Raw genomic sequence first — 104,773 nt, forward strand, 5'->3', positions numbered from 1 at the left:
AAATAAAAATTAAATGTTACAATATAAAAGTCACTTTTAAAATTTTACAAGAATTAAATGTTATATATTGAGAATTATTTTTAAAATTTTAACATTTTATGTGATCTTGATTTTAAAATTTTATAAAATTTTAACCAAAAAAATTTGTAATACTTTAATCTTATATCAAAATATTTTAAAATTTTATTATAATATATAAATTTCATGTTAACTAGTCAAGCAACTGAAATGGAATAAGACAAGAATCTCTGGAGATCTTTCCTCTCCGCTTACTCGATACAGGCTTTCCTATTGTAGAAGACTTCTGCCGAATGGCATAATTGTCCCATTTTTTCCTCAATCTTCAAAGAAGAGTGACTCCTCCTACTTTTCCTTAAGGGAGTTGTTCATTAATCACCAGATATAAAGCAAAGGGCACTGGCACTGTTCTCATCACTGGAATCTCGCCTGGCAACCCAGACAATGTGTTTTCTTTCAAAATCCTTTTAGGAACCCTAGAGTAGATCATCTTGTATAAGTTATCTGCGTAAAATTTTATGGTACAAAGTTCTCCAAAAAAGAAAATATTTAGGAAGACATCTTTTTTGTGTGCTAAGGAAATCCCAGGTTTTAACATTACTAGAATATGTCAAAACTAACAGGTTGGGTTGGAAAATCACAGTGCCAGCAATGAAACCCTGGAAACATAATAGAGGAAACCAAGATCCCAAGGCATACATGATGATTAGTATGATGTGTGCCTCTCCAAGAAGTTACATCAAATTCTAGTGTAACTATAAAGGAAAGAATTCTTGGTGTGTAATGATAACACCCAGATCTCTAAAAGAATGTGGATCGATTCAACAAAGTGATAGAAAATTAAGTTATAATTCAAGTTCTTGATAATCTGTTAGAAAAAAACAAGAAAAAAAAAAGTGAAATTAAGATTAGATGAAGACATTTTGTCTTCCAATCCTTGTTAGTTTCTTCTTTGTACTGTGAAAAGTTTGGGCCCAAAAGAAATACTGGTACTGAACACTAATTGAAAAAGGTTAGAAAGTAGCTGGAAGGTAGCTGGCAGCCAAGTAAATCCAGCTGAAAAAAATAATTATTGGGGGGGGTTTTATACTTTTGTTTATGCCTTTAGGGGTCAGGGGTCAACTACTTTGTATTAAGCTGCATAAAGTTGAAATTCAACTTTGACCCTTGTATACTTGTATTATGTTTGCACCTATAAATAACAGAAAAATCTCAGATTCTGCCCTTTGTTGTATATCTAAGCAAATTGCGACCATTTGGGCAGCATCCCATGGACTGCACATAATAGCCTTTAATTACTTTCCATTTTACATTGCTAACCATGTCATTAATGGGCAGGATTAATACTAATTCCAAGTTTTCTCTTTTTTCTCTTGTTTATCTTCATCCAATAGGAAGCAGTGAAGTGCAGTTATGTAGATGTAAATAACATCCAAATCCAGGACAAGAATAAAGTCTTGAGTCTTGACCAACTGTCAAACCCCACCCAATCCCACATGCAAATGCAGCCCCTCCCCTGCTTACTTCTTCGTTGCGTCTCTTACTCTCACTTCTCAGTCATCACTTTACTTCCAACTCCACCTCAGTGCTAACTCACCCACTCTCTCTCCACCATGAAACGACCAACCCCACCATTCTTCCTGCTTATCCTCCTCTTTCTTCTCTCCACCAACTCTGCCGCTACCACCAAAAATGCCACCAAGCCAGCCACTCCCCCCACACTCTCCCCTACCCCCTCTCCCAGATCCTCCCCAACGCCACCTACCACCGAAACTCCCTCTTCCTCTCCCTCTACTCTAGACCCCAAACAAATAGAAGCACTCCAATCCCTCAACATTCCCACCACACGAGACCCTTGCATCCAACCTTCCCCTCACAACGCTACCATCTGTGACAGCTCCAAGCCCTTCCGCCACCTCATTTCTCTCCACCTCTCCAACTGCTCCGCCGACCTTTTCCTCTCCTTCACAGCTCTCAAGTCTCTCTCTTCCCTCCATTCTCTCTCCTTCACCAACTGCCACACCTCCCCCATCCGCTTCCCTTCCGATCTCTCTCTTTCCCTCACTTCCTTCTCCTGTATTCGCTCTCTGCGCCGCCTCTCTGGGGTCTGGCTCTCACGTTTCGTTAACCTCACTGATCTCACAGTTTCCTACACTCCAGTTATCACCAGCGGCCTTTATGTAATCCTTGGAAATATGCACAAGCTGAAGACACTCACCATTTCTCACGCTAATCTTACAGGCTATCTTCCAAGGCACGTGCCTCTGAATCTGACCCATATTGATTTATCTGATAACAAGCTCAAAGGAAAGATACCAACTTCCCATACGCTTCTTCAAGATCTTGAATTCTTGAATCTTTCTTCAAATGCCCTAAATGGGGAGATTCCTACTGAGTTTGGTGACTTGATATCATTAAAAAATGTATCTTTGGCTTCCAATTCTTTTTCTGGGTCAATCCCGGATACCATGTCAGCTATTCCAGGCTTGGTTCATGTTGATCTGAGTAATAACCAGTTAAATGGGACTGTCCCAAGGTTTTTCTCAGAGTTGAGAAGGTTGAAAGTCTTGAATCTTGAGAACAATGAGCTTCATGGGGTTCTACCTTTCAATGCTAGTTTCATAAAGAGATTGGCCGTTTTCAAGGTCGGTGGGAATGACAATTTGTGTTACAACCATTCTCTTTTATCATCAAAAATGAAGCTTGGGATTGCTCCTTGTGATAAGCATGGATTACCGATGTCACCGCCGCCCTCTAAGGAGTCTTCTGGAGATAGCGAGAGTGACTCTTCAGATTATGATGGTGATGGTGCAGATGATGGAAGTGAAAAGAAGGAGCATCATCACGGGCCAAATAAGGTTGTTCTCGGTTTTGCAATTGGGCTTTCTTCAATAGTTTTCCTTATTGTTTTCTTGGTTCTTCTCTCAAAATGGTGCGGCTGAAGAAAAAAAATACTTTTGATTATTGGTTAGATTTTTAGAGTAGAGGAAATTGGTAAATTAGAGTTTCCATTTATTTATTATTGACATTGGATTCACTTGATTTATCATAAAATGGGTAGCTATAGGTGGAATTTTGAGGAAAAGGAGGAAAAAAAAAAAAAAAAGAGGCGAAGGAATCATTGAACTGGTGTGTTATTTTTTGCTGCTTTTTGGTCATTGAATGGTTAAAAGAGCAGTGGTTTCCATATTTTTCTACGAGCTGTGGGCAATGTGAGGTGTATTAGAAGTTGCTAATGCTTCGGAGGAAGAAAGTGATTAATGTGTCAATTTTTTTCCTCAAAAAATATGTATTCTTCTTGATCCTTAAGCATTTGGTTTTTGACACCATGTTCTAATTTTATCCTTTCTTGTCATTCACTGTGCTTTACTTTGATTCAATTTGTTCTATTTTGACAGTAATCTAAAATTTACAAGATCTCTTGTTTAAATTTGAGTTTGCTTTAGTTTTGTCAGTTGAATAGAGTCTTCAGTCAAATGGTCTTTGTTCATTTAGTGAATTGTTAATGCCCCAATGGTATTCTTGGTGAAAGGTTTTTGAGTATTGATATCAATGGCAAGTTAAGACAAAAGATAAACTAACTGTGAGCTTTCCCCTTTAACAACTTCCGGGTGTCTCCTGGAACTACTGATCTAGATATTGTTTCTCATTTCCACCGAATCCTGCTGCTGTCTTCAATTCTTGAGTTTTCTGTTAATCACATATACCTGTTGGTCTTTTGCATGTGCATCTGACAGAAGCGGCTTGAATTCGGGCTCAAAACTATAGTGTTTTTCTGAATCCTTTCTTAAATCCAACTGTTTGAGCTAAGTCGAAGCAGCATCAATTAAACGTCACTGCCGATGCTTTTTTATATGCATTGCAAGTTCAGTCACAGAGAGCACAAAATTGTTGTTTCCTTCATATTGTGCTGATGGGAAAGGTAAATGTCTTTGGCATGTGGGCACACCTGTAGACAATCTTCTCTGTTATTATGAACTTGGAGCCAAATTGTTGGACGTGGATGGATTTCTGGATGTTAAATTATTTGGATAAAAGTGATGATACATTATGACAGATCCAACTGTATTGTTCCTGCAATAGTTTGATGGCTGGATCCCGGCTGCTATGTAGCTGTTCAGGCTTTTGATTACGTACTAAAATTTGAGATTCCATGGTGCTTTCACTCTCAAAATGGACCAAACCATGTGGATGGATGGGCAGAGCCATCAACCATAGCCAGTTTAAAATTGTACTTCTTAAAGTTTCTGATCTAATATAGGGAATAACGTATGCAGCTTTCCAAGCTTTTCTTTATCTTGATCAAGGTTTTGGAGAAATGTAAATCATGATTCTTGAGGGAAGGCATGATAAATGTATATGTATTGGATCGACAATCATTAAGAAAACGGATGCTCTAATCATGGAGCGCAACAAACTAACTGATACTAATAATTATGGCCATCATCCTCTCCTCAATAATAATCTTCATTTCCATTTTTTCAATATTTATTCATCTTCCATCATAAAAGTGACCAAGTAAAAGAATTCTTTTACAGCTATTGCAATCATACCCACACAAGGTTTTGGCAAATTTTTTTTAAAAAAAGGCAAAATAAAGCCCATACCATGAGCCTTCACCTGCAGTCATGTTCCAATGAATCCATGAGCCCTCTTTACTCATTGAATTGCAGTATTTTATGAGTAATTAGTTTTTTAAAAAGTAACATTGTTGTTGAGGCTTAAACCCCAAATTTCAAAACTCTATTACCTGTGGTCTTATTCCTGACAGAATTCTGTTTTCCGGATTTCCACACTTCCTAGTCCCTACTAAGAAATGGAAAATTCGAATCCATTTATGTATGAAATGATAACAAAAGGCTAGCAATTACATATAAAAATCTGATGTATTAATACAGTTAATCGACAGTATTGCTAGGGCCTAGCGGGGTGAAACAAAGAAGGTTTTCTGTGTGACTTAAGACGGTTTAAATTTAGTCACCAGACCAGAAGCCTCTGCAAGAACAATATCCATCCTTTAAATGGTGAAATCGACTTGAACCGCTCAGGACAATTTCTGTCCCAGTTTCCTAGACCATGAACTTGGACATTTCATGACAGTCACACCGCATATTCTGAGTTGCTTGCTTACTAGTATTCTTTAGCCAGGTAGCTGCAAGGTTAATAATCTACAAGCAATGGCTAACTTCGTTTTAGGAAAATAGCCCTCTTTCTTCGTCTTCCTTTACTTATTTAGTGGAGATTTCGTCTTTTTGTACCGTGGGTGTGAACTATTTCTAGCAACAAAGAGATTAACTTTTAGCCTTTATCTCCATCCATTTGCAGCCTGGGTTCTTTTTTAAGCCCTTACTGCCAATCTTCTCCCTCATTTTTTTTTTTCACTTTCACACTTTTCTGCATCTGCATAGATATTAGCTAAAAGTAGTAGTAACCACTATTTTCTCGCTCTAGCTCAAAAACACGTTCTGCAACTTTCTCAGCTAATTTAACACCATGGTAAATCCTGCAACCACAAAGAGCTCCCCATATTGTGGCCACTGGTGCAATAGGGATTCTTCCAATGAATTCTTAAGCCTTTGAAAGATTAGCAGTTCGAGAATGAAGATCTACCATGCACGTATAATGTTCCAATTTGGGCTCAATATTGCAATTCCTTCTCATTATGCAGAAAAATCTCCGACCTTGCTCAAGTTGTTAAAATAATTGAATAGAGAAAAGCATTTTCCAAGTGCTACATTGATGAAGTAATTAAACCAACAGAAAAAGTACATGGGATTTTGAAGTCAATCATAGATCACTACAAGCAAACAATAACTGATACACAGAAACTAGTCAAAATCAAGTAACCAAAACAAAAAAACAACTCAACTGAGCTCGTTATCTGTTATTCCTAAGCTCCAATATTTTGAGACTTGTTAAGGATGACACCTTCATATTTGACCTGGAACCATTTCATGGCATCCTCCTTAGTAACTCTGTGCTGAATACCAACACGTGACTTGCACCTGCGACGACGACCCACACGGTACCCAGCTCGTTCCAGAACAACATAGAAGTCCATACCATAGATACCAGTTGAAGGGTCATACCTAGAAAGAGAACAAGAATTGTAAGTTATGCCTTGCATGGAGTTCATAACATCAATATTGACTGTAACAACTAGTAGAATGAAGCTGTAAATAACTACTTTATATTAACTCAGGTATAGGGATAAAAGAACAGATATCCACAAGATTCCTCTCATGCTTAGTGGTTCCACAACCACTGTTAACCACTACATGATTGAATAAAATAATGCTAACTTTGAATGGTGTAGCTAGTTTTCAAGCAAACACAAAGTTAAGCCTGAGAGTGAAACCTTTTAAATAACTTAGCCCAGTTAAAAGTTGCATTGCTATCTCATAATATCATCCAAAAGGAAGACTAGTTGGCAAAGCAACTCCATTCCTAAGTCCTGATACCAATCCCATCGCCAAAGTTAAATAAAAACCCATTGCAGGAGTGCATTGTCATTCAGGTAGCTATAGTATCCTAATCATAAAGTTCCAATGAAAATCAATAACCTAAACCCATCAAAGATTCCAATTTTGAAAGAAGTATCCAGAACGCATTATCAATATAAAAACATCAATTACATCAAAAATTGATAGAGGTAGCCAAAAAAAAAAAAAAAAAAACTTACTTGATGCCAAGATCAATGTGCTCCTGGATACCGAATCCAAAGCAGCCAGTATCACTAAAGTTCCTCCTCAAAAGCTCATACTCCTTAACCTTCAAACCGCTTTCAAGAAGCTGCATAGCCTTCTCTCCCCTCACTGTCACGTAGCAAGCAATCTTCTCATTACGCCTGATTCCAAAAGATCTCACAGTGTATCTAGCTGCTCACATCAACCCCATATTTTTATTTTCATTGCCAACAAAAAGAAAAACTATAAAAGACAGCATTGGTTTCAAAATTTTACCCTTGGAGAAGACAGGTGTCTGACCACTGAGTTGTTCCAACACCTAAACATAAGCAAAACGGATAAACCGATATTAAAGTAAAAGATTTGAGGGCAGAAAATGAATGGGTTTTTTTTTTGTTTTTTGATTTTGTTGGTTACCTTGGCGGCACGGGTGAGACGATCACCGCTTTCACCGACGGAGATGTTGAGGACAAGTTTCTGAACTTTAATCTCCCTCATTGGGTTCGATAGTTTCTTCTCTGATGCCTTTCATAGTTAAAAAAACATTAAAAAAAAAGGTTACTAAGACATGTATTAACATAAGAGAAAAGACGTCTGACTCAAAAGATCAGATTGAGAGAGAGAGTTACCATGGCGAAGCGAAGGAGCTCGAGAGACAAAAAAGGCGGCTGCGTTACAGACGGGGTTTAAGAGAGAGGAAATTAGGGTTGGCTAAGGTTTTATCTCCGCTCCAATTTTACTACTTTGCCCTTTATTTTTTGGCCCTTTCTCTTATTTCCTTGAGCGCCCAGGTAAAAAAGTGTGGACTAGCAATTTTAGGAATAAAATAAAATGGTTTTGAGTTTGTAAATACTGCTAGTGGATCCAATTGCTTTCGAATCTGATTGAGGGTTTTGCAATCAAAATATGGCCGCTGCTGTTCTCTCCTTCCAATCTATCTCTCATTTATCTTCTTCTTTCCTTTTCAACAAGCTAAGAAAGCCTGTTTCATCTCCAACAGGTAATAAGTATTGCCACAAGCTTTTTAGATTTTCTTATCTCTCGTAAGTCCCATTTCTTTGTTACGGTTTTTGGCTGTACCTTCTGTGTTTGAGAGATCTGGTAATTACTCTCTACGTTTGAAGTTAGTAATCTGGGGAGAGATGGAGATTTTGTGTCAGAAGTATTTGTTGTTTTCCGTTTGAATCATGCTCTTTTGCTTGGACCCTCACATTGGAGCTCTAGAGAAGTTTCTCTTACTCATGGGTTCACGACCCCAACAACTTGATTTCTAACATTCTGATGTTTCAGCATGCAAATATTCACTGTTTTGGTCTGTCTCTTCAACTTTGCAATGTAGATTTGCATATTGTTCAAGACTTTCTATCTTTGTTATTTTATCTGATGTTATACACAAGAACTGGTTGAAGTCGGTGACATTATGTTTTTTTACTTCCTATGTCGTGGCTTTTGCCTTTAAGTAAGATTATGAGTACTTGAACATGTGAATTTTTTGATCTAGAAACTGAGGGATCATTTTTTGATGCAGCTTATTAAATTTGATAGAGATTGCAGATAAGTCTACGCCCTTCATCTCCCTTCAGTTAACTGTTTCAAGCGCATCTGATGGGAACAGAAGAGGAAGCCGTCCTAGGAAAAGTTCGGCCTCAGGAAGAAAGGATGGGGATGAAAGCAAGAAATCATCTGATGGCAGTAAAGCACCCAACTCATCCAGTCAGAAAGAGATAATTGCTTTGTTTAGAAGGATACAGTCTTCAATATCCGAGGAAGAGACTGCAAGTGCTAAGACTAAAACTATCAGCTCATCCAAGAATAAGTCCATAGCTGAATCAGTTTTGGATCTTCTTCACGAATCAAGCAAGAACGGGCAAGGTAATGGCATTACGTCCGATACTGTTTTAAAACATTCCTGCTTTCTCAAACATAATTGCTACCATCTAAGATGAACAGAGAGAAATAGAAGCTTAACTTTCTGGACATTTCAAAATGGTTACTTTCAAAACTTAAGAATTTTACAATTTTGGCAGACACTGACAAGGTAGGGAATGCATTGAGATGGAAAACTGGCGTCTCTAAGAAAAGGCAAGAGATGGGGGAAATGGCTGCTGCAGCAACACAGGATTTCAAGTTATCAAGGCCACCATCTAATTTTGTAAAGAGATCGCCCATACCATATGCAACAGCCCCCGGAGGAAAGAATCTTGGGCAGAGCAATGAAGTGGCTGCGACCAATGAGGGGTTAAAGTTGGCAAACATGGAGAAATTGAAACTTCCAGAGTTGAAAAAACTAGCGAGAGCCAAAGGGATCAAGGGTTACTCAAGATTGAAGAAGAGTGAGCTTGTTCAATTATTGATGTCATGGTAGCAAGAGCGAAGTAACTAGGCTTTCCCCCTTTCCCCTTTTATCTATTTGAATGAATTAAATAATCAATGTCCAACGATTTATGGGCTCTTAGGGTTGGGTTAATGTTGGCTAAACAACTAAATATTTCTAACCTGGACGTGGAATTAAATGCTGTTGCTGTCATTTCTTTGATAAAAAACCAATCCACTCCTAACCTGTGTTTGCAGTCGATGGCTGAAAAAAGTTGCTGCAGGGAATTAGTTGCTGTGAAGTCATGCATAACTTCAGGGAGGGAAACACTTGCGCAGATGCTTTGGCTGTGACAGCTTTGCAACTTCTGAATATTATGAGAATCCTTTTGTGTTATTTCAAAACTCTCCTATTTTTATTTTGAACCTGCTTGTCGATGATGCAGCAAGGAGAACTTTGTACAGTATTATTTTATGATTTTTATCTAGTTTCAGTTTCCTACCCAAAAAGAAAAACGAGACACTAACATTATTGCTTTATTTTGACACCACCCTACCCTCGTGTTAAGTAAATTGAACTTTGTCTAATTATCTTGCAGCAACCATTGATGATTTGCTGATTTATTTGACATTACAAATACGGGATCCATTTTGTTCAATTGAAGAAACATACAAGTAAATGAACATTTTAGCTTCAGGATCAGTGGGTAACTCTCAAATGATAAAGTGCAGGAACTGCTAACCTTTTGAAACAACATTAACCGAAATCCAGAGGATGCAACAGTTTATATAACTCGGACATTTCACTCGCACTACATGCCTGGGGTGACGTTACACTCGGAGTTGGCAAACTTAGGCCTTTCTTTCCATCACTAGTTCAAAATATTTGAATCAAGAAGCATTTTCCAAGTGCTATATAAATAAAGTAATTAAACCAAGAGAAAGAGTACCTAGTATTTTAAAGTCAATCATAAATCTCTTCAGGCATTCGATAACTGGTACACAAACTAATCAAAATCAAGAAGCCAAAACTCAACAGCTCAACTGCGCTCGTTAACTTCTATTCCTAAGCTCCAATATTTTGAGACTTGTTAAGGATGACACCTTCATATTTGACCTGGAACCACTTCATTGCATCCTCCTTAGTAACTCTGTGCTGAATACCAACCCGTGACTTGCACCGGCGACGACGACCCACACGGTACCCAGCTCGTTCCAGAACAATATAGAAGTCCATACCATAAATGCCAGTTGAAGGATCATACCTAGAAAGAGAGCACGAGTTGTAATTTACGCCTTTATGGAGTCCATAACATCAATATTGACTGTAACTACTAGTAGAATGAAGCTGTCCATAACTACTTTGTATTAACTCAGTTATGGGGACAAAAGAACAGATATCAATAAGATTCCTCTCATGCTTGGTACTTCCACAACCAGTGTTAACAACTACATGATTGCATTAAGTAATGCTAACTTTAAAGGTGTTAACTACTTTCAAAGCCACACGCTAAGACAGAACGTTAAGACAGAAAGCGAAACCTTTAACTAATTTAGCCCAGTTAAAAGTGCTATCTCATAATATCATCCCAAAGGAAGATTAATTGGCAAAGCAGCTGCATTCTTGAATCCTAATACCGATCCCAACCCCAAATTTAAATAAAAAAAGCATTGCCATTTACATACAAGTGCATAGTCATTCAAGTAATTATAGTATAAAGTTTCAATGAAAATCAATGACCTAAACCCATTTAAGATTATCAACATGAAAAACATCTATTACATCAAAAATTGATAAAGAGGTAAAAAAAAAAAAACCTTACTTGATGCCAAGATCAATATGCTCCTGGATACCGAAACCAAAGCAGCCAGTATCACTGAAGTTCCTCCTCAAAAGCTCATACTCCTTCACCTTTAAACCGCTCTCAAGAAGCTGCATAGCCTTCTCTCCCCTCACCGTCACGTAGCAAGCAATCTTCTCATTACGCCTGATTCCGAAAGATCTCACAGTGTATCTAGCTGCTCACATCAACCCCACATTTTTATTTTCATTACTGACAAAAAAAAAAAAGAAAATTACAAAAGACAGCATTGGTTTCAGAAATTTACCCTTGGAGAAGACAGGGGTTTGACCACTGAGTTGTTCCAAAACCTAGATAAGAGCAAAACGGGGAAGAAACAAAACAAAAATGATAAATTAATGTTAATGTAAAAGATTTAAGAGGAGAAAATGAATGGGTTTTCCTTTGTTTTTTCTATTTGTATTGGTTACCTTGGCGGCACGGGTTAGACGATCACCGCTTTCACCGACGGAGATGTTGAGGACAAGTTTCTGAACTTTAATCTCCCTCATTGGGTTCGACAGCTTCTTCTCTGATGCCTTTCACAGTTACATAAAACATAAAAAAAAAAGTTACTGAGACATGTATTAACATAAGAGAAAAGACGTCTGAATCAAAAGATCCGATTGAGATAGAGAGAGAGCTACCATGGCGAAGCGAAGGAGGTTGAGAGCAGCGGTGGTGGAGAGACAAAAAGGGCGGCTGCGTTATGGTTGAGAGTTAAATGAGAAGAGATTAGGGTTGACTAGGGTTTTATCTCTGCTCCGATATTTTACTACTTCGTCCAAAAATATGAATACGGGGAATGATAGGCAAAAAGTAAATTCCGTTGCCGGGACTTGAACCCGGGTCTTTCGGGTGAGAGCCGAATATCCTAACCAACTAGACTACAACGGAATGATGATTATAGTGTCAAGTTCATATCATATTGTAAAATGTATTACTTGAACTTTGACACTTGAAACCAGGTCCATTTCCCTGGAAAATGATAAAATCCAGTGTAACCCAAAACAAGTTAGCCTCTTCTTGACAGATCTAGTTGAAACTTGAAAGTCATTATGATCACTTAACCAAATTCAAGTACTTTGTGCGCTCGAGTGAGGAAACAGGTTCAACCCATTTGGCACTAAACCGAGAGGTCGCATAAGCTATTCAGTAGCAGATCTGAATTTCATTCATGATTATTTGGGATCGATTATGTTGCTTGAAGATTGCAATATAAGATGCACCCAACACTCAGGTAAATTTATAAAGAGTAAGACCCATTGTTTGTGCTTGTGCAAGGAGCCAAAAGGAAGTGATATATCACATATTCCCTGGTTAATTTGACTTCCTAAAATGATCACACCCAGGTTTCTTTAACCAAAATAAATAAATGTGATTCCAAAACTCAAGTTTTCTATACAAGACAATTATTTATTGACAAAATATCTGATTACATTCATGTGTCTAATGGGAATTTCCCAGAATGAAATTGACATGTGCCAAATTTAGATCCAAAACAATACTGAAAATGATAATAGTTAAAATACAGGCCCCTCTCCTGGTAATGATGCAGCCTAAGACATCCTTGTCTAGCTTTAACTATGCCAACAGGCCCAATAATAAACAACTCAACGCCAGCAATGCAATTGCGGGATAGTATAACAATGGGGAGGCATTGAAACCCAGAAATAACCCCTAAATAGCTCCACTGACCAGTTATTTCATACCCACCCAAATTCCACAGGAGCACCAGCTAGAGAAGCAGGCGAAAAATGGTGATGAAAAGAAAGAACCTTAGGTCTTGTTCACGTCCTGCTAAAACATATTTACACGAAAAAACCATGGCAACACAAAGGCTACTACCAGGCATGCCATCAGGAAGTTACAGAATGGCTGTCCACGCCAACAACCCCCACCCCGAACTGATGAGCCAACACCACCACTGGTAGATCCTTGGTCATGCCAATCTTCAATAAATCTGTTATCTCTAACACCAGTAATATTTTTTGCAGTCTGACCACAAATTTCGCACATTCTGCGAAGTAAATTAAACATAAGCAGGTATGTAAAGGTGAACTGCTGCCATGTTCCACTTCCAAGTTATGCAGTAAGAATCAAATGTTGGTTTGAGATACACATAATTCATAATATAGCAAAACGGTTTCTTCATCGTTCACACATATTAAGCAAACAAATTTCGCAATATCCACAAAAAGCCTTTTACATTCATCACACAGTTTCCATCCTAACCCGGGAATGAGCACCTAATTAATTGCAAACTAAGTAATCAATTATTGCTAATTGGAATGCCAATTGCAACTCTAGGTGAATTCTTATACCAATTCTATCACATTTATGATAAGAATTAACTTTGCTCAAACATGTTGGAAAAGCAAGAGTGTACAAAAAAGAGAAGGTAAACTACAACTTCATATTCAATAATAATCAAAGTGTAGATTTCTCACTTATGAATGTTTTTACAATCAAAATAGATTATTTCACTGCAAAAAAAAAAAACTGTAATTGAGAAAAATGTCATGTATCATGACCAGAGTGATATTTCACATTATTAACTCCTCAGCTATAATGATTGTAAATCACTTTGGCTCCTTCTCCGTGAAAGGTTAAGAGTAAATTTGGTATCCGTAATACAAAATAGTTTCAATGAGAACTAAGAACATTCTAGTTAGTTCTGAAACTAACTCCAAACAAATTAAAGCAAAGAAAGCTAAAATCAAGAGTTAGAAGCCAAACCCTACAGATATCATGAATAACTAACACATAATGGCATGGTACTAATGGCAAAGCTTAAATAAGCAGCAGCAGAATACGTAATAAGACGGGCTAAGACTTCATTATCTAGAGAAAGAACATTACCTGTTTCCTTTCAGCTTAAACCATGCCTCTGCACAATGACTATGTGCAATTCCTAGCTCATCCTTGCACTCACAACCAAGTTGAATCAGATCCATAGCAGCTGCAGCAGTTGATGTACTATCAGTAGATTCAAGTGATTGCTCTGAATTCAAATGGCAAATTCTACAAACTCTTTCCCCATCCCAACTCTCCTTAAACTGTCTTCTACCATCACCACTTCCCTTTATATCAATCACACATGATTCCTTTGCTTCTGCGTGCTTTGTCTTTGGCCTTTCTGCCAATACTTTACTTGAACCCAATCCATTGTCTTTCACTTCTAACAACCCATTACTTCCATCCACACATGTTGCCTCTTGGGTGTTAATCACAATGCTGGTCTCAACCACAAATCCGTCAACTGAATTATCCAAACTCCCACTACTTGGTTGTTCAACTTGACCCAGTGTTTCACCAACTCCTCTCATCTCGTTTGTCTCCTCATTAATCAATTCCTCGCTTGCTTCAACCAACCCCTCACTTGATACCACTCCATTGTTTGTCTCTCCCAACTCCCTTTCCTCATTGTCAAGCATATTTCCATCAACTAAACTACTTGAATTCCCAGTAATTCCCAGATCATTCTGACTCAACGGCTGACCAATTCCTCCCCTATAATCCATCTCCTGTTGCTTGCACGATCCAAAGCCATCATTTTGCAATCTCAAATCCGCATTTTCTCCACTAAAACACACATTTTCTTCAGAATTTTTCACAACCACACTCTCAGACACAACCCCATTAACCGAATTCTTAGAATTTCTACCGACTCCTTCCCCAACTTGACACAAATTCTTACTAGTTTCTATCCTATCACCCCCTTCCTCTTGATCCATTAATCTCGGCTAAATTAGAAAAAGAAAACACACCTCCTCTTCCAAAATTACCAAAAACCACGGCAATAAGCACATATATGAGCAATCATATCAAGGAAAAGAGCTCAAATTTTCTTATTTTAAAACCAAACTGGGAGACCATAAACAATGTGATCAACCCAAATCCTGAAATAAATCACCTTCCATGCTCATACACCCCAAAAATCCAGAATCAGAAAAAATCAACACTGCTAACAGTAATTAAGAGCTAATTAACTCCCCAAAGTAATAAAAACCGAACCTTTGTTAACTTCCAAAACAACCAAGAATCAGATCCTTACCTACTCCCTTTGATGACTTCAATTCCAAGCAAAATAAATAAAAAACAAAACTTTGATAAAAACAAAAAATTTTCACTTTTACATGTCAAAACCCAAGAAATTCTAATGGAGAAAGACCATAGAAAAATAGGTTTTATTTGGCATAACAGAACCAGATTCCTTCTCCATTAAAATACAAAAAAAAAAAAAAAATTGTGAGAATCTATACATATAGGCTTAAGAGAGTGAAAATTTTAAGTGAAGAAAGGAACTTGAAAAAATGTTATAAAAATGAAAATGGGTTGAGTGAAGATTACTTAAACAATGACTAGAATTAGTCAAAAAAAAAAAATGGAGATAAGATTAAGAGTACACCATTAATCAGAGGGAACAAGGAATTCTACTGGAAGGTTTTTCATTTTTGAATTCAGGGTGTCACATAAGTAATCCTGATCTTGATGGGTTAGGCAAAACTTTGGGCGCTTAGATTTGTTTTTTATATATAAAAAGAACGTGTTGAATGGGTAAACGCTAAAGGTTAAGGGGAAGTCTCACAAAGGGCGGGGATCAGACTGTCAGTCACATTGGATAGGTGGACTTTCGCATCTCGGGTTCGGATGATCCGGATAGACCTTTTAGAATTTAAAGTACTCTAAATACTATTCATGAGCATTTCATTATAACAAATGATGTAAAAACAGAGGTTCCCACAACTTTGGCTAAGGCAGACGATGCTGCCCAATCAGCTCTTTAGTTTTGTTAATATCTTATTGTCCATTCGGACAACAAGCACAGATGTCAAACATTGTGTCTTTTGCATGGCAGTCGGCATGTTGATCGACTAGAGCTACTAATAAATTCATATAAACCATGTTGCAAACCGTTATCGATGTGTGTTTTATCGGAAACCAAAGGGAACAAGGAACAATTACGTACACTTTTGCTTTTTCGAAAGCAACACAATTCACGGGTAATAATTTATTACTTGCTATCAAGGGTTTTTATATTATCAAGTAGGCTTGGTTGAAAACAAGAGTTTATGGACTAAAGTGAGGGGTCACGATCTTAGGAACACTAGTCTCCGATTACTTCATGGCAAAGGTGGGGGACTCACAAAAAAAACCCATCTTGTTTTTAGGATCACAATTTGACCCGAACCCACCCTTCATGACCGTGAGTCCTTTGCTAATATCCCCAAGTGATTAAAGCCCTGCCCACATGTCTACGGCAGTGGGGTCTCGTATAATGACCATTAGAATGCCAAGCAAGTTGGCTCACGCTAAACCTCAATTAAGAGATGAAGACTGCGGTTGGACTTATTATAGGAAAGAGCGAAAAATGGGAAAACGGCATGTGGCCTGCCGACCAATTACGTCTGAAATTTATTGTATGATTGATGGGATTTTCAAGTCTCTTGGTTGGCAATTGATTGAGCCATCATTCTTGGCCCTTGGGTCTCACTCTCACCAACCGAATTTTCTGGTGATAAAAAATAAAGGAGAGAAAAAAAATAGACAAATCAAACAAATTTGGGTCTACTCTAAAGCAACATTCTAGGAAAAAATAACGTAGGTTTAGCCTGTTCGGGGTTTGAAGACAAGTCGTTGGGCCTTATGAACCATTGTCCTTGAAAGTAAATGTTTTCCCATGATTCTTTAATTTGTCGAAATTCTAACCAATTTCATTTCAAAGATCCTACACTGTCCGAGACAGGTCCAGCATATAAATAAACACAACTCCCTGTGTTACTAGGAAACTAAAAGAATCTCAAGCAATGGAGATTAGTGGCTCAAGTAGGTGATGACGGTTTATTAGGCCCTTTCGGAGGGATTCTGAACTTTAAAAGGGATAGCGTCGATTCAAGAGACTGCTGCTTTCGACTAAGGTATTCCTTGAATTAAAATTGGATATGATTACTTAAGCTATGCTCCTTGTTTTGGCCTTCTTGTAAATTACGACTGATGATGAATGCATGCAATTCAGGCAGCTGATTCTCTCCTTTGATCGATTTTGTTTGAGGCAGACAGAGAACATATAGAACCAGGCGGCTAATGCCGTTTATTAGAAAAGTTTGCCAAGTGGACAATGGCCTATGCATGCATCAGTCACATCCTGGCTTTTTCATCCTATTTTCTAACCTTCTGGGATCTGGCTATGGGCTATGCAGCCGACATTCCCCTCCCTTCCCATATTTCGGTACAATGTCCGTAGTTATTCTAATCCGAGGCCTACAACTTTAAAGATGGGGTAACATTCCACTTGCTTTTTTTATTTAATTCTTATTAATTGATAAGATAAGCTGAGTTCAATCCTTCAACTCTCTTCAACATCCAAACAATGCAACCAATCCAATTGCATCAAATCAATCAAGCTTGGCTCGATGCTTCCTAGTATTGAAGATTGCCATTCTGCTATCGGCCACAAATCTTTTTACTAACAATAAAAGCACAAGATCTTCCAGGACCTTCAAAAATTCCGACATCTTTGCGCGATGGTGCGGTTCTGACTGAGTACACTGCAGAGCCAGCTCTGCTGTTTTTTCCAACTCTAATGCATCAAAGCATCCCTTCAAATCCCTATCTATCAGCACTTCAAGCCTCTTCTCGTCATGCAAATAACGTTCTAACCTGTATCCATCATAAAAGATCTTCAAATTAAATATGATGAACAGTAAGGAACAACGAGGACAAGTTAGTTCTAACAAATATTAAGTGGAGAAATTGATAAAGGCAAAAATAAGATCATGGTCAAGAAGGCTTAAGTTTATGCTGGTGGTTGTTACAACAAAGCCAACATCCATTAGGTCGAGTGATCTGGACTATATTAACATGACAGGGTGGGTCTTATCCATGATGATAAGCTGGGGTAGGGCCAAGGAGCTGGGGTAAATCTTAAAACAAAACCATGACAGCAGAATATATATATACCAAAATATTTCTGGCAACCATGGTTTGTAACTTTGCTGAAAATAATTGTTACATGAATTATTGAATTACTTAAACACCTTAAGTATAAGTTATAATGTTTTTGCAGGCATCCAGAGCTTTCTCTAAGTAAAGCACCATGCACTTGAACTGGCAGCAACAAAGATGCACTAAACATTCATAATTACTTGCCCAGTCAAGAATCATTCCCTTTTAAATCTGTCAATTACCAGCATCTAATGTCTTTTGTCCTGTGATGAGTTCCAAGAGTAGTATCCCAATACCCTAATTCCCTACCACAGCTTCAAAACTTTCGTCAAGAAAAATATTTGCAGCTTTCACATCCCTGTAAATTATTTTTGGATTACACTGCTCATGTAAATAAAGAAGTCCAAGGGCAATATGCATTCCTCTATTCCAATTCTCTGAAACAATAAAAACAATAAAAATATATATAATCTGTCAGTGCATATTGTAAGGTAATAGCAAGGCCAAGAGAGGGACAAAAACAATAAAAATCTATTAGTGCATCAAAAGCTAGATGAATAGTTTATGATTTGATCCCGTTTGAGCCACGAGAAAGGGAAAACAAAAGGATGAAGAAAGCTAGGCTAGTTGCAAACTGATGAAAGCTCAAATTTGAGAAGTATGCAGAACCTAAAAAATGGCAATGACTGCATGAGAGACCACAAATTAACCTAAGCTCTATTCACCTGATAAATGAAAGAAAGAGCAAGAGAAAGAAGAATGGTGTGATGTGACAGGAGCACAAAAGATCAAAAGAAAAACAAACCTCTTAAGCTATCAACAGCACTTCCATTTGGCATATAAGGATAAACAAGCAACCTCACATCAGGTGTCATGCAAAAGCCATTTAAACGTAAGAGGCTACGGTGAAGAGCTAAACCAATCATCTCTGCTTCAGTTTGAAATTGCACTTCTCCTGTGAAATTTAGATCTTTTAGCCTTTTAACTGCCACCAATAACCTATTTGAATAACATGCTTTATAAACAATTCCAAATCCTCTTTAGATGACAAGTTTCAAAATCATAATCTTGCTGCAGTGCAAGTCAATTTTACACAAATTCTCAAATTTCAACGATTACAAAAATTCAGAGCTAAAAAAGCGTACGTTGTCAAAAAGAGTAAAAAATCCACATTATGCGCTGCTCCATTGAAAGTCAAACAAAAGCAAGCACATAAAGAGCAGCCAAAGTTAAAAAGGGTCGCTTTTAATTTCTTTTTCAGCAGGTTTTGACGTTTGAAAGTACGGCCAAAATTCACTAACCAAAAAAAAAAAAAAATTGAGACTGGATTCGGCTAAAGTTTGATTTCTTCAGTTGAATTTTATCGTTTCCAGTCCTTTTCTTTTACATCGAGAATATAAAAATGGAAAAAAATTAACTTTTTTTTTCTTTTGGGTGGGACCGTCAGACGAGCAGAATGGCTTTAGAAATCGGGCAATTCCTCCAGATATGTAGAGGGCAGAGATTGTCGCCTTGTCTTGCTTTGAAGTGTACTTTTATATGGTTACGATGTTTAGACTTGTCCGATTTGAGTGAGTGTTGGCCGTTCGATCTTACCATTTGATTGCTGATCAGACACAGACAGTGCGTGAGGAAATGAAATGTTTTGAGTAGACAGCATGAACATACCTGTAAGTGGTCGACACTGGCGCGATATTTCACGTCCGGGAATTTTGGATTTCTTCCCTGTACCGTGCACACTGATCCTAAGCTGAAACGACATCGTTTCTTTACAAGGCTACAGAACTGGACTTCAAAGTTTTTTTATTTTTTGCTTTTGTGATTATGAATTACATAATAAATTAGAGATAATTCCCTCGCCCTGTAAATCTTGGCACGCTCATCCAAACTCTAAAGTTTGTAAACATTGAAACAGGGAGCCAGCTCAGTGACTTTTGGCGACCAAATGAAAAACGTAATTATTAACGCATGGGACCTTAACAGACTAAGGGCATCTTCTCTTTCGACAAATCATGCACCCAAAATATTATTATTCTCTACTATGTCCATCCACAGTCCAACCACGTCCCTTAAAAAAAAACAGGGACACCTTGCTTCAGATTTACATCAGTTCTACCTTTTCTCCTTTGGCAATGGCCAATGAGTCGAGTTCCTCTCTTGTTTCCGAAGAGAAAATCGGCATAAATTCCTCCTTGCCCGATATGTCAGCTTTCCTTGAGAAAAATACGTAACACCGCCATCACGTTCCATTAAAGGCTAAAAGAACGCTGAACATCAGCTTTACAAATCACTTCGCTGAGATTGTTGAAACAGGATACTAAGAACTTATCTCTTTAGATCACAAAAACAACAGCAGTAGTAGTGGTTGTAGTGGTAGTAGAAGAGTAATAACATTACTTTGCACAAACAGTAACAATAATTGTCTGCAATTTGAAGTCAGCCACCACAAAACACCACAATAACTAATAACAAAAGAACAAATGCCCGTAACCAAAACTCAAAAACCAACTAGCCCACCCCTCATCTTCGGGCCATTTCTATCAGAGACCTTCCCACCAACGAATACAAACTTTTCTTCCACTAGCAGCTTTCTGGTCTGTCCACCTTGGTCTATCTTTTACTATCAAGCATGTTACATGTACATAACAAAAAAGGCCTTTTGACAAAATAAAAATAAAAATAAAAATAAAAAAGTAAACTCATAGAATGAAGAAGAAAGAGAAGAAGTAGAAAGATCAACAGAAGGCCGCCATGCAGCTGCCAGAGACAGTACCCATCATGTAAGATTAGAAAATGATGCTGGACAAGCCTCAATCAATGTTTGGTTATCCAAAGATAGTAATTTCCGTTGTGTAACGCATCAACTAGGAGATCCAAATCTTATATCACTTTTAAAGTTTTATGTCCCAGCTGGATGCATGAAATGTTGTAGCCCTATTTGCCGTTTCACGTGATCTGGAATCAACTTATTAATAAGCTCCGGCAAAGCCCCAGATAACTGTAACCAAAAGAATGCAAATGACTAACATAGCAATAATTGAACAAGAAACTAAATTCTAACTAGAAAATGATCCCCCATCTTAAATATTCAATGAAGATATATCTTTGTATAAATGGAAAGCACATTGGTATCGAGTTTGGTTCAGAAACATACTTCCTGTTTGAAGTTGAAAAGTGGTGGCAAAGGTCGCCCATTTGGTAGGCGAGCATTAGGTTCTCGAAGCTCATCAAAGAATGGATGTGCACATGCTTCAAGCTATCATAGCAAAGAGCAGATTACAAGAACATGAGACGGTGGCTATTACCAAAACATAATCTTGGAGGAGCCAAATCAATAATTGAAGAATTGTGCATATTTTCCAAGTCTAAAATGGAAATATCACCCCATCAAAAGAGGGAGACACTAGCAACTCACAGCTGTGCAGCGAAGACTTGGTGAGTATTGAAGCAGTCGTGAAGCAAGATCAATTGCTTCAGGAGGCATCCTTTTGTGAAAAACCTAAAAACAAATAAGAGTCAAGTTAAAGGTAATCAACTGCTACATTTATATTATAACAAAAATGCAGTGCATTACTCAAAATCAATCAGATATTTCTGCCCTTAGAGACACTGGCAAAGAAACATTTAAAGCTAGTATAAATATTCAAGAATTTAAAAAAAAAAATCAGCTAATATTTCATGAGCAAAATATCCAGAAGGCATTACAAAAATAATGCGTCCCTACACCAATCATTTCAGTGACAAATTTATAAAAGGATAATAAAGGCAAACCTTATGCCATGGATGCGCTTTAATCTGTGGAAACCTAAAATCCGTGTAATTGGGATTCATGCAGCGAATTTCTTCCCGAGTGGGTGTACCTAGGACCTGGAGGAAAAGATGTAAGAAGCAGGCTCAGGGTAAAACAAAATGCATAACTTCAAGCATCACTAAGCAAATCATACCTTGATAATCTCAACAAGCTGGTCCACAGCATTCTCTCCAGGGAACAATGGCTACACAAGAAAATTAGGCATCAATGAGCAGAGAAACTGAATTATTGCTAGATATTTTAAGATTGATCAAAATCAGGAAAGAAAAAAAGGCAAAGGCTAACCTGGCCCAGCAAAAGTTCAGCCAGAACACAACCAGCTGACCAAATATCAATTGAGGTTGTGTATGCAGTGGCACCAAAGATAAGTTCTGGAGCCCGATAGAAACGCGAACATATGTATGAAATGTTAGCTTCACCTTTGACCTGATCACAAGTAATTTAATAGCAAATATGAAGTATTTACAGAGAAAGAGACAAGCAACAGAGAATCATAAACATGTTAAAAGAACTCTTAGATCTAATCAAATCCTTATCTTTTTCAGCCCTTTCCCCCCAGAAAGAGGCCATAAAAGAAAGCTAAATAAGAGGGGCAAAGCTAACAAGGGAAAAATGACTGTTTCCAAAGGACTAAGCTCCGAAACATCCAAGGTCAGCCAAAATTCCAAATTTATAAAGCATTTATGATGATATAAAAGAAGGGAAAAGGTTAAACAAGTTTTAGCAGTTTGCAAAATCAATAGTGGAGTCATTAAATTGTGTTGTCTTACAAATGAGTACAAGAGTAATACCTTGCACCCTTGAAAAATAGCAGATTATAACACATGAGGTCAATCCTTTTAGAAGTTACAATAAGAATCAAACATTCAAATAAAACAGCGCCAAATCCTATTTTACTTTTAGAAACTTATGGACCAAACAAAAAATGATTCACTTGGAGCAAAACTAAGTAAACTAAAATGTCAGTCACAAAATTGAAAGGAAGAGCAATTGGAAAATTAGTAAAGAAGGGGTCAACTTACAAGAACTTTTGCACTTCCAAAATCACAAATCTTAACCTGGTGAGTCAGAGGATCAACCTGTAGAAAGCCAAGAATTACCTCAGTAACATTGTCAAAACATTCTAGGAAAAATCATCAGTAAGAAAACCATACCAAAAGATTTTGAGGCTTCAAATCCCTATGGCAAACTCCAACAACACTATGAAGGTATGCAAGCCCCCTGAATATCTGTAAAACCTCCTCTAATTAGCATAAAGAAGAACATTACACAAAAAATAAAGCACGGAAAAGACAACTATGCACACCTGGTATGTGTAAAGTTTGACATAGATAAGTGGCATTCTTTGATTTGCACAGTTGTAATGTTTCAAAACCCTATACAAGCTCTCCGGTACATATTCCATAACCAAGTTAAGAAAAAGCTCATTTTTAGTTGTCGTGGAAAAGAAACAATGCTTCAAGGAAATCACATTCGGATGATCCAGCACACGCATCAATTGTAGTTCACGGTTCTTATATCTTCTGTCTTGCAAAACCTTCTTTATAGCCACAGTCTCTCCCCTTTCCAAGCATTTTGCCTGAAAGAAAAGATGCATCAGCATGTTAAATATCAACGAGGTAACATTGGCTACAGTCTAACTCTGTCTCAGTACCTGGAAAACAATCCCAAATGATCCCGTGCCCACAACGCGCTCTGCCATATAACTGATGGTCTACAATAATCAAAACATCGAAAACATGAAATCCCAAGTAAAAGAAACAAGTTATCATTCCTAATATTGATCTTAACCGCATATAAGTCAATAGCTAAAGCAGAATTTGAACATATATGAAACTGGGTAACCCAATAAGAGACATACCTGTTTAGGTTCTCCATTTTTGCCCCCAATCGTTGTGGAAATAATGTGACCGGTGACTGGATCGTTCCCGTCCACAACAGGGGCAGACATTTCCTGATAAATTAAGAAATTCATGATAAGAAAAAAAGAGAAGTGGGACTTTGGAGCACAAAAATTGTAGATCCAAAAGAACCAGCTCTTCCCTTAAGAAAATTACAAATCAAGTCCAAAAAGAAGTCGCAATTATAACCAAATACATTAAATAATTAAAATTTAAGCTACACCGTTCACATTAATAAAAGAAAAAAATATTGATATAATTTCGCTCTCTTCAGAAAAAATTAATTAAAAACTAATAATTGCAAAAAATGCAGAGAAGAGATCACAGATCGAAACAAATACATAGCAAAATTTCATCTAGGGTTCCTCGATTATCTCAACCAACAAGATCGCCGTAAAAAAAATAAATAAATAAAAGGATATATATAAAAAAAATTTGCGTTTCATAAAATCCCACCAACACCCCAAAATAAACAGAATAACAAAAAAAATTGTTTTTCAGCTGACTTTCAGAACAACAAAATAAGAACAAAAAGATGAGCTAATAATAATAATAATCATGAACAAAAATTTCACCAATATTAAACCAAAAAAATCGAGGATTCACTTTCCGATTTCCGATGCCAAAAAAATTTGGAAAAAAAAAAACAAAGTTTACCTTATCTTCAGCCATGACAAGCAACCGAGACAAAAAAATAATAAAAACCTAATTGGAGAAAGTCCAACGGCAGATCATGGTGCGGCGATAGAAGAAAATAAAAGGAAGAAGAAGAACTAGAAGAAGAGGAGAGGAGGGACGACCCAGGGGAGAGACAGTGAACTAATGCTCCTGTGATCCCACTTCGTCCTTTTTTCCCCTCATTCTTTTTTAGTTTTTTTTTTTTTTCTCTTCCCGTTTTTTTATATTTATTTTATTTTCTTCTACTTTGCACTCTCGTCGCTCTTTTTTTTGTTCATAGATTTCCCAAACTGCCCTTCAAAATTCCTATCTAATTACAAAGAATGGGACTTGGAATTTTGCAATAAAATTTTAGATAACTAAATAAATTATTCGCCGACGTTTTTTAATCATTAGGCCTTTTGAAGTTTAACGCTTCGTGATTCGTTACCGTTAGTATTACGGATTTTATTTATTCTTTCTTTTTCTTGTTGACTTTGCTATAAAACATAATATGTATAAAAAAAATTTTGCCAACACTCACCGATCTAAAAGATAAAAAGTTTGATTTTTTTTTAAATAAAATTTTGATTTTTAAATTTATAAATAAAAAATTAAACTTAAAAAAATTTAATTTTTTTTATAAAATTTGACTCGATTTTATATTAATTAAAATTAATTTTGATCTAAGATTACGACCAAAAGTTTTTTTTCATCTTATCACCATATTAAAAATGGCTAGTGCAAAAATTTTGTGGTCAAGCACAGGGATTATGGTCTAATTAAGAAGAATAACTCAGTTATAATTGGGTATTAGCTCAGCTTAATTCAAACCGACCTAAGTTGAATATCCATTTCTGCATGAAAATATAGTAATGCTAGACCACATCAACAATCCTACCTATATATATTTATGCTTATTATGCATGAAATATTTTATATCTTTGAAGACCAAGGGACTGTGGTGTTTAATCTAACAACGGGTTAGGTTGGATTGGATTTTTCTCATTCCAACTTTGATCTGATTTTATAAAATATATAATCAATCGTGATATTAAAATATTATATTTTTATACTTGAATTAACTTGTATATGTATAAAATTATAATTGATTCAATTTGATCCAAAATTAATTTAATAATTTTAATTTAAATATAATATTAATAAAATATTTTTATATAAATAACATTTTAATAATACATAAAGATAATTTTTTATTAAGTTAATATCTTAAATTAAAATATTAAATAATAATTTTAATAATATAAAATTAAATAAAAAATAAAAAAATTACATATATATTTATTAAATTAAATCGAATCAAGTTTATCTAAAACTCTACTTCGATTTGATATTGATTTTTTAAACTCAATTAAACCTAAAACTTGATTAAAAAAAAAAACTTATAAAATCAGATCGAGTCAAATTTTGATAAATAAATTAGTATTTTTGTCATATCTAGCTTAATCTAAGAAAAAAGAAGAGGAAATGATGATGGTATGCTTATTCCTTCTTCGAGTGCGCATGAGAAACATTTTGAGTGAAAGGAATCGCTTCTACGGTTTTACATGCAATTTTAGGTCATTATTTGCACAATGACATAAATATGCTCTCAATTCTCATGCACGTGAATGTAATCACTCTTCCCTTTGCATGCATGATCATTTCCAATACTCAATAAGATTATACATTATCTTTGAATATTAGGAATAACATTTAATTTATATAAAAGCAATACCTTCATCACATAAGACATCATTATCTCGTCCAGGGCCATGGCCACTGAAATTTAAATTTTTTTGGTTATATATATTAATAAGGAAATAATTTTACAATGATTTTCACATATATAAAAACCCAACTTGACAAACATATATTATAATATTTAATCTATTAACTTCATTGAAAAAAATATTTTTGACTATGCCACTGATCTAGCATTATTATATTATTATAACCATGGATATGATCCAATTATATGTTTATTATCGAATTTAAAAATGATAATAGAATGGATATTCGTTATTTTTTATATATTTTATATTTTTATTTATTTAATATTTATAATATTTAAATATATTTAAATATTCGTTTAAATTTAATATTATTATTTAAATTCAAATCTATTAAAATAAATATTATTCATATAAATATTCAAATTAATTAAAAATATCTATTTATTTAAGTTTTTATCAAAATATAAAACAAATAAAATTTTATTTTAAAATTTTAAGTTTATTCTCAATTAATAATAAATAAAAATTATTTTTTAATATATGAAATCTTATACGAGTATATAATTTTATATATTTTACTTTTATAAATAAGTTACGAATTCAAATACATATTTGAATATTTATTATATTTATTAAAATTTAAACGAATTCAAATATTAGATATCTCAAAAATATTATTTATATCCACTTTAAATTCGTTATACATAATAAATTATTTATTTGAATCTATCAATTATCTATTTATAATTATCTAAATTTAATATCAATTAATTAAATAATTACCTATATCTATTTGTTTACTATCTACTATCATCCCTATCCAAGTAATTATTTCCATGTTTCTAGTTCGCCCAAACTAGGCAAAAGGAATGCAGCAAAGCAATTCCCTGAACAATTTTTTAAAGACTAAATATTGGGTTCAATTTTACCTGTTGGTAACTTTTTTTTAATTTTATTTTTAATCTTGGTTAAGGTAGCTTTCCTTCGTCAAAGAAGAAGAAACAGAAGGTGTGAACAGGGTTTTCACTGTTAATAATTTGACCAAGGTGGTGGTATCGTCGGTGCGGTTGGTCGGTGCCTTTTTGGTCACAGTCAAGACCTGCTTCTTCTGCTTTTTTCTGAAATCTCTGGTAACTGCTAGCCTATATATGTATATGCATTAAGTCCTCCATGGTCATGCTAATACAGTAGCTTAACATCTGATGGAGACAGGTGTCCCTGCAGATTGCTTGTTTGGATGTTTAGCAATGGATGTACCGAGTTACTTTTTCATTTTTAGAATAACAGTTTGAATGGCAAAGGCATCGAAACTAACAGAAGCTTAAGCCACAGCAAACTAAATTCGTTATGACATTGAAGTTTAAGAAATTTTTTTCTTAAAAACCAAAATCAAATGTAAGCCTAACAAAAGGGAAGCCCCTTCGTTGAATGAGTGCCTTCATGTTAGATTCACCAATAGGCCCAAGATCAAGCCATCAAAGTCAGGTCCATTCAGATGCCAATGAATCACTTTTCTTCCACCCAGGGCTGGTTTGATTTGGCAACTTTGGTCAACCTTAAGTTCAACCTAGACGAGTCAGCAGTGGGATGCTAGTATACGACACATGACTAATCCCAAAGCTTTAAAGTAAATTTTGTTGAAAGCAATTTCAACATTAGTACTCAAAATTTTCAAAATTTGCACACGCCACGTAACTCTCTAAGGCTCAATCCAATTTTGTTTAATCCCATTCAAATTACATATTTAAATTATATATTTTATATTTTTTTGGGCTTACATAAATTATGATAAGGAATTTTATATTATATTACAATGACAATGGCCGAAGGGTCAACGAGATGGGGTACCTGGCAATCAGCTCCCCTGGTAGTTTTCTAAGGTGAAATAAAAGTTTGTTTCTTTTCAACCAATGTTCTTGGAAAGGTTATATGGCAAGTAACCTATATCCATCATTGTCGACATATTGTGGAAGAGAAAAATTGTAGAATTAGGTGTTGAGAATTGTCCAATCCAGGCAACCACCTTGAAAGCGCGTGAAAGCATCACCATTCACATTGGTTTTTCAGCCACCAAGCTATGTATCAATTTAAAGATCATGTAGCTACTCTTTGCTCTTGTATCCCAGAGTCATGGAAAATCCAGGCTTCAATTTCCTTTCAGTTTTGTTGATACAATGTTTCATAGGCTGCCTAGCTGCATCAAACCTCACCACAGATCAATCTGCACTACTCGAATTCAAAGACAGCCTTAATCCCAACACTGTATTAGCAAACAATTGGACCACTTCGACCTCTGTTTGCAACTGGGTTGGTGTTTCATGCAGTTCCAACCCTGAAAGAGTAACCTCCTTAGATCTTCACGACATGAATCTTACAGGAACTGTTTCGGCCCACCTTGGGAAACTCTCTTCCCTCATCTCTCTCGACTTGAGTGGCAACGATTTTAGAAGCTATCTACCTTCGACAATTTATAACTTGTCTTCTTTGCAAACCATAGGCTTAACATCTTGTGGTCTATCCGGTGATCTGCCAGATGATCTTTGTCATTATTTTCCCAAGCTTGAGGTTCTTCGTTTTGATTTCAATGAGTTTTCTGGAAGTGTCCCTTCAAGTTTAGGTGACTGTACCAATCTTCAAAACTTGTCGTTGTCTTCTAATAGATTCAATGGATTCATTCCAAGAAGTATTGGGAATTTAACCATGCTCAAGGAAGTACATCTGGGTGGAAATAGTTTACAAGGTGTGCTTTTTTTTTTTTTCTTTCTTTAGTTTATATATATGGAAATGCTTGAAAGATGTTCGATATATTTTCGAAGTGAGGGAAAAAGATTGATTTTTCACTTGAATTGGCAGGTGAAATTCCATGGGAAATAGGTAATCTTCTTAATTTGGAGATATTTGCTGCAGAAAATAACAGGGGCCTTACTGGTGGAATTCCACCTTCCATGTTCAATATTTCTTCGTTGACAAAACTTATTCTCTTCAACAACAGTCTATCCGGTGGTTTACCAGATGATATGTGTAATCATCTTTCCAAACTTGAGGTGCTTCATTTGTCTTTGAATGATTTTACTGGTCATATTCCATCGAGCATAGGTGAATGTAGCAATCTCCAAAATTTATCACTATCAGTTAATCGATTCAACGGGACCATTCCCAGAAGTATTGGAAATTTGACTAGCCTCAAACAGCTGTCTCTGCGTGAAAATGATTTAACAGGTAAGAGCTTTTACTTTGATATTAGTAAACTGTGGTTGGAACCTTGTTCCTCCAATTTGCGAAAACATAATTGTATTCCCTTTGGGATCATACATAGACAAGCAATTTGATATTACTGAGATATTGCTCTGTTTTTCATTATTATTTTTGTCTTTATATGCTTGCAGGTGAAATCCCATGGGAAATTGGGAATCTTTACTCATTGGAGATATTGGCTGTGCAGCATATGCGTCTAACTGGTCCCATTCCACCTTCCATCTTCAACATCTCTTCTTTAGTAGAAATTTCTCTCAACAACAATAGTCTATCTGGTAATCCACTTATGAACATTTGGCAAACATTCTTATCATATATTGTAAATTTCAATGTAAAAGAAATAATCATAAAATCATAATAGGAGAATCATTATAATAACTTCAAATTTGATTCATATTAGTATTATCACATGTATAGGTGAAGCAATTTTGAAGCAAATTCTGATTAGGTTTTTGGTTCTTCTTAGTACAGATTCAATATCCCTGGCATAAAGTTTTGTGCAAGATGATATAATTATTGATTCTTTTTATGATATGCTTTTTTTTGTTAAATAGTGTGAAATAAAATTACATCATTATTCAGCAAAGAAATAACTGATAATAAAACAACAAATTTTCATTGACAACATTATCAATATTATGCTCTTCTAAATTGAAAGTTTGATGTTCATGTTTCTGTCTTAAAATTAACAAACTTTAGATGATGAGTGAAAAACAGAATAGTAATAGGCATAGATAGCATTGACAAAGGTTCTAATTATAGAAAAGATAAGTATGAAAATTCAGCTATGTACATAATAGAGGCTTGATTTTGATAATTGCTGCATTTCAATTCTTGTTTTGACAATCTGGCTGGTTAATACTTCTTGCTTCTTTTCCTACTAAAATTACTCGTATCAAAATGTGTGTTTGCATTTTGATAGGTGAAATACCATCTACAATCTCAATTACAAATCTTGAGGTGCTTAGACTATGGGGAAATCATCTCAGCGGCAATATTCCTAATTTTATCTCCAATGCTTCTAAGCTCAAAGCCTTATTACTAGATAAAAACTCATTCTCTGGTCTTATCCCGAATACACTTGGCAATTTAAGATTCCTTGAGCGGCTGGACCTTGCATCTAATAATTTGATTACTGAAACTTCAACACATGAGTGGAGCTTTCTCTCTTCTTTGGCAAATTGCAGGAATCTAAGATATTTAGCGCTATCATTTAATCCGTTGAAGGGCATTCTTCCAACTTCTATATCAAATCTGTCAACATCTCTTCAATATTTCTTTGCCTCAGGTGTCAATATTTCAGGTAGCATTCCTAGGGAAATTGGTAACTTAAGCAATATTACAATTTTTGACCTTTCCTATAATGAATTGAGTGGATCTATTCCAGCAACAATAGGAAGGTTACAAAATATCCAGGGTTTGTATCTTGATGGTAATCACTTACAAGGGTCTATTCCACCAAGTATCTGTGATTTAGAGAGATTAGATACCCTATCATTAGGTGGTAACTTGCTCCATGGCCCTATACCAACTTGTTTGGCGAATTTGACTTCTCTGAGGTATCTTTATTTAGACTCCAATAAATTGAATTCAATAATACCCTTAACCTTTTGGAGTCTTAATAATATCTTAGTGGTAGACTTGTCCTCAAATTTTGTGAATGGTTCCCTTCCACTAGGCATTGAGAATCTGAAGGTATTGACACGTTTGAATTTGTCAAGAAATGTGTTCTCGGGTGCAATCCCAATTTCAATTGGAAAACTCCAGGATCTGCTTTCTCTAGACTTATCCAATAATAGATTTGATGGCCATATTCCTGAATTATTTGGCGATTTGATAAGTTTGGAATCCTTGGATTTATCCAACAACAATCTCTCTGGAGTCATTCCCAAATCTTTGGAGGGACTTTCCTTTCTCAATCATTTTAACGTGTCTTTCAATAGACTAGAAGGAGAAATCCCTACTGGAGGACCCTTTAGAAACTTCTCAGCTAAATCATTTATGGAGAACTATGGACTTTGTGGTTCACCTGCTCTACAAGTTCCACCTTGCAAACGTAGACAATCGAAGATGACTCCTCTGAATGTTTTGAAATATGCTTTACCTGTAGTCACTTCAATAATACTAATAGCCGCCTTCATTATTGTCCTCAAAAGATGCCGAAAAAGAAGAAGAAATCTTCCAGTTGAAGAAGATTTATTGCCTCTGGCAATATGGAGAAGAACTTCCTATAATGAACTTCTACAAGCAACAAACAGATTTGATGAATGCAACTTGCTTGGTTCAGGGAGTTTTGGGTCTGTGTATGTAGGAACACTTTCAGATGGGATGAATGTTGCAATAAAAGTGTTCAATATGCAGTCAGAGGGTGGATTCAAGAGTTTTGATGTTGAATGTGAAGTAATGCGTAATATTTTTCATCGTAATCTTGTGAAGGTCATTAGTTGTTGCTCTAATGTTGATTTCAAAGCCTTAGTGTTCGAGTTCATGCCTAATGGGAGCCTTGAGAAATGGCTATATTCCTATAACTATTTTCTCAATATCCTACAAAGAATTGACGTAATGATTGATGTTGCATCAGCACTAGAATACCTACATTTTGGCTGCTCAGTACCTGTGATTCATTGTGACTTAAAGCCTAGTAATATACTGCTAGATAGAGACATGGTCGCGCATGTTGGAGATTTTGGCATTGCCAAACTCTTGGAAGAAGAAGATTCCACAAAACAAACCATGACACTTGCCACTTTTGGGTATATGGCACCAGGTGATTTTTTTATTCTTATTAATATTTATGTTTCTATATGTGTGTTGGCTCAGCATTGATGATTAATGACATTACAATAACTTCAACATTTAATTATACTTTAAATACAGAATATGGATCTAGAGGAATTGTTTCTCATAAAGGTGATGTCTATAGTTATGGTATTTTATTGATGGAAACTTTCACAAGAAGGAAACCTACAGATGAAGTTTTCTCTGGTGAAATGAGCCTTGTTGATTGGGTAAAAAAGTCACTTTCTGATGCAATAACTGATGTTCTGGATGCCAATTTGTTAAGAGAAGAGGAACATTTCATTGGTAAAGTGGACTGTATATCATCTATCATGAAATTAGCTTTGGAGTGTACTGAAAAGTCGCCTGAAGAAAGGAAAAATATGAAGGATGTTGTGGCCATACTCAAGAAAATCAAAATAAAGTTTCTAAAGGATGTTGAGCCGGCTTAGAATGGTAAGGAATGTGTTTAATTTTGATTCTTTACAATTTAAAGTTTCCTTTTTTTGGTTGAAGATTTATAGTATAAGCTTATCGGATAATTTCAGATACCAGTTTATACAACTTCCATGAAATAGCTCTTTTTTAAGCTTGGGAACCTTCCTGCAGTTCAAGGGCTACTGGATACATACTTTGAATCCATTAGCAGTTTCAGTTAACTTTAGTTCATTTTGCATGGAATTCAAGAGCATAAATAATAGAAAATGCAGTTTTACAGTTCAAGTTATTAAAATGATTATGAAGATTTGTCTAAATGTTACCTGAAGATGTCCTATTCTGGGAAAAAAAAGAAGCTAATTTTTAATGTTTTACTTCTTTCTTCTTTTCATAATCAAATTATGTAAATTTTATACCTAACCATGTCTTTTTTTTTCCTCTGTTAGAAGAAGGAAAGATGGTGGTCAGTAAGGAACTGACAATCTGTATTTTTGGCCATGACTATCCGAGCCGTAATGGTTTCTCATGTGCTGTATGCAAATATAATGGATAGCATTCACACAAGTAATTACTTTATGACTTTTCGATCATAGTTTTTATACTCATTGATTACAAGCTACTACTAATTAGATGAGTGTTCTTCCTGCAGCTCTGGTTTACTTCGAGCTATTCTTGGATTTGTTCGTTGGGTACTTCTTTGCAATGGACTGGAAACTCAGAATCTCGAAAAGAGAATCAATAAGCAGTGGTGTTCCTGGCAAAATGTGAAATGGGCAATCAAAAAATTGAATGCTGGAAACGGCTGGTGCTGGAAGTAATAACTTGACGGTCATCACATCACAAAGAAGTTTCAAGTTCAAATCCTCTCTGTCCCAACTGTTCCAAGAAAACAAGTTCAAACCTGTTATAGACAAAGTATCTGGGAGTGAAAGTTGATAGTGATTACAAAGTTTTACTGTATGTAGCGAGAGGGATCTGAAAATTTTCTAAATTCCTCTCTGGTGTTGAAAGAAAATTCGAAGGTGTTCTTCTGCCTTCTGTATACAAGTTGTAAAACCTGTTTTGTATTCTGATTGAATTGATGGCAATTGACAGTTTCTGTTCCTGGCTTTCTATTTTTTTCCCTTTGCTTTTACATCGTCTATCAGCCTTTGGTACTGAATTATATGCCTTATTTGGCCAGACTTAACGTGGCATAGTCGATCTTAAGCCTTCTGTAAATTTTATATGTTGGGCCAATCAGAACTTTAGCAGTTGACATTGCTGGCTCTCAATTCTGAATAAAGAACACGTGCTTTTTCTTCAGCTTTCTTCTTCTCTCTGATTGTTCTTTCTTCAATTTTTTTTCTAGTTTTTATTTGCTCTCTTGCCTAGCATTTCGATCTTAATTCAATATATGAAAACAAGGAAAGCAAAAAACCCAGAGCTGTCTTGTTTTTTGTTTGGTGGGAAGTGGCTGTTACGGTTATGATTCTTGTATTAAAAGGTCAATGTTTTAAAAATGCAGTTGAGTTGAGTTGAGTTCGCCGACCAATCTGCCTTGCGTTTCACTCTTTCTATTATCACCTACTTCTTAACGTTTCTTTGAATTCTTCCTTCTCCTTTGACGTACTTATTTTATCAACTATATTCCTTTTTTTTCCTTTTTTTTTTTTTTGAGTTAGTTCTTCTTTCACCAATACCTGAAACTTAATTAGCTAATCACAAAGTCATATTCGTTGGCGGGTCTTTGTTAGAGAAAGACAGGAAAAGAAAATAGTAACTAAGGCAGGTGCAGGCTTCAAAGAATGTCCTTGTTATTACCTCCAAAAATTGGTTTCCAATTTGGAATTTCAGGTTTTCAGGTCTTTTTTAGTCATGTAAAAACCAGAATTGAAGGGTGGTGCATCTGTTCCAATAATTGTAGTCCATTGAAGCTCATTGAGAGAGAGTGTTACACACAATGGGAATACAAGGATCAACAAGAAGTCCATGTCCCACATTGCAGAATACTAACTCACTTATCAAGATGAAAGATTATCATATTAGAAGTTCAGATTCTTTGGGGGCCAGTGATCCTTCTATTGGGAGGAGAATATCAGGGCCAGATAACCATTGGAATTCCAAAGTAGTATTGCTTCATGGTTTGAAAGATGATTCCGGAAAGTTTAATCCTTGCAAGGGTGTTTATGTTGGGAAAAGGCATTCATGGTTTCGCCCAAATATGAACTCAATTGCTTTTATGTTTGTCTTGATGGCTTTCCTATTCTTGCTTGATTCTCTGATAGTCTCAATTTTTGGTTCAATAAACTTTCAGGGCAGTTCAACTACAAGAGATTCCAATGGCCGTGAGGTATGATTATTATTTACAATTAATTTGTATTCAGAGAAAGATGTGTTTTCCATTTGTTCTTCTCATCTGATGAACCACTATTATCAGGACTAGAATTATCCTCTAGAATCAATGTTGTGGTCTCAATGAATCTGTCTGATCTTAATTTCTAGGATCTGGGATGGACTGTAAACCAATTCGATTTCAGATGGCAAAATTCTCTTTCTAACTACTATATCCTTGTTCAATCAATTTAATTTACCACTAATTTTAGTTTTTTCTCTTTTTTCTTTGCTGTATATCTGTAGTAGGCGACTCATTTGCCTTTTGAAACATTGAAAGCTATACTGCATTCAAATTGTTATTAATTATTGTTTCAAAAATTTACGGGACGAATGCTGAATTGACACCAATTAGTTGGTATGCCCTTCACTGCATGTATGCTAAGGAGGATAGTGTTTCCTATATTCATGAAGAAAGATCAACTGTTCAGATGTATGGCAGGCTTCTAAATTTGGCTTCCAGTTCTCTTGCGGAGGTATGCACTTTTACATTAAGCACATTAAATTTTTTATAGCACTAGAAAAACTAGATTTAATTTTTCCCTAAAATTTGAAAATTTTCCTTGAATTCAGAAGGAGTTTAAGCAAGACAGTTTGAACTTTTGGGAGGAAATATGTCAGCAAGCATCCAAATGGAAACCTTGTGCAGATAGAAAATATCCAACAAGCCTAGGTAAATACCTTGCTTTGGACTTTATCAACATATAGCAAAATACTCCTAAGTGCTTGTTTAAATAGCAATATCTAGTGTTTGGTAACTGATAATGACAGTTTATAGTCTTTGGCCAATAATGCAAAGCTGAATAATCACAAGTTATTATGATTAAGTCCTTTCACTTTCCTTGATGAGACAGGGAAGCCTGAAAAAAGTAATGGCTATATAGTTGTCAGTGCAAATGGTGGTCTGAATCAACAACGAGTGGCTGTAAGTGTCCAATTTGCCTTTAATCTTCTTTTCTTTGTTCATTCGGGAAGTTCAATGTGTATTTCATAGCTTTTCCGATCAGATGGCTCTGATGATACCAGTACTAATGATTTATAAGATAAAAGTTTGTGCTCACTCTTACATCATGCAAGACTTTAATGTTTATAAGCACCTTGCAATATGTTTATTGAAACAATATCTTTTAGATCTTCCCATACTCCTGCTTCATTATTGCTTTTACTTGCATTGTAAAAGGGTTGTTGTTGTCTGCAGATTTGCAATGCAGTTGCTGTGGCATCTTTCCTCAATGCGACTTTGGTTCTTCCTAAATTTCTTTACAGCAATGTATGGAAAGATCCAAGGTCTGGAATCAAGTCTCATACAGTAGAAGTTATCCTCTGGTTTCTGTAAATTTTAATTGTTGGCTTATCAATTTTTCGTCGGACATAAACTGGTGTTACAAAGAGTTTCATAGATAAAATACTGACTTCAAAATGGTGCAGTGGTGCAACATTCTTCTAAGCTGTGTTTTAAGGATCATAGCTTTTCACTATTTGTAGGATTGCTTCTTGCTTCTACTTGCTGACCATGCATGGACCTTGATTTGACATTGATTCCTGCTTCAGACTCTTTTTTTTTTTTTCCTTTGATGAACTTGGCAAATCTTTATTCTCATGTTGATGCCTTGGATTTTTCCTATTGCTTCTTATGCCTATATGTGATATGTTCATGCAATGGACAATGAACAATATTCTGATAGTGATTTTCAATGGAATTGCAGCCAGTTCGGTGACATCTACCAGGAGGACTATTTTATGCGCATCTTGAAGGATGACTTAGATATTGTAAAGGAACTTCCTCCTCAATTGAAGTCCTTAGACATTGAAGCCATTGGTAGCCTAGTATGTTGTCTTCTAAGTTTCTATATTTCATTCAAGTCAGTCTTCATTTCTCAGGAAAATCTAAAACCTCTAACATTGCTTTTTCCTTTTTTGTTGACCTCAATACAGATTACTGATGCAGATATCGCGAAGGAAGCAAAGCCGAATGATTATGTTAGCAGTGTACTTCCTCTCCTTGTGCAGAACAAAGTTGTTCACTTCCTTGGATTTGGCAATCGACTTGGCTTTGATCCGTTGCCTCCTGACCTCCAGGTCTCTGACATCCCTTGCCCATTTAACAATTGCAGGATAGATAATCGTCCGATTGGACTTCTATCTCAGGGGTATCTCCCATAGTCCCATGTATAAAACCTCCAGAATCTTCCTAGACACCACCCTTCCCTTCTCCACAGGCATACTTCTTGAGTGTCCGTTACCTTTCATTCCCATCTATGTTTGAAATGACAAATTAGTTAAAAAACCAAGAGCAAGACTCAATTGATCATAAGATTATTATCCCCCCCTTACCCAAATTTTTAAACTTTTCTGAAATGTTTTTTTAACTATAGTTACCTTTCATTCCCATCTATGTTTGAAATGACAAATTAGTTAACATTCCCATCTATGTTTGAAATGACAAATTAGTTAAAAAACCAAGAGCAAGACTCAATTGATCATAAGATTATTATCCTCCCCTTCCCCAAATTTTTAAACTTTTCTGAAATGTTTTTTTAACTATAGTTACCTTTCATTCCCATCTATGTTTGAAATGACAAATTAGTTAAAAAACCAAGAGCAAGACTCAATTGATCATAAGATTATTACCCCCCCCCCCCCTCCCTTCCCCAAATTTTTAAACTTTTCTGAAATGTTTTTTTAATTGTTTCTTAGCTCAAGATGAACTATAGTTTATATAGCATTCTCTACTAGTAAGCAGGAAATGGTAGAATTGATATTTTCCGGAAGAGCACTCACTAAATAGTAATCTTTTTCTTGAAGTTATAATCACTGCTTTGCTCCATTGCAGAGATTGAGGTGTAAATGTAACTTCCATGCATTAAAGTTTGTGCCAAAAATTCAAGAAGTTGGTTCACTATTAATCAAAAGGATAAGGAAATACTATGCTGCACACCGCCAGTTGGATAAACAACTGGTTGGAGATTTCACACCCAGTATTTCCTCCAAAGAGCATAATGATGCAATAGGCTCATCCAGATATCTTGCCTTACACTTGAGATTTGAAGAGGATATGGTTGCATACTCCCTATGTGATTTTGGAGGCGGAGAATATGAGAAAAAGGAACTTGAAGCCTACAGAGAGATCCACTTTCCTCTGCTCATTGAACGCTTGAAGAACTCAAAGTATGGGCCTACCTGCCTTTTGGCATTGTGATGTTGTTTTCATGCACATATTTGACTTAGTTGATTCTGTTCTTTTTACCATTGATGCTTGTAGGCCTGTTTCTCCAAAGGAGTTGAGGAAGTTGGGGAGATGTCCATTGACGCCTGAAGAAGCAGCAGTTGTCCTTGCTGCTCTTGGTTTTAAGCGTGAAACTTATATTTATCTTGCAGGGTCTCATATATATGGGGGAAGTTCCAGGATGCATCCCTTTACCAGTTTGTACCCCAATTTGGTCACTAAGGAAACATTGCTCACACCCAGTGAACTTGCTCCCTTTAGAAATTTCTCTTCTCAGGTATTTTAGGATTAGACAATTTTTTTTTCTGCAGAATTCTCCCTTGTTTTAAGTAACATTTTCTGGTGTGCAGCTAGCAGCGTTGGACTTCATTGCTTGTGCAACTGCAGATGTCTTTGCCATGACAGATTCTGGAAGCCAACTATCATCCCTGGTATCTGGATTCCGAACTTACTATGGTGATGGACATGCTCCAACCTTGCGGCCTAACAAGAAGAGGTTAGCCGCAATTTTGTCAGAGAATAGCACCATAGAATGGAATACTTTTGAAGATAGAGTAAGAAAGATGATAGAGGAAGGTCAAAGAGTGCGGGTGAGGGGTTCTGGTCGAAGTATTTATCGACAACCAAGGTGCCCAGAATGCATGTGCAGAACATTGGGGTCAAAGTAGGATGATTGTTTGCATTATTGGGGTCAAATATCCATATAGCTGAGAAAATCAAAGGCCTGGAACATTGTAGTAGCTTCATTCTTTTTCTCTTTTTAAATTTTTTGTCCTTTATTGCTTCATTCTTGTTTCTTATGTTCTTCATCCCGAATCTCACCCACTAGGTCAAGTGGTTATTCTTTCTATTCTTTAAATCACTTTTGCAAACACTGTTCAATGCAGCAAGCCCTTTTCAAAAGTACACCCAGAAAATAGTTTAATTTAAGTGCAAGGACTAGGGAATTGATATTGGATTAAACCTGAATAACCCAAGTCAGATATACATATGACCGAGGATGGGACAGGAGGCTGCCCTTTCTCAGCAAATTGTAAGCTCTGGTTGACTGCCAAAGCAACCACATGAAACTCCGTTCATTTTCCTTGATGATGATTTATGATGGTGGGAAGAAACGGTTGAGGTTGAAAGGGAGCGTGTAAAACTCTTCATTCCGGCTATCTCCTTTAAACGTCCGGAACTTAACCCACCATGGCATTCCTCTATCTCTGGCACTGCCTTTATAGTCAAGTGTGTTGTCTAGGAATACAGCGACAATTAACGCAACAGTTGGAGATGAAAAGAAGATGGTATTAAGGAAATCATTGAACTGCATGCCAAAGAAGTAGAAGTCAATGATAAGTTGATTAGAAGAAAAGGTGAATAAGAAGTGCCACAGGGGACATTTAAACTCACCCATCCAGCCCTGGTATAAGCAGGACCATGAAGAGCCTTGGCAGTGTATTCTCTAAAGTACTCAGGAACAGACAAACCTACGAACAGCGCAACACCCAAAATAAAGAGATTCCTCATGGAGTTAATGTTTGTAAATTGCAAGAATGACAACCCCACGGAAGCTGAAAGCAATCGGAGCGATGGTTAGAAACAAAGCAACAGCAAACAATAGATTCCTGCAAGAATGTTGTTGTGACACTCACCAACAAGACCAAACAAAACACAATACACAGCAGCAAATATGGTAAAAGGTATTGATGCAAACAAAGCTCCAAATTTTCCTGCAGAAGTTAAAGAAATCAACTCTAAAGTCGATAAAAGAAACTAAGACAGATTCTAAAGAATCATCTATTTAGTAAATTGCCAATCACCTAATATCGAGAAGAATATCATAAAGCCAGCTGAGATTTGAATGACCCTACGGCTTCCAACACGAGTGCTTCCAAGAAGTCCCACATTTTCTCTGTTGTTTGTCTTTGAATTAGTATAGTTGCATAAAAAGATCATTTTCAGAGCAAGAAGCGACAACACTTACACAGAGACTGTTGAACCAGTCAGTGTTCCAAATAATCCATCCAAAAGAATCCCAATGCCTTGCCAACCAATACCACGGCTAAGAATATGAGCTGGAGGTGGTGTGGCACTGGCTAGACGTGAGGCAGCTTTGTAAGCTCCGGTTGACTGCCAAAGCAAACTTTGTTAGCTTTGAGTCACTAAAACATTTATATTCTTGTTTGCATGAGCAGTACCTCAATCAATGAGACTAAAACAGCAGCCATCATTCCAAAAGCATGACCGGCATCAAAAGTAGGAGCACCCCATTGAAGAGGATAAGGAATCTTTATCCTGATTGAATTAATTTCTGTCAGAAAGCTAATACAAGGAATTGGATAGATTCAATTTCTATCCTCTCTCTCTCTCTCTTAATTTTAAATTGTTTCATATCCTCTCAGTATAAAATATTCAACTAGTGGGGAGCAGATTTAATACCAACCATGGAGCAGAAGAAATGAGGTTGGCCTTGTCAGTTCTGCAATTTAATTGGGTTAATTCAGGATGATGTTTGTATGCACCACTTGCTGTCAAGAGATGTGCATATGCCCATATTACTGTGATTGATATAAGGAGAGCAAATCGCTCCAGTATTGGCAGTTGTTTTGTCCGAAAATTCTTCAAGTACTGTTTTCGACAGAACATATAAACAAAACAAAGAATCAGATTTAAGGTATATGTTTCGTATTGCACAAATGTATCTTGCATCTTAGAATGTGAGGGAAAACCAAATGCATTTTGAAACAAATGAAGAAAACTTTTCAGATGAATCACTTCGAATAAACTATGCAAGTGCGAGACTTTTCATCTTAAAAACTAATTAGATACAGTAGGCAACCACTTGATCTAGCAACTGCACTTTGCCTTTCCATTTGATATAACTGCTTTAGTGCAAAAAAATTAGTTTGTACATTACATTGCTAAAAGAAATAGTAGTACCTGGGAGAAGGCTATAAATAGAATAAGCATCGGAATGCCAATTTCCACACAGCGGCCAACCTGATAGAGAGTTCATAACTAGTTAAAACTACATGAGTGATAAGACAAGAGGAAATTCTCATTCAAGAATTCAAAATAGCATCGCAGTTTCTATATTATACCACGGGGAAGCCTCTGTCAAACAGGCCAAAGCCCACTAATGCAATAACTGGAACCATTCCAAGGGGGCTGAAGAACCTGAAGAGACAAAGGGGACAATAATCAAATTATGTTTCCTGAATTTTGACACAATCTTCATTTAAGATCAAAGCTGCACCTGGAGCAAATGGCCCACATCTGACTGTATCCCAGGATAATTTGTATGCTTGATGCTACTATTAGTGCACCTTGGACAGCTCTCATGGTGTTTAGAAATCTCTGCATATTGAATACACATAAAAGACCATCGAATAAGTCACCACCTCACATTCTTTCATCTGAAATACTAGTTGCCACCTTGTCCAACCTATGAAGTCCCTTGAAGTTCGATATAAGAGACCTAGTAAAAAATATGCCTCCAACTAATTTTGTTTGGTTTAGGAGACATAAGAGAAAGGTTCGGCGCACCTTGCTCATAATTTCTTGTACTTATTAGAGTTATCAATGCAGCCAAACAGTATAAGCCAAAACAGGATTACAATTACACCGATGTGACTCATTTGAAGACTTTGGGTGCATGCTAGCATTACAAAATAAGCCCAGCTAAGCAAGTGGGTCTCACAAATATTGACCTTAGACCTTGATAATTGTCCTTTTCCACAACAAGGTTGGACTTGATCAGAAAGAAAGCAACAGTTAGAAAGTAGAAGATTGGGAAAAATGATCATAGAATTGTACTAACCACGTGGTTGTCCTCGATACTCATCAAGGAAGTATCATGAATTATTGATATAATGGGAACCATGAAGGCATACGACCCCCCAATCACGGTAGGTAGTCGAGTTCCAAACAGTGTTTGTAGAAGTGTATTAATCCCTTCAACAAATAGTAGTGTCTGCACCACTCTTACCTTATCATCCTAAACCATCAAAATGGAAAAAAAAATTGTTAAATACTGTAACAAACAATAGAAGTTAAAAAATTTTCATACTTTTTTTCTGGTTTATAGATGAATCAGAAAAAGAAAGCTAGTGAATATCCCAAGTTCCTGATGAAAGGAAAAGGCCAGAAAAAGAAGAGAATCAATGAAGAATATTATTATTTTGTAATGCTGACAAGTCAAAGTGAATTACATCAGTTCCTCCCATCAAAGGAACAAGAAAAGAAGGGATCATCACAGCAGTGCCTAAGGCCAGAATGTAATGCTGAAACCCCAAAGCAATAGCCTCCCCTGCTTCCACAAGTAAAACAGAGCGTTACAAACACAGAACAAACAAAAAAATGCAGCTTAAGAAGATTTAAAACATGGACACACCCCAAGAAGGATTTGAGTCAATGCAGTACTCTAGGCCTTGAAGTTGGTCCATTGGTGGGTGGCTTATTTCTTCAGGTTTTGGAGCTGCCATAGCTTAAACCACCTACTTTTAGCCTCTAAAACTCAAATGGGTATTCACCAAATAAATCAAAGAATCAATAGGTAAGCTCAAACCACAGAAAAACAGGCAAACATCCACTCAAAACTTTAGCTTGAATGTAATGAATCAACAAGGAAAAAGAAAGAAAAGGAGAAAGAATCAATTAATTGTATAGAAAAAGAAGAGAGAGGCAAAAGAGAGACTGAGAAAAAGGGTGCATATAGAGACTACAAATGAAGTAAGAAAGCAATGAAAATTAGGCACTTTGCCGCCCACTAAAAGGCCTTTTTCTTCTCTCAGCCTTCACTCCCTTTACTTAACAGAGGTTTTTTTCTTTTGTTTTTCTTTCTTTTCCATGCTTTTGATTTATATACAAAAAAGTTCCGTTAACTTTTTTCGTTATTCCAAGATTACCCCCTTAAGCAAACTGCCAAACTCAATGTTACCGTTGGTATCGTTAATAAATTTTTACAACTCAGCTTCTTTAATACTTCCAACAGACAAAGATCATGACAACAGATTGGCAACTGCGAACTGAAATTAAGATTTGGTTTGGTCATAAATTCAGAATGTTTTTCTCTTTTGCATTTATTTATGAATTAATTTTATTAATATTAATGAATCCAAGTGTCTGTAGACATCATTTAAGGATGATAATAATAATAATATTATTTTAAAAATTATATTTAATATATTACTTTCATTAAATTCAGTAAAAATAATATATTAATTATAAATTTATTTTTTAAATATCATTTAGCCAGTATTACATTTTATTTTTTCATAATTACATTTTTTTTTTCTTGAAAGGAGAGAAAAGTAAAAGAGAAAGGAAAGTGGGGGCAATTTCATTCAATTCAATTAAAAAAGAATAGTGGATTATAGAAGTAACGCTTTTGCTTTGAAAAACCATCTTAATGCTGATGTCTCAATCCTTGGGATATTTTGAAAATTTATTATAGTATATAAGTAAAATTTAAAATTTGTACAATATTTTTTATAAAATAGAATTATAAAATTTTTTAATTAAAATAAATAATATTTTATAAATTAGATATAAATATCCATAAATAATATTTAAAAAGTTATCAATTGAATAAGAGTTAGGTGTCATATCATGAAAATTAATTCTAAAATTTTGTAAGAGTTAAATGTTATATAGTCAAAGTTATTTTTAAAATCTTAACGTCTAGTGTGATCTTAATTTTGTAAGATTATGTGATTTTGTGTATTTTATATTAAGTTTGACGAAAACTCAAATTTTAATGAGAAGAGTTTGTGACATTTAATTTTATATCAAAATATTTTGAATATCTGTTATAATATATAAGTTAAAATTTAAACTTAACTTATGAAATTCCTTTTATAACATAAAATCATGAAATTTTTTTAATTAAAACAAATAATATATATCCACATTAATTATGCTATGATCTTTAAAGATTAAATATAAGCTTAATCTACCTTTTTTTTTTTTCTTTCTCCTTATCCTACTTTTTACCATTTTCTTGCCTTTTTTTTTTTTTAAGTGAGTTATGGTTATAATCAATTTAAAAAAAAAAAAAGGTTGTGGGCTATGATATAATAATCGCAAAAGCTTTTGGAAATTTTGTTGGCCAAAGTTATTATCTATGCAAAGTTAAAAAAAAAAAAAAAAAAAAAAAAAAAAAAACTTGGCGGTTCATTAACAAGGTAACAATTCTTTTTAAGCCACGAAGAAAAAGGTAGATACTTTTTGCAATTCCTTTAATAATAAACTCAAATCTACTTGCTATCATGATGCATCATAAAAAGCAACAAATTTTTTTTTTTTTAATATCATTAAAGCAAGGTTTGGTAATAAAATTGAAAGTTTATGCTTTCATGTTATAAAAATTCCTAACAATAATAATGCTTTTATTTTTATGCATTCAAATGTCTTTAAACGATCTTAAACGAATACATAATTAATCAATCTCTATAAGCGGTTTTTTTTGGTGATACAATGTTTGAATAAATAAAAAGGATCCACATAAACTTGATAATTTCAAATATAATATAAATAATATGATACGAAAATAACATAAAAAAATTTGTATATATGTTTCACAAAAAACGTGTTTCATATTTATTTGTATCGACACGAATTTTGATACAATATAATTCGTGTCATATATGTGTTAACTCATCTAAATATGTAATATAATATGAATAATACGTTTAATTTAATATTATTATATAAATACATGTTTAATATATTTAACATATTTAACATGTTTTTTATATTTATTTTAATTTAATATAAACATATAAAGATTATTTTAATTTTTAATCTTTTAATTATAATACTTAATTAGCTATTTAATTTAATATAAAATTTATTTTAAATATTTAATTATGATACTGAATTAATAATTATTATAAAATTATTTTTTATATTAATAATATAAATACAATATAAATATTAATATTAGTCCCATACATTATTATTTTATTCCTTAAACTTTAATAGTTTATCATTTTAAATTTGATACTAAAATTAATATAGTTATGTAATATAAATTAAATTTTAAATTTATATATATTAAATACATATTAAATGAGTATTATATTTTTTTATTTTTTTAAATATAAGCATATTTTATATTATTAATATGCTAAATTTATTAAACTATAAATAATGAATAGTTTATGATTATTTATTATTTTAGTTATGTGCATGTGTCACGGGTCGAGACTCAAGCTTCGAACCCGCGCGGCTCCGGGACCCGGACATTCACCCTTCCGGCATCCCAGATCAGCCTTTCGTCACGGTTCACACCCTTGTGAGGTATTGTCCGCTCTGGCCCCCCTGGCCTCACGGTTTTGTCCTACAAAAGGCGCCTCACAAGGGGGAGATGGTGTGAACCCTTTTATACCCCAGGGACCCTCCTATTATGTTCGATGTGGGATTCAGGACTCCCTCTTAGGTCTGTGACATTCTCCCGCACCCAACCTCGTGACGCCCTCGTCACGGAAGCCGGCCACCCTGCCTACCTCCCTCGAGGCGCTCGGTGTGGATCGAACGGTTTAGGGCTGGCTCTGATACCACTTGTCACGGGTCGAGACTCAAGCTCCGAACCCACGCGGCTCCGGGACCCGGGCATTCACCCTTCCGGCGTCCCAGATCAGCCTTTCGTCACGGTTCACACCCTTGTGAGGTATTGTACGCTCTGGCCCCCCCTGACCTCACGGTTTTGTCCTACAAAAGGCGCCTCACAAGGCGGAGATGGTGTGAACCCTTTTATACCCCAGGGACCCTCCTATTATGTTCGATATGGGATTCAGGACTCCCTCTTAGGTCCGTGACACATGCATATATATATTCTTATTAGTTATTTTTATTTATATATTCATATTTATTCATATCGTATTTAAATGAATTAATTATATACGCGTTAATCATATTATATCATATATAATATATATATTAAATATATCATATTTATATTTAAAATTTAAATATATTTTATAATCTATATCATATTTATATTTTAATAATTCATATTATTACGCATCTCAAATATAATTAAGAAACACGAATTATAATCTCTGAATGTGAGTAGGCACCAAGTGTGGAGGGGAACAGTGTGCGATTCTCCAACGTCTCTAATTTGATGCCAGGAGAAGCAGCATAGATCTTTGAGCCCCCACTCGAGCTCTCTCCCTCTCCGCTTCATCTCCTCTCTCCACCTTATTAGCCGGTATTCTAGAGAAACAAAAGCCATGTCCTCTCGAGTAAAACTTTAATGAACGGAAATCCTTTATCAACAGCTAATATGGATTGAAGTTAAGGGTGCGAGTTGATGAATCAAAGTGTAGAAGAAGATGATGATGATGCTTGGGATGGGATGGGAGTAGTAACTCAAACGGAGACAATTGGCTCCGCAATCTGAATAAAATATATTTCTTGATTTTCGTGTGAGTCGTCAACTTCTGGGTGGACACCAGCCTTTATGTAATATAGGGGAAATCACTGAAAACTGGCAACCTGGGTCCACCTGACAATACATGGAAAGACAAATGGAGCAGCCCCGTACCAAAAAAAAAGAACAAACGGAACAGCTGTCAATATTGTAGCTTGAAAAGTGTTAAATGAAGTTAAGATCAATAAAAAAATGTCAGCCATCAACAAAAAAGTTGAGATGGCCGAGTTGGTCTAAGGCGCCAGATTAAGGTTCTGGTCCGAAAGGGCGTGGGTTCAAATCCCACTCTCAACAATTTTATTTTCTTTTTGAGACATTATCTATACCATGCAATCTGCAAATTACGCTTTTATGGGGTTCATCTATATTCTTTTTGAGACATCTATCTATACTATTCAATCTGCAAATTACGCTTTTATCGGGTTCATGTACTCCAAGCTCCAAAACAGGCGGCGAATTTTTTCATTTATAAGAAGTTGAAGACAGTGTTAAAATGGAAAATGCATTGTTGGATAGGCATTAGGCAGAGCTGCAGAAGCTTTGATAAAGCTTTAATTCTCAAAAGGTATACCAGATTCAAGACAAAAGGTCATATGACTGGCAAAACAATCTACCAAAACAATGTGCCAGAACTAGAGGTAGCACACTATCATGTTAGATTCATAGAAAAGAGAATTTTCAGTACCATACGCATGTATGGTACTAATTGGCTTGTTTCACTGAGATAAAAGCATAAAACACCATGAATCCAATAAGGGGTGACAAAAAACAGTTGTAGGCATATTTCAACAATTGAGAAAAAAAAGTTGAACTGTTATCAAAGGCCAAAAAGTATAAATCGATTCGTATGATAGGGATTTACTGGGTCATGAAATAGTGGCAATTGGAAAACATCATCTAGGAGACAGAGAGCCATGTAGTTCAGTACAATAGCAAGAATATGCTTTCATGTAGAAAACAAGGTAGGTCATTATAGATTATTTAATTCCCTTCGGTTAATACATGTTTTTAAACAATGCAAATGGATTGCTTTCAGCTCCGTACACGAGAGAGAGCGAGAGATCCAAACATTCATTACAATAACACTTATATCACTACAGCTTCAACATGGAGCTACAATTGGGTGAGTGATCATCTACAAGGTACAAAGAAATTGTATAAATTTTACTCTAGGCATTAGCAAGGTGGAAAAAGGCAAATGAATGTTGCTTAGCCTCAAAACAGTTTTTTGGAGCACTCTTCCAAGAACTAAATAAGATCAGCTCAGGATCTTCTGTCCAACCTCTTTTCACTGGATCTTTTCTCTTCTGTTTCTCACCGTTTTTGCTGCCTGCCATATAACAACAAAATGAGTTATACTATTTGCTAAGTAATGAGCATTAGCTCTACGTTGTTTATTTTAATAATTAAAACCATGCAGCTATGAAAATGCATGAAATCAAGGAGGGAAGATGATAACAATTTTCCATCCACTTATCGGACTTACGCGAAAGCTGTGTACCCAGTTCCGGCATTAGCAGCTGATAAAATAACTGTATGTGCTCCAACAGTAGATAGAGAATCCTGAGCCCCAGCAGGAAGAGGTTTTCTTCTATCATTATCCACCTGGAAGTTAGATGAAGCAATTAGAGAGAGTGAGTCAATTGATATCAATGATATCTTACTAGTGATAGAGCTGCATAGACGGGTCGGAACCTTATCCCATTTTGATTTCTTGTTCTGTCCACCATCCCGCACAATGTTATCAATGGCAGTTGAAGCAGAAGGCAAGCCACCAGCAGCCACAGCTGAAACACCTCAATATCACTCAATATAAGAAAACCACTGCAAGATCTTATACTACATACACTGATATAAGATTTCTTCAAAAAAAAGATCCACCTGCAATGGGCATGCCAACTTTTGGGGCAGTAAGAACTGCTCCAGATTGACTTCCGCCGGATATAAGTTCAACCCTTTGGCTCTTCTTGCCTTCTTGTTCCTTCCTCTCCCTTTCACGTTTCATATCAGCCTCTGCATTAAAAAAAAAAATGTACAGAAGATTAAAAAAATGAGAAAGCCTACTAGGATAAACAGCAAAAGCTTTGACAATAGCAAATAAGATAAAGCAAAACTCATCAGGTAATACTTTGAATGTGTCCAATGTCATTAAAACATGGTCACTGTTTTCAATAGATAAAGGAGAGGAAAGAATTATAGAAGGAACTGTTATAAACCTATTTCAAAAAAGTAGTCACTTGTGTCATATCCATGAGGATCAAATACATCTTTACTGAAGCAAGACCCTATTGGGTCAATATCTTGATAACTCACAGCATGCAGCAAAAAGTCAGGGTTCCTATAATCCTTTCTATTACGAACTTCAGCATTGAAGCTCTTTCCAGCTCGCTTCAAATTGAGAAATTTATCTATTTTCCTCTGCAGTAACATGACAAAGAAATGAAGGTTATGAAAATCTAAACTAAACACAAAAGCAATAACATTTAGATCATTTAAATTGTCAACAACAGATATGCTCATTGAACTAAAGAGCGGAAAAGGAGCATGACAACCACTACATGCATAAGGATTCAATACATGAGCTACTCATCTTTCATTAAGCAGAACAGAGGGGATAACTGACATTGTAATTAACTAAAAACCAAATGAAGTTCAAAGCAGCAAGGCTAGAAATTACACAACTATAAATATAACTCAGCCCCGTGAAAAACAGAAGCAAAGTATAGTTGCATCCACAACTTAAAGGGTGCCAAGATCAGCAGGTCATTAGATAGCAAACAGAAACAACTTAACTACACCTACCCTACTTTATGTCTCATAAATAACAAAGCAGTTCCAACACAACAGTTTTAATTCATCACAACTGTATGACATGCAGCTTGTTTACATAGGGCTACATAGGGTTAATGTCAATTTGTTTACATTAGGTCCAAAGAATTATATAATTACTGACTGATAGCATACAAAAGGCACTTACTTGTAACTCCTCTGAGCACTTGGCTTTTGGTGGCAGTGGAAGAAACTTATCCAAGGGATCAACATTGTCTACAGAAACATATACATCAACTTCTACACCTTCTGATTCACTAACAGCATTGTTCACAGTCTCAGGTTGTAATGGTCGTATATCTGATGATTGCGGCGTTCCCTGAACAGCTGCTGGAAGAGTTAATCCTTGAAAATCACCTGCGAACAAACACCAAATTAGAAAGCCAGCAAATTCAATGGTAACATTAGAAGTTAAATTTATCAAAAGAAAAAGAGAAATAAATAAGTACCATTAGCAATTCGATGCTCTATACCAAACATGAGGTCATCATTGCTTCCTAATTCCCCTTCCTGTACTTAAACAAGAAAAATCAATCTAAACCAAAAATCATTAAACAATCAAGGAATTTCCAAAAAAAAAAAAAAAGGACCCAGCCTTTGGTGCGGCAGAGAGGGATTACCTCGGGCTCCGGGGAAATGGCAGCTTCATCGTGGCCGTAATCAACAATGGTCAGCCTTCCTCTGCCACTTCTCTTGGAAGAAAGCACTCGCTGATGTTGCTGCGGCGACGAAACGGAAGGCTGCGGCCGTCGTTGCGAAGGAGTGGAGGTTTGGTGAGGAAAAGGCGGGGTTTTTGCCTTGGTTCTCGAATCTTCTTCCATGTTGTTGTTTGATTCTCTGTACTCTTTTTCATCTTCCGGCAGTTGCTCTTCTTCTTCTTCTTCTTGTTGGTTTTGTTGGTGGTTGTCTTCATCGATGCCTTCCATTTCTTCGTCATCTTCGTCGTTGTACATGGATAGCAAGGCAATTCCTTCGGATTCTTTCTTCCTTGACGCCATGGAACCTAGGGTTCCTGAATTTTGGGGGACTTTGAACTGAATTCAAAATTGGTGGAATTAGTTATAGAGGTGATTAGGGTTTATGGATTCGAATAGTTAGGGTTTGGACTTCTGAATCGGTTGATAGGAGATACCAGTGGAGCTGCTCGGTTACCACCGAACGGGAAAAGAAGGCTGATTTTCGAAGGGAAAATCAGGACCACGCGCCGGGCAGGGGCTGAATGGTGGATCTGAAAGTGGGCTGGAGTCCAAACTAAAGATCCAATCGCGTCCAATTTGTAGACCTAAGGGCTAGGTTCGGCTTTGTTTGGATCAAATAGCCCGTTAAAATTGGATTTAGAAACCCAATTCATTTTTTTTCTTATTTTTTAAACCATAAATTCTTGTCTTTTATATTACTATGTACAGTGTGCGCAACAAAAAGCAAAATAAAATAAATAAAAATTACAATTTGAAAAACAATAAGGCATGGTCCGTTCCAAAAAATTTAACTTCATTTTCATTCTCAAGTGTTTTAACAGCGCGTGAACGTTACCTCCAAAGGGTATTGGAGGCGTGAGTTTTACTTTTACACATCAAATCAGTTGAAATCCACTGCTGGATGTACGTCTTTGAGTAAACCCAGAACTTGCTGCATCGTGGGCCTTTTCCCAGGTAACTCGGCCGTACACAAGTATCCCACTCGAAGACTCTCCACCATCTCACTCTCTGATTCATCACCGAGTCTCAACCTCAGGTCAAGCGCGTCAACGCCACTCCCTTCCTTCACTAACCTCGTCACCGATCTGGTCCGACTAGTCCCAGATCTCTATCACTGACGATGTTTTGAGGGAGGCCCCAACTCAACATCTCTTCGAGCTACCATCCTCAGACCGATGGCCAAACGGAACGTTTCAATGGATTATTGGAGGAATATTTGAGGTACTTTGTTCAAGCCAACCAAAATGACTGGCCTTCATTATTGAACGTTGTTCAACTCTGCTTTAATTCTAACAAGAGCTCTTCCACTAACAAGAGCTCTTCCACTAACAAGAGCCCATTTGAGGTGGTCACCGGACAACTACCAAGGTTACCCCACACTTCCTTGGAACAATATGGAGGAAAGAATCCGAGAGCTTTCAACTTCAGCAAGGAGTGGAAACAAAACACAGAGATTGCACAAGCTTACCTGGAAAAGACATCAAAGCGGATGAAGAAATGGACAGACAAGAATTGCAGAGCTCAGCAATTCCAAGTTGGTGATTTGGTTCTGGTCCGACTAGTCCCAGAACAAACCAGGTTCTTAAGAAAGAGAGATCGTAGACTGGTGCGCAAATATAAAGGTCCAGTAAGGGTCATTTCTAAGGTGGGGAACGCTTCTTACAAAATCAATCCACCAAAGTGGATGAAGGTGCACCCAGTATTTCATGTAAGCAACTTGAAGCCTTTCCATGCAGATCTTACAGATATTAGCCAAAGTGAGCCAACCAGAGCCACCATCACCATGAAGCTACCCTCAGAGCGTCGAGTCGAAGAGATCTTAACCGACAGGAAAACCAAGATATCTCGAAGACTAGTTTGGGAATACTTAATAAAGTGGAAGGGCTTAGGACTAGAAGAAACCAGTTGGGAGAGAGAACACGACCTCCAAAGATTTCAAAGGAAGATTGAAGAATTTCAAGCCAGCAAGTGGATGAGGACGTCGATAAAATAGATGGGAGAGGATGTCATGAGCCGCCCTTGTATAGGGCCATGACCGGGACTTAGGTTGCCATGAGCCACCCATGTATAAGGCCATGACCGGGTAAATCCCTTGTGCTAGGAAAAGTGTTCCCATTTTAAACATTGTAACGGTTACTGGTAGCATAGCTCTAAAAGTTCTAAGGCTCTTTAGGGGGTGAGTCGACAGCGTAATGTTGGGCTGTCTCACCGGGTGCTATGCGAGCTTAGGCCACCCACAAGGGCTGCCCCCTGGCCCTGGTGATGGTGGGAGATCCCGATGTATGATTCCCGTTTATAATAAAATTCACTTTCGATTGTTGCCTCGATGCGTTTCTTTCTTTCTCAATGTGAATGTGCCTTGTTGTGTGTATATGCTTGAGATTAACCTCGATATATTGTGCCTTATTGTGAATGCTTGAGACTAACCATGGTTTATGATTATTTGTTTAGATCTCGATCTATTGAAAGCTGACTTGGGTGGAAGCGTCCATTCAAGTACCACACGGGCTAGTACTTGTTGAGAGAAAGCTTAGTCCGTGACAATGAGCTTGATCTGTCTCGAAAGAGAAGGGCCCTGATTTTTCCATCTTGAAATTTGGTTGAACCGATTTGGAGATTGCCCATTTGTTTCTCCTTGCCAGTTTTTTTCTTCTATATGTGCAAAAGATGCAAAACACAAGGGAAGCAAGTAGAAACCCTGATGAACCTGATAAACCAATGACCAAAGCTTTGGTCTTTGAGTTGGATTTATGTTTCTTACTGCGTTTTTTCAGGGGTAAATGTTTATGGAAGATTTTGTGAGGTGGGGTCAGGGGATGGGTTGTAATGTGATTGCTTGGTGTTCTTTTTAAGTATTAAAAACGAAATTCCCACCGTGAATAAAAGCAGATTTGCCAAGTCTTTGGAACTTGTAAAAGCCAACTGAACCGTTGAAGTGGTTGAGCGAAATGTTTAGGAACTTTAGGCTATTGACTGGAGGGAAATCAAAAGGGAAAGTACCATTGAGGGCGTTGTTTGATACATCCAAGTGCTTCAATGAATGAAGAGCTGAAAGTTTTACACTGCCCGAAATCTTGCAACTTGAAATATCAAGGTGCTCCAGCTTGGTCAGGTTGGTGAACCCAGAGGGAAGAGTACCAACATCATTGTGGGAAAGGTCAAGAAATTGAAGCTTGGAAAAATCAGAGGTTTTAACCAAGTTGGTGAACCCGTTAGCTGAAAGGTTTAGCACCCGCATCTACGAACCATTTCCCGAGGTGAGTTCAAACCCAGTAGTCCCTCCAAACTTATTTTTGGACAGATTAACCTCAACCAGCGTATGAACGAACCATAACCAACCCGGAACAGAACTTTGAAGAGAATTGTTGGAGAGATCAATGGTGTGCAACTGTGACATGTTCCTGAGAAATTTCCATGAATTACTACCAGTTAAATTCTTCTAAGAGAACTTTAATACCTTTATTTGAGGATATGAGCAGTTCCCATACTGGGATTTCAACGAAGAGAAGTTGAATCCAGAGACTGATTTAAAAGCTTTAGAAACCAATCCGTAGTCTGTACTGTTGCATGTCGATTTTACCGCTATCACAAGGGAAAACAGTAGTAAAAATCTGCTAAATTTTTCCATTCCTTCACTTCAACTCTTCAAGCATCGACCTTTTCGCATTTCGTTGCATTCCCATGCTCAGAGATTGAGAGAGGAAGGGGGGAAGGAAGCAGAGTAAAGAACGATAGTCATTATGAAAAAAATTGTCTTATGCTTGACTTTATCTATAGGGGTGTGAAGCGGGGAGAGAGAAGATAGAGATAGGGGAAGAGAAGGGGGAGTTGGTTGCTACGACTTCTTAAATTCCAGGTGACTCCAAAGTTCATAAATTAGTGAAGTAGGATTGTGCAAGTTAACGGCGTTTGGGTATAAAGGACAGCAGTAACGATGTGAATTGTGTTGATGTGCTTTATCGCTGTGGGTTTGACTGTGCAATTTGTCAACAGTGACTAACTCTGACTCGGTCATAAACTGACGCAGTGATTTGCTGAAAAACAATCCTTCCATGGACCAAATTACCTATTGCCAATTCCCAATAGTTAAAGCCCTTTGGTTTGCTTCTTTGATCTTCCCTGCGGTGCTCCTTTGTTGCGAAGGTTGGTCAGTTTAACCATTACGCACCAGGCCCCAGCTTTGCCTCACCCGGAGTGACAAAAAAATGGGCTCATTGTTTGTACATGGGGCCCCTGCTTTTGATCATTGTATTGATCAGCGGCAGTAAGAAGATCTCCTAAAAACAGAATATATCGTTGTGGGCAAGCTTTCTCCATATGCATAACTTTCTTTCTGGGAGTCAAAGTTTGGTGTTCCATCTTGATATAATTGGAGACTGGAGATTAATCCAAATGTGGGTCTTTTGCAGATGGTGACAATCTAGCTGTCTCGGAAAAAAGAAAGTTCCTTACCAGGTGCTCTAGATGAAAACCTCACGCGTACGCTTCACATTTGGGTCATAATCCTGTGTTGGAATCATCAGTAGCTCCATTTTGCTGATCTTTAACCAAATGATCTTTGACTCCCTAGGCAACAAAAGGTAAGTGGGTTACATTTGGGTTGGGCCTGCCCCCTACTCTTGACTCTTTGCACTTGTATGAATCTCTCGCCCTCTCGATCGAAAGTGACTATGAATGTATTATCGTTGATAATCACTTTTTTTTTTCATATAAAAACTATATTATATATTTTTAATTTACATTTGATAAACAAAAAAAAATTATGAATTTGCAATATAAACAGTAACTGATAAGATCTTTTTTATATGTTCAAAAAATTCTTAAAAATAATTTTATATGTTATTATAGAGGTGTAAAATAGATTGTACAACTCATAACATAACATAACACAATTTAATATGGTATGGACTGTTTTTGACTGATTCATTGCTATAATCATAGGTCATGTTAAGCACGATTCATATACTTACTTCATGCTGAATTAAAGATTTTGATTTTATTAGATTGATATGATATACTCATCAAAGGTAGTGTTAAACACGTAGTACATGAGTTGGCACAACGACACACATAAGCACTAATGTGTCATTTGTGCTAACTTATAATCTATTGGTCTTTAATTATATTTTATGTTACTTTTCTCATATAATAGAGGTTTTTTAGTCCTTTTGATACTTTATATTAGTAGTTTTATTGAAATTAAATTGTATCAATAAATCTGCTTATCAAATATTTAAAGTATTAGTAAATAAAATTTTAAATTTTTTATTTTGATTTATCATTTTCTAAAAAAAGAATTATGAAATATATATTACTTAAAGAAAGATTATGAAAAAACCTATATTAAGATAAAACACATTATATAAATAATCATCATATGATGAAAATAATAAAAAATAATAATAATATGATATCTATATATATTTTAAATTAGATATGTAATATTAGTATTTGTTAATTTTCATATATTATTTTGATAGATTTTTTTAATTTTTATTAGTAAACATATATATTTTGTTAAACTGTATGAATTATATGTTTTGTGTATTAATTTCATATATTAATTTTTAAAAATAATTAAAAAATAAAAAAAATCCTAAATAATGATAAAAGTTTAAGAAACTGATAATGGACTATACTTTGTTCGATATGGCATGAAGAATAGTATCGTGTTAAGCAAGACAATACCAAAAAATCTATGTGCCATATGTAATGTTGGGTCATGCTGTTTAACTTTTCATGAACTATGCCACTACAACATGTTAAATAATAATGTTGGATCGACACAATCCATTAATACATGAATTAATTTTTCAATGGCTCATATAGGTATAACACAACCTAATTGACATATCCATATAATAATATACATATAAAATAAAAAGGCAAAAAATAATCTTAAATATAAAAATATATAAATTAAAATTAAATAATTATTCAAATTTTTATCATTTTATTATAATTAATTAAATTTGTTAATATTTATTTTCATTTAATTAAAAAATTTTAATATCTATTTATTTAATTCAACCTTCTAAATGAATGAAAATTAATGATGATTATTAATATATTTTTGTCTAATAAATAAAATAATTATTTAATTAATTATAATAAAATAATAAAATTTAAATAATTATTTATTTTAATTTAGAGATTTTTTATACAGCCTAGAAACTACTATTATTAGAACTTAAGAAAAAAACAAATTAGAAAAACAAACGGAAAGTATATTCCCTTCCTATTTAAAAGCAAATCTTTTCTCCAACCTCGTAACAAATTCAATTTCTTTAGACCATTCACCCAACCTCTCAACCAAAAACAGAGGAAAAAAGACTCAAATTTTCCGCTTTCAAGTGGCCAATCATTAACCATTCAAATTTCATTATCTCAAGTAACCAAACCCTAACCTTCACGACAATGGATTTCACCTCAGTCGCCGCCTCGGCAAAGAAAGACACGAATGGCGGCCCAGCTCTTCTATTAGGACGGTACGAGGTCGGGAAACTCCTCGGACATGGCGCTTTCGCTAAAGTTTACCTCGCTCGCAACGTTAAATCCGGTGACAGCGTAGCCATCAAAGTAATCGACAAGGAAAAGGTGCTCAAAGGTGGGTTAATCGCTCACATCAAGCGCGAAATCGCCATCCTCCGCCGCGTGCGCCACCCGAACATAGTCCAACTCTTCGAAGTCATGGCCACCAAATCTAAGATCTACTTCGTCATGGAATACGTCCGTGGTGGTGAACTCTTCAACAAAGTGGCCAAAGGCCGATTAAAAGAAGACGTCGCCAGGAAATACTTCCAGCAATTAATCTCAGCTGTCAATTTCTGTCACGCCCGCGGCGTTTACCACCGCGACTTGAAGCCCGAGAATCTACTCCTCGATGAAAACGGGGATTTGAAAGTTTCCGATTTCGGGTTGAGCGCCGTTTCGGATCAGATCCGACAGGACGGTTTGTTTCATACGTTTTGCGGGACCCCTGCTTACGTGGCACCGGAAGTTTTGGCGAGGAGAGGATACGATGCGGCCAAAGTAGATATCTGGTCTTGCGGGGTAATTCTGTTCGTTTTAATGGCGGGGTATTTACCGTTTCACGATCATAACGTTATGGCTATGTATAAGAAGATTTACAAGGGTGAGTTTAGGTGTCCGAGATGGTTTTCGTCTGAGTTAACTAGGTTACTTACGAAGCTTCTGGATACGAATCCGGAAACGAGAATAACGATCCCGGAAATCATGGAGAATCGTTGGTTTAAAAAAGGGTTTAAACATATTAAATTTTACATTGAAGATGATAAATTTTGCAGTGTTGAGGAGGACGATGATGACGGGGGATCATGTTCGGACCATTCATCATATTCTGAATCAGAAGTTGATTTTGAAAATAGGAGGAAAGTCGCTTCATTGCCGAGGCCAGCTAGTTTGAATGCGTTTGATCTTATCTCTTTTTCCCCGGGGTTTAATTTATCTGGATTGTTTGACGGAGACGAAGGGGCGAGGTTTGTGTCCGGGGCGCCGGTTTCGAAAATTATATCGAAATTGGAGGAGATAGCCAAATTGGTTAGTTTTACAGTGAGGAAAAAGGATTGTAGAGTGAGCTTGGAGGGTTCTAGAGAGGGAGTGAAAGGGCCATTGACGATTGCCGCTGAGATATTCGAGCTGACGCCTGCTTTGGTTGTTGTAGAAGTGAAAAAGAAAGGAGGGGACCGAGGAGAGTATGAGGAGTTTTGTAACAGGGAACTGAAACCTGGGTTAGAGAATTTGATGCTGGAGGAATCAGGAACTGCTGCTGCTGCCGCTTCATATTTACCTTCGGATACGGAATAGAGATAGAGAGAGCGGAGGAAGGGAAAAGGGTAAGCTTTTCCCTTTCTCTGTTTTTCTATTCCTTTTGCTAAGGCTTTTGTATCATAAACGATTCTTTTTTTCGCTCCTTTCGATTTTGTTTTTGGCTTGCTATTAAGGCTTTAGACGACTTGATATATTTGTTTCTATGATCTATTCTTGTATCGAGAAGGATAGATTAGATTACAGGGAATTGGATACAAATTTCTACTAATCTTAGCAATTGGATTTCTGGCTTGTATATACTCATCAACTTTATTGAGAAATGAATTGATGACACATTAATGTTGTCAAATTACGAGATTGGTCTATTTACCCACCCAAAAAATGATAATTTTTTTTACAATGATTTGGCTAAATTTTGTTTCTGTACTTTTGGGATTGTAAAATTTCAATTCAAAATCTAAAATGAGTTACAAAATCCATGTGGCCAGCAGAGTTTAGTGTTTTCTGCTGGTATATGAAAGTTTGTCGATCTTGTTGGTTTTAACTAGAAGAATTAAAACCTAATTTGGAACCATAAAAAATGTGAAGCAGCCGTTTTGAAGGTATGGTGATTAGGAGATTTTTTTTATGTATGCGGAAAAGTTTTCGCCTTCTCGTAGTAATGTTTGCCCGTCTTTCCACTTAAGGTCGTAGATAGAATACATTCTAGTTTAGTCGTGTTCTTATTGACCCTTAATAAGGTTTTGGATGGGTGGATAGTGCGGCTCCCACTCGAATGGAGTTCACGTGAAGCGGAAAAGTCTTGATAATGTAAGGTACGATCAAAATACGTGTGAAAGGAAACCTATGTATATTGGTATGAAGACAATTACAAGTCAAAATCTGATAGCCTGCGCGTAAATGTTTGTATAGTGTCTTGCCAGAATTGCATCTCGTGCCTTTCTGTCCATGGGTTGTACGTTTGCTGTGAAATGCAAGCCGCACAAGTAACATCTTATCCACTTTCAACTGTTTACTTTCATGCCTAATTACGCAAATGTGACAGAAAGTTCCAACTAGTTGTCTGATGGCATGTTGCATTTCCACAAGATGGAGATGTGTGAAAGAAAAACATGGGCAAGGACTACTCCAAGAGTACTGAAACAATATTTGTTTCTATTCCGTTTCCTTATTTTAAATAAGATTTACTTAAACATTTAATTCATCTGTCCTTTGATGTCAATTCAATATGTGTTGGCCTCTCCATTTCGTCCAGATGAGGCAATTAACAGTTTAGCCATTTATGATTTTTTTTTCCTGTCCCTTAGATGACTTAGAATTCATTCGAATGAATGATAAAATCAATCTTGATGAAATTAAAAAAAAAAAGTGAGATCAGTTATTAGAAAAAAGAGAGTGAAGTTGTAGTGTTGAGATTAAATGATTATGCAATATTGTAGTTAAAAAGAAGACCTGCAGCAGATGCCTTTTCTTGCAAATCAAGCTATCAGCGATACCGACATGTTCATTTTGCAAATTACTAAAAATCGAATCTGGCTCTGAACATTTGATTAATTTTTCAAATAATTATAAAAAAAATCCCGTTAAAGCCTTAAACGGCAAAATTAATAATGCCTTAGATATATTCTGTTCTGATATTTCCTGTTATCATATGCAATGACAGTGTGCTTAACAAATATGGAAATGGCTGAATGCTTCCATAATAGAGATTCATGTGTCAATCAAGAATTTCCAGAGAATCCCAGATTCAAGAGCAATGTAGATTGCATGTGCTACTTTTTATTCAGTCTCCCAACGATAATAATTTTAGTCAAGTGAGTAGGTACTTTTGTTGGTTCTATGTTTTGTATTTTAGGATTTAGATGGATCAATTTTCTGGTCAAACGCATTTTTTTCTCCCCCTATAGGATGCTTTAGTTATCATCATTCATTAGCACAGCCAAATACGCGATTTGAAACTGGCTTTTCCTATGTCATTATCTTTCTACAGTTTCAGTTGTTTTTAATGGCCAACCTCGAATGAAAGAGAGACAAATAGATCAGAAATGAGTGAAAGCCAGCATCACAGATTGAAAATTCGTTGAAAATTTTAACCTTTTCTGGAATACGTTTGTTTGAATTCTAGACACATCTTTTGTTAACATTTTTCCAATGGAAATGTTTGATTTAATTAATCTTCTTTTTTATTACATTTCGTTTGTTTTTCTCAGTCTTTTAAAAAGTCACAATTTTGTGTTACTGTTTTTGTTTTTTTCTTGAGCCATCTCAATCAAAAATCTTTTAAGTCTAGATTTTCCGGTTAATTGTCTTTTCAAGATGGCGTTAAATTTGTTTTTCTTGCAATATGTTCATGGTTGTGCCCCTTTGCATCCTTGATCAAGTATATACATAAATAGAGCTACATCGTTGCCTGAGACAAGACAAAAGGATTGATAGCAGCCATTGGAGTTCTGATAGAAGCAGGCAGGATTCAGCAAGGCATGAGTGAGTTCATGGTGTTCTCCATACCTCTAGGTCCTTAGTGTTACAGAGCATTGTCGCCAAAGTTTGACCCTTGGCTTCGCAGGGGACTGTCTTGCAATCAAAAGGACACAATAAAACCCAACATGCACGAAGAAAAGGTCTAGTAACCGACTTACAGATATTCGAATATTAAATTTAGTGACGTGAGAAGCACTACCATGTACAAACTGATGCAAGCACAATTTCCAGTTGTGTTCAGATCGGGCCTACTGGAGAAAAAGCCGGGATTCATTCTTGGGCACTGGTCTTTTTATTTTTGAGATTTTATCATGGCTTGGAGAAATTTTTTAATTCTTAATGACATTTCAATTCACTTGCCAAAATTGAAGAGGTTTCTTTCTTCGAAAGTAGGAATTCATGAGCTTGAAGCATGGGATTCTTGGTTTGAATAGGTTACCATTTGCCAAACTTGGTCCTGAATTTGCAACTTATCTGGACTCTGCTAGTGCTATTGTCTAATTAAAAAGTGGTTAAATGCTATGGCAAGACTTGAGAATCTCATCCTGGGCTTGTTTTTCTTTATTAGAATTTTATAAGCAAAGTTAATTTGCACATAAACTAAAACCCTCTTTAAACTTGGAGATAGGAAAAAAAAATTGAAATTCAAGGTGGGCAAGAAGCTATCTCTTTGGCAGCAATTACATATATATTTGAACGAAAAAGACTGTAGAAATCCCCTTCTATCCAGGGAAAAAAGAAGATTCAAAGCAGTTTCTGGCTATAATTGTTGCTGGCTTGCTGCTCATTTCCTTGCCAAGTCCACACTATATCATTCAGCGAAGGCTTCAATTCTTGGTTACAGAAATTTTTATATTCCAAAGTATCCCCGGCGGTTTTCTTCATCTCGACCACATAAAAAGAAGGCGTGACTTCAAAAATCTCAGCATCTATAGCGAGCTGTCCCTTTCTCCCTTCCTTGCTGCCCTGCAATTTTACCTTTCCGTCCTTGCTCTTCATGCTAAAACTTTCGGTCTGAGCTATTTGTTCAAATTTAGAAACGATATCTGTGGCTGGTTTTCTAGTCGTAAATCGTGAATAATCTCTTTGATTCAAATCTTTCTCAAACAAACCTGATAAATCAAAACCTTGTGAAAGAGATATAATATCAAAAGCATTGAAATAGCTAGGCTTGACAGGGCATCTCGGTACTCTTGCTCCCTTCTGATAACTGTTTTCACAACCTGACGAGTCAAAAGCAGCATGAACATCGCTAATTAACAAGTCTAAGCTACGAGCGTGAGGGGATGGTGGTGGGGTATCGATATGTTTATATCCTTTCCTGAACCAACTGTTTTCCATGAGCTTAGCCACCGTGATTCTTTGGCCTGGGTTGGGGTCAAGAATCCTTGAAAGAAGCTTCCGAACTTCCGGAGGAAACCATTGTGGGCATTTGAATTCTCCTCTGCATATCTTTTTATACATTTCCATTAGATTCTCATCATGAAAAGGAAGAAAACCTGCCAACAAAACGTAAAGAATGACCCCACATGACCAAATATCTGCTTTGGCTCCATCATAGCCTTTCTTGTTGATAACTTCTGGTGCAACATAGGCTGGAGTTCCACAAGTCGTGTGAAGAAGGCCGTCTTGTCTCCTTGATTCTGTCAAGGCACTCAATCCAAAATCCGAAACCTTCAGATTCCCATTTTCATCCAGGAGGAGATTCTCAGGCTTCAAATCCCGATGATAAACCCCCCTGCTATGGCAATAATCAACAGCTGCAATCAATTGCTGGAAATAGTTCCGGGCGGCATCTTCCTTGAGCTTCCCTTTGGCAACCTTGTTGAAAAGCTCACCACCTCGAACATATTCCATTACAAAATATATCTTGGACTTGCTAGCCATGACCTCGTAGAGCCGAACAATATTGGGATGCTTAACAAGGCGCATAACTGAGATTTCACGCTTGATTTGATCTATCAAACCTCCCTTCATTATCTTCTCTTTATCGATAACTTTAATGCCGCAGCTTTGGCCTGTTGTCAGGTTTCTGGCATAGTAAACCTTGGCGAATGTCCCTTGCCCGAGTAACCGCCCAAGCTCAAACCTGTGCATCAATACTGTCCCTTTCTTCTCCATAATCTCTCCTCCTGCTACAATAATTAATGCTAAAGGTTCTGCAAGTAACAATGAATTAAGGGATAAAACCATCCATAGTTTTGAATTTTTGCTATAGTTTCCTTGGTTAAGAAACCAAGACAAATGGGTCAAATTTTTTCTACAAAGGAGGAGAGAAGGGGATAGGGTGGCTGATTCAAAATTCACCTTGCCAATAGGCAGTAGGCACGTCTAGAAATTATCCCCTTGGAAAATGGCTCAAAATTTGGTTTATTTTTGTAGCAAAACTGCAAAGGTTTTACGACACATGAATTCCAAAAATAAAAAAACAGAAAAAAGCAGTTCTGTTCAAAAATAGCACCAATTGGATGCGTCTATCATGAAGGACTGGACATAATTTCCTCCTACATTTAGTATTGTACAATTTTAGATTGCTGATATTTTGGATCAGGGATCCAACGGCTATAATTATTTGGTGGGGAAAGTTTGCTTTCGTACAGCATTATGCTGATGAGATGAAGATGGGAAAGAAGTGGCGGAGATCCCTGCAAGTAAAAAACAAAATTCGGATATTGTATATCTATAAAATTCATGGAAATACGCACAAATGGCACCTAATTTTGGTATGTAAATGGTAGATTTTCTTGACAATTGCTTTGGTAAAACAAGCTGGATCAGATCCCAGTCGGTAATACAGCTTGGTTGCAGGGTGTAATTTTGTATTTGGTAAGTCAATGGGGACACATCTCTACGGTAAGTCAATTAGTAATTGTTCAAACTCCAAAGAGGGTAGCTAATGATGAATCTGAACTTGTAGTTCAATATGGTCCCCTAAAGCAAGAAAGAAAAGAGTTCAGTGCTCTGACTCTCGCTCTCTAAAATAGGATATTCTGGCCACTTCATAAATCTTCTATTCGTTTGGTTCAGAACTTTCAACATCACTGAATTGTCCTGCATTTGATTTGAAATTGGTCCATGCTTTGTACCACTCCACGTGGACTTCCATCAATCAAATGGGTCCCATTTTAAGAGTTCCATAAGCCTCTTCGAATGGAGTTTTTCCAAGTGGGTACAGTTTGACCAACTGACCCACACATGACCAATAATATTTGCCACAAACACAAGTTCCATATCAGAGATGCTGGCTAGTGGGTGATTAAAAAGCAATAAAATATCATTGGGCCACGTATCAGCGCTACACTCTTCTTTGGGTTCATTAGAATCACTCATCTTTTCAAGCCTTCTATACTTTGTTCTACCAGGCAGTTGAAATCTGTACAATGTCGTTAGTTGACTGACCCATCCAGTACTTTACATGCTCTAGCCCAAATATGCAGCCATACTCTAGAGTTAGTTCATAATTGAGATCTCTTGCTTCTCTAAACGTGATTGGGGTCGATAAACATAACTCTTTACAAGCTATAAGTTTAATTGATATTATTAAACTGTCTAGGCCTCTGTTGAATCACCTGATAACAATTCTACGTTTATTAGTCCTTAGGATGTTTTGTAATGAGGAGTTAGTGGACACTATGAAGCTACATTTGAAAATTCTTTTGCCTGGTTTGGCCATAAATTACACAAAAATTTTCTTTCATTTTCATTAGATCGAATCACTTATCTTGATGTTTTTGTTCTCCTCTCTTGCAATTGTTAGCTGTGAAATCTCAAATCCCCAATTTGGGTTCTTGATAAATAGACCAAACATCCCATGACATGTGATGGAAGAATTCATTCTGCTATGCAAATTACATAACTGTCTCTTTGCTTGGACCTTGGGATAGACTGAGATGTTCGGTTAGGTCCATACGATGGGGTTGTCCTACTCCTACTGGAGAGGATTTGAACAATTGGTGGAGGGAACATCTTCAAAGCATTAAACTTTTTAGCTCACCACGGCACGACAAGATATTTTCTTCTTGCATCAAGATAATGAATAATTGTCATAACCTGCAATATTTGATATTGGTATTACAAATATTAGGTAGTCTTTGACATGTAATAAGTTAAGCTCTATAAACTTAAAACCAATTAGAGATGAATCCATGAGGTTATAATGGTAATAAGCAATGACTCAAATCGATCCTCTACCAATTAATAGATCATATGTTTGGATTTTCTCTTTTCACTCCTGTTCTGGTGAACAATTAGTTGCTGAGGTACATGGTTGCTTTAATTTGTTTTTAATGAATTTTGGTTTCAGAGTTTTGCACTGCATTCATATTTTGTTTGATTCTATTATGGGTTTATAAAGAGCCACAACCAATGCTTCTGTCTTATTTCTGGGGTGGCTTGCAAGTGGATAAATCAGCAATGATAAGCCATTGACCACCTCCCTTATTCTTTTTCCCTTCTCTTTTACCCTAACCAAAAAAGCAGTGATTTTTTGGTCCAGGCTCTTTATTAATTAATCTCCTAAATTCATCGCGGAGGAAGTGTGGGTTTTATTGCTTTGGAATTGGAACACACCTTAAATAAAATAAAACAAAATTGGTCACAAGCACACAGACACATTATATATGGTCTCTTTGTTTTTTGTTTCAAATTTCAGCCGTAAAACTTGATAACCTAGATTTCAATGAAAATTGAAACTAAAAACATTCATTAAGGAATATATAATTTTGCTTTTACATTAAACATTCAAGTAAACAAACCTGAGAATTTATCCAGGGAACTGGCTGTGTCACATGCTTATGCTATCCATATATAGAGAATTCTTATTTCCTACCATGCCTATTATCTCTTGTTTTTCCCCACTAATGCAGGCAAAGGTGAAGCTTCTTACCTGTCGCAAGAAAATCCACGCCCTGCAGTGGAGTTAATGTGCCAAGTAATTCCTTTAGCCTGCTTAGCCTCGGCTTATCAGCCCCCCTGCAGCATATTCGTCATAGAACTCTCGTGCTCATCCAGTGCACGATCTACTTCTCCACTTGATTCACCTACCTGCTCAACCTTTTTGCAATCACGGCCATTGGATGGTCTGCTATGTTCTCCTCCAAGCTGACCATGTGATTCGACAGTCTCTCTTCTTCCTTGATCATCTTCATGTGCAAATCTTTTATCATTACGAGTTGTGTTGCTGAAATTTGGCCATTTTCAATTTGTTCTAACTGATGAAACTTTTTTGTATTTGTGTGGGCTAGGCTGCTGGTTATATGCGTAAGCGTAAAAACACAGTTAACATGTAAATCCTGAGGGATCCAAAGCACGGTTCATGGAAGATAAGGGTGGGACCGAAAGAAGTATTTTGAGGGAACAGTGTGAATGAGTTCCACGTTGAACCAAGATTGTTTCCTGTGGTGACACGTTCATCCTAACAAGAACCTCAACGCCAGCTGGTACGACGCATACATGACTGCTCAAGGAAGTCAAAGGTTGAATCCTGTTAAGAGTTAAAGAATTATAAGAGTTGGAGATCAGTAACTACAATGGACAGATAGTCGATTCATGTCTTCCCTATTTTGCAAAGCGTCATGTATCAGCTCAGCCCCTTCCCCCCTCCTCTCAAAATCCACTACTAGCTCACTGCTGTTTGAAAGCCATGTACTCCCTCTTCTCACTCTAACCGTGTCTCATACTTCTTTTTCCATCTGTTCTTTCCCCTCAAATCCCCCTTAATTCACTTATATATCTGTTGCATGCTGCCACAGTTTTCTTCAAAGTCCTGAATCCTAAATCCTTCTATAAGGCTGTAACCCACACTTCTATTAGGAGTTTTTTTCCCCAAGGTAGTATCGCTCAAAATCTTTATTTTTTTAATGAGAGTTATTTTAAATTTATTTCCCTAAATAAAGTAGTCAAAGCCACATCATTTTCATTTATTTTTATTCCCAAAAGGGTAAAAGAAATGAAGACCCCAGTTGGAGAAAGGTTCGAGTTCTTCGACAAGTGGGTTTGTCAACTTGATGACTACTTGCAACAGCTTCATAGGGTGTCCAAGGAAAGTTTAAGTGAAGCTGAGCAACAAGTTTTGGTGTCGAAACTGACAACTCATTTCAAAGAATTCTACAATGTCAAATGGAGGACTGCTGCTTATGGAAATGTGCTTGTGTCCTGTTTGGTTAAGCAAACAAGAGAATGCTTATTCATGGCTCACCGGTTGGAAGCCATCTATGATATTTCAACTAGTTGTCAATGAGGAGGACTCGGGTGCCTGGCCCGGATTTCTGAGTTGACGGAGGAGCAGCTAAGGAAGATAGGGCATTTGAGAATGAAGATAAAGTTAAAAGGAAGAGAAATTTGGGGAGGAAAATGGAGAGGCAGCAGGTGGCAATGGCGGACCGCAAGATGGTTGAGCTAGTTCGTATGGTAAGCGGAATAAGGAATGGGGAGGTGGTGGGTCAGGTGGACGGGTTGGTTGAGGTGGCGCTCAAGGGTATGCTGGCAGGGCTGGAGAGGGTCATTAAAGCTGCTGACTGTGTGAGGCTCAAGACTCTGAAAGGAGTTTTGGATGTTTTGAACCCATCGCAATCTGTGTACTTTATGGCTGGGACTTATATGCTTCAGATTCAGCAGAGGCAATGGGCCATTGAAGGGATACCCATAAGGATCCGAGATTAGAACTACAAAATGTTCTCTTTTTAATGAGGTTTTGTGATTGCATGTCAAGATTTATTCTGTTAATCTGTCATCTTTCTTGTTCAGAGGAAATTTGAGATGTCTCAAAGAAATGAGTAAACGACCATGGCCCTGGCAGAATCAGATTTCACTGGGGGCAAACAGAGTGATTTAGGCAGAGCAATGCACAATCTTGTTCTTGATGATTATTATTTGTTAGCAATTATTACCTGCAAATAACATTTCTAAATTCGGGTACCAAGTAAAAAATAAACTTAAAAAAAAAAAAACCCAAAATTTTAAGTGACTAATATCAAAACTGTGGCAGAAGGTTTAAAATTTCTCAACCACCTAATTACATTTAAGAGGAAAAAAAAATGTCAACAAATTGATATGTTAGTTTTTTTACATCAGTTTTTTTTAACATCACAAACTTTATAATCACAAAATACATACATCTATTACAATTGGGTGCACAATCCCCATTAAAGAGTATAACACACTTTTATTCCAATGAACTGCTGAGGATGAATGGGGGGAAAATATTAAATGGATGATAGGATATGTATATATGAAAACAAAGTGACCAAAAAAGATGTGATTTGGAAACCAAGTATAAGGAATCAATGTTTATTTTGGAAGCAAGGACGAAAAAGCTATTCTTCCATTTTGATACAAAGTAAGAGAGAGACTTGACTTACAACACAGACAAGAGGGTCATTAGGTGGCCTCCATTGATAAAATCTCAAGTTCGGCCCACCACAAGGGGGAAAGTCTTGGGGTGGCTTGCTCAGGGGGGATATTAATCACTTCCCTCAATTTTGAAGTGATATCCTTCATTGTTGGTCTTTGCCTTGGATCTGTTTGGATGCACTGTTGTATAACCTCACAGATTCCATCAAGCTCATCAATTTTGAAAGACTTGAGGGTGGGATCAATCATGTAGCTGATGCTTCGTTTATCATTCAAATATTGAACGGCCTGCCAAGTTCATTATTTAATATTAGTTTACCAAAAATGCAAAAACTATGATCAAGCAAGGCAAGTGTAGCTTTTGCCTTTGAGGCCAATTCTAGAAAAGGATGGGATGAAAGTGCATTACAAAATTATCAGGTCAGGTGTCATCCTAAACATACCCATTTCTCAAGAGGGCCTTGCTCTTCTGAGTAAGGAAGCTTCCCGGAAATGACTTCAAGTAACAGTATTCCAAAACTATAGATATTCACTTCTGAATCAACAAAAGGTGGCAATTCAGAATGCTCTGGTTCAGCATCACCTGAGGTCTTAGACACAGGTGCAGGCCGTAAACTACCGATTTCCGAAAGCTGTGAGAGTTAACAAGGAAAGAGAATGAGTGTTGCATAATGATAAGAAATTAATGAAGCCAATTTAAACAGATATTGATGTACCTTCGCAGCATAATCATCTGTTAGAAGGATAGCAGTTGAACTTAAGTTTGAAAGAGCTATGGGAGGATTCAGATCATGGTGCATGTACTGAAGACAATAAGCTACACCCATGATGATCCTCATCCTTGCATTCCAATCAAGATGCTCCATTTCTTTAACTGAGAACAAAATACTAATATTTAAGCTCTCAAAGAATCAACATTGAGTAAAATATTCACCACAAAATACACATGTAACTGACAATATTACCATGCAGACGCTCAAAAAGGGTTCCATTTGGAGCATATTCAAACACCATCATCCTGTTGAAAGGTTCATCCTCCTTACAGTAGCCAATAAGGTTGACAAAGTTCTTATGGTTAACTCGTGACAATGTATCAATCTATGGCGAGTTCCAATATAACAATTGGTTAAAAAGTTTGGATAGAAAATGATCAGGAGATTTAAAGGAATGTTTGGTGCATAAGATTATAACAGGATATGATAAGATGATATTATAAATAATATTAGATTAAAAAATGTAATCTTATCTTGTGTTTGATGTGTGCAAAAATTAGAATATGAAATTTTATGTATTGGTCAAAATTATTTTTCCTCAAAGTTTATACAATTTAAATTATTGATATAATTTTTAAGTGTATAATAGGACATCTAAGTTCAATTTCATGGATTAACACTTTGAGAAGATGAATCATCCTATGCCAAGATGATGATTAATCTTCCTTGCAATCCTATCCCTTTCTTTACAAACCAAACATGGCATAGGATAATTATCATTCTATCCTATCCTATCACCTAAAGGTATAAAATTGAATTTTGTTATGGCAAAAAATATCATGTTTATTTTTTGTAACTGTAAAAATAACATACCTTTCTCCGATAGGCCATCTCTGAGTTCTTTGACCACTCTCTTAAAGATGAAACGCCAATTGATGCAACAGCAATCTCAACCCCGCTGGAAAGTGTCCCTTTATACACTGTACAACCTCCAATTGTGTCAATTATATTGCTAAAATCCTCACAGGCTGTTTCCAGTTCTGATCGGTTTAGGTTAGGCACCCCTGCATTTGGAATAAACAGAAAATTAAGGTTTTTCTGCATTATAAACAAAATAATACCAGAGGTATCATGCCAATAAAGTCAAACTGGTCTGGACATTATCTCAGATCAAGGCGCCTCATGCCAAGTAAATTAAAATCTGCAACATCAACTGATATCTAGCAGGAATATTAGACACAGGACAAGTAATGAAAATCCAAAGACCCTGCCATTCGTTCCACAGAGTATGAAGCAAAGTCTTTGTTCTCCAAATTCAGAAAGTAAAATAACAGGGGCCATCACCGCATGTGGCAAAGACGAACATTTAAGTTCTTTCAATTGACAGAATATTTTTAAGAATCTTTTGTTCAAGCATTCTAATGCCTATTATTAACAAAACATGGATTATGTTAAAAATACCAGCATATACAACGTAGTGCCATAGTGAAGATGTAATTTGTTCATCTAGAAAAATTAATCAGGCTCACCAATCAACAATTCAACTAGACAAATAATTTGGTTGTTGACACAATCAAACAAAATATTTTAAATTACCTGTAACAAAAGCTTTCTGCAGCTGTCCACTTAGTCCAGTTTTCCAGGGACCTATGGTTTTTGCTGCTCGTTTCCGAAAAATGATAGCCATGGCCACAACTGCAAACAAGATGACCACACAGGGAATGAAAATGAGATATTTCCATAAATCCCCAGAAGCTGAAGTTTGTTGAACAATTGGCTCTGCATTAGAGGTTTGGGATGAGAGGTCAGCAGGCTCTGAATTAGTCCCTGGAGGAGGAGCAGGAGGATCAACCAGTGGTGCTGGTGCATGAGACTGTTTCTTTGTTCCCTTCGGCTTCGGCACAGCGGGGAAAGTCCCACTACTTCTGGTAGTTGGGAGAGAAATGATCTGTTCAGTGGAAGACGTAGCAGCAACAGGTGCAGCTGGGAGGTTCTTTGCCTGCTCAAGCAGCCTACGACGTGCAAAAGGGACAAGATTCCTTATGTTATGGGCCATTTGTTGCTTAGATGAACCTAATTAAGAAAAACAATGTCATTGTTTCCAGAAGCCATACTTTGTTGTCTGATGAATGGAGATTTTGTAATTGTTATACTAACCAGGCACATCCCTGCAGCAACTGTCTTGACGCTCAGCCAGAGAGTCTTTTTGCAACTTGAACCTTGTAAGAAGGTAAATCATATGAACAAAGAGAACAAGATGATTTTAAAAACTAAAATAACATAACAAACAATACAAAATAAGACAGTAAAAAGGATATAAGTTAATTACACTTTTGGTACTGAAACTTTGAGAAAATATACAAACTGGTACCTAAAGAAAAAAAATGTACAATCTGCAACTTGAACTTTCAAATTATGTACCATAATAACCCAAACTCTAATCCAGCTAACCTTATTAGCTTATATATGTGGCGTTTAACAAATATTATCAAGTTATATATTCACTACACATACCATCAACTGCTTTTTTTTCAATACAAATTAAAAATATTTTACCTGAACCGTAAAATATGTCTAGGATTAGTCAATCATTTTTTATCACGTGACATCCACAGGAAGGTTTTTTACAAAATATTTAACATTTTTGTTTAACAAATAACATGCATATAACAAAATTATACTGATTAGATACTATATAGGCGAATTAAGTTAACAATTTTAGAATTTGCATTAAAATGATACATTATTTGAAAGTTCAAGGTGCAAATTGTACATTTTATTTCTTTAGATACCAATTTATACATTTTTCCAAAGTTCAAGTACCAAAAGTAAAATTAACTCAAAGATATATGATAAGTTCATACTGTGGTAATGGCAGGGCATTGAGGTAAGTTATAAGAGCTCCTTTAATTGGGAAGAACAATGATCCTTCTCTGTTCAGTTGTTTCAAACTGCTCTGCCATATGCTGTCAACTTAGGCCATAAGTAATTAGGAAACTAGAGGACTAGAAATCTTAATAAGTTTAATTAGTCAGTTAAAAAGAAGCCACGCTATAAACTTAAGTGTATTAATCTCCATCATGCCACATATCAATGCAAAAGTGTGAATAACTTTTTGTAGAATCAAGTTCAATGTATTTTTGAAGAAAATAGGACTTTGTAATAAATCTATGCTAGCGGCATAGAAGTCTGAGAATATGTTGAGGCCATCATTCTGCATGGTATGCTATGACCTTATACTAAAGCTTATCCTAGCAAAACTTACTAACTCAAAATGCCTCACAGAAATATCAAACAAGTGTTATCTGTCTATGTTTTTGTCCATCTAGAGTTCCAACAGCAGAATGAGGCACAGCAATGAATGATTCCATGAACCCCAGAATCGACATAAGCACTAGAACTAACAATTCAGTTGCCAATACAAGCCGAAGATGTAGAGTATCTACTTACTTGAATAGATTGTGTATCACCCAAAAGGCAAAAAGTCAAGCAAGTCATTTGAAGCACTCTTTTGATTATCAGAGGCATTTTCTTTCTTCTCTGTGATTAGAGAGGCATATTAAATGGTTTTAAAGGAAGCTGATGTCCACCCTTATTTTCATATAATCATGTAGCAATTAGACCTTATAAAACTAAGCGTTTAAAGAAATTTTAGGCCAATGAACCACAAAAGTCAGTCTGCTATGAGAAACATATATCTTCCTCTAACTTATTTCTAGCCCAGGCAAATTATCAAGTTCATGGCATATTGGTAGGTCAACAAAAAGACAATGGGACAAGAGCTCTGATGGTTTTATAGCATCTATCCTTGTGTTGTGGGTGGATAAGTATAGGTTACAGAATAAGGGGAAGGGATCAATCAAGGCAGAACAATAAAAATTCTACAGCAATGAATATGGCTATTACCAAAGTCCAAACTTTCTATTTACACAGCCAATTTCAGTAGGCAACATCGAAGTAAGATTTTCATCAAACTGCAGTTCAGAGAGCAAGTTTAGCCTCCCAAGATCAGAAGGAATGCTGCCCTCAAATTTGTTGTCACAAAGTAACCTAAGGTGGAAGGTAGATTAGTTAAAGGTAACACAGAGAACAAGGCATTATGCACAGCATAAATTTACAAAAGTGAACTTACAAGCGTTTTAGAGACAGCATGTTGCCTATTTCTGCTGGAATTGTTCCATTCAAGTTATTTTCTCTCAAATCCAATTGCTCCAGCTTTGTAAGCTCTCCAAACTCCTTTGGAATGGCGCCAGAGAAATGGTTTTTATATAGCACACTGTTAATATAAGCATCAAGAAGAAGATCCAGAAAGTTCAATTAGGTTAAGTAGCACTAAAAATATTACCAAATATAAGGCTTCATGCTAATACCTACATACAGTGCCTCTCATTTACAGAATTCCTTGAATTCACACAGTTAATCTATTGCAATGCATAAAACCAGGGTTTATGCAAAAATGACAACAAAGACAACCAGCATACAAGAATTGAAATGTAAAAGATACGGTAATACTTTGTTTCCAAATCATATATTGGGACCGAGTAGTAATTGATAATCGCAATATCAGATGGTGCTAACTTTTATCAGGACTGTTGGGCAAGCAAGAAGAAACTAGACTTGAAGTAGGTAGAGTATTTCAGAGGGAAAAAAATGAAAATTCACTCATTTAGCAGCAAGATTGTGAACCCTTACAGTGATCTTAAGTCACTTAATTTCCCCAGCTCAGGCGCCAATGTACCTTCCAAAGAAAGGGCACTCAGATCCCTAAAAGCGAACAAACAAAAAAAACATAATCTGAAGATTCATCCATTCACAGTTTACACCATAAAGAACTTCTAAACTAAAATTTTTTTAATTAGCTCAATACCCATTTTGTTAGAGCATTCACATACTAAACTCTAATTACCGATCAAATGAGGAACATAGCAAGGATTCTTCTCTAAACAAATGTATTCCTTTAATGGGTACACACACACACACACACACACACACATATATATGTGTGTGTGTGTGTGTGTGTGTGTGTGTATGTGTGTGTATGTGTGTGTATGTGTGTGTGTGTGTGTGTGTGTGTGTGTGTGTATGATATATAAAAGAGGGACTTACAGCATTTGCACTTTACCGTCGACACAAAGAACCCCCAGCCACATGCATGGTGTGCTGTCATTGGAATTCCAATTTGCGAACGCACCATACGGATCAGAATCAATATTCGCTCGAAATTCTAACAAAGCCAAACCTGCATCTCCAAATCCAATTAAAATCGAAGAAGAAAAAAGAAAGTTGAAAAAGGAAAACAAACAACTAAATTGAACAGCATTGTAAAAAAAATAAACAGAAATACCAGAAGAAAGAATTACCATCAGAGTTAATGGCCAAAGATTCTTGAATTATGAAACTTGGAATCAGGAACAAGAAGCTTAACAAATGGAATCCAATTGGATTACATCTACCCCCCATTGCTTGATAAGCCAAATGCTACAGTGGCGGAGGTAGCAAAGATATCTGCCAACAGCCAGGTCGCTGTACAGAATCGCCAGGTTTTCCTTATACAAAGTACCCCCTCTTCCAAACTCACTCTACAAAACGAAACAACACCACCAATACCAAAAGAGAAAAAAGAATCTCTACGTTTCCTTTTTTATTATTTACAGAAATGTATAACAAAAAAACGTAAATTCACCGCCTTTGGTGATGATCGTATCAGGGTCTCTCATTTTTCTGTTTTTTATTTGATCTTACAACACACTTTTGCTTGACAAATGCATTTGAATTATCAACAGCTGAAGCTTAACTTCTCCTTACAATCTCAAGAGAAGCTGAAAAAAAAAAGAAACATGAGAATGACCTCGAGAGCAAGCAATCCAAGAAAAGCAAAAGGGTCTCCAAACAATAAAGGGCGAGCTGAATTTACCATAAAGGGTGCACAAAATCAAAACTTTTGTTCTTCTTTGATGCTGCTGTTGCAATGGTAAAAATGGGATTTTGTCTGAATAAATGAAAGTACAAAAAAGTAGGTTCTTGATCGGTGGGGGTGGTAATGTTAGAGAGGAGGTTCCTGACAGAGACTCAAAAAGGCAGCAAAGAAAAAAATATGTAAAATATTTGGAATTTGAAACAACAAAACTAAAAAAAAAAAAAAAAAACCCAGAAATTTTTTTCTATTACTGCCCTTTTTTAGAGGATGATCTCAGAGCAGTAGGTCCTTCTCTTCGACCATCTTTGGTCTCTTTCTCATCAATGGGGGCTTCAAGTTTTGTTTTTTTTGTTTTTTGTTTTTTTGTTTTTTTATGTTTCTTACAAAACTATCCAGAGATTTTCCTCCTGTTTTCTTTCTCTTTCTTTTTTCTTTATCCCTAGATGGAGCATTGAGCCCCCACCAGCCACCCCCACAAGCTGTGTTCTGTTTTACTCTTTTTTCCCCAATATTTTTTTCTTTTTTCTGTGTGTTTTTTTTTTGGAAGGGCCATAATAAAATTTTGCTCTTTTTTGAGGTGTTTAATTTTGGGGTTTTGGGAGAGGTCCACATAAAAGTATAATTAATTAAATAATTAATTACTAATTAGTGTTGATTAAGAATTGGCGGGAAGGATTAAGGACAGGACTAACTGTCAACTGTGGCCCCACATAAATGAAGAATGGTGGTGAGGGCCCCCACTTCCGTTGTACTCGGACGCGCTTTTTCCATTTTTTATTTATTTTTGAACTTTTGACTGGTCCCACAATTTGCGTGCTTCCCTCTTTCTAACATGATTAACAGATTCTTACAGTAATGGGATCGCCTCCGCTTTCAGGTTTCAATGCTTTACCCTGAAGCCATAATTAAAATTTCAGGTCAGAACAGCAAATTCCTCTGAATTAGTGGCAACTGGCAACTATGTTTTTCCCTGGATGGATTTGTTTCACCATCTATTCAGATTTCAGAACTACCTTGAGACAAAGATGCATGAAGGAATGGATTATATATTGGTGTTGGAAGTCGAAACTTTGGACAGGAAAATCAGGAGCACATGAATTAATTTACTAATAAACTCCTGTTGCAGCAAAGTTAAGCGGCTAAAATGGCAGATCGAGAAATGTATTTGTGGTCATTACAAGATTTGAATCTGAATTTGATGTAACAATTGCCTTTCCTGCATTGATGGCTGACGTAGGTAAAAAGAAATGAGCAACTTACAACTACAAGCTTGAACAACAAGAGCTAACAAATCCACTTGACAGCATAAAGATACAAGGAAAATGGAAGGAGAAGCACCTGGAAGAAAGACGGAAAAAAATGGTAGGCTGCAGCAAAATCTTAACCAGCTCTGACCATGTCGAACCAAAACTGTTTAAACAAAGGAAATGAGTGCAATGAATTCAATAATGCCATCCTTAATTTTAAGTTTTGGATTAGTGGGAAAAGTGAGTTACTAATTCCTGTTAAGGACGTAAGTGTTAGTGTTTACAAATGAAACTCCCATCAGAGAAGACAATAGTGGATGTGATAAGATTACCTCAGAATAGCGGACGTGATCATGATGCAAGTAAGAAGTTTTGACAATTGTTTCCCACTTGGTATCAGTAGCAGGTATGTTAGGTTCCTGTTTTTTAGGATTAAAACGAGTGCTATTGTAGGACTGCGAAAATGAATTTCTTGACATAGCTGAAGGCAGTGCATGCCATAGTCAAGACTCAGATGGTGATTTTGGTAAAGGAGGAGGAAGCCTCGGAGTCTTCTTGATCAGCTGCTCTCAAATCATCATCAGTACTAAGAATTTGATTTCCATCAGCTCTAACTTTTATAAGCTCTAAGGACTTGGACTCATGATTCGGTCCTCCATTCCGTCTGAAGGAATCTATCATTTCTGCTTGACCTCTGAGATCAGGTTTGTCAGAAAAGCAAGAAACACTGGAATTGACTGACTCTGTGATTTCATATTCTGATATGCCCTTTCCATCCAAAAGATTAAAGCCTTTTATATCTTGAAGAGAAAATTCTACAATAGCAGGTTCTTCCAGCATTCTGTTCACTACTAAGGTATCAGAATGCTTTCCCATGGAGTCTGTTTGGAATTTGGCATCTGAGGAACTGGAATCCGAGCTTGTAATTTCAGCAAAATTTACAGTATCTACATATAGTGTTTTCCCAACTACACGGCTCAGAGAACCTGTCCCTTGTCTCGTGCTTTTGGTGTACTTAACCAACATATTGGCTTTGAATTAGAATTCTATTTACACTCCCATTTTTACTCTGTACATCTCAATACTAAATATACTCCAAATTCAAACTTAAATTTCAGATTTCTACTTAATACACCCCATCCTTCAACAATTGATTTTTTCTTCGTACCCTCAACATTTTTTCTTCCTTCTTTCTTCTTTTATCTTTAATCTCAAACCCAAATTAACCCCAAAATTATATGTTTTTTTTAGTTTTCCTTTTATTAAAAATAAGATTTCGAGATTTATTTTATTTTATTTGATTTAAATGCATGCAAAAATAGGTTAGAGTTCACGAAAATAGATTTCCAAAAAATTATGCTTTATTTTAATAAATGAATTTCCAAAAATATAAAACAACCAAATTTGAGATTTCATTACCTTGTTGAGCTAATCTCTCTCATTATTGTTTCTCATTTCTAGTTTTAACAAGGGTTTCAAAATTTTGATTTTAGTTTTAAAAATTTAGGGTTTAGTGTATGAGAAAAAAGGATGAACGAGGAAGAAGAAGAAAGAAAAGAAAAAGAAGAAGATAGTAAAATTATAATTTATTAAAGGATAAATTTAGTATTTGTTATGTGGGTATTTTTGAAAAAAAAAATTAATGGGGTGCAATGAGAAATTTGGATGGTCTATTTAAAAGCCGCCTTCGAATTTCTCCGCTCCCTACTCCATGTCAAGCATACAGTTCTAAACAGAAACTCCTTTGCTTTATTTTAATTGATATACAGGGGATCAATGTCCAATTCAATAACTCAATAAGGTACTTATTCATCAAGAACACAATGCAATTGTGCAAAGGCATATCATAGCTATACCAAATTATAATTAACCACAACTACAGCGTCATGCCACCATTACCAATCCCTTTCCAAATAAATCATTCATTCATTCATCAGTTTCTACCGATTCAAAAGTGAACCATTCCAGTATTTGCTCAAATTATGAAAATGGATTATACAAAAACCAAACAAAAACAAAAGAGAAAAGTTTTAAAGACTTCTCTTTTTAAGCTGCTTTGGGGTCCATCCCCTGCTGCCAAACGTAAACAAGCTCATCCCAGCCAGTACTGGCCATAAGTCCATCAACAAGCACACTCAGATCCACCCCAACAGCGAACTCTGTATGATGATCATACCTTCCAACAAGTGCATCTTCCACCATAAAATCCCACAAACAAACCGTCATATCATACGAACAAGACACAATCAAATTCCTTCTATGCGGCGAAAACTTAATTTTCCTAACAGCATAACCATGACCGTTAAGAACCGAAACAGGCATTCTATAGTTCCTGACATCCCAGATTTTGATACTCTTATCTACACTTGCACTAGCAATCAAGCAATCATCGTATTTATTCCAATCACATGACAAGATTTCGTTTTCGTGACCTGGGATTATCATCGTTGAGCCGGGTTCCCTAACGTCCCATATTCTTACCGTACAGTCACCGGAAGCCGAGGCGAAAACGTCGGCGTGTTTGGGGTTCCACACAACGGAATACACGCAATACGCGTGTTCCTTGAAAGTGCGAAGGGAAGCGGGGCGGTCGAGGGTCCACAGCTTGACGGAATCGTCCCAGGAAGCGGAGAGGAACGAGTCGCGCCGCGTGGGGTTGTAATCGAGACCGTGGACTTCACGGGCGTGTTCTTTGTGGGAGCGGAGAGGGTTGGAGTGAGGAGGGAGGGCGGTATCGTATACCTTGATAGAGCCGTCAGCGATGGCGGCAACGAGGACGGAGTCGTGCGATTCGGACCACGCGACGTCGTAGACTCCATCAGCGGTGTCGAAGGCGATTAGCTCGTTGATGATTGGCGACGTTGGGGAGAGGTCGATCACATGGACACGGCCGTTGCCTAATATGCCGAAGTTTTGGGCAGTCGCTACGGCTAAACGGGACTCGTAAAAGGGGGAAAACCTAACGGAGTAGCCGTTGAACGGGGTTTTAAAAACGGGCATCTTTGATTTAAGTACTTGGAGGATAGGGATTTTTCCCTTTCTTTTCCCAAGATTTGATTTATTTGGTGGATGATGATTTAGTTTTTCGAGGATTTGGATGAGGCTGGTTGCAGAAATTGCAGCTCAATTTCACCTTCAACAAAGCAGCTTCACCAGTTTCACTTTCACCAGGCAAGGGAATAGGGATTGCATTTTGTATGGGCTCAAGTGGAGAAGAAACCAGAGAATGGGCTAGATCCAATAGAGCAAACCTCGGTCAAAACTAAAAGGCTTTACAAAAATTGGGCTTGATCCAGTAAATTGGAAATGCTGGTTGGGCTAATTTTGATAGGTAATTTAGCAAATTGGATTGAATTATTTTGGATAAAAAATTTTAAAATTTTATCATTTAAATTTTCATATTACTTCAGTTTAAATTATTAATTTTTAAAATAAAATCAAATGGTTTTAATTACAATTTTTATTATTAAATTCAAGTTTTTTTAAGTTTTGATTCTTACACATTTGATTGAGCAAATTCAAATTATTAATTCATCAAATAAGGTTAAATCGAATGAATTTAACTTGAAAAAAAATTTGATTTGATCAAATCCAAAAACTTTATTAAAAAAAAAATCTTATAAGATTGAGTCAAATCGAAATCGTTACGAAATTATATATATTTACCATCCTTAATTTTAACTTTATAGTAGTTTATAATTATGTCTTTTACCTTTTTTTTTTTTGGACATTAATTAAAAAAAAGCTTCTACTATTACTACTGTAATATTTATACTTAGAAACGACAACAATAACAAATTAAACAACAGTTTATAACATTTTTTTTTATCATGGAGTCAATAAACTTAAATCCACCAATTTATATAATTATTTTTAAAAATAATATTTAAATTTAAAATTTATATTTTATTATCTACGGCTTTTTATTCTCCAAGATTTTTTTCTAGTACAACATCCCGCAAGTTTAGAAATGGTGTTGAAGTCGGGTCGGCCAGAATTGGCGCTTTCCTAGCAACCTAATTGATAAGGTTTGGTTTCACTTGACCCCATTATTTAATACTTATCTTTATGCCATTCCTCGAGACAAAATTTAGAGGTAGGTAAGAAAATACCATAATTATGAATTAAAATATGAAAATAAAAAAAATAATAATAAATTTCACATACATCTCTTATAATATTGGATTTTTCCACTTACATTTTATGTTTTTTTTTTTACTTGTAACCATGTAAATGATTACCATTATAAAAAAAAAAAAAAAAAACAATAAATTTAATCTAAATTTTATGAATTTTCAAAAATACCCTCAGACTCCCCTTGGTTTTCTTGTCTACTTTCTTTCTCTACGTTACTGAAGCATCATTAAACCATAAGAATGCGGTCCCTCTAGTGATTGGTGGGTCATCAAGCGAGCTGCCAATGTCAGTTTTTGGGAGGGAGATGAAGGAGAGGACCAAGGATCGAGAGGCCGCGGTGAAGACATAGTTTGTTAAGATGTATGGTCATGCGGAGTTGGGGCAAAAGTTGAAGCAATTACGGCCGGAGACCAGAGGAGAGGAAGCATAGTTTTCTTCCATCCATGCGACATCTCTAGCTTTGCTTGCTAGCTAGGACGATAGTGCAGGCCAAATACAGAAGCCCTAACGGCACCGATGACCATCCTAAGCGTGAAAGAAAAGCAACCTTCGAAGAGACACGAATCACATAACCTTCTGACAAACCGGATTAACTAGGAAGAGCTAGATCGACATCTCAGCTAGGGAAGGGCATTAGGGCAATAAAGATACAGGAATTTGAGCGTCGATGTTGCTAACAGCCACCTTCATTGCCGATTAATAATCGTTAGGGTCGTCCAGTTGAATGCAAGGTCGATGAAGCTGAGGGAGATGGAGGAAAAGGAGAATGAGCGGGGGGTTTGAATTCCATCACACCTTATAGTTGAATTTATCGTACCATCAATTAGATTTATAATATCAACTTTAATAATTTATAATTTTTTTTAAATTATGATTTTTTTTCAATCACAATTATATTAATTATTATTATTATTTTTAGTTTCACTACAATCAATTTTATCATTTATTCAAATAGGTATAAATTAAAGATTTGTGAGGTTTTATTTGAGGGTATGTTTGAAATTTTATAAAAATTTAGATTAAATTTGATATTGTTACATCTTTTGATAACAATAATCAACCATAAGATTATAAGAGAGAATAAAAATTCCCACAAGGTGCACATAAAATTTACTTTTAAAAATAATTTTATTTTGTTTTGTGTTCAAAGTGACTCATTTAGATTTATAAAAAATAAAAGTTGAAATTAATAGTGCTTAAATTATAATAGAACCGTTAACTTTTAAACTATGTTACTACTATTAGTGAAAGAGTATTGGTTTGGTGAGCTGCTTTTTATTTTAGTGACTTTAAAAAAAAAAAAAAGAAAAGAAAAGGCAAAGATAGATGAATTCTTAGTATATCCCTTCATCTTATGTTTTTGAAAGACATGATAAATAACTAAACTTTGTCTGCCATATTCTTATTTAGCAAATGATTTAATATTATTTTTTATTTTCAACAGTCAAAAATTGAATTTAATCATTAAAATTAAAATTTTAATTGATTTAATAATTGACATACCTTCACAAGTATAAGAGAATTAATGATATAGAGCATACTTTTAGTAAAATTAATTTTTCTCTTTTAAAACCATTCAATGAAAAAATTATTTCTATTAGTAATTAATTCAAATGATAATTTTTTTTTTGAAAAAAATAGAAAAAAACAAGAAAGCAAAAAAAAAAAAAAAAGACAAAGAGGATTGTTATCAAATCAATCTTCAATATGAATTGACTTAATTTTGTGATGATAAAAGAATTTGGTCCAAAACAGCACATGTCTAAAAGAAAGGCCTTTTGCCAATTTGATTGATGTGTAGTCTAGGACCACTATTATTTTTAGTAATTGAGATCATTAGAATTTAATTTTGAATAATTAAAATTAAAATTTTAATATTTTATCAACAAATCATATTATTATTGATAGAAGATTCATACTTTAATATCTAGTTAACAATTTGTTTAATTATAATTAAGGTATGAGAACAAGAAAAAGAAAAACAATCTTATGAAAAAAAAGATGCAAACATAAAAAATTATGAGAATAATGAATTTGGTGAGCTAATTCAGCAATCAAATTAGTGAAATACAACATCAAAATTCAATGGACCCTCCTATTTCTCCATACCATCACATGTTACCCACTAACATCTCCACATGAACCATGTAACTGGTAGGCCACAGCTTGGATGGGACATTACTCAAAGATTAACAGCAAATTAAACCATTTAAACAGGTTTTTTTTTTTTTTAACTACAATATTTTGTTGTGGGAAAATCTCAGTGTGGTCAGATACTAAATTGATTATGGCCCCCAAGTGAAAACGAAACTATGCACATCAAATCAAACTTTAATATCCTTCTTTGAGGGATTGGCTTGAAAATTTTTTTTCTTGGGTGTCATGATCTAGCTTTTGAAAGTTTCATGGTTGCTTGCAAAAGAATCATTTAACTGCTTTATTTGAAAGGGGAACTCAAAACAATCACTATCTCACATGAGGATTTTGAAAGTTGAATCAAGAAATCAGGTAAGAGAAGGTAGGAATCGGGATGAAATTTGTGGCATAGTGCATGTGGGGGTGGGCTACATCTTTTAGTAGCAGACAATATACCAAAGCTAATGAGTCAAAGCACGCTAATAAATAAATAAATAAAACCACAAAGGGTGTGGTTGGATGATGTAAAAGAAAGAACTCTAAAAATCTAAACGTCACTTTCCAATGAAAGCCACAACCCACATGATCTTGCTTGGGGGAATTGAAAGTTCACAACTCTCACTCACAATATGATTTCGCTGTACCCCATTCCAAACAAGGGCCTCTCTCAGTCTCTCTCAATGGCCCCAATGCAATAATCTTTTCATATAGAGAATTTATATATTTATGTTATATAAATATTAAAATATATATTTATATTATTTTATATAAAAATTATGTATTATATTTTATATTAGTATAAAATATAAAATATTATTTTTTATTTTAATAAATTTATATATAATAATTAGTATAATTTTAAATAATATTATTTTCATATTTTTTTATATTATTTACGTCATATCTATCCTTATCTAATATCAGTGGCATTTTTGGACTTGAAATGACAAGTTTCACAAGCGGATTGAACCATGTGTACTGGAGCAACTCCTGGGTATTGCTCTGGCTGATTTGGCAGGACCAATCATGCACCAACACGTGTTGACCCATAAGGCCTCCAACCCTGCAATGTCAAAACCAAAATTATTGATCTTCGTGAAAATAAGGACAGGAGTATGGGGGCCCTAAATGATGGATCCAAAAGGCAAAGTACAGAGTAACTTGCAATTATTCATGCCATAGATTTCATCCAAAGCTAGTGAAGAAAAAATTCCCTCAAAAAAGCAGAGAAAAAGAACCCTAAAAAAATAAGAGAGAAATAGAAAAAGCTGAGAGTATATAATATAATAATAATTAAAATTTTTTTCTTTTGAGACTGATTCCACACTCTCTTTCTCTTCTTATATTTCTCTCTTTCCATCACTTCCTCTTCCCCCTCTTTTTCATCTCCACTTTTCTCCTTCTGCTGCTGCGTCTACTTCTTTCTCTATCAGTGACCAATATATAGAGAAAGAAGAGCTATGAAGAACACCATCCGATGCTGCATCTCTTGCATTCTTCCATGCGGGGCACTCGATGTGATTCGAATAATACACTCCAATGGCCGCGTTGAAGAAATCAGTGGTTCCATCAAGGCCAGCGAGATCATGAAGGCTCACCCTAAACACGTCTTGAAGAAACCCTCCTCTCCTTCCGACGATGGGATGGTCCCAAAAATCGTCATCGTCCCACCAGACGCAGAGCTCCAACGTGGGAAGATTTATTTCCTCATGCCAGTCCCTTCAACACCCGAAAAAAACCGATCAAAATCTTCCTCAACAACCAAGAAGAAAAGAAGAGACAGCCTTGACAGCAGCAACAACAACATCAGCAACAGCCACAGCCGAAGCATGAGCAACGCCAACAAGAACAACAACACAATTTCAATGACGAATCTTTTGATATCAGATCAGTATTTAAGTGAGATACTATCAGAGAAGTTGTCGACGCAACGGGATCGAAGAAGAGGCCGAGTTGGGGTGTGGAGGCCACACTTAGAGAGCATCTCCGAGACGCCAAATGATGGTTGATCATCATGAAGTACAAATTTCTTCATATTTTTATATGATTTATCTTTAGAGAAAAAAAAAAGTACATCCATCCATTATTAGGGTTAAAGGAACAACAGCATAATTGTTTCTCTTTCTTTTTTGCATTTCTTTTCTTCCCCTATATTAGTTTTCTATTGAGTTTTGTATATATAGGCATAGAAGCAAAATAATGCAAGAGCAAAAAGACTGAGCTGTTATTTGGAAATTGTGGTGATGATTCTTACAACAAAGTTATTAAGGGATCTTGGGTTCGGATGATTTCCCACATCTCTTTGAAGTAGTAATTTTGTAAATGCCGAGAGAGGATTTGTTGAGTTTCTTTTCTAATCTTTTTTGTGGGGAAGTAATTATTATCCGAAGGGATGATTGATGAAATAGAGTGAGAGATGTTAGTTCTGCGATTGAGCACTAAGAATAAATTTGGTTTATATGAATTGAATAAGATTTTGATTCTTAGGTGATATGATGTATGATGGTGCCAGCGGAATATTAATAATCGATCATCATGTTATGACATTTTTGCCCATAGTTTTTATCAAGATATGGTTATTCATAGATGTTTTCTTCTCATTCTTTCCATGGATAAATCGGAATTTGACATGTCATTTTTATCAAGAGTGTGTATATATATATATATATATATACACACACACACACGAAATTTATTGACATGCTGTAATATGCTATGTTCTTGTGCAATCCAAATCAAAATGAGGGAATTCACATGATCATGCTTTAATAGAGCTCATAAATATTCATGGAGAGTTTGGAACCACAAAGAAATATCTCCATGAATTGAATTATAGAAATATTAAATCAAAGTGAATTTATAGTCCCCACATAAAACTTTTTCCACCATAGAATAATTATAATTGCAGTTTGCACTAACGAAATGGGCTTTAGAAGGGGTTGGGAGGCATCATATCATATGCCTTTCAAAGCATTTTTGTTTTCTTGCAAGATGGATCAGCATCCTGTGAAACTATTTAACAGTAGAGTTTGACCTCTACATTGGCTGGATTAGTTGCTATTGATCATAGAATTTCAGTTCCACTTGCTAATGTTACCTTCATCATCTCCTCACACACCCCCGCGCCTTGAGGAGTAATCAAATCCCCCATTTTCCATCTTACATATATATATATGTTCCTGAGATCTGCAATTTTTTTTTTTTTTTTGTTTTTCCAGTCCCACCATCTTAGGCCAACAAAATGGTAACCGGAGTTGGATAGATATCATTGCAATATAATTTATTTCAATTAATGCATTGGCATGTCAGAAATATTGGAGGTCATTTTATCTGCTTCATCCAGTACACTAAACTTTTTAAATTTAATTTAATTAGAAAAAAAAGTCAACATTCTATCACCAACAAATCATCATCTCTCACTGTCTTAACTTTCACTGTAATTATTAAACTTTTAAACATATACTACTAGCTAGACATCATGAGACCACAATTGTTCATGTATATTTGTGATCTTTTTGCCTTTATTTCCTGTTCAGACCAGATCATATCAGCCCCTCATCCTGTTTCACTCTTTTTATCTTATCTTATCTTTCCCTGTGGGGGAGTTCTCAAAATCACCAATAACCACTGTTTGCCGACAAACATAGGAGGCCAAATTATGGGACGAATGATCTATGATTGGACTAAGCAGTTAAAATGCCTGGCCAAGGGGCCATGGCAGATTTAATAGACTAAATAAGCAAGGAAGAACTGCCTTAAAGGGTGAAAACTTAGGCTACATCACAAAATTTAACAGCCTTTAGAAGCATGGGATTTGCTAGTTGATATTATATTTAAGCTAAAGAACTTCTAAAACCGGGTAAAATTAACCTGTCTATATATATAATGTTATGCATAAAATGAATGAAATTATCATATTATAAAGCTCAAAATTTAATCCAATTGATTTATATAATATTTTTATGAGTGTTAAGACTTAAATCTTAATGCTAGCAACTCTTTCTTCTATTTTCAAATTGCGATTTTCATTATACAAAAAAATAATTGGATTACAAAATCACCATATCCAAATAATTAATTTGCTTCCAAATCATTATTAATTTATTATAACTAATTAAAAACTCCATATCACCAGCTGACATAAGGGGATGAACTTTTGATTAAATATTTAAATATATAAATTAAAAAAATCTGTTTACTTGAGTATTTAAAAATAAAATACTGAAAAGCTTTTGAACGATTCAAAGCCATACTTCAATTGGCTCAAAAGTCTATGGAAAATGAAGGAAGAAATTGGTTATATATTCCTTATATGGTGCAGAATACATAGTAAAAGTGGGAAATAAATATTGCCAAAAGATTGCAATAATTCAATCGGCGGGGGCGCCTCTCTCTTGCACTTTGTTATATCATCATGGATTTGTTAAAAGGGTAAAGGGTCGCTATCTCCACCTTTTTATGTAATCTGAATTCTTTATAGTTTGTGTTCATTTACTTTGCAGAATTTAATATTTATTTTAATAAAAATTTAAAAATAAATAAATTTTTTAATTTTTTAAATCAAGATAATATATATTGATAGTCTAAAAAATAGTGGTTTGTGCATTCGAAATAATTCGAATAAAAAATTATCACTTAGACTCATAATTACATCGAAAAAAAAAACAAACTTACTTATTAAGTTAATCTTTTATTGATTAATATCACCCCATGTTTTAAATTTCCAATTCTTCCCCTCTTCTTCTTTTCTTTTTTTTTTCAACCAAAATCCTCACGATGGATAAAATTTTCCAAAATGGATCGTCAATCTTGTCGTCACCCATATCTTCACAAGTGAGAAATTAAGAAATGGGGACATTGCATTGAACCAATATATACACTAGCTACTACTATTTGACAACCTTTCCTTTCTTCGAAAATTGGGTTTGGACCCCTTTTCCAATACTTGTTCATAGCACGCATGAATGAATATGATACAAGTTTCCCAGGTTGAAAATTCTCCTAATTCAGACAACACTACTATTGATAGATGATTATCACAAGCAGGACGCGGGGGGCGTATATACAAACGATTTCATGGACTATCTCGTGTGAGATGTCTAGACTTCGGAGGATAAGGGAGGGGGGGGGGGTTTCAACAGCTTAAAATAATGTTTCCATCCAAAATATATATTACTAATTGGGATTTTCTCGAGTTTACATGCTTCATCGTATGGTTGAAAAAAGGAGGTGCAGCATATTTATTCTACACGGCATGACTTGCACTTAAACCATTTTCGTGTACAATGTGCTCATTTTATCAGAGCAATGCCTAATTAATTAGCACACTTTTTCTTTAGCGAGGGAAATGTTGAAGACTGAACATTAACTTCTCTCTGTAAATTTGATTTATTGGAGTGTGCAGCCTTAACGTTGATATATCAATGATTTTTCTTTTATATTTCTATTCAATGTAGGATTAATATATCTTGTTTACACCTTTTAAGCACTTAACGTGAAATTTTTTTATGATTATCACCCTGTTTATTCTCTTTTGAAATATTTGATGTGATCAGATTTTGTCTATCACCGCACTTATTCCTCGTTAGAACGTGCTTAGCATGATCAAAATTTTTTCATCATACCTTATCTTAATATCTTGTTAAGTATTTGATTAACTCTCCATACCTACCAATACTATTGGGTTGCTAAGTGTAAAGTAAGATGAGTTAAAAATTAATTTTGATATCATTTATTACGTAATCATTATCGTTTCTGATTTATTAAAATACGTAACAGTAATGTTTATATATTCAATGATTTTTTTTTTTCACGTGAAATTAATGCAATGCTCGTTTTCGGGCTATGAGGTGGGAATTTCCGTAACTAAAATTTTGTTTAATGGTCGGACTTTTAGTCTTTTTAGAGCCATGCAGCCTGAAGGTAGGGGGTTGTCTGCCTTGAGATGAACGAGAATGGCTTGAAAATTGAATCACGTAATTCTTCAATGGACCTAAGCCGAACCAAGACCAAACTTAGAGTCGGTGCGGCTAATGTCATGTGTCAGTCGGCAGCCGGCGCATCACTGCCAAACATCATCGCAGCCGCTTCGGTCCCCCTTCCATATCAAAGCCCATAATTCAGCAATTAGTAGGCATTTCCATTTTTGTGAGCTACTACTTTTACGATGACGTTGGTAAATTTCTGTATGCTATTTTCTTATCAGATAATAACAAATTATTTGTGAAAAATGTTATTAGATAATTTGAATCTATTAATAATGAATTTATTTAATGTTAAAGGTAAAAAAAAGTTGTTTTAAATGAATAGGAGATGCAATCTGAAAATCATTGCTCAATCCATTTTCCTTGAACCCAAGCACATGTTTCATGGCGCAAAAAAAATGTGTTATTTGATAAATGATATTGAAAAAGATAAATTGTCCATCTGATTCAAATATTATTAAAAAAAATTGTTCATCCGATTGAAATTTTTTTATTATTATTAAAAAATATATTTTATAATTTAATTTTCTTTCATCGTTTTTCCATGTCATCCGATCCGAATTATTTATTTTCCACTTTTGTATGGAAACGAGTATTTTACAACAGAATTGAAGAGAATGATAAGCTTTACAAATTTTCTTATCCATTGATATCGGCGAAAGGATCAAAAGTGTTGCGCCTTTTCGGCCTGGTAAGAATGTGTAAGAGCAGGCCAGGGCAGCAGCGAAAAGGAAACGTCAAAATGCCAACTGGATTAGTAGCCGAGCCGAATCCGATGATGACCCAAGCCACCAGTCCACCTCACCCCACCCTCACGCGCTTTCTCACATCCCGGCGACCCACCCTCTTTCTATTATTCCCTTTCCCTACTCTCGTGCCCCTCTCATCTGTCCGGCGCGTCATCGCCGAACCGAACCCAAACTCTCTTTTTTCTTTTAAGCCTTCTTTCCCAATCAATAACGTAACCTCCCCTTAACGCCCTGAGCAAAAGCCAACCGACCCTTGTTTGTCTTCCCGAACCACCGAAATGGGCGAACTTCTGGATTCGCTCACGCCGTCAACTCTGCCCACCGCTGTCTCTACCACTCCCCACTCCCGTCCGTTACCTGTCCGTGAAGATTGTTGGTCGGAGGAAGCTACCTCTACCCTCGTCGACGCTTGGGGTCGCCGTTATCTCGAGCTTAACCGTGGGAACCTACGTCAGAAGGACTGGCAAGATGTTGCTGATGCTGTTAACGCCCTCCACGGTCATACTAAAAAGACGCACCGTACGGATATCCAGTGCAAGAACCGGATTGATACCATCAAGAAAAAGTACAAGATCGAGAAAACTCGTGTGACCTCCTCTAACGGAACCCTAACGTCGTCATGGCCTTTCTTCGAACGCTTGGATTCGCTTATCGGATCCAATTTCGCCGCTAAAAAGCTTTCGCCGTCACATAAGATATCACCGAAACCTAAGATATCACCGAAACCTTCGCCGAGGTTGTCACCGAGGATCCCCGGATCTCCTCCCTTGGCTCTCCCGCTTCCGCTGACGTACAGGAGGACTCCGGCGTCGGCCACGGTTGTCGCGCTTCCCCAGAAGAGGCTAGCGGAGGACGATGGATATTTCAGGAGAAATTATTCGGCCGTCGCTGCGGCTGCCGCTGCTGCTGCGGAAAGTGATGAGGAGGAAGGAGAGGAAAGCGAGGGAGAGGAAAGTGAAGGAGAGGAAGAGGAGAGGGAAGGGATGAAGAGATTGGCGAGAGCCATAGATAGGTTTGGGCAAGTATATGAAAGTGTCGAAGGGGAGAAGCTGAGACAGATGGTGGAATTGGAGAAGCAAAGAATGCAATTTGCTAAAGATTTGGAAGTGCAGAGGATGAGGATGTTTATGGATACGCAGGTGCAGCTCGAGAGGATCAAGCGTGGCAAACGATCCTCGGGGTCTAGTGGTGAGGCCTATTCTTCCTCATAAAAGAACTGTCTTTAGCTTTATATATTATTGTATTTGTTATTTGATTGATGATAATGCATATTTTCACGTTTTGGGTTCATTTATGTTTATGCTTTATGTTTATTGTTGGATTTTAAACACATAATTTTTCTTGATTAGTTGTTTTAGTGTGGCTTGGACATGAGATGGGAATGAAATAGAAAAGGGTCTTAATTTGTTGAATTTTTTTTTTGTTAATGTTGATTCTTATGGGTTTTTATTGAGGAATTGAGTGAGGGTACCCCCATTGTGTTTGGAGAGTCTTTATTAAGCTTCTAGCATGAGAAACTTGAAGATTTTCAGAGTAGTATTCTGGTTCGTGGTGATTGAAATCAGTAAAAAGTGTTTTTAGGATGATCTTTGAATGACTTTATGATTTGTTAATACAAATGGGTGAAATGTTCATTCATGGATGAGTGTTTTGGCTCTGTTTTGTGGTATATTTGTACAATAAACAATGACAGTTAATTCTTCAATGATGCTGGTATGCTTTTCTTCTTCAAAGGGCATGACCTTGGCGTTCTTTTATTTTCAATGCTTATTGCTGAAGTGCTCTATTGGAAGTGGTTCATTATTTTCTGGTGAATGCTTTCTTCAAATTATATGACTATAGATTGTGTCTGATGCGTAGTCTATTACTATCTTAGATGTGTTTGATGTAGAACCTTGCATGAATCCCTAGGTTTCCTTCATGTATTTGATACAATATGCATTAAGTGAAAATTGCATTGGTTGATATTGGTGTCAGTTTGGCATTTGTTTTTCTTACTTTACATATGTTGTTGACTGTTTATGTAATAATGGTAGGGAACAGGTATTTATGTTTTACAAGTTGAAAGAATAAGGCGTTAAATTTAGGCTGTTGTCTTTTTAAGATATGTCCAACTCACCATCTTTATGCTTAGTTCTGTCAGTGTGCTTCTCTTAGATTTATTGGTTGACTTGTATTTCAACATGTTTTCTAAAAGAAAAGAATATAACCTTGACCTCCACTATTGCTTTTGAAATACTATGCTTCAATGTGCTCTGGTGGCTATTTAATGTGAGAAGATAATGTGCCAGGTGATTAAGGTCAAAGTTTGGAGGTACTTTTGATGTTGGAATTGACTGACTTGCCTGAAGTGACAAAAGAAACTCTGTTGATATTTTAATTGAGACAGCTGATAACAAGCATGCAGGCTGGTTATCAAAAGTAGACTTGCCTAACATTCTATACTACTCAGATTAGGTTGGGAGGTTGGTTTTATTTGGTAATTTATCAATCCATACCCTTCTAAACATGTTGTTGATTTGGGATGTTGCCTGTTCTGTTTTGGGGTTTTTCCATTTTGTTAAATGTGCACTTATGATGGCCTTTTTCTATCAAAGTATGTGTATTTGCAGTGTCCTGGTGCGTTTAAGCCTCGTTTATTTCACTCTGCTGGTTACCATATCTAGTTGAGAGGTTTTAGAAATCTATAAAATAGGAGTGGGGATGGGGATTTAATGTGTGTGTGTAATTTTCTTTCAGACTGATCAGGTTCAGGCTTGTGTTCAGATAAACTTTTCTCTCAACTTCTCATTTTCTTTCATGGTGTGTCAGCTGAAAATGGATGTTTCTCCATTACTAGTCTGCTAACATAGGTTGTTGGCTGTCTTCCTACAATATCATGTGCCAAGAAGCATATTGATGTTGATCAAGAGCTAAACACGCTTAACCTTTTAAATTACTCACGTGCCTGTGGTGCACATATCACAACCTTAATGATTTGTCTGTCCCTTTTCTGTATTGTTAAAAATGTTAGCATTTCCTGGTTCAGAAGAAAAGGTAAAAAACTACCAATTTTGATGCTTACCTTTTGTAATATAAGTTTGCTTTTGAATTTGATTAATGACGAATAGTACTAAAGCTGACCTTTTAATGATCCTTTTAAACTTGTAATGACTTAGTCAAATATCATGATTATAGTTATGCTCTGTATGTGCACGGTCAAATATCATGATTATAGTTATGGTCTGTATGTGGTTGTAAGAAAATTTTGGATACACCTTTTTTTTCTGATGCACCAGAAGGTATTGTCTGTACTCTGTTGGTTCTCTGCCTGTCTGTTTCTCTTCATCTGTGCTTGTGAGTTAAAGATTGATAATCTGTAGTAGATCCTCATACATACTTACCTGCAAGAATTCTTTCAAAGTCATACATTTTATGGTTGTCATAGGCATCTAATTGTCTTGTTCGGTTTTTGTTGTGTGATATTTCTGCAGCAAAATGCGCAGAAAGTTCTAAGATTGAATCTTTATTTGAGGTATGCGCATCCTTTGTGTTTTTGGTCAAGTAAATTAGGTGTATTTATATACATGGGCTACTTTTGATTATATGTTGTTCATTTCCTTGACAGTTTTGCATTGCCAGACTTTTAACTACTGATGCATAATTGATTTCTAAAAAACGCCCATTGTTCTTTGTTGCAGACATTTATAGCTAGCCATCTGGGGAAGAGTTTCGACCCTTTTTTTGCGTGAGAAATGAAGAATATTGATTTTTTCACTCATCACTTGAAAGTATATATAGTTTCTAGCTGATACTGGCCTTAGTACTCAGAAGATAATCGGCAGTTGGCAGATAAGGTTGCCAGAGTCTTTTAAAGTTTCTTTGTTTTACCTTTTCCCCTCTCATTTTTGGGGGGCCATAAAAAAAAAACTGTACTCATTGTAATTTAATTTGGGATGTTGGAACTGGGCCTACATTTGGTCCACCGTCTTTTGTTCAAGTTGCTGAGTCTCTAACTTGTTAACTTTTGTAAGTCTTGTGATGTTTCTTGCAATGTACAAGATTAGGTTGTCTTCAGAAACTATAGTGTTCACTATCCCAGGCAAAGCTTTGCTGAACTAAAGCTTTGGTCTCCCATTTCAATTGAATTAGGCCAAAATCCTGACGTTGATAACAGCAATCGCCACTTGTAAGAAACTACTAATTGTTTATCACATCATTGAGACATCATTGAGAGTCACACTTGTATTTACCGTCATATTTTCGAATGCAACTGATTCAACAACACCTCCTTAAGCATATTAAGCTTAATCAATAGTTGACATTAGACTCTTCATATCAAGCAAATTCCTTCCAATCACTAAGAATAACTCATCAGTCATCAGACCATTCGAGCTAAAAGAAAAAGGAAAAAAAAAAAACCGTAGCTGGAGCATATCAACATATTGGTTGAGGTCATCGGGAAATTACACTTTTGCTTTTTAGAAATGAGGCTGTATTTTGGGGTGAAAGAAAAAGATCGTATGCATTGAAATTTAAATTCAGATTTGTTGAATTTTAATTATGATTACATCAATTAATTAAGTTAAATTACAAATTTGAAAAAATATGTTTTTGAATTACCATTAAATATTCCTCAAACATACAATGCGATCGGATCTAGAGCCAAGAAAAAGCATTAGGTGATATCATAATCATTGCTTAAACATTTAAGTTAAGATGACTATTATACGCTGACTCTAGCTAGCTATATATCTTCATGCTCCAAAATCTTGGTTTTTTTTTTACGATGGAGAATGACCTTATGTAAAATACAATGTATATATATATATTAACAAGCCAACTGCAAATTTAGGTAGAAGAGAAAACCCATTTTTGATCACGTTTTTTTAAAAACTAAAAAATAAAAAACCACTTTGCTTGATAGAAAAGATAGAAAGAGATGAGAATGAATATTTTTTTTAATTTAATGATTAAGCTACAAAATATAAAAATGATCGTAAATTTTAATCATTAGATTAACAAATTTTTTATTCTAAACTATTTCCATACTTCTTACCGAATAAAACTTAAAAGAATTGACAAAAAAAAAATTGCAAATGTTAAAGATGGAATCTCAACGTGTAAGAATTCATTTCTTCATCTCTTAAGAAAAGTGAATGAATCATTTAGACTAAATCTCAGTCTCACTCCTAATCGTGCTTTAAAAAAGTTTAACACAATAACATAATAACTAGATGTAACTAATATCATTATATCCTTAATCAATACGTCTAAGGTGTAATAATATTATATATAACTTACAAGGTGATGGATGATAGTAATTAATTAAAATGCTAATCTATAGCAAGAGAATTAACAACCGATTGAGACAAGCTTTAATTAATTGCTATGACAACAACATAATTATTAGGTACACAACTTTTATCAGTGAATGATGCAAAGCGAGAGAACCTTAACATTAAAGCAGTAGTAGTGGTAGTGCTACATTAACTTCAAACGTTTGCCTTTTTGTATACCCTTCTCTTCCCCTCTGGTTTTGCTTGTTTGATGAATGCTGACTGACCATCGATCCTGCAACCAAATATTCACAACATACAAAGGCCAACGAGCTTTAATTCTTTGTCATATTAACTTCTCCAATTGCCTAATTTTGTGTATCCAAGTTAATGTGGACTGACCCATTCAGTCTATACTACTTGCTGGAGAAATTAAAACACATACAGTACTATTCCAAAAGAGGAAAACCATTTTTTCTTGCTTGGTAATTAAAAAGGGATAATAGGATCTCAGGTGGTTAAGGAATTAGATGAAAAGATCATTGTTAATAAAAATGAGTGGTGTAAAAAGATTCAAATTACAATCTAACATGATTCCCTTATTTGGTTTTTCATGCAACCAATCCCCAGAATATTATGGGCTATAAAACTTAGTGTGTTGTTGTGGTAGGATCCAGGTGCAAACTAGTGAATTGCAGCTTTTCACAATGCAGATGAAAAGCGTAAGCCTTCTATAATTTATGAGTGTCTCTTTGTTTTTTGCTCTTACTTTTCTATAACTTGAAAATGAAGAAGACAACTTGGTTTAAAACACTTTTGCGTTTGAGGGAAAAGGGTGGAATGAATGTGGGAAAGAAAAAAGCTATTCTTTCTTTTGATAAGAAGAAAATGGGAAGCATGAAAGGTAGATTAATTTTCACATTTCTATGTTCTCAAAATCCAATGTTTTATCTAGAGGAGGTTACCAAATAAGGGAAAATAGTCCATTATTTCTTCTCTTTTCCCTTCTATCAATCATGATTAATCTATGACTGAGTAAATTAAGATGAGGGCATAAAGGCAAGAAAGAACAAAAACCTCACTGATCTTCCCTTGAAATTAATCTAACAAGGTAGACTTTGAGTCTAGCTTACTTGTGATCTGATTAATCATAGACTATATTATAGTGGCAAGTGTCTTAAGGGTTTTTTTTTTTTTTGGGTGGAAAAAGGGGTAGTCTTTAATACTATTTTTCAAAAGAGTGGAATAAAAGCAATTGTTCAATGACCAACTAAAAACATAAAGATTTTTAATGTACAATATTGAAATTTTCTTTAAATAATAATTTTAATTAATTTCCTTTGACACACACTCTTGAATCAATAGAACTAAGATGTTTTTTACACTTAGGGTTCATTTGGAAACCCGATTAGAGGGTTCCATTATATCAAAAAATGCATTTTATGACTGAACCCTTTTCAAATAAACCTTTAGTCAAATAATTTTGTTTGAATGTGGTCAGGTTAGAACATAAAATAATGTTTCTTGAAATAACATTTTACAGCTCATGGAAGGGGCTGAGGGGAAGAGGTACTCTTTCAAAACCCTTCAAATTGTAAGATTTAGAGTTTTTTCATTAATTTTTTTCTTGTATAGATGAAATTACCATTTTTGTTTATATATTTAAACAGTTATAATTGAAAAATATACCATAACTTATCATGTTCTTAACATTTTTGTCTTTAGCCAAATAAGGTGATAACATGCTCTTTCATTTCATTTTAATTTCCTCCTTTAATGAGAAATCTTAAGAAGAAGAATAAATAACATTTGCCTCTCCTCTACCTGTATTCTATCTCATTCTTTCTCCATCTGATTTCAACTCCCTAAACACATTATTAAGCTGATCAAATGATCCAAAAATATAAGACCGCAAATGCATGAAAAATCTAGGGACGCTAGCTATAATTATTCTTATAATTATTCCTATGGACTCTAGCTAGCTAGCTATATCCTATATACATATGGGTTATCACTCCTGTTCTTCAACATCAGGCCAAACTGTTTTGCTTTATAACCAGTGTTTTTCTCAATGGAAATGGGTGAAAAACTGGGTGTAAAATTCTTAAATTTGGTCTTCCTAAGGCAAAATTGTATCTTATTTCTCTCCGTACTAACTCATGGCAGAGAAAAGATCAAAAAGAGTAGAAAAGAAAGGCCTGTATTATTCTGTCTGTTCTCTGATATTCCTCGTTGGATTCAGTTCATGCCATGGCAAAGTAATAGTAAGGTAGCTTTTTAGTTTTGAGAGTGCACGTGTGTACCATATCAACTCTACTTCCTTCGAGGGTAAAGCTAGTTGGCATTCACGGGCATCTTGCTTTTAATTTAATCCAATTACACTAATTAATCAAGAACAGTGTATATGTATATTTGTGTAATTGTTTTCTACTTACATAGTTAATATCGAAATCCAAAAGTGAATACTTCAACTAGCTTTTCATATCCAATGTGACTGCAAACCTCGGACAGGGGCTAGCTAAGGGGCAAATCAGTTTAGATTCTTATCCTTAATTTCTTCAAATTTATCAAGCAATTTGTTTGAGCTAGAGCTAGAAGTCCTTTAGTTTAAAATTATGATGATATATAGATTCTAGTTCATGCTGTTGCAATATTAATTGATGCATAAGCCAAAACTTGGCCAATGTGCCAACTTAAAATTGCATTACCTTATATATGCATGTCTTGCTATTGGACATGATAAATTGATGATAATCATATTCTGTTGGCTGATGTTGTGATTTGACCCCTAGTAAACACATCAGCTGTAGTGTCACAAATTCTAGTGGCTCTTTAATGAATGGCAAGTGTTCATTATTTCAAGATGTCTATTTTTTTTTTCTGTGAAGAATTCAGATGCTAACTGCAAGTGAATACTCAAATCTCAAGATCTATTCCTCAATGATTAAAATCTGTTAAAATTTCAGATCACTTAGTTAGGTTTAAGATTCAAATTCCCTTTCCTCTTTAACTTTTTCCAATGTACCAACCAAACCAAGGAAAAAGGAAACTACTAGGTTTAAGTTTGCATCTGTCTTCTTTTCATCTATTTTTCTTTTTTTTAAAGGTAAATGCATCTTTCTCCTCATTCAAAAGTTAGGATAAAGCTCCAAGCAAAAAATAGCTCTAAGCATGGAGGCATGTCTCTAATATTCATATTAGAGTTATGTGTAAAAGTAGTATATAATTGTACATACATACATACATACATACATACATACATATATATATATATATATATATATACATTATTAAGTAGGAAAGGAATAAGTCTCTGAGCTCTGTACCTAACTCAAATTGTTGTCTTAGTCAAATATTGAAGCTCTTATAGAATATGTCAACATGAACTTAAAGCTTATCTCAAATGGATTACTCACATTCCTTACGAGGTAAATTCCCACAAGGTTGAAGATCGATGATCGATCTCCAATGCATGTAAATTTTTTTTTTCTAATTTCTTAATCTACGACCTCGTTTACAAAAAAAAAAAAAAAAAATCCCAATATTTAATACACTTTTATAGTTTATCTTTAACAATATTAGTTGATAATATGTCCCACTAAAAGTGTTAGTCCCCTAATGAAACACAATCTGATCACCGCCAGGTCAAGTATAAGACAAACTGGCCAAGTGGCTAGCTCTTACAAGATAAAGATTCTTGAAATTAAAAATGCATACGTAACTGCCACGATCCGTTCATATGCATGTCATTAATTTATAAGAAGCAATAAAAGAAGAGAGCTCAGCCAGATACAAGATTTACGATTAAAAAAATGATTTTAATTTGTTAATTAACTACTATTAAAATAAAAAAATAATTGCTTCAGCCACTCGAAGATTAATGTAAAATAATTTTGGACCAAACTGTATGAGAAATCCTTGAGGGTGATAATTATAACATATGCCCCTTTTTATAATGCAAATTTCAATTTCCAACTTTAAATGAGAATAAACAAATTTCACATTATAGCTATGATATATATATATATATATATATTAAAATGGACATTCATGGGGAGCACAAAATCGAACAGAATCAGAAAAGGGCCAAAAATACAAAGGGAAAAGTAAAGAAGTGAGAAATATTTAATTAGGAAACCACAAAAAAAACAGTGTTTTATTTATTTATTTATTTGCATGATATAAGAAAGAGAGAAAGAAAGAAAAAGAAAGAGTGGTGTAATGTTACTCCTTCAATTATGGCACGTAATAGTAAGAGAAGGGTAAAAAGTTTTGAGGTCAAATTTACTTACCGTACGCCTTCACTACTGCAAATGCCACGAAGGGTGAGAGTTAGAACTAGGGTTTTGCAGTAAAGGGTTTAGGGTTTACCAATGAAATAAGATCCCAACTTCAAATACTTTTGTTCTTTTGGTTTCAATTTTTTTCATGTAATAATTCAAGCAATCTAATTTACTTTTTATTCTTGAAAGCTAAATTGTTTATATTTCTCTTTAGTTTATTTTTTCTTTATGTTGTTGCTAGATGAAATTAACTAGATTTGAGGGCAAAAATAAACGTATTTAAACGAAAAAACTAATCTTATGATGCATATATATGTATCCAAGTAAAAAAAACCATCAAAACTAATCATATGCTGCATATATATATATATATATATATATCCAAGTCAAAAAAAAGAAAATTACCATTTGTCTAAAGAAGCCAAAGCACCTGGGTAAAGCTAAGAGATCTGCTGCTTGGATGATGACTTTGGCTCGTCGACGTTGGGTTTAATTTGATTCTTCTTCTTCTTTTTCTTCCTATAGGGAATCCCTCTGGCCTTAGCTTGGCAGTCCCTGACTTCACGCAAAAAAACCCGAATTGCTCCATTTCCAAAAGGGTTAGTCTCCGGTGAGCCACCATGCTCCTCATAAGCAGCTCTTAGGCGTCCGATCAGTGCATCAAGGCTCCCCCAGGCTTGCCTTAGTGGACAAGTACAAGGAGCAGGCGGGTCAGGTTGACCGAAAAAGACACAACCATGTAGGTGAACCTTAGTCTTGCCAAACTGATCAAGGTATCGTAGAAAATCAAGAACGTGGTTGCAGTTACACTGTGATAGTGCAACTGGGGGCCTCTGGTTCTTCAAATACTGCCCGAAAGTGTTCCAGTCTCGCCTTTTCTGGGACTCATACCGGCTCAACGGAGCCGGCTGAGGCTGGTTGTGGTGGTTACCGGAGGAGGATCGTGAGGACCCTTCAGCAGAATCTTTGGCTACATCACCTGACATGATTAATTAGAATTCTTTGTCCAGAGGAATTTTTGGGTATTTTTGGCAAGAAATGATAATGATAACAATTGAAAAAAAAAAAAAAGTTGAAAGAATAAGGATAGTGCAGTGGAGGGAAAGATGAAAATCACGTCTTTGGGTCTAACTGAGGAGACATGTTATGGGCCCTCTATGAAGGTGCTTTTGTTCCTCTTTTTCTTCTTCTCTCTCATTCTTATTTCTCCTTTTCATTGACACTATTTGCACTAACAAATTATTTTTTAATATAATGTATAATCACAATAATTGTATGCCAATGCCATCATCTCTACTATCATTATTATCATTTTCATTTGAATTAGTTTAACCATCATATATATATATATATATATATATATTTATGAAACTTTTTGGTGAGTCCTTGCAAGGAAAAATTGTTAGTAACTCGGTTAAACAACCTTAAACCTTGGTAGTTTAATGGAATTTGACTTGTTTTCCCAAAGGAAAAATGATATAAACTCAAAAGCTGGTAGTGTTTGACTCACTGTGAAAAAGCAGTTGGATCAAATTGGAGTCTAGAAGAAATTACTTGATTTTCTGCTAAAAAATTATTACCACTAATCCACTATGATCCATCCATCACCACTAATAAAGTAATAATGACTGATAATACATAATTATATTTTAGTGGTATTGCTGATGTTAATTTCCTTGGTTTATTCATTAATCTATTCATATATTTTCTTGGGTGGATGTTTTTTCGTCAGGTTGATCGTGTCCTTGTCTTTCTCTGTACCTTTTACTTTTGCAGATTTACTCGATTAAGAATGCAAACCAGGGAATATTAGGCATACCCTTACAAACAATGCCTGGAAGTTTTTGAGCTCTCTATGTCGATTGTCAGGTTTTTCAGTGCAGAATATGCATGCATGAGTAAAATGGCAAATATTCCTTCAGAAGGAGTTACGGGTCTATTTTTTTCTCTTTATTTTACTAAAAGAGTTAGGAAATTGAATATCTGCAAAGATTTTCCTCCTTTCAATTGTTGAATATGGAAGATCAGTTTTGTTTCTGATTTGAAGTAAAAGGATATTTAACTATTTATGGTTTTCAAATTTGTTAAGAACATTTTTGGGTTCAAAGGCAAATAAGTTTTTTACTTTGTTAGAAATTGTCAGAAGATTTTTAGAAGTATTTTCGACTTTTAAATCAATTTAACACATCAGGCTCACCCAACATGCATGGTGCCATATTAGCTCGGCTATATCATTATTTTACTCCACAAACCATTTATCTTCCACCTATAAATAAAGTTATTCAGATTTTATTTATCAATATGATTATTTTTTTCTTCTTCCGACATTTCATATTCCGATTTTTGACTAAAACATTAAAGTACAAACGTAAAGAACATCTCTTACTTTTACTTTTAACTGTTTTCTTTCTCTCTTAGGATTTCAATATTCTAACTCTCAGTTCAGAGTTCGACACAAACAAAATTAAATATTTTTTTTTAATTAAAAAAAATGATACCGGAAAATCATGCTTCAATTACATAGCTAAATACTCAAATACAAATTAAAACTATTTAGGGTCTTAAAATTAAATTCTCCTTTTCATGGATATGGGATTTATTTAATAGTATGGTTTTCTATTATTTAAAATCAGCATACCCTTCTCTGCTTCCATAAACTTCTCAATTCTTGATGAAGAATTAAAGTCAATTCAATGTTAGATCTTTGGTATAATCACAAGAAAAGCTTACCAATTAATTTCATGAGCACCTAATCTGAAATTACAGCTATTGAATAAATTGCAAGGTTTGCCCACCGTCACAAGATTCCTTAATTTCTCGTTTACATTTCCACTACAGTAGATTGATATGAAAGTTTTCCATTTTAGGCCAAAAATAGAAAAAGAAAGAAAGGAAAAAAAATCCCTCTGTGATGATAGTGCTTCATTATTAATGGAGAAAAGAAAATACAAGTCAGTGGGAAAAAAAAATTAAGGACGGATCGTTTTGATGCAAAATTGAGAGACATCTTGGGAAAATGGGGTCCAAAACCCTAAGGATATGCTTGGGAATAGTCATTTATCATGATGTTGTTGAGATTTTGACACCAGCTTTACAATAATATTGTACCGTATAATTTTGGCATTTTTGAGTAATTCTTTCGGCTCACTGATTTTTTTTTTTTCATGTCAAATTTTTTATTTGTGAAGATTCGTATTTAATTTATGAAATATTATTTGTTTTAATTTAAAGATTTTATAAATTTATCTTATTGAAAACGTTTCATAAATTTAAATTAAACTTTTATTTATATATCATAATAAATTTTTAAAATTTTTTAATATGAAATCGGGTGTCACAGTATTAATCTTCAAATTCAATGCAAGAATAAATTGTCTCTCCCTGGGAAATCAGCAAAATGGATCTTTTTGCATACCATTGGCAAAGCTAGTTCCTGTTTAATTTTCTCTCTGCTTTTGGACTAAAAGGAATAGATACGATTTGAGCCATCACCAAAGCTTATACCAAAGCTGTAGCCTGTATTACTTGGTCATCTTTGTAAAGAATGTCAGGTCAGATATTGCCCAACCCTTCTATTTCACGAAAGTGATCTGCAGTGGCTAGCCTGCCAGTACAATGATGAAAAGCAGCTTCAGGGAAAAAGCATATTTACTGCTGAAAGATTTGGAAGAATTTTGGCAACTATTTTCAATGGCAACTTTGCTTTTAGAACAGTGTTTGTGACCTGAGTTGAGGGTGCATTTGAAATTATCGGTGCCTTCAAAGACCAAACAGTTTACGGAAAAATACCAGGCAAAGGCAGTTGAATTCTCAGATCATGACCCACACCTGTTGGCCATATGCATATGTTATTAAGTAATAACAATGACAAAGCTATTAATCTGTCTTTGATAGAAGCAACTGGAAATCTAAAGGGACTTCAAATTGATATGTAATCACTAGAAAACCTGACAATAAATTAATTGCAAGAATCCATGCTGAAGTTGTTGCCATAACTTTCTAGACAAGAATCAACAACTGACCCACCTCCTTCAATAGCTGTTATATCTTGTGAAAATTTGCTTATAGCATGATCATAGGCCAGTGCAGTGACTGAACTTATATGCATGAAGGGTGAGAAAAATTTTTGAGAAAATAAAAAATATTTGAAATCGTAGTATTTGATTTAGTTTGAATCAATTTTTTTTATTCGGTTCACATTAAGTTTGGATATTAAATATATATATTAAATTCAAATTAAATTTTAAATCTCAATATGAAAATAAAAAAATCCTTAATCAAAAATATATATTTTCATTAATTTATATATATATTTTAAATTTTTATAAAATAAAATAATTATTTTATATACAAATCTATTTAAATATTTTAAAAATTCCATTAAAATGATATATAAAAAACAAAAAAAATTTAAAAACGATAAACCAAATTGATAGAATTCCATTCAAACAAATTGGTTTCAAAAGAAAATCAATTCGAATTCAAATCAAATTTAAAAAATTCATAATATTTTGTATTATTCTAAAAAACCGAATTAAATCCGATTTAATTTGACCGTTATCACCCTAATATGCATGAGTGACAATTAATTTGGGTACATAAAAGACTTGATTTGTCTGTAAATTCAATTCCAAATTAGACAAAATCTATTTCTAAGGAGAAAATGGAATCGTTAACAGTGTGAACAACATGATTAAGAGTGATTCCAAAGTAAAATGCTGTATGAAAATATTGATGCTCAAAATGAAGATACCCTTTGTCGGATTATACATTTCATACTACCTCTGCCCAGAAAAGTTGTCATTGTTTGATTTTTGATGATCAACTTTTTTCAAATTTGATTTAAATAATATTTATCTGTGTCGCCTTAAATCCTTCTTAAAAACTAAAACTCAAGAGCCTTCAATTATGAAAATTTTATTACTAGTCATGTGTTTGAATTTGAAAATTTTGCTAATAGTCCATAATTACGCCTACCCACATAAGATTTTCTGTGTGCCAATATCTCTAAGCTTTGGATTATTCAATTCCCACACGTTGGCAGTGGGGACATATGTTTCATTGAAAGGAACTCTACAATCAATCTGTAACGAGTCTTTGCAGCTGCAGGCAATGAACAACTGAGCAAATGCCTAGCCTCCCGTGAGCAATACCCACCCTACTTTCCCTTTTGTTATTTTCTTTCTTTTGTTTTCTCCTTTCAATCACCTCATGAATGAGAGTGTATTTTTCATGGCAATTTGTCTTTGCCAATTCAGCATTATGTGATGATTAAAGCTATAATTAGATTTAACAATTCGTATATTTATTTTATTTAAAATATTTAAATTCATGTATTTTATTTAATTTTATATAAAAATTATATATCATAATTCGTATCGATATAAAAATATAAAATATATTTTTATATCTTATTTTTATATTATATTCAAATTATATTATCGTATCATATTTTAAATCATCGAATCTAACCAGAGACAAGATGTTATTTACCATTTTTGTCGGTTTTGTTTTCCTCAAAAAATTGGGGTCTGGGGATATATCCTAAGCTTTCCTCATGTATAAGAGAGGTTCCTTCCCATATGATTCTTTATAAGAGGGCATGAATGGTCCGGCATGGTGCACTCTCCCTATTACTAGGTATATATTTATATACTTCTACTACATTTATATTAATACCTAATTGATGTGGGATAATATTATTTAATAGTTGGAATGAAGCACTAGCTTATTTCTATTCACTTGTATTAATAACCTTGGATTAACAAGGCTTTGATTCTCAAATATGATTAAATTATTAGGTAATAAGAATCTAAAAATGGGTTTTAAAGTCTAAAAAATATGTTACCAAAACTTCAAAAATGGGTTATATATATTTCGAAAGTTCAAATGTGTTCATTTTTCCAAATCAAATAATAAAATGTTAAAAATATATTTCTAAAAACAGTTTTTAAAAAAATGATAATAGTTTGGATTAGATCGAATTCGGTTCAATTATTTTGGATAATACATAAAGTTATAAACTTTTAAAATTTGATTCAAATTTGAATCGAACTTTCATATGATCCAAATTAAATTCTATCAATTTGGTTCATCAATTTTTTACATTTAAATTTTTTTAGTTTTTATATATTATTTTAATATAATTTTTAATATATTAAATAGACTTAGGTATATAATAATTATTTTTATTTTATAAAATTAAATATATATATAGTTAATAAAAATATATAATTTAATTTTTTTATAATTCTCGATCCGAAATCATATTTGAATTTAATATACATATTTAATATTAAAATTTAATCTAAATCAAATAAAAAAATAAAAATTAAATCAAACACTATAATTTTAAATTAATTTTTAATTTTCTAAATTTTTTTCTCACTTTTATTTCTAAGTTTCAAAGGTTAAAAATAAAAACTGTTAAAATCCTATACATACATACATATATATATATATATATATATATATATATATATATACATACAAGCTTTAGTTGTAATCTTATCCAATTACCAAATTAAATATATTAGGCATTAGATATTTGACAACTGTATTTTACACTCTTATAGTAGTCTTTATGTCCACCACGTCAAGAAACCTTTTTTTTTTCTTTTTTTTTTTTTATTTTCTTCAGAAATTGCCACAAGCTAGCTAACTTTTAGTCTTGGGTGGATTTGAAATTTTACTCTACTTTGGTTACAAGTTAGCACCCTTCGATCATGTTTTATGATTATAACAGAAAGCAACGTGCGAAGATTTGTTTGCACAAAGTAAAATTTTACTATTCGTAT

At 35.3% G+C, this 104,773-nt stretch overlaps 16 protein-coding genes, 2 non-coding genes and 4 pseudogenes across 37 annotated transcripts; 9 read left to right on the forward strand and 13 right to left on the reverse strand.

The window, feature by feature from the left end:
- The first annotated feature begins 1,512 nt into the window (after positions 1–1,512).
- LOC111278732 (receptor-like protein 51) lies at positions 1,513–3,931 on the forward strand. 2 transcript variants are annotated; one of them, XM_089764885.1, is made up of 2 exons: positions 1,528–2,876; positions 3,756–3,931. In XM_089764885.1, the coding sequence occupies exons 1-2, from the start codon at positions 1,632–1,634 to the stop codon at positions 3,795–3,797; spliced, it is 1,287 nt and encodes a 428-aa protein (XP_089621011.1). In that variant the 5' UTR covers positions 1,528–1,631; the 3' UTR covers positions 3,798–3,931. The 2 variants fall into 2 exon arrangements, with proteins under 2 accessions (XP_022721091.2, XP_089621011.1); XM_022865356.2 differs by lacking the exon at positions 3,756–3,931 and having other exon boundaries at positions 1,513–3,439.
- Positions 3,932–5,726: 1,795 nt separating this feature from the next.
- LOC111278130 (large ribosomal subunit protein uL5) lies at positions 5,727–7,476 on the reverse strand. Its single transcript, XM_022864638.2, has 5 exons — positions 7,334–7,476; positions 7,122–7,229; positions 6,981–7,023; positions 6,701–6,896; positions 5,727–6,107 (listed from the first exon to the last, which is right to left on the reverse strand). The coding sequence occupies exons 1-5, from the start codon at positions 7,334–7,336 to the stop codon at positions 5,909–5,911; spliced, it is 549 nt and encodes a 182-aa protein (XP_022720373.1). The 5' UTR covers positions 7,337–7,476; the 3' UTR covers positions 5,727–5,908.
- An 89-nt stretch (positions 7,477–7,565) lies between these two features.
- LOC111278129 (uncharacterized) lies at positions 7,566–9,533 on the forward strand. 3 transcript variants are annotated; one of them, XM_089764888.1, is made up of 4 exons: positions 7,570–7,704; positions 8,250–8,576; positions 8,732–9,079; positions 9,276–9,517. In XM_089764888.1, the coding sequence occupies exons 1-3, from the start codon at positions 7,611–7,613 to the stop codon at positions 9,067–9,069; spliced, it is 759 nt and encodes a 252-aa protein (XP_089621014.1). In that variant the 5' UTR covers positions 7,570–7,610; the 3' UTR covers positions 9,070–9,079; positions 9,276–9,517. The 3 variants fall into 3 exon arrangements, with proteins under 3 accessions (XP_089621015.1, XP_089621014.1, XP_089621013.1); XM_089764889.1 differs by lacking the exon at positions 9,276–9,517 and having other exon boundaries at positions 7,566–7,704; positions 8,259–8,576; positions 8,732–9,231; XM_089764887.1 differs by having other exon boundaries at positions 8,732–9,533.
- Positions 9,534–9,774: 241 nt separating this feature from the next.
- On the reverse strand, positions 9,775–11,650 carry LOC111278131 (large ribosomal subunit protein uL5-like). 2 transcript variants are annotated; one of them, XR_016344123.1, is made up of 6 exons: positions 11,506–11,644; positions 11,290–11,397; positions 11,127–11,169; positions 10,841–11,036; positions 9,968–10,282; positions 9,775–9,889 (listed from the first exon to the last, which is right to left on the reverse strand). XR_016344123.1 is itself a non-coding variant. In XM_022864639.2 (5 exons), the coding sequence occupies exons 1-5, from the start codon at positions 11,506–11,508 to the stop codon at positions 10,084–10,086; spliced, it is 549 nt and encodes a 182-aa protein (XP_022720374.1). In that variant the 5' UTR covers positions 11,509–11,650; the 3' UTR covers positions 9,861–10,083. The 2 variants fall into 2 exon arrangements, 1 of the variants encoding a protein (XP_022720374.1); XM_022864639.2 differs by having other exon boundaries at positions 9,861–10,282; positions 11,506–11,650.
- A 32-nt stretch (positions 11,651–11,682) lies between these two features.
- Positions 11,683–11,755, reverse strand: TRNAE-CUC (transfer RNA glutamic acid (anticodon CUC)). Its single transcript has one exon. It is a non-coding gene; the product is annotated as a tRNA-Glu (tRNA).
- Positions 11,756–12,236: 481 nt separating this feature from the next.
- LOC111278128 (uncharacterized) lies at positions 12,237–15,368 on the reverse strand. Its single transcript, XM_022864634.2, has 2 exons — positions 13,721–15,368; positions 12,237–12,878 (listed from the first exon to the last, which is right to left on the reverse strand). The coding sequence occupies exons 1-2, from the start codon at positions 14,593–14,595 to the stop codon at positions 12,659–12,661; spliced, it is 1,095 nt and encodes a 364-aa protein (XP_022720369.2). The 5' UTR covers positions 14,596–15,368; the 3' UTR covers positions 12,237–12,658.
- A 2,013-nt stretch (positions 15,369–17,381) lies between these two features.
- Positions 17,382–19,719, reverse strand: LOC111278472 (protein CLAVATA3 INSENSITIVE RECEPTOR KINASE 4-like). Of its 3 annotated transcripts, XR_016344124.1 has the most exons (4): positions 19,475–19,719; positions 18,612–18,761; positions 18,049–18,243; positions 17,382–17,521 (listed from the first exon to the last, which is right to left on the reverse strand). XR_016344124.1 is itself a non-coding variant. In XM_089764891.1 (3 exons), exons 1-3 carry the CDS (start codon positions 19,566–19,568, stop codon positions 17,517–17,519), a joined length of 249 nt encoding a protein of 82 aa, XP_089621017.1. In that variant the 5' UTR covers positions 19,569–19,719; the 3' UTR covers positions 17,394–17,516. The 3 variants fall into 3 exon arrangements, 2 of the variants coding, with proteins under 2 accessions (XP_089621017.1, XP_089621016.1); XM_089764891.1 differs by lacking the exon at positions 18,049–18,243 and having other exon boundaries at positions 17,394–17,521; XM_089764890.1 differs by lacking the exon at positions 17,382–17,521 and having other exon boundaries at positions 17,969–18,243.
- Positions 19,720–20,180: 461 nt separating this feature from the next.
- LOC111278127 (shaggy-related protein kinase eta-like) lies at positions 20,181–24,440 on the reverse strand. Its single transcript, XM_022864633.2, has 12 exons — positions 24,176–24,440; positions 23,479–23,571; positions 23,272–23,331; positions 22,924–23,196; positions 22,772–22,846; positions 22,640–22,696; positions 21,903–22,043; positions 21,751–21,801; positions 21,578–21,673; positions 21,222–21,305; positions 20,961–21,062; positions 20,181–20,804 (listed from the first exon to the last, which is right to left on the reverse strand). Exons 1-12 carry the CDS (start codon positions 24,188–24,190, stop codon positions 20,706–20,708), a joined length of 1,146 nt encoding a protein of 381 aa, XP_022720368.2. The 5' UTR covers positions 24,191–24,440; the 3' UTR covers positions 20,181–20,705.
- Positions 24,441–28,028: 3,588 nt separating this feature from the next.
- Positions 28,029–33,497, forward strand: LOC111278133 (uncharacterized). 3 transcript variants are annotated; one of them, XM_089764884.1, is made up of 7 exons: positions 28,029–28,651; positions 28,765–29,130; positions 29,298–29,441; positions 30,089–31,933; positions 32,044–32,400; positions 32,829–32,946; positions 33,032–33,497. In XM_089764884.1, the coding sequence occupies exons 1-5, from the start codon at positions 28,042–28,044 to the stop codon at positions 32,394–32,396; spliced, it is 3,318 nt and encodes a 1,105-aa protein (XP_089621010.1). In that variant the 5' UTR covers positions 28,029–28,041; the 3' UTR covers positions 32,397–32,400; positions 32,829–32,946; positions 33,032–33,497. The 3 variants fall into 3 exon arrangements, with proteins under 3 accessions (XP_089621010.1, XP_022720376.2, XP_022720377.2); XM_022864641.2 differs by having other exon boundaries at positions 32,832–32,946; XM_022864642.2 differs by lacking the exon at positions 32,044–32,400.
- Positions 33,498–34,194: 697 nt separating this feature from the next.
- LOC111278134 (O-fucosyltransferase 8-like) lies at positions 34,195–38,760 on the forward strand. 2 transcript variants are annotated; one of them, XM_022864645.2, is made up of 10 exons: positions 34,195–34,714; positions 35,142–35,231; positions 35,329–35,428; positions 35,610–35,680; positions 35,954–36,042; positions 36,462–36,582; positions 36,691–36,834; positions 37,589–37,923; positions 38,018–38,258; positions 38,332–38,760. In XM_022864645.2, the coding sequence occupies exons 1-10, from the start codon at positions 34,325–34,327 to the stop codon at positions 38,647–38,649; spliced, it is 1,899 nt and encodes a 632-aa protein (XP_022720380.2). In that variant the 5' UTR covers positions 34,195–34,324; the 3' UTR covers positions 38,650–38,760. The 2 variants fall into 2 exon arrangements, with proteins under 2 accessions (XP_022720380.2, XP_022720381.2); XM_022864646.2 differs by having other exon boundaries at positions 34,581–34,714; positions 35,111–35,231.
- A 47-nt stretch (positions 38,761–38,807) lies between these two features.
- On the reverse strand, positions 38,808–42,801 carry LOC111278135 (nucleobase-ascorbate transporter 2-like). Its single transcript, XM_022864647.2, has 13 exons — positions 42,360–42,801; positions 42,178–42,275; positions 41,787–41,963; positions 41,223–41,323; positions 41,068–41,143; positions 40,907–40,966; positions 40,410–40,594; positions 40,165–40,261; positions 39,951–40,096; positions 39,787–39,878; positions 39,619–39,696; positions 39,377–39,537; positions 38,808–39,290 (listed from the first exon to the last, which is right to left on the reverse strand). Exons 1-13 carry the CDS (start codon positions 42,448–42,450, stop codon positions 39,078–39,080), a joined length of 1,575 nt encoding a protein of 524 aa, XP_022720382.2. The 5' UTR covers positions 42,451–42,801; the 3' UTR covers positions 38,808–39,077.
- Positions 42,802–46,616: 3,815 nt separating this feature from the next.
- Positions 46,617–46,697, forward strand: TRNAL-AAG (transfer RNA leucine (anticodon AAG)). Its single transcript has one exon. It is a non-coding gene; the product is annotated as a tRNA-Leu (tRNA).
- Positions 46,698–47,354: 657 nt separating this feature from the next.
- Positions 47,355–51,012, reverse strand: LOC111278136 (uncharacterized). Its single transcript, XM_022864649.2, has 8 exons — positions 49,853–51,012; positions 49,682–49,742; positions 49,381–49,589; positions 48,620–48,821; positions 48,285–48,416; positions 48,099–48,190; positions 47,890–48,008; positions 47,355–47,733 (listed from the first exon to the last, which is right to left on the reverse strand). The coding sequence occupies exons 1-8, from the start codon at positions 50,228–50,230 to the stop codon at positions 47,718–47,720; spliced, it is 1,209 nt and encodes a 402-aa protein (XP_022720384.2). The 5' UTR covers positions 50,231–51,012; the 3' UTR covers positions 47,355–47,717.
- A 1,322-nt stretch (positions 51,013–52,334) lies between these two features.
- LOC111278473 (calmodulin-binding receptor kinase CaMRLK pseudogene) lies at positions 52,335–53,682 on the reverse strand (annotated as a pseudogene).
- A 2,504-nt stretch (positions 53,683–56,186) lies between these two features.
- On the forward strand, positions 56,187–58,073 carry LOC111278139 (CBL-interacting serine/threonine-protein kinase 12-like). Its single transcript, XM_022864655.2, has one exon. The coding sequence runs from the start codon at positions 56,348–56,350 to the stop codon at positions 57,755–57,757; it is 1,410 nt and encodes a 469-aa protein (XP_022720390.2). The 5' UTR covers positions 56,187–56,347; the 3' UTR covers positions 57,758–58,073.
- A 2,754-nt stretch (positions 58,074–60,827) lies between these two features.
- Positions 60,828–62,735, reverse strand: LOC111278137 (CBL-interacting serine/threonine-protein kinase 20-like). The gene has a single exon (XM_022864650.2). The coding sequence runs from the start codon at positions 62,393–62,395 to the stop codon at positions 60,947–60,949; it is 1,449 nt and encodes a 482-aa protein (XP_022720385.1). The 5' UTR covers positions 62,396–62,735; the 3' UTR covers positions 60,828–60,946.
- A 1,620-nt stretch (positions 62,736–64,355) lies between these two features.
- Positions 64,356–67,030, forward strand: LOC111278707 (protein DOG1-like 4 pseudogene; annotated as a pseudogene).
- A 162-nt stretch (positions 67,031–67,192) lies between these two features.
- Positions 67,193–76,815, reverse strand: LOC111278140 (protein MALE DISCOVERER 2-like). Of its 3 annotated transcripts, XM_022864656.2 has the most exons (15): positions 75,762–76,815; positions 74,180–75,592; positions 73,626–74,084; positions 73,372–73,504; positions 72,958–73,029; positions 72,398–72,541; positions 72,172–72,315; positions 71,130–71,231; positions 70,423–70,484; positions 69,862–70,338; positions 69,139–69,329; positions 68,518–68,650; positions 68,269–68,426; positions 67,996–68,184; positions 67,193–67,840 (listed from the first exon to the last, which is right to left on the reverse strand). In XM_022864656.2, exons 3-15 carry the CDS (start codon positions 73,723–73,725, stop codon positions 67,580–67,582), a joined length of 2,166 nt encoding a protein of 721 aa, XP_022720391.2. In that variant the 5' UTR covers positions 73,726–74,084; positions 74,180–75,592; positions 75,762–76,815; the 3' UTR covers positions 67,193–67,579. The 3 variants fall into 3 exon arrangements, with proteins under 3 accessions (XP_022720391.2, XP_089621021.1, XP_089621022.1); XM_089764895.1 differs by lacking the exons at positions 72,172–72,315; positions 74,180–75,592; positions 75,762–76,815 and having other exon boundaries at positions 73,626–74,131; XM_089764896.1 differs by lacking the exons at positions 73,372–73,504; positions 73,626–74,084; positions 74,180–75,592; positions 75,762–76,815 and adding an exon at positions 73,133–73,211.
- Positions 76,816–77,335: 520 nt separating this feature from the next.
- On the reverse strand, positions 77,336–78,653 carry LOC111278618 (peroxisomal targeting signal type 2 receptor pseudogene; annotated as a pseudogene). The gene has a single exon (XR_016344129.1). The product of XR_016344129.1 is annotated as a peroxisomal targeting signal type 2 receptor pseudogene (transcript).
- A 4,312-nt stretch (positions 78,654–82,965) lies between these two features.
- On the forward strand, positions 82,966–84,195 carry LOC111278682 (uncharacterized). The gene has a single exon (XM_022865308.2). The coding sequence runs from the start codon at positions 83,163–83,165 to the stop codon at positions 83,709–83,711; it is 549 nt and encodes a 182-aa protein (XP_022721043.2). The 5' UTR covers positions 82,966–83,162; the 3' UTR covers positions 83,712–84,195.
- Positions 84,196–88,127: 3,932 nt separating this feature from the next.
- Positions 88,128–92,495, forward strand: LOC111278141 (trihelix transcription factor ENAP1-like). Of its 6 annotated transcripts, none has more exons than XR_016344125.1 (4): positions 88,133–89,623; positions 90,727–90,914; positions 91,863–91,949; positions 92,116–92,495. XR_016344125.1 is itself a non-coding variant. In XM_022864659.2 (3 exons), exons 1-3 carry the CDS (start codon positions 88,714–88,716, stop codon positions 92,164–92,166), a joined length of 1,002 nt encoding a protein of 333 aa, XP_022720394.2. In that variant the 5' UTR covers positions 88,128–88,713; the 3' UTR covers positions 92,167–92,495. The 6 variants fall into 6 exon arrangements, 2 of the variants coding, with proteins under 2 accessions (XP_022720394.2, XP_022720395.2); XR_016344127.1 differs by having other exon boundaries at positions 91,909–91,949; XM_022864659.2 differs by lacking the exon at positions 90,727–90,914 and having other exon boundaries at positions 88,128–89,623; positions 91,909–91,949.
- Positions 92,496–93,640: 1,145 nt separating this feature from the next.
- Positions 93,641–99,127, reverse strand: LOC111278142 (protein LIGHT-DEPENDENT SHORT HYPOCOTYLS 10 pseudogene; annotated as a pseudogene). Of its 2 annotated transcripts, none has more exons than XR_016344131.1 (2): positions 98,407–99,127; positions 93,641–93,988 (listed from the first exon to the last, which is right to left on the reverse strand). The product of XR_016344131.1 is annotated as a protein LIGHT-DEPENDENT SHORT HYPOCOTYLS 10 pseudogene, transcript variant X2 (transcript). The 2 variants fall into 2 exon arrangements; XR_016344130.1 differs by having other exon boundaries at positions 98,382–99,104.
- Between the last annotated feature and the right edge of the window lie 5,646 nt (positions 99,128–104,773).

The sequence above is a fragment of the Durio zibethinus genome, chromosome 8 (assembly GCF_047325235.1).
Source record: "Durio zibethinus cultivar Kanyao isolate XHJ-2024 chromosome 8, ASM4732523v1, whole genome shotgun sequence".
Lineage (NCBI taxonomy): Eukaryota > Viridiplantae > Streptophyta > Magnoliopsida > Malvales > Malvaceae > Durio > Durio zibethinus.

Excerpts from the sequence above, each read along its gene's own strand:
- LOC111278732 (XM_022865356.2), top strand. The coding sequence starts at position 1,632 with ATGAAACGACCAACCCCACCATTCTTCCTGCTTATCCTCCTCTTTCTT.
- LOC111278130 (XM_022864638.2), bottom strand. Across the intron at positions 7,024-7,121 it reads GTCTCACCCGTGCCGCCAAG|GTGTTGGAACAACTCAGTGG; the intron begins GTAACCAACAAA and ends GCTTATGTTTAG. Across the intron at positions 6,897-6,980 it reads GACACCTGTCTTCTCCAAGG|CTAGATACACTGTGAGATCT; the intron begins GTAAAATTTTGA and ends TGATGTGAGCAG.
- LOC111278129 (XM_089764887.1), top strand. The coding sequence starts at position 7,611 with ATGGCCGCTGCTGTTCTCTCCTTCCAATCTATCTCTCATTTATCTTCT. Across the intron at positions 7,705-8,249 it reads GCCTGTTTCATCTCCAACAG|AGATTGCAGATAAGTCTACG; the intron begins GTAATAAGTATT and ends TAAATTTGATAG. Across the intron at positions 8,577-8,731 it reads ATCAAGCAAGAACGGGCAAG|ACACTGACAAGGTAGGGAAT; the intron begins GTAATGGCATTA and ends CAATTTTGGCAG.
- LOC111278131 (XM_022864639.2), bottom strand. Across the intron at positions 11,170-11,289 it reads GTCTAACCCGTGCCGCCAAG|GTTTTGGAACAACTCAGTGG; the intron begins GTAACCAATACA and ends GCTCTTATCTAG. Across the intron at positions 11,037-11,126 it reads AACCCCTGTCTTCTCCAAGG|CTAGATACACTGTGAGATCT; the intron begins GTAAATTTCTGA and ends TGATGTGAGCAG.
- LOC111278128 (XM_022864634.2), bottom strand. The coding sequence starts at position 14,595 with ATGGATCAAGAGGAAGGGGGTGATAGGATAGAAACTAGTAAGAATTTG. Across the intron at positions 12,879-13,720 it reads TTTAAGCTGAAAGGAAACAG|AATGTGCGAAATTTGTGGTC; the intron begins GTAATGTTCTTT and ends TTTACTTCGCAG.
- LOC111278472 (XM_089764890.1), bottom strand. The coding sequence starts at position 19,568 with ATGTCGTTTCAGCTTAGGATCAGTGTGCACGGTACAGGGAAGAAATCC. Across the intron at positions 18,762-19,474 it reads CCAGTGTCGACCACTTACAG|GAGAAGTGCAATTTCAAACT; the intron begins GTATGTTCATGC and ends TAAATTTCACAG. Across the intron at positions 18,244-18,611 it reads TGCTGTTGATAGCTTAAGAG|AGAATTGGAATAGAGGAATG; the intron begins GTTTGTTTTTCT and ends TTATTGTTTCAG.
- LOC111278127 (XM_022864633.2), bottom strand. Across the intron at positions 23,197-23,271 it reads CATTTGGGATTGTTTTCCAG|GCAAAATGCTTGGAAAGGGG; the intron begins GTACTGAGACAG and ends CTTTTCTTTCAG. Across the intron at positions 21,306-21,577 it reads AAGCGCATCCATGGCATAAG|GTTTTTCACAAAAGGATGCC; the intron begins GTTTGCCTTTAT and ends ATTTGTTTTTAG.
- LOC111278133 (XM_089764884.1), top strand. The coding sequence starts at position 28,042 with ATGGAAAATCCAGGCTTCAATTTCCTTTCAGTTTTGTTGATACAATGT. Across the intron at positions 28,652-28,764 it reads GGGTGGAAATAGTTTACAAG|GTGAAATTCCATGGGAAATA; the intron begins GTGTGCTTTTTT and ends TTGAATTGGCAG. Across the intron at positions 31,934-32,043 it reads TTTTGGGTATATGGCACCAG|AATATGGATCTAGAGGAATT; the intron begins GTGATTTTTTTA and ends CTTTAAATACAG.
- LOC111278134 (XM_022864645.2), top strand. The coding sequence starts at position 34,325 with ATGGGAATACAAGGATCAACAAGAAGTCCATGTCCCACATTGCAGAAT. Across the intron at positions 35,429-35,609 it reads AAAATATCCAACAAGCCTAG|GGAAGCCTGAAAAAAGTAAT; the intron begins GTAAATACCTTG and ends TTGATGAGACAG. Across the intron at positions 36,043-36,461 it reads AATGTATGGAAAGATCCAAG|CCAGTTCGGTGACATCTACC; the intron begins GTCTGGAATCAA and ends ATGGAATTGCAG.
- LOC111278135 (XM_022864647.2), bottom strand. The coding sequence starts at position 42,450 with ATGGCAGCTCCAAAACCTGAAGAAATAAGCCACCCACCAATGGACCAA. Across the intron at positions 42,276-42,359 it reads TGACTCAAATCCTTCTTGGG|GGGAGGCTATTGCTTTGGGG; the intron begins GTGTGTCCATGT and ends TTGTGGAAGCAG. Across the intron at positions 41,324-41,786 it reads GTATCGAGGACAACCACGTG|AGATTTCTAAACACCATGAG; the intron begins GTTAGTACAATT and ends TTCAATATGCAG.
- LOC111278136 (XM_022864649.2), bottom strand. The coding sequence starts at position 50,230 with ATGGCGTCAAGGAAGAAAGAATCCGAAGGAATTGCCTTGCTATCCATG. Across the intron at positions 48,191-48,284 it reads AGTTGGCATGCCCATTGCAG|CTGTGGCTGCTGGTGGCTTG; the intron begins GTGGATCTTTTT and ends GAGGTGTTTCAG. Across the intron at positions 48,009-48,098 it reads AGAAATCAAAATGGGATAAG|GTGGATAATGATAGAAGAAA; the intron begins GTTCCGACCCGT and ends TCTAACTTCCAG.
- LOC111278139 (XM_022864655.2), top strand. The coding sequence starts at position 56,348 with ATGGATTTCACCTCAGTCGCCGCCTCGGCAAAGAAAGACACGAATGGC.
- LOC111278137 (XM_022864650.2), bottom strand. The coding sequence starts at position 62,395 with ATGGTTTTATCCCTTAATTCATTGTTACTTGCAGAACCTTTAGCATTA.
- LOC111278140 (XM_022864656.2), bottom strand. The coding sequence starts at position 73,725 with ATGGGGGGTAGATGTAATCCAATTGGATTCCATTTGTTAAGCTTCTTG. Across the intron at positions 68,427-68,517 it reads CCTTTTTGAGCGTCTGCATG|TTAAAGAAATGGAGCATCTT; the intron begins GTAATATTGTCA and ends TTTTGTTCTCAG. Across the intron at positions 68,185-68,268 it reads CAGATGATTATGCTGCGAAG|CTTTCGGAAATCGGTAGTTT; the intron begins GTACATCAATAT and ends TAACTCTCACAG.
- LOC111278682 (XM_022865308.2), top strand. The coding sequence starts at position 83,163 with ATGAAGAACACCATCCGATGCTGCATCTCTTGCATTCTTCCATGCGGG.
- LOC111278141 (XM_022864659.2), top strand. The coding sequence starts at position 88,714 with ATGGGCGAACTTCTGGATTCGCTCACGCCGTCAACTCTGCCCACCGCT. Across the intron at positions 89,624-91,908 it reads ACGATCCTCGGGGTCTAGTG|CAAAATGCGCAGAAAGTTCT; the intron begins GTGAGGCCTATT and ends ATATTTCTGCAG. Across the intron at positions 91,950-92,115 it reads AGATTGAATCTTTATTTGAG|ACATTTATAGCTAGCCATCT; the intron begins GTATGCGCATCC and ends TCTTTGTTGCAG.